At 49.3% G+C, this 125,934-nt stretch overlaps 2 protein-coding genes across 6 annotated transcripts; one reads left to right on the plus strand and one right to left on the minus strand.

Annotated features, from left to right (window-relative positions):
* Positions 1 to 1,489: 1,489 nt before the first annotated feature.
* On the minus strand, positions 1,490 to 54,148 carry COTL1 (coactosin like F-actin binding protein 1). Of its 2 annotated transcripts, XM_054452672.2 has the most exons (4): positions 53,853 to 54,148; positions 53,515 to 53,597; positions 26,409 to 26,566; positions 1,490 to 2,850 (listed from the first exon to the last, which is right to left on the minus strand). In XM_054452672.2, the coding sequence occupies exons 1-4, from the start codon at positions 53,927 to 53,929 to the stop codon at positions 2,740 to 2,742; spliced, it is 429 nt and encodes a 142-aa protein (XP_054308647.1). In that variant the 5' UTR covers positions 53,930 to 54,148; the 3' UTR covers positions 1,490 to 2,739. The 2 variants fall into 2 exon arrangements, with proteins under 2 accessions (XP_054308647.1, XP_063510223.1); XM_063654153.1 differs by lacking the exon at positions 1,490 to 2,850 and having other exon boundaries at positions 25,266 to 26,566; positions 53,853 to 54,129.
* Positions 54,149 to 84,222: 30,074 nt separating this feature from the next.
* Positions 84,223 to 103,543, plus strand: KLHL36 (kelch like family member 36). Of its 4 annotated transcripts, none has more exons than XM_054452675.2 (5): positions 84,223 to 84,400; positions 86,815 to 86,893; positions 92,793 to 93,866; positions 95,726 to 95,883; positions 97,535 to 103,543. In XM_054452675.2, the coding sequence occupies exons 2-5, from the start codon at positions 86,831 to 86,833 to the stop codon at positions 98,088 to 98,090; spliced, it is 1,851 nt and encodes a 616-aa protein (XP_054308650.1). In that variant the 5' UTR covers positions 84,223 to 84,400; positions 86,815 to 86,830; the 3' UTR covers positions 98,091 to 103,543. The 4 variants fall into 4 exon arrangements, with proteins under 4 accessions (XP_054308650.1, XP_054308652.1, XP_054308651.1 ...); XM_054452677.2 differs by lacking the exon at positions 84,223 to 84,400 and adding an exon at positions 84,650 to 85,080; XM_054452676.2 differs by lacking the exon at positions 84,223 to 84,400 and adding an exon at positions 84,655 to 84,830.
* The last annotated feature ends 22,391 nt before the right edge of the window (positions 103,544 to 125,934 follow it).

The raw sequence follows: 125,934 nt of genomic DNA on the forward strand, positions 1-125,934 counted from the left end.
GGCCTAGGGGCAGATTTGAGAGCTGCTCATTCTTTCTAGTCTGCTTTGGGGCAGGGAGTGGGGTGGGCAGTGAGCCTGGAGGAGGGCTTGGCCGACCAGGAGATTCCAGGAGAGGATGGAAGACTTGCGGGACGGAGTGCATGAGTGACATGAAGTCATGCACCTACTGAGCCCATGTTCTGAATGGAGCTAAAACCCGTGCACTGGGAACGGACCTAGTTTAGCTTCCTCAGCTCTAGGTATAGGAAAAGACGGAAGCCCACAGAGCTAACAAGACCAGTGGCAGGCGCGAGATAAGAACACTGCGCCCTGACAGGCACCCTTTGCCTGCACAATCCTCGCTGCTCCTTAAGCCTTTCTGCACATAGGCAATGTTGTCTATTTTGCAGATGAGGAAGCCGAGGCTGAGAGGTTAACTAAATTGCCTAAAGCCACACAGCTGTGAACAGATGAGCAGAAATTAGAACCCAGACGTGGCTGGGGCGGGCTGGGGCTGGGGGGTGGTGGTGACCTATGGCCCCCTGCCACCCTGCGCAGCATGATCAGGGCCTTGCCCATACCTTGTAGGCTTCCTTCCTGCCCTGATTTCGGCTTCTGCCCTCTCTCCACACCCTCCCTGCCTCACACTCAGCTCCTCCAAGCCCCGCTGTCTGTGTCTGAAACTCCTCTGCCCTGATTCTGGGCTCCCATAGGGTCTGGTGTGCTGGAAGTCCAGTTTCTCAGCTGTAGGATAACCTCGGAAAGGATGTCACGGCCAACGAGGAAGATGCTTTCTCTTGGCTTTTCCTAAAAAGGCAGACGGGAGTTCTGGCCACTCAAAAAGAATCACTACCTGTGGTCCCATTGCTATCCCAAATGTGTGGCCTCCCCCTCCCGGCTCCCCTCACAAGCCACAGCACCAGGGACTTCGAGAGATCTCAGTTCAAATCCCAGCTTTGGCCGGGTGTGGTGGCTCACGCCTGTAATCCCAACACTTTGGGAGGCCAAGACGGGCAGATCACCTGAGGTCAGGAGTTTGAGACCAGCCTGGCCAACATGGCGAAACTCCATCTCTACTAAAAATACAATAATTAGCCAGGCATGGTGATGGGTACCTGTAATCCCAGCTACTATGGAGGCTGAAGCAGGAGAATCTCTTGAACCTGGGAGACGGAGGTTGCAGTGAGCTGAGATCTCCCCACTGCACTCCAGCCCGGGCCACAGAGTGAGACTCTGTCACCAAAAAAAAAAAAAAAAAAATCCCAGCTCTGCCACTTTCTATCTGGGTGACCTCGGGTGAATGAGTCCCTCTGAGCCTCAGTTTTCAGGAAATGGGGACAAAAGCAGCACCTGTTTCTTATGGTTGCTAAGAATTAAATAAGCTATTGAACGTGAATGTGCCCGGCCCCAGCAGCTCCGCAAACACCTATTAAATCTGAAGGTGATGATGACTGCCTTTGTTTTTACAGCAACAAAAAGAACTTTGTAGGACAAATCAGAAACCAAACTGTTTTCTGAAAAACAAAAAAAAACATTTATTTCTGTAAACTGTCTGAGTGCAGAGATGTTCTTTACAATCCCAATACAGTACAGATTTCTTCCCCAAAACGAAATGAGCAAGGAAAAAAAGAAAAAGAGCTATATCAAATGTGCTCATGAAGAACCAAGCCAATCTCACCTTTCTTTAAAAACAAAACAAAACGATCCTTTTGAATGTGTGGTGCAGGCGTAGGATTGAAGCCGCAGGCTTTTCGGGTGCTGTGAGCCCAGGGCTTTGCTCAGCTCACAGCTAGCGCGGCGGGCGGAGCAACCCTTCGGCCCGAGCCATCCTCGTAGCTTGCACAGAAGCTTCCTGAACCTAAGGGATCCGTTCCCAGCTCTCCTTACATTCCCAGTCCCCACCCTGGGCCTCTCTCCCTAACGATCTCGTCGCTTTGGGAGCCCCTGAAGTGAACCCTAAAATACTCCCTCTGTCAACTCTGGGCTCAGACCTTTGCCCTTCTCTGTGTCACAAGGAAATTTCGGTCAAGAGGGCGGGAACAGGTGGTTTCAGACCGTGCAGCAAAGCCACTGCCAGGCAAGTTTTAAGGCAAATTTTATCTCTTCTTATTCAGTCTGAGCCAGACCTAACCTTCTCACCACCGAGCAATCCTGCCTCTGCTGGACATGCATCTTAGGCAACTCTGGATGGAGGTGGGATGAGGGAGCCCGGGGCAGATACCAGGAGGTCTGGGCCTGAGCAGGGAATGGACGTGTGTGCTTATGAAGGCTGCAGGCACCGGGCGCAGCTCTTGGCCCAGCTGCCCCTCAGTGGTACACAGGAAGCAGGGCCCAAGAAAACTGAGATGGCAAAACAGGCCCAGGCTCTGGAAAGCAACGTGAGGTCATGCAGATCTCACTAGGCAGACCTCGTCGCGTGGAAGAGAAATGCCAGGAAAAGGGGTCACTGCAGGAGGCACCTCGGATCTGATGGCAGGCAGGACCTTGCATCAAAATGGTTTTTCTTTAGAACAAAAAAGACGGGGAGAAAAGAAAAAGAAGATCAAAGAAAGAGGTTCCATGAGCGTCATGAGATAGGACACAGCAGGGTTCTAAGGGAAGCAGGAAGGCGGGGGCTGCGGACACAGGGTGGCGGGCGCTGCCTCTCATGGCTTCTTTTCTCCCTGGTGGGCTGGTGGGCTAGTAGCTGAGGCCGGCGGTCCTCTCCCCCGGGGAGCAGGCAGATGACTTTGGCAAGGGGCGGTGTGGGGGGGGCTGGGGTTACTCCGTCTGGGCGTCGTAATTGGCTCCCCCCGCCTTCTTCAGCTCGCTCTTGATGAAATCTTCCTCCAGCTCCTTCCGATCACTGATCACAAACTCCTTAGCGAAATTCTGCAAGAACAAAGGAAAACACAGCGTTCCTATTAAGAAGGAAGGCACAGGACGTGAGGGTGGCTCAGGCAACACACTGGGAAGCAAAGCACTGAAAACCCTGACGAGGGATGGAAATGGAAATTCAGCAGCAGAGTCAATGGAAATTCAGCAGCAGAGTCATCTGGCAGAAAAAACCTGACTGGGGAGGAGGGAGTGGGGCAGATCTGATGCTGCGTCTTCCCATGTCCGTGGGGATGGCCCGAGGAAGCTGGGGCTTGAATTTTGGCCGTGTTACCTTGGCCAAATCCCTTCAATTCTCTGTGCTTCAACTTCCTCATGTGTAAAAAACTATCTTGTCAGGAGAATAATAGGTTACGAGGTTGGAAAGGCACACGGGTGTGCTGGTAAATGTTTAACACCAGGCACTCCAAAAAAAGAAAAGGACAAAAGCTCAGATTGGTGTCTTTTGCTCATTTCCATGATGTAAATAGTCCCACAGTGGCTGATGTCAAGCTATCAAAGTGATGTCACCATATGTGGAGGTGGAAGGAGACAGGCGTAACTGACTCTCGCCAGCTGGGACAAGCAAGCTTCAGCCATCAATGTTCCTAATGATGCAGGAGCCTCCAGTCCTGGGTCTGCCATGGGCTCTCCACCCGCACTGAGTTACACGAGGGTAGAGGCTCTGCCTTCATTCAACAAATACCATGCCAGGCTGTGGGGCTACAGGGCTCAGCAAAATGGATGCAGTCACTCTTTCCTCTTGGAGTACACAGGTTTCACCCATAGAACCCGCAGGCACCCATGGTGCACTCAGTAAACGCCTGTGGCATGAATGAGGGAACCAGGTGACCTGGCTTATCAGACAGCCCTAAGCCATGATGATACATAGTTACTGCCATATGTGGATCATAAGACTTTAACAAACAAAATTTCAGGATGATGATGGACAACTTGACAAAAAAAAGCTATCAAAACCACAAATAACAAGCCTAAAGGTAAGAAAATCATCCACATTAAAAAAAAAAGCCCATAAGGAAATAACATAAACAATGACCACCATTTTTTTTTCTTCTTGAGAGAAAAGCCTGTTGCCCAGGCTGGAGTGCAGTGGCGCAATCTCGGCTCACTGCAACGTCTGCCCCTAGGGTTCAAGCCATTCTCATGTCTCAGCCTCCCAAGTAGCGGGAACTACAGGCGCCCACCACCACACCCGGCTAATTTTTGTATTTTTAGTAGAAGCAGGGTTTCGCCATGTTGGCCAGGCTGGTCTCAAACTCCTGGCCTTAAGTGATCCGCTGCCCAGCTTGGCCTCCCAAGGTGTTGGCATTACAGGCGTGAGCCACCACGCCCGGCCAACCACAATTATTAAGCACTTATGTGTATCGGCACAGTGCCGCGGTACTAAGAATGACACACAGTAGTAAATATGAATCATGGAAGGTGGAAGCAACCCCTATGTCCATCAACAGGGGAGTGGATTATCAAAACACGGTCCGTCCACACAATGGAATATTCCTCAGCCACAGAGAGGAATGAAGCGCTGCTACACGCAACTATGTGGATGAACCTGGAAAACAGGATGCTAAGTGAAAGAAGCCAGGCATGAAGACCATGTATTGTCAGCTGCCATTGGTATAAATGTCTAAAAAAGGCAAAGCCATACAGACAGAAAGCAGACTCGTGGTTACACAGAGCTGGAGATGGGAACAGGAAATGATAGAGACGTTCTAAAATTGGGATTATGGTGATGGGTGCACAATTCCGCAAATTCACGAAAAAGTACTGAAAAAGTACACTTAGGATGACTCGATTTTGTAGTATATACATTATACCTCAATCAAGTTCTTTTTAAAAAGGCCCGTAAGGTGATCAACATTATTTCCATTTTAAAGGTGAGAAAACAAAGGCTGGAGATTACAATGCTTGTCCGAAGTCAGACAACCAGAAGGTCCAGTTGACGCCAAAGCTGGCATCTTGAAAGAGCCACCATCTCCTTTTGGGGTGATGAAAAAATTTTGGAAACAGACAGAGGTAGGGCTGTATGTATGGAAACATACAACACTGTGAATGTTCTGCAAGTCACTGAACTGTACACTTTAAAATGGTTCGGGCCGGGTGCGGTGGCTCACGCCTGGCATCCCAGCACTTTGGAGGCCGAGGCAGGCAGATCACCTGAGGTCAGGAGTTCGAGACCAGCCTGGCCAACATGGCGAAACCCCATCTCTACTAAAAATACAAAAATTAGCTGGGCGCAATGGCAGGCACCTGTAATCCCAGCTACTCAGGAGGCTGAGGCAGAAGAATCACTTGAGCCCAGGAGGCAGAGCTTGCAGTGAGCCAAGATCACACCACTGCACTCCAGCCTGGGTGACAGGGTGAGATCCACCTCAAAATAAATACATAAACATAAAAATAAAAAGGTTCATTTTGTGTTAAATGAATTCCACCACAATTAAAAAATAAAAAACAAAAAAGTCACCATATCGCCAAGAATGATGAGCCCAGGGGCATCCTCAAGGTCAAGCTTTACAATAAAAAGACAATGCATTTGGCATGCAAAGCCACTGAGAACACTAACAAAGTGGAGAACGGGAGGTTAATTTTTATCAAGCAGCTGATGTGTGCCAGGAACAGCCTCACTCATGTTCTCGTTCAGCCCTCAGTATATTAGCTTTATTTTATTTTACTTTTTGAAGATAAGGCTCATGGGCTGGGCTTGGAGAGATTTGCCCAGAATGACAAAACACCCTTTAGATCCTTTCTGTTCCCACGCCACTATAGTGTGTTACTAAGTGTATGTGATCAGTGCAATGAAAGAACACAAGTTGGATGTAAGAGCCAGAAAGGAGAATTGAGAATTAATGTATTTCTCAACCCTGAGCCCCACGGCATGAGGGAGGGGTAGAGAGCTTTCAGAAGGAGGAAGCCAAGAGCTTAAGATGCTTATAGAAGAAAGTCCAAAGTTCCTCTGCTTTGTGATAGCTATATATGGCAACCTACAGAAATAAGAACACTTGAAGTTCGAGTCGGTTAGCTATTAGAAGATTTAGATTAAGAAAAATAAGTTTGAGAGCCATGGATGGTGGCTCACGCCTGTAATCCCAGCACTTTGGGAGGCTGAGGTGAGCAGATCATGAGGTCAGGAGATCGAGACCAGCCTGGCCAACATGGTGAAACCCCGTCTCTACTAAAAATACAAAAATTAGCTGGGTGTAGTGGCACGCACCTGTAATCCCAGCTACTCAGGAGGCTGAGGCAGGAGAACGGCTTGAACCTGGGAGGCAGAGATGGCAGTGAGCCAAGATGGCGCCACTGCACTCCAGCCTGGAAACAGAGCGAGACTCCGTCTCAAAAAAAGAAAAAGAAGTTTGATAAGGTCTAAGAAATCTCAAATGAAAGATACATGGAGCTAGGCACAGGCCAACCTAAAACCACAAGTACTTAGGAAATCAAATTATAATGAAACAAAAAGAAGCAAAACAGACAGCAGATCTAGTAAAACATAACAATAAATGTAAATGAACAAAATTACCTTTAAAAATGCTATGTTTCAAACTATAAAAAAAAAATCCCTCAAGCTTTGTACTACATACCAGAGACATATTTAAAATCAAAAGATTAGCAGAAAAATGATTCCAAGTTATACAAACAAAAGTATATACAAAAGCAACCATATGATCTCTGAAAACGTTTAAAGCAAACTGAATCTCACAAGATAAACAGGGTCATCCTGCAACTTGATAACCCTCCTGGCTCAGCTGATGTTCTTTCCTCTCTGCTCAGTAGAAAATAGAATGGAAGGTTATTTTCCCTGTTGAAGGGCTGTTTTTATTATAAGTACTTAGAGAGGTCTTAAAAGACAAGTCGTCCAGCAATCCGATTACTGCCAAAAAGCAAAGGGTTAGAAAGCAAGCGTCTTAACACATTGAACTGGCTCACACCTAAAAGTCCTGTATTCATATTTCATTTCCAATTTATCCTCAGGGGAACACAGAGAGAATGTGCAAAATTGAGTCTTCCCTCATTCCTTACTGCTTTTTTTTTTTTTTCCTTTTTTGCCTCTTCCAATGACCAAGAAAGACAAAACTTTAAACATTTCTGAAGCTACAGTGACCGTGGCCATGCTCTAGGCCCCTTTAGAACAGACCCCAGATTCTCTGTTTGGAAGAATCCTGACATACTGCCTCCAGGGGTGGGCTGAAGACCTTGTATTCAGACATGAGCCTGTTGGCTCCCTTCGCCTTCAGTCTGGCTGACAGCTGGTGCATTTGGCTCTGCTCCCCTCCTCACACAAGAGTTCCTGCCACGTGACTGCCAAGGTGTACAGCCTGGGACTCGATGCAGCCCACACTGGTGCAAAGCCGAGCAGAAAGAAGGGATGGACGGAGGACACTGGAGGTCCGGGCTCCCTCTGGGCCTTAGTATCACCATGGACTCATAGACAGCAGGGCTGGTGGTCCTTAGAGGTCATCTTTTGCCCCTCAATTCAGAAGGGGAAACTGAGACTCGGCGAGTGACACCATGAGGCTGGTTAAGCGGCAGTCATCTCCCAGCCCACTGCTCTCCACCCTTGCACCTGGGTCCACTCATCTCTCCCCCATGCCCATCAGCTTCCCTCTCCTCTTTGTGTCTCCTCCTCGTGCTGCTCCTGTGTCTTGTCCACCCCTTCCCTGTTCTTTGAGCCTGGCAGTGACTCCTAGCACCTTCCAAATAAAGTGTCTGCATTTCAATCCAATCATCCCCCTGGGACCGGCTCCCCACTGTCACCTCACTGGCAGACTGGTCATGCACGGGCCCATTGCCTGGACGTCACGTGGACACATGGGTGAGACGGGCCTGTGACCAACAGTGGTCAGTTACCTTGGAGCAAGAGCTGCACCCCAGCCTGCTCCTGAGTGGACACCAAGCTGCTCCCACCTTCTATAGGGCCAGCAGCAACTCTGCAGGGGCCCAGGTGGTCAGGCCGCATGGAGGGGGTACTGCAGGCCTCCATCCTACACGGGGTGCTCTCAAGCCCCCAGAGGCTTACAAAGGTGAGCCAGCACCTTCCATTCAGGGCGTGGACTCCACAGAATGTCCCCAAAATGTCTGACCTGAGCCTCAGCCTAAAAACCAACTGAAAACAACCTCCACACCTCTCCACCTCCATGCCTTCCAGCGGCTCCCGTGAGATAAGGGAGTTGCAAGCACCACTGGGGAGTGGGCTTCATTGCATGTCTTCAAAATGAGGCAGAAGCCGGGCAAAAACGGCTCTGGGCAGACGGACTCTGACTTGGGAGCAATGCCTGAGACTGGAGGGAGCCTGCGTGGAGCAGCTGAAGTCTGCCTTGCACCTGAGGCTGGAAACCACAGGGAACATATGTATGCAAAGCGTGGCCACCCCTACACCACACATACCTCTTCAAAACACAGCACTTGCCAGCACCCACATGCCACCAACACCCACGGGGGCAGGGGCAGGTGGCAAGACTCAGGAGGCAAGTCCTTCATCAGAAGGAGACTTCCAGGGCCTAGAGCAATGCGGACATATACAGACTTTTAAATTTTCTTTTTTTGAAACACAGTCTCACTCAGTCACCCAAGCTGGTGTGCAGTGGTGCAATCTCGGCTCACTGCTGGCTCAACCTCCTAGGTTCAAGCGATCCTCCCGCCTCTGCCTTCCTAGTAGCTAGAACTACAGGCACAAGCCACCACATCCAGCTGATTTTTGTATTTTTCTGTAGAGACGTGGTTTCGTCATGTTGCCCAGGCTGGTCTCCAACTCCTGGGCTCAAGCGATCCACCCGTCTTGGCCTCCCAAAGGCCAGAATTTTGAACTTTCTTTCTTTCTTTCTTTTTTTTTTTTTTTTTAGACAGGTCTCACTCTGTCACCCATGCTGCCAGGCTGGAGTGCATTGGTGCAATCTCAGCTCACTGCAACCTCCACTTCCGGTGCTGAAGCAGTCCTACCACCTCAGCCCCCGAAGTAACTGGGACTACAGGTACACACCACCATGCCCGACTAATTTTTCTTTTTTTTTGGTAGATAATGGGGTTTTACCATGTTGCCCAGGCTGGTCTCAAACTCCTGAGCTGAAGTGATCCACTGACCTCGGCCTCTCAAAGTGCTAGAATTACAGGCGTGAGCCACTGTGCCTGGCCAGGAATTTTCAATTTGCTACTAGCCACATTGAAAAATGTAAAAAAGAAACCAGTGCCATTAATTTTAATAGTATTTTAACTAATCCAATATATGCAAAATATTGTCAGTTCCACAATATAATCAATGCTAAAAGTTACTGACGAGGTCCTTTACAATCATTTCTTTTGAACCCAGCCTTAGAAACGCTGTGTGCCCTCCAGGTATACGGCACACAGTGATATGGCTGGGTGCGCTTTCAGGTGCTCAGTGGCCACATGTGGCCGGCAACAGCACAGGTCTAGACAGAACATGAAAGAGTCTGAAAGAATAATGTGATCAGGCAAAGAGAATCATGAATTGCAGAGCATTAGAGCCCATCTGAGGGGGGTGGACATCTGCGCCACATCCAGATCTGGGTGGTGGCTTCAAAGGTATGCAACATGAACATTCAAAATACACAAAACTTGGGCCAGATGCAGTGGCTCGTGCCCAGCACTTTGGGAGGCCGAGGTGAGTGGATCACCTGAGGTCAGCAGTTCAAGACCGGCCTGGCCAACATGGTGAAACCCCATCTCTACTAAAAATACAAAGAATTAGCTGGGTGTGAGAGGTGGCAGAATCGCTTGAACCGGGGAGGCGGAAGTTGCAGTGAGCTGAGATCGCACCATTGCACTCCAGCCTGTGCGACAAGAGCGAAACTCTGTCTCAAAAAATATATATATATATACGTATATACACACGCACGCACACACACACACACACACACACACAAACTCATCGAGTAGTATTCCTAAGATCTGTGCGTTTTACTTTATGTAAACTGTGTTTCAGTTAAAATAGTGAAGGGAGGTGGGGTGCGGTGGCTCATGCCGGTAATCCCAAGCACTTTGGGAAGGCGAGGAGGGAGGATCGCTTGAGCCCCGGAGTTCAAGACCAGCCTGGGGAACATAGTGGGATCCTGTCTCTACAAATAATAATAATAATAATAATAGTAATAAATAGCCAACAGTGGTGGTGTGCGCCTATTCTCCCAGCTACTTGGGAGGCTGAGGCAGGAAGATCACTTGAGCCTGGGAGGTCGAGGCTGCTGTGAGCCATGATCGCACCACTGCACTCCACCCTTGAGACCTGCCATTCACCTCTTCATTACATAGAGGACCAGCAGCAACTCAGAGAGGGGACACAATTCATCCCAGGGGACACAGCAACTTCCCGGCAGGGCCCTGGGGATGCGTTCCTGGTGCCAGCCCCACTTTCTCCCCACATCCCACCTCCAGGGGCTGCTCTAGACTGCCAAGCCCTCAAGGAAGCTGCCAACCTGCCAGAGACTGCACAGCAACATGTGTCAGTCTGGGGGCACTGTCACCTGTGGCTGAAGAAAGCTCTTTGTTTTGTCTAGGAACTCGGTGTCGCTCTCTCATAGCTGCCAGACGGGGGACTTCTCTTTTCTTGCCAAAGCAGGATTTTTTTCCAAGGGCCTCATCCAACTAAGTCTCACTCCAAGCGGCTGGAGCTGCTTGAATGGTTTGGAATTATGCAACCAGCAAGTGGAAGACAAGTTTTTTTGTTTTTGTTTTTTTTGAGACGGACTCTCACTCTGTTGCCCAGGCTGGAGTGCAATGGTGCGATCGGCTCACTGCAACCTCTGCCTCCCGGGCTCAAGTGATTCTCCTGCCTCTACCTCCTGAGTAGCTGGGATTACAGGCAACCACCACCACGCCTGGCTAATTTTTGTATTTTTAGTAGAGATGGGGTTTCACCATGTTGGCCAGGCTGGTCATAAATGAAGACAAGTTTTGTCCCTGTGACCTTTCTCAAGTGCTTACGGATTCATGCCTCAAAGATGCAAAATAAACATCCAACAAAACTTGTCTCCACCTTTCTGAGGAGGGTAACATAGCAGAGGGTACGGGTTAGGTACAGGGACTCTGTAAGAGTCTAGCCGTCTATTTGCAAGGCTGGATTTTAAAGTGCATGTTCTCCTATCTTGGTTTTAAATCATCCTTTTCTCATTTATTTATTTATTTATCTTTTGAGATGAAGTTTTTGTTCTTGTCACCTAGGCTAGAGTGCAGTGGCGCAATCTCAGCTCACTGCAACCTCCACCTCCCAGATTCAAGCGATTCTCCTGCCTCAGCCTCTCGAGTAGCTGGAATCACAGGTGCCCACCATCACACCTGGCTAATTTTTGTATTTTTAGTAGAGATGGGGTTTCACTATGTTGGCCAGGCTGGTCTTGAACTCCTGACCTCAGGTGATCCACTCACCTCAGCCTCCCAAATTGCTGGGATTACAGGCATGAGCCACCATGCCCAGCCCACCCTTATTTTTTTTTAATTTATTTTCATTTTTTGAGATGGAGTCTCGCTCTGTCGCCCAGACTGGAGTGCAGTGGGGCGATCTCGGCTCACCACAACCTCCACTTCCAGGTTCAAGCAATTCTCCTGCCTCAGCTTCTGAAGTAGCTGGGATTACAGGCACGTACCACCACAGCTGGCTCATTTTTATATTTTTATTAGAGACAGGGTTTCATCATGTTGGCCAGACTGGTCTCGAACTCCTGGCCTCAAGTGATCTCCCCACCTCGGCCTCCCAAAGTGCTGGGATCACAGGCATGAGCCACCACACCTGACCCCTTTTCATTTTTTAATGGCTCCCAACTGCCCGGGTTTAAACCCCAGCATGCTGGGAGTAGGTCCGGGCCAAATACAAACAGGCACCATTGTCCACAGGCATCTCCAGTGGCCTGAGCCTCCCTGGGGACTCAACCTCCCTGAGCCTGAGTCTCCTCATCTGCAAATGGGGACAACAGCAGCTGCACATCCTAGGGCTGTTGTGAGGGTTGTATGAGCATAAAAGGGGCTTGCACACTTGATGAGAATGCCTGGTACAAAGCGGAGTGCTCAACAGTCAGAGAGAATGTTCTACAGGACTGTGGGTTCACCTTCATTCTCAGGATCATTAGGGGAATTTGAGATTTAATGAAGTTCCCTCAGCCACTCAGAGTGAAGACACAGGCAGTAGCTAGTTCCTCTTCTCATTCCTAACGTTTATTTTTTAACAAAGGGAAGTCCCAGGAATTCCTTGGAATAACCAAGTCAGTGAAACTGGCAGAGAGAAGATGACAAATCCGGCTGCAAACCCCAAAGCCAGGCCCAGGGTTAGCTTCAGGGAACAAGGAGGCCTGTTGGGGTACAAGTGTAGGGTCTGCTACTCAGGAGTGTTTGGCCTATGAGGATATTCCTAACCAATGCAGAGAATGTGGGTGCAGGGGAAGCTCCGGGGAGAAAACATGAGTGGGGATTCTTGGGCAGTTCCATTTGTGAAGTCAGGAATGCATATTTCTATGAAGTGGGGCCCAGGAGAGGAACTGATCTTCATTGTATTGAAAGACAATGAAAGCGACACAATTTGTTCTTCCCACGAACACACGTTAGTAAACACCTGTCATATGCCATATACTCTCCTAGGCTCTGGGAAGTCAAAATTCTGGTACTTACTGGTCTCTCTGACAGACTGAGAATAGAAAAATAGAAGCAGCAGGCTCTGAAATGCCAGGAAGGCAGTATTTAATGGCTCTGGGCCCTGGTTTCCACCTCTGTGAAAGAGGAAGGCTGGACAACAGGGTTCCCCAGCCTTTCCCCACCAGTCATCCAGGGATCCTACACCAAAGCCTCCACAGCGCATAGACACGGAACGAAGTTCCACCAGGGACACCAGATCCTAGGGCAATGGGGAAACCTGGCACGGAAAAGTCAGCTTTGGGATCAGAGCATGGCTCTCCCAATGAAGGCTGCATGCTGGCTTCAGGTCCGTCCCAAACCCTCGCAACGAGGTGTGGGGACTAGAATCTCCCCTCCCACAGGCATAAGATGGGGCCGGGGATAGACAAGACATGTGCTGGACACATGAATGTGTCTTTTCCACAAGTGGGTGACGATGACTAATAAACCAAAGACCGTGAACTGCTGAAGAAACACAGCCACAGTCCCCAGCACCCTGCATCTTGCTAGGAGACAAGGCACTCTCCAAGGAACAGGAGCCAAATGAAAACGCACAGCTATGAAACCCACTGGGCACCCGCTGCCAACCCCACCGAGGCCCCTACACCTCCCTCCCACAACTATTCAAAGTGCTTGAAAGACCGAGGTTTTAAAAATTCTACCAGCAAGGTATAATTTACTCAAAAGGAATGGGTTCTTTTTTGTTTGTATGTTTTGTTTTGGTTTTGGTTTTTTGAGACAGAGTCTTGCTCCGTTGCCCAGTCTGGAGTACAGTGGTACCATCTTGGCTCACTGCAACCTCTGCCTCCTAGGTTCAAGCAATTGTCCTGCCACAGTCTCCCAAGTAGCTGGGACTACAGACATGCGCCACCACACCCAGCTAATTTTTGTATTTTTAGCAGAGACAGGGTTTCACCATGTTGGCCAGGCTGGTCTTGAACTCCTGACCTCAGGTGATCCGCCTGCCTCAGTCTCCCAAAGTGCTGGGATTACAAGCATCAGCCACCATGCCTGGCTGGAACAGGTTCTTATAATAGGCATGAGTCATTATAGATAAAGGGAAAAACTAACAGATCAAAATGGCACGGGCTAGGGTTTGACAGATTCAGGAACAAAGACACCCGTGTCAAACCCTCGTAGCTCAGGAGTGACGCAACCCTGCTGTAGTTGGGGAACAAAAGCCAAGACAGAGGCACACGGCTGTATTTCCGGTGGACACAGGGTAACCATCTAATGAAGATGGAAGGCATGGCGTCCTAGAAGCACACTGTGACGTCCTAGAAGCACGCTGTGAGTGTTCTGGCCAAAACCAAATAAGGGTGGCTGTTCCTATGCCTGGATCTGTGACCCCAACAGGGCCCCCGACCTCTTCAGCATTTGGGCAACTGCCTGGAGTCTAAAGCTCGGCTTTCCTGACCACAGAGATTTACAGAAGCCCCAAACGCACCTTGCCTAATTTCTAACTACGGCTTCATCTAGACCAGGCATGGAAAGCATGTGGGAAACACACTCTCCTCTCTCCAGTGTCCACAGCAGACATCACAAATTAATCATGGCACTTTCCCCACCGAGTCCAGGCTTAACCTCAGAATCCCCCTTAACCCGGAGCTCCAAATAGCCCAGGCTTATTGATCAGTTGACAAGCTACAGATTAAATCCAGGTTCAGATCTTCAACTTCTGCCCCATCAAAACTGTGCCCAGCATTTCTTGTTCCTCAGCCACATCCATGTTTGGGGATTTTTCCCAAAGAAATAACAGAATTTTTTAAAAATAACAACATACATACTCAAAGATGTTCATTGCCAGTAAATACCAGGCTGTTTCCATTTTTTAGCAAAAGTTGGATAAATAAGTAAATACTATCTACGTAACACTTCATATACGCCAGGCACTTATTATACATGGTATCTTATTGAATTTTCACAATTCCACAAGTGAGATATTATCATACACATTTTTCAGATGAGAAAATTGAGGACAAGGGAAGTGAAGTAGCCAGCAGATCACAGGATTCACTCCACGCCAGGGAACCCACCAGGTGGAGGAACAGACACACACAGGCATGCACGCACACAAACAGATATGCACACACCAACACACACACACGCAAGCATACACACACACAGAGGCATGCACCTACACAAGTGCACACACACACAGGCATGCACCCACACAAGTGCACACACACACAGGCATGCACCTACACAAGTGCACACACACACAGGAATGTACCCACACAGGTGCACACACACACAGGCATGCACACACCCTCTCACACACATACATGCACATGCACATACAGGCATGCGCAGACATACACACACAGACACACAGGGATGTGTCCACACAAACATATACACACACAGGTGCATAGAAACACAGGTATGCACACACACATGCACATGCAGGCATGCATACACAGACACATGCATGCATACACACAGACACATGCATGCATACACACAGACACATGCATGCACACACAGGTGCACACACACAGACACATGCATGCACGCACAGGTGCACACGCACAGACACATGCATGCACGCACAGGTGCACACGCACAGACACATGCATGCCCGCACAGGTGCACACGCACAGACACATGCATGCCCGCACAGGTGCACACGCACAGACACATGCATGCCCGCACAGGTGCACACGCACAGACACATGCATGCACGCACAGGTGCACATGCACAGATACATGCATGCACGCACAGGTGCACACAGACACATGCATGCACGCACAGGTGCACATGCACAGATACATGCATGCACGCACAGGTGCACACAGACACATGCATGCATACACAGGTGCACACAGGTATGCACACACATGCACATCCAAGCATGCATACATACATATACACATGCATCCACACACATCCACACTCATACACAGGAGTGCACACACATACACACATATACACACAGGCACACACACATCCACTCCCACACACAGGCATGCACACACACCACCATACAGAGGTGTGCACACACACAAAATGGGTATCAGAGACTTACATATGTTGTACTACATCCACTTACAAAATAATATTTGGCCATTACAATAATAAAAACAGGCTGGGCACAGTGGATCATGCCTGTAATCCCAGCACTTTGGGAGGCCCAGGCAGGTGGATCACCCAAGGTCAGGAATTCGCGACCAGTCTAGCCAACATGGCATCTCTATTAAAAATACCAAATTAGCTGGATGTGTTGCCATACACCTGTAGTCCCAGCTACTTGAGAGGCTGAGGCAGGAGAATCACTTGAACCAGGAGGCAGAGGTAGCCATGAGCCGAGATCGTGCCACTGCACTCCAGCCTGGGTGACAAGAACAAAATGCCATCTCAAAAAAAAATTATAAAAACAAAAATCACTTATGAAATGTCAAGAGAAAGGACACAGGCTGTATCTCTGCTCTGCTAAAGGCTGTGGCAAGGGCTCCACGGGAAGGGGCAGACCCCTCTGTGTGAGGTGGGGGGTAGTGGCTGATCACTTAGCTCCTGCATTTTGTCAGAACCCTTTCGGCAAACCACAGCGACTTAGAATAAAACCACCACGGGGCAAAGACTAAGCGTGTGTGCTTGTTTCATAAGGGAATCTCACGAGGCAAGATGTCTGGGAACAAAGAATAACAAGAGGTGGACAAAAGCGTGCAGGGGTCCAGGGAAGGGTAAGAGAAGATGGGGAGGAAAGACACTCGTACACGGGGTAAGATTTAGAGTGCGGTGAGCCTTCGGCCTTTCTTGAAGGCTGGGAAACATGCACTTCACACACAAAGAGCTCTCCAGATTCATTTCTTCAGGTTAAGACCTGTACACGTTCGAATGCTGCATCCTCATGGCACAGCGACTGTATACCGTGCTAGTGACTGTGTCGGGAATCACTACACCAGAGCATCCGGAGACCAGCAGGTGCCTGGGGCAGGTATCAGGCTAGGGCAGGCTGGCAAAGGGCTGGCACTGGTCTGGAGTTTGGTGGAGGGCAGCCAGGTCACAGCCCACTGGGCAGAATTCTTTGCTTATTAAGGTGGCTTCATTTACATGCCAGGCCAAACCTAGGGTGCAGGGATCTCCTTCTTTCTCCTAGGAGACTGTTTTTTCCTCTAAGACTTTTTTTTTTGAGACAAAGTCTTGCTCTGTCGCCCACGCTGGAGTGCCACTGCATCCTCACAGTGGTGTGATCATAGCTCACTGCCTCCTTGACCTCCTGGGCTCAGCCTCCCGAGTAGCTTGGACTATAGGTACATACCAACACGCTCGGCTAATTTTTTAATATTTTTTTGAAGAGGCAGGGTCTCACTATATTGCCCAGGCTGGTGTGGAACTCCTGGGCTCAAGCAATCCTCCCACTTCAGCTCCCCTAAGGGCTTTTAACCTCTTTAGGAAAAGATCCACAAAGCAGACACATCGCTCTTGAGTTTCAGATCTTCCCAGGGCTCCTCACTGCCCTCCCATTATAAAAGCCCTACATTTAAAGTGGCCTCCAGTCCCCCATCATCTGGCTTCCGCCTGAACACTCATCTTGGCTCAAGAACTAGTCCTCTTTAAGCCTCAGTTTCCTTATCTGTATATTGGGGTCAGTATAGCCCCTGGCTCATGGATGAGTAAGCCTGGCCCTCCGTATACGATACCTGATCCCACCATTCACAGGCTGCATGGGAGCTTTTCATTTTTCAATTGTGCAATTTGTGTTTTAAAAATATATGACATGAGGCTGGGCGCAGTGGCTCACGCCTGTAATGCCAGCACTTTGGGAGGCTGAGGCGGGCAGATCACCTGAGGTCAGTTTGAGACCAGACTGGCCAACATGGTGAAACCCCATCTCTACTAAAAATACAAAAATTAGGCTGGGCGTGGTGGCAGGCACCTGTGGTCCCAGCTACTTGAGAGGCTGAGGCAGGAGAATTGCTTGAACCCAGGAGGCGGAGGCTGCAGTGAGCCAAGATGTCGCCACTGCACTCCAGCCTCGCAACAGAGTGAGATTCCATCTAAAAACAAACAAACAAACAAATAAATATATATATGTATGTATGTATGTATGTATGTATGACATGAGCAACAAGAAGTGCCCCCGGCCTGAGCCCAGGCCCAGGTGAAATGCATCAAGCCAAAAAGGCCCTTCTGGTTATGCAAATACAGTCCTTCCATGAACCACTGGCTTAAGGAAGCGTAAACACTCCACATAGAAATAAACAGCTGAAACCCTTTGAAGGCAGCGAACAGTCTATGGATGGTCCACAGAGTGCTAAGTGGTAACTCATTCTTTGCAAGGGGAAGCAGCAGCCTTGTAAATCTCATCCCATGGAGGGTTGTAGCTTCTCCCGGCTGCCCCAGTCAGCTCTCACTCCTGCTTTCTCTAATTTTTTGTTGTCGATGGTGAGATGGAGTATCACTCTGTCGCCCAGGCTGCAGTGCAGGTGGCACAATCTTGGCTCACTCCAACCTCTTCCTCCTGGGTTCAAGCGATTCTCCTGCCTCAGCCTCCTGAGTAGCTGGGATTACAGGTGTGTGCCACTATGCCCAGCCTAATTTTTGTATTTTTAGTAGAGATGAGGTTTCCCCTTGTTGGCCTGGCTGGTCTCGAACTCCTGACCTCAGGCGATCTACCCGCCTTGGCCTCCCAAAGGGCTGGGATTACAGGCATGAGCCACCGCACTCAGCCTCCTGCTTTCTATTGAAACAGAAGCAGAGATTTGGAAATTTCAACCTAGCCCCAAGTCCCCTGAGTGTAATTAGCTTCCACAATTTAATTTAATGCAGAGAACAGTTACTGAGCATTTATAAGCTTCTGTCCTGGTAATACACAAAGAGCCTACATGAGCAGATTCATTTCTTCTTTTTTTTTTTTTTTTTTTTTTTTTTTGAGACGGAGTCTTGCTCTGTTGCCCAGGCTGGAGTACAATGGTGCAATCTTGGCTCACTGCAACCTCTACCTCCTGGGTTCAAGGGATTCTCGTGCCTCAGCCTCCCAAGTAGCTGGTAGCTGGGATTACAGGCACATGCCACCATATCCAGCTAATTTTTGTATTTTTAGTAGAGACGGGGTTTTACTATGTTAGCCAGGTTGGTCGCGAACTCCTGACCTCAAGTGATCCACCCACCTCAGCCTCCCAAAGTACTGGGATTACAGGCATGAGCCACTGCGCCCAGCCCATTTCTTAATTTTTAAAAATTATTTTAAAATAGAGATGCAGTCTCACTATGTTGCCCAGGCTGGTTTCAAGCTCCTGAGCTCAAGCAATCCACCTGCTCCAGCCTCAAAAAGTACTAGGATTACAGGCATGAGCCACGGTGCCTGGCCTCATTTCTTCATTTCTTAGCCCTTGTTATGTACTAGCACACGGTAATCTTCCAGCACTAGGAGTACGATCACAAAGCAGCCATGGCTTCTGCCTTTTAGGAGATTATGTCCTTGTTAGTTACTTAATTATAATTCCTTAATTATAATGCTATCTAGACCATAGTAGATACAGATACAGGCACAATTAATTCTGATTGAGGCTGGTAGGAGAATGGGGTAAGAAATCAGGGTTTTGAAGGATGAATAGTTCACCAGGCATCAAAATGGAGAAGCCCTTTTCACACCCACTGCTTTTCTTTAATCATTCCAACCACTCTGTGAAATTTTACATTCTCTTTTTCCTAAGCGAAAACACAGAAATTCTAGTGATAAATACCTGCCCAAAGTCCTACACCTGTGAGCTGATGGAACCAGAATATCAACTTGAGTCTCACTCCCCTACATGCCATAACTTTCTCCATTTCACACAGCAGCATTTTTTTAAAGTAAGCACAGAGCAACAAAGTTCACGTTCCAGTTTAAAGTTTCCACCATCAAGGAAGATTGAGAATCAGGAAATTTAAAAACTAATTTCATGTGCAACACGAGTCTACAAAAGGAGTGTCCAGCCCTGCTTGCGGCCTTCGAACCTCTTCCCTGGTGCCAGAAGGCTTGGGAAATGTGCGGTGTGGTGAAGTGGCCGTGTCGGGGCTCTGAGCCCACAGCCTGGATTCCAGGCATAGTTTTGCCATGTCCAAGCACCCGGACCTTGAGCAAGATACTCAGCTTCCTCGGATCCCAAGCTCCTCATCTATAAAACATGGCAAGTGGCAGACCTGGCCTCGTGAAGGACAAATGATTTAATATACGGAAAGTCCTTCAGAGAGCGTCAGACACATAGTAGGGCCACAATAAAACTATTGTTATTCATATTATTGCCACATTGGTAACCAAGAGAGGCCCTCAGAGGGGAGGGGTGGGTAAATCTGGTCCCAGAAATTAAGCCGATCCTGCCCCTGGGGTTTATTTTTATTTATTTATTTACTTATTTTTGAGACAGGGTTTTCCTCTGTCACCCAGGCTGGAATGCAATGACACCAGCACAGCTCACTGCAGCCTCCAACTCCTGGGCTCAAGCGATCCTCCCACCTCAGACTCCTGAGTAGCTGGGACTACAGGCATGGGACACCATGCCTCAGCTAATTTTTTTTTGTTTTTAGTAGAGACGAGGTCCCACTATGTTGACCAGGCTGGTCTCCAACTCCTGGGCTCAAGCAATCCTCCTGCCTTGGTCTCCCAAAGTGTTGGGATTATAGCCACTAAGCCTGGTTACTCCCAGGGCTCAGAAGCCATCAGAATAGACTCCAGTTGGCTAGTTCACACCATCCCTGGCACGTCCATCCTTCCCACCTCCACTTCTCCTTGGAGGCAGCAACCTCTGTTGTCCTCTGTTCCTGAAAGCTGAGCTGCACGCCCTCTGGATTCCTGGCTCCGTGAAAGTTCATATTACATTAAAGAATAAATAAAAGGATCAAGTGAATGAACCCATCCTGCAAGACAAGCATGATGCAGCATTGACCAAGCATGGCTCTAAATCAAGAGAGCCTGGCCCTGGCACATCGCAGGTCACTACCAGTGGTCACTGCATTGTCCCCACAATCCTGCAGAGACACGAGAACAATAGGACCGAGGTTCTGTCCTGGGCACCAGCCGGGTACTTCTGTGTGGCAGACAACAGCTGTGGCCAGCCAGCCGTGTGTGCTGTGCGTTCAGCGCATTCCCCGGACTCTCAATCGCCCCACCCGGCTAGCCTGGCAGCCCCTGCTGCCCCGTGGCCTTGCTGGCATTTGTCTTGTTTTGTCTTGTTTTCCCCCAGCCACAGACGCCTCTCAGTTTCTCAGGCTCTGAATACAGACTAAAGAGGATCAGAGTCGAACTTCACTCTTAATTCTTCCAGGCTCTAGCCCCAGCTCTGTCACTCGTTAACTGTGAGTTTAGGGCAGGTCCTAGCACTGCTGTGGGCCTCAGTTTCCCCATATGCTGATGCACCTGTGTGCCGGCCACAGGTGAAGTATGAACTTTTTGAGGTCAGCGCTGGCAAGTGTGGGTGAGGCCAAACCGTTCCTGTACGGCTGATGGCTGGCAATATCGGTGAACAACAAGATTCATGCCCTGTGTCCTGGAGCTCAGCATCTGTATCTAGCATCTCCTAAGGAAATAATCTACAGTGTAGAAACATTTCTTGCCTGAACTGTGCATCACAGGGTTGTCTAAACGGAAAACTGGAAATAACAGCTACTACTTCCGGGTCCCAGAAATTAAGACATTGTTCTAAGCACTTTCCCTGTATTTGCTCATTTAATCCCCACCACAATCCTACATGGCAGGCACTATATTACCCTTATTTTATACATCAGGTGACTGAGCCCAGAGAGGGTAAGCCATGTGTCCAAGGCCACACAGTGAGTGATGGAGCTGAAATTTGAACCCACGTCGTGTGGCTCCAAAGTCCACTGTACTACACCATCCCCCTTGGCAAAGTAAAAGAAGGTTCATTTAAAGGTAAAATGCCTTCATAAACCAATTACTCCATTAAAACAAAAGAAAAATTTCCAGAATACGCCAAAATAGAATATGACACAGCAAGTCAACTCATCCAATTCTTCATTTTACAAATGAGGACACTGAGGCCCAGGGAGGGAGAGACTTGCCCACGGTCAGGCAGGTGGTTAGTGACATACAGATCCCTCCACTAAATTAGCTGGGTGTGGTGACACACACCTGTAATCCTCAGCTTCTGGAGAGGCTGAAGCACCAGAATTGCTTAAGCATGGGAGGCAGAGGCTGCAGTGAGCTGAGATTGTGCCACTGTACTCCAGACTGGGTGACAGAGTGAGATTGTCTCAAAAAAAAAAAAAACATCGCCCCCCTGGATTCAAGTTCCTCCACGTCAATGACCGTGCAATTAATTTACACCCTCCACGTTTCACACAAAGCACAAGAACACATGTGCATTACTTTATTACAATCAAAGTCAAGGGTTTATTAATAGAGTAATCTTAAACTAAAAGCCAATCTACTTCTTCTTCACATGGAAATGATGGCAAAAAGGCAGCCAGGGAAGTGACCTGGTCCCCAAGACATGGCACCCAGAATGGGCCCATCTGGAAGGTCCCTTAGAGAAAATCTGCTCTGAATCCCCGTGAAGCAGAGGGGAAGCTGATAGGCATGCCAGTCTCTGCATGGTTTTAGCGGCTATGGAAAGATAGCATTATACCAGCAGAATGGACCCTTTGTAACCTAAATGGCTATATTTGCAACTGCAGCATAAATGTAAGGTCTCGTAGCAGCTTCAGATAATTAACATTTTTAAGTGGAGAGGTGGAAAATGCAAATGATAATGGTCAAAATATGAGCCTACATCTGTAGTTCAGGACAGTATTCCAGCTCCCCCACTGCAGTGCACATCTGCGCTTCTTCATTCACCAGCATCCCTTTCTTTAACAACTGGGATCACGCTGGAGCTGCCAATCATGAAACCTCGCCTCCCTGCCCAACGGGGTGTGCATGTGACCCAAGCTGGGCCAATCACGGTCCTCTTAAGAGATTGACGGACACTGAGGAAAGAGGCCTCTCTTCTGCGATCCTGACCCAGAGGGACCACCATAGCATGGACCGTTTCTTTGGCTGTGCGGAGGCTGCCTGCTGCCAACCCCAGAGAAAAACAGAACTGAGAGATGAGATGAAAATACTGCGTGAGCCCTCGATCTAGCCACACCTAAAGCCGAAACCCCTGTACTTCCCACTACCAAGAGCCAAGCAATTCCTCTATGTGCTTCAACTTCCTTGAGCTTGCAAACATATGAATTATCACCACGACTCCCACCTAAAGGTTCCCAGCAGGGAATTAATTTCCTCCAATCCCCCTCAATCACCGGCGCACCTACCCAAACTGAAAAGAGTTCTAGAGAGGAAAGAAACTCTGCAGACTGCCTTAGTGGGTATGAGGCTTCCTTTGGGGGTGATGAGAAAGTTCTGGAACTAGACTGCGGTGACGGCTACACAACATTGTTACTCTGTTTAATGTAGCTGAACTGTACTTTCAAATGGCTACAATGGTAAACTTTATATTATTGTATTTTACAATTTTGTATTATTTATTTATTTAATTTATTTTAGACAGAGTCTTGCTGCGATCTCGGCTCAATCTCCTGACGTGATCTCCTGGGTTCAAGCAATTCTCCTGCCTCAGCCTCCCGAGTAGCTGGGACTACAGGCCACGCGCCACCACGCCTGGCTACTTTTTTGGTATTTTTAGTAGAGATGGGGTTTCATCGTGTTGGCATGTTGGCCAGGCTGGTCTCGAACTCCTGACCTCAGGTGATCCGGCTGCCTTGGTCTCCCAAGGTGCTGGGATTACAGGCATGAGCCACCACACCTGGCCTGTATTTTACCACAAAAGGGAATCGCAAGATCTGCAATGTGGTGCCCCGTGTACACATCCTGGCGAGCGCCCCCTCCCTCTGCTCCCTTTCCTCCCGGCGACGTCCAGGAGTGGGCCAAGCACGGCGGACGGAATTCAGCAGGAGACCTTTGGCCACAGAACAGGACTTCTTTTTCATTTTCCATCCTGCTGCCACTCGGAAGACCCCTGGAAGCTGGTTAACCATTAAAACCCAACTGGCCTGGAGAAAAATAGCCTGTAGGGTTGAATAAGTGGTTTTCCAAAACAAGGCCCTGTCTCCCGGGCCAGACAGGGTGCAGACAGCAGTGTCAACTAGGAACGCTGACTACATGTGAAACAAATGGCCTTTGTCAGCATTTCCTCGGTCCCAGGCACAGTGCTAGCACTGCTCAAAGCCAATCTGACGCCCATACCTTTTAAAAATGATTATCTCGCCTCTTAACTCCGGAACCCCACCTCTCGAGATTGTTTTCTAAAGAATAACTCAACAGAAGAGAGAAAGGAGCTGCATGTATTAAAATGTTGGTTGGAACATTCTTTATAAAAATAAAAATTGGAAGCAACTTAAGAGGCCAAGAACAGGGGAACATTTAGTACATGACAGTACACTTGTGAACCAGAACACTCTGCTACCAGAAAACCATGAATTACAAAGGTGGTGCAGCCGTATCACTTATGAAATTACATTAACCTTAAAAAAAGCAGCTGCAGATGAGAGTGTGACCTATAGGCTGGGACCACAGCAAAGCCGAAAGGCAGGAGGCGAGCCTGTCCAGAGAGTGGCCAGGAGGGACGTCCGAAAGCGGGAACTGACAGGGGGACCACAGGACTCTACTATGTCCTACCATTATTTTTTATTTTTATTTATTTATTTTTTGGAGACTCGCTCTGTCCCCCAGGCTGGAGTGCAGTGGCTAGATCTCGGCTCACTGCAACTTCCGCCTCCTGGTTTCAAGAGTTTCTCCTGCCTCATCCTCCTGAGTAGGTGGGATTACAGGTGCCCACCGCCACACCCGGCTAATTTCTATATTTTTAGTACAGACAGAGTTTTGCCATGTTGGCCAGCTGGTCTCAAACTCCTGACCTTACGTGATCCGCCTGCCTTGGCCTCCCAAAGTGCTGGGATTACAGGCATGAGCTATGACACCTGGCCATATTGTTATTTTTTAAATAAAATTTTATTTTGGGCTGGGCGTGGTGGCCTCTAATCCAAGCACTTTCGGAGGCCGAGGTGTAGGAACACTTGAGCCCAGGAGTTTGAGGCTAGCCCGGGCAATATAGTGAGACCCTGTCTCTCTTAAAAATAAAAATAATAATAATAATAATAATTTATTTTAGAAGAGCTTTGGAGTTACAGAAAAGTTGCAAGAGGTAGTACCGAGTTTCCATATTACCTTCCTCTTAACACACACACATACATATTTCACCACTGTTAACATGTTATATTACTGTGGTACATTTGTCACAATGAAAAAGTCAACACTGGTACATTACAATTAATTAAACTCCCGGCTTTATTTATATTTCAACAGCTTTTCTGTTCTAAGGTCCAATTCAACATAGTACATTGCAGATAGCCTATTTTTTTGTTTGTTTTTCTTTCTGCAACAGGGTCTCACTCAGTCTCACTACACTCACTCAGGCTGAGTGCAGTGGCGAGATCTTGGCTCCCCGCAGCCCCGACCTCCTGGGCTCAAGTGATCCTCCCACCTCAGCCTCCCACATAGCTGGGACTACCGGTATGCACCACCACACGTGGCTAATTTTTTATTCTTTTGTAGAGATGGAGTATTATGAATACTATGTTGCCCAGGCTGGTCTTGAACTCTTGGACGCAAGCAATCCTCCCACCTTAGCCTCCCAAAGTGCTGAGATGATAGGTGTGAGTCACTGTGCCCAGGCTGTTTTTGTTTTTGACAATTCGGTGATTTTTGGTATATTCACAGATATGTGCAACCACCATGATAGTCAATTTTAGAGCATTTTCATCACCTCAAAAAGAAACCCTGTGTCTTTAGCTATCACCCACTTCCATCATTAGACTATTATTTTTATTTGTATTTATTTATTTTGAGACAGGATCTCGCTCTGTTGCCCAGGCTACAGTGCAGTGGTACGATCGTAGCTCACTGCAGCCTTGACCTCCTGGGTTCCAGCGAACCTCCCACCTCAGCCTCCCAAGTAGCTGGGACTATAGCCATGTGCTACCATGCCTGGCTCATTTTATTTTGTTACGTTTTGTAGAGATGGGGTCTCACTATATTGCCCAGGTTGGTCTCAGACTCCTTAGCCAAGCAATCCTCCCACCTCAGCCTTCCAAAGTGCTGTGATTTACAGGCGTGAGCCACCGCACCCAGCCGAGTCTATTGTTTTTAAACGTTTGTTTTATCATGGACCAATTACACTGCTTTGAATCTTTAAAACAATGTGCATGGTGGAGGACGGGCAGTGGTACCACCCCCGCCCTCTGTGACAGACAAGCTGCTGAAGGGACGTGTAACACACTATTTCTGGTCACCTGAACAACAGTTTAAAGGTGCGGTAAGAGGGAGAGATTCCCTACTTCATGGGTTGTGAGAAATCCTTTTGCAAAATGGAGATCCCTTTAGTAGGGAAAGACCTCTCTCCCTCATCTACCCTACCCCAGGATTACCTTTTTGGAGTTCAGATTTTCTTTTCTCAACATGATCCTGTTACTTGTACCCCAAGTGAACAACCTTGGAAGTTTCTGACATTGAAAATGTCCATTTTCTTTAATGGCCAGAATGGAAAAGACTTAAAGTAGGCACTGTTCAGAGAGGGCACAAATGAATTCTCCCATGGGATCCGTGCGACCACCGCTGACAGTCAGTCAGGACACCACTGGGTAGTGGCTGCTATTCTGGTCCCCCCACCAGTCCCCGTCTCTAGAAGCAAGCAACTTGCCCCACCCACGGAGGCAGGCGCCCAGCTGCCATGCTTCTGTTATGGGATAGGTGGGATCACAAACACAGTTACCTCCTCCTAGCCAGCATCCTGAAACAATTCTGTTGACATTTCACCAATGGCTTTACTGGTGCAGAGACACAGCATGGCTTGTCCCAAGTCACAGCTAAGCTACAGACCCAGGAGTCCAACCCAGCCCTCTCCCTCCTTGCAGGATGGTGACCCTTGGTGAGCTGTGACCTCCAGACTCTGGAGGAACTCAGTACCTGTACGACCTCCTTCACCAGGGTCTTGTCCGTCCCAGTTTTGGCACGCTGCAGCCCGCTGACGTTCTCACCGATCCACGTGATGAGGGCAAACTTGGACCTCTTGCTCATGGCATCCCCGGTGGTGAAGCGCACGAAGGCAAACAACCGGACGTCATCTGTGGCCAAGAGCGAAAAGAGAACATGGTGCTCTGTTAAAACACCCCAACATCATGTCCCTGAGGAGAGGCTGTGAGCCTGGAGCAGCACGGCAGGAGCCCGGTGCAGTTCCCTGGGGGCGCCATGTGCAGAGGGCAGGAGGGAAGCACTCATCCGCTGCCCTTGTCACTGTCTCTTGAATCCTGGCAACAATGCTGCAGGCTTCATGCCCATTTCACAGATGGGAAATGGAGGTTCAGAGAAGTCACATGGCACTTTCGAGGTTGTGAGGGAATTCAAGGTCATGCTGGGATTTAAACCCAGGCCTTTCTGGCTGCAACGCCTACAGCCTTCCTACAATCAAGGCTCAAATTCTGGGTGGGCCCATTGCACAGATGTGGGCGCCACCAACAGTGCCAGGGCCCAGCCAAAAAAATTTAAAAATAAAAATTTAAAAAGGCTCAAATTATGGATCTTATTTAGGGACCAGAAATTCATCCTCTTTGTAGACCAGAAATTCATCAACTCTTTTTGCCTCAATCTTTGCGGTCCTACTTGGAATAAGACTCTACACTGTAGAGAGACAGGAAACACCCTGGGGCAAGAGGGGGTGGCGGTGGGTATGAAGAGGAAACAAAGAAAGTGGCTCTTAATTTGGCCTGGGATATGGCTCCGAGGATATTTCACTTATGACTAGGCAATTAGGTCAACAATGAATTCTGAACACGTTTCCATTGGCTGTGTTATGCTTGTTCTATCTTATACAGTCATTTTTATTAAAATGGCTTTGAGGGCTATTTTGTTCCATTGATCCACATTAAGTTTTATTTCAATGCCACACTGTTTTTATTATCATGACTTTAAAATCTGTTTCACAATCCACTATGCTAAGTTCCCCCATCCTCCACTGCTCTGTATTATCAAAATATCATTTGATATTCTTGAATTTTTTTTTTTTTTTTTTTGAGACAGAGTCTCGCTCTGTCGCCCAGGCTGGAGTGCAGTGGCGCGATCTCGGCTCACTGCAAGCTCCACCTCTGGGGTTCACACCATTCTCCTGCCTCAGCCTCCCGAGTAGCTGGGACTGCAGGCGCCCACCACCACGCCCGGCTAATTTTTTGTATTTTTAGTAGAGACGGGGTTTCACCGTGTTAGCCAGGATGATCTCAATCTCCTGACCTCGTGATCCGCCCACCTCAGCCTCCCAAAGTGCTGGGATTACAGGCGTAAGCCACCGTGCCCAGCCTGATATTTTTGAATTTTTAAAGTGATGTGTGTATTGGCCGGGTATGGTAGCTCACCCCGGTAACCCCAGCACTTTGGGAGGCAAAGGTGGGAGGATTACTTCAGCCCAAGAGCTTGAGACCAACCTGGGCAACATGGAGAAACCACCTCTCTAACAACAACAACAAAAAATTAGCTGGGCACGGTGGCGGGCACCTGTAGTCCCAGCTACCACGGAGGGTAAGGTGGGAGGATCACTTGAGCCCAGGAGGTTGAGACTGCAGTTGAGTAGAGATCACGCCACTGTACTCCAGCCTGGGTGGCCAACGGAGACCCTGTCTCAAATAAAATAAAATAAAATAAAATAATATGTGCGTGCATGTGTGTGTGTGCATTGCATGTGTGTGCGTGTGCATGCGGGTGCGTGTGTACCCCACTAGGATAAACCAAAATTATTCAACATCAGCTCAACTGGCATCTGGGGCCAGATCATTCTCTCTGGTAGGAACCGTCCTGTAAATTGCAGGGTGCTGAGCAGCACCCCTCACCTGGCCCCACCAGTTATGACAAACAAAAATGCCTCCATACATTGCAGATGTCCCCCAAAGGGGGCAGAACACCCCCAGTTGAGAACCTCTGCTGTAAACTGTTGGTGTCCCCATTTAATTGGGACCCCTTTTGTGTTTTCCAACAAAGTTCTGTGCCTCTTGAGGGGATCACATATCCTTATTCAGCTTACTTCACAAATAGTTCATATTTTAATTGCCATTATCACCAAGATCTCATTACAATTCCTAACTGGTGGTTGCTGGCACATAGGGATGCCACTGGTTTGGAGTCATTCACCTTGTATTAGCCACTTGCATAAACTGATGCTCTCTCAGGGCGTTTAGTTGCTGGTGTGAGGGTTTCTCAGGCACTCAATGATATCGTAGAGCGATATGTTTGCTTCTCAAACATTGCGTGGATTTGAATCACTGGGGAAATCTTCCTAAATGCAGCTTCTGATTAAACAGGTCTGGGGTCTACGCTTCTAAGAAGCTCCCCAGTGATGCTGATGCTACTGGTCAAAGGATCACACTTTGAGTTTAAAAAAAAAAAATCAATCTGCATTTCTTCATAGAATCTAAGTACGTCCCTGCAGAGTCCCACACAAAGCATGTAAGTTAGCACCAAGACCCAAGGACACAAACCACCTGTCTAAAGGAGACACAGGCCTGGAGCTGACAAGTTCACTTCCTGGTGATTATCCCAAAACCGGAGGGGTAACCAGCAAGTTCGCCTTCAACAAGAAGCCAGGTGGTCTAATGGGTCATCCATTTGTCCCCGGGAGCTAAGGAACACGCAGCTCTCAGCAGACCATGAATGCGAGATCCTAACTGCCGTCCAGGGTCAGCGACTCCACAACACTTACTTCTTAAAGGAAACCGATCATCATCACCACTCACATTGGCACAGCACTTTTCAGTTTACAAAACATGCTTCTATTTCATCTCATTTGGTCTTTGTAACAATGCTGGGAGGCAGATGACGTAGAAACGTCATGGCCACTTTCATCATCAACATCCAAATCACCTTCATTGATAAGGGCTGGAGGCTCAGAGGCCACGTGATGTGGCCAGAGTCACAACACAGTGAGGCCAGAGCCAAGGGCCTGGACACCTTGGGTGTGTGTGCTCAGCCCCCTTTCTCCAGGGAACTGCCCCATCAGGCCATGGCCATCTAGGGGTCAGTAGGTAACAAGGCAGCAGGGATAGAAGGAAGGATGGTCTCAGGGACACTGCGCAGGTGAATCCACAGGGCCTGGTGACCAACTGGATGTGAGAAGTGAGGACAGAGGAGTCGAGAGCACAGGAGACCACGAGGGGTGAGAGCCCCACCTCCCATGCCCTGGGGACTGTGCCTGAATTCCCAAACATCAGCCCGGGCTGCTTCACCTGTAAAACACATTGTTTTCTTTATTGAGATAAAAGTCACGTAACATAAAATTCACTATTTTAACCACTTTAAAGCATACAATTCAGTGGCTTTAAGGACCCTCACAATGTTGTGCCATCATCGCTACTATCTAATTTCATCACTCCAACGAGAACTCCTGTCCTCAAGAACAGTCACTCCCCATTCTCCACCCCACTCCCCCAGGCCCTGGCAACCACTCTTCCACTTTCTGTCTGTATGGATTGGCCTGTGCTGGACATTTCATTGAAATGGACTCATACGCTATGTGGCCTCTGGGGTCTGGCTTCTTTCACTCAGTGTCACATCTCCAAGGTTCATCCCTGCTGCCGCGTGTGCGGGTCACCACTTCATTCCTCCTATGGCTGAACAGCACTCCATTGCGTGGAGAGAGCACATTTTGCTTATCAGTGCATCAGTTGATAGACATTTGGGATCCTTCCAAAATGGGGTGATTTCACGCCTCCCTTATCAGCTGACCATGATGATTGAAAGTGAAAGCTACAAAACCCACCTAGCCCGTCAGGGTGGAACCTTCAACCTAAAGCTCCTGACACAGGGCGGGGCTGCCAGGTGGCCACCGCGCACAGGAAACGAGACTGGTGCAAGAGACGGCAGTTCCTCACTTGTAAGGTGCAAAGTGCACAGCCACAGGCGGCTGGTGCAGACTTCGAGTGTGGGGGAGCAGCCTTTAGCTCAAGAGCATTTCTCAGCAGTCCCCGCGGTATCTGGGAAGCCAGGGCTCTGTTGTGAGGAGTGTTGTCGGAGCATCAACACCAAAGTGCTTAATTAAATGGCAGCCTTGACCTGAGGGGGAGGAGGGGCTGAACATCCGCCTCCAACTGCATTTCACAAGCAAAAGAACACAGTGAGTCTGTTTCCATGGTAACCGCTCTTGGGTTCCCATTTCCACATTGGTCAGCCCGGACTTGGATCCAAACTGCCCATCCCTGGCCCAAGCCTCCATGGAGGAAAGTTACCAGCCCTGCTTTGGGCCAACGCAGTTTTTGGGGACCCCGACCATGTGTTCAGCCCAGTGCCGAGCCTTCGGGCTGAGCCAGCTCTCCCAGCCTCTCTCTTCTCAGTGTCGCCCCCTCCCACGGCTCTCGCCGGCTCCTCTGCGGAGCTCCATGGCTTTTCCAGTGTCTGCCCTCTCTGCTGGCTGCCAAGTGCCTCCACACGCCGGCCATGCTCTGCGCACCTCCAACCCTCCACATCCACCCTCCCCTCTTTCAGACCTCCCCAGGTCTACCTTGGGCAACACCCTTTGCCCCTGGAGGGTCACAGGTTCTTGTTGAAGAACCACAAGCATTGTCCCTGTGCCCCAAGTACCAGCCCAGGGCCTGGCACAAGATAGATGTACAATAAGTAAGTCACACCCCCAACCCCAAGGACACTGGGAACCTTCCAGAACCACAGCCTGATGTCATTTAAATGATTGTGGGGGAGTGGGGTAAAGAGTGACATGGTTTGCTAGGTGACTGCTGGGTGCTTATCTGACAATGGTTTGGTCAACAAGATTGCTGACAGGCCTGTTTTTGAAAATCCAAGTCACGTTATGCTTACAAATGTTTGCTGCTAGAGATCTGGCACGACAGTGATGGGTCAGCTGAGTTGGAGACGGAAAACCTGTTGGTCTGCGCACCGTTTTTGCAGCTGCCCAGCAGACTGGAGGCCTCTCCCCAACCCCGCTCACCCTGAAGGAGGTTCTCAGCCCCTTTTGACCTCACACTGGGCAGTGGAAGGGGAAGCTCTAGTTCTTCATCCCTGGTTCAGCTACTTTCCCTCTTCTGAACAAATCGGGCCCACAAACCCCAGTGGCAGTCACAGCCCCACATCAGCAGTGGGGAGCCCTAGGCTCCCTCGTCTACCTTGGGCTATTGTCACTCCTGTACACAGGAACACTGGCATATCTACTAAAGGGCACAGAGAAACGCCATCATGTATATATTAGCGTGATGAGTGTGTGTATATTTGTGTATGTGTATATATACATATATTTATGTGTATAATATGTGTATATATGTGTATAGGTGTGTTTGTATATGTGTGTATATATATATATTTGTGAGTACAGGTGTATATATATGTGTGTATATATATTCATGTGTTTGTGTATGTGTATGTGTGTTTTATCTGTGTGTGTGTGTGTGTGTGTGTATGTGTGTATGTGTATGCACTAAGATGGCAAAACAGCCCAGAAGGAGGTTGGTACCTGGGCTTTCCATCACCCTCACTGTGCCACTTGGTCCCTAACAGGGCCAATGGTCCATCTTTTCAGACTGAGGTTGAGAGTCCAGGTCTAGGCAGAGGAGACAGGGAGACTGGGCAACCCCAGTGGGGGATGGGGGACCCAGGACTTCACCCAAACACAGGCACCAGAGACAGATGCCATGAGCTCCTTCTGCTGGAGCCCTCAGCACAGTGGAGCGGTCTATACCCTTAACCTTCTCTGCAACGTCCAGGGTGCAAATTCAAATTCCAGAATCCTTTAGAAACTTACCCCCACATGTACTAGCCTTGTGACCCAGACCAGAGTCCTGAATGTCTCTAAGCCTCAGTTTCGTCATCCACAAAATGGGTCAAATACTTACCGCATAAAGTGGTTGGGAGGATTACATGAAAAAGAAATGAGATCTGAAGGGCTTGGCTGATGGGAATCATTGCTGTTTTTTGACCCCCAACACCTCTACAGTGAAACTGCCCTCAGGGGTCCACAGGGGCCTCCTAATTGCCAAAGCCAACAGCACCTTCTCCATGCCCACTGGTGGCGTTTCACACCATCGTCAGTTCTGCTCTCCTTGAACCTCTCCCTTCCCATGGCACCCAGGGCACGGTGCCATCTTGGTTCTCAGAGCGCTGATCCCGACCTCTGCTTTCTCCCTGGCTCTTCCACCCGCTCTGTCTCCACACACCCTCCCCAGCGTTCCACCTCGTCCTCTCCTTTCCCCTGACACTCGCTCCCTGGGAGATCCCAGCTACCAGCACAGAACACTGGCGCACCAGCCCCTGCACTCACAACTCTCCACTGCTCTGTCCTTAACAAGGTGGGCAGAGTCTGCCCTCCGTTTCTCACCATCTCCTGGCACCTCGCACCCCTTACACACAACTGTTTGCTAAGGCAACCTGGCGCACTGAGAAGAGCACAAACTCCAGAGGTCAGCCAGCCAGGGCTGCACCCCAGCCGGGGCCACATCCCAGCCAGGGCCGCATCCCAGGCGGGGCCGCATCCCAGGCGGGGCCGCATCCCAGCCGGGGCCGCATCCCAGCCGGGGCCACATCATCCGAGCAGGGGCCGCATCCCAGCAGCAGCGGCATCCCAGCTGGCTTCCTTCTAGCTATGGAACATCAGATGAGGGTGCTTCATGCTCTGAGCCTCAGCTGTTCCAGCTGTAGAATGGGGACAACTTTCTGCATCCAGCTCTGGCTTTCAGAGTGAGGCACTCTGAGGCACACAGTCACGGAGTCACTCCTTCTGTGAGTCTTTCTTGAGGAGAAATGGAAGATAGTGAAGGTCTGGGAGGTAACTGAGCCCCAAGTCTACTAAGCACTTATGAGGGACCGGGCCCCACTCTAAGAATCTGCACACTGCAGATTCTTCTCCTTTGTGAGGGCAGCACAGATCGCAGTTCCATTTCACAGGTGAAGAAACCGAGGCTTGGAGAGGTGAAGTGAGAATGAGCCACACAACCCTCCCTGCCCGCTGCAGAGCTGCTGAAGTCTAGAGCAGCAGTTCTCAAAGCGTGGTCTTTGGACAAGCAGCACCACAGCACCCAGGAACTTATTAGAAATGTGGGTACTCAGGCTCCACTCAGCCCTACTGATCCAGACACTGGGAGTGGAGCTCTGAAACTGTGCTCGAATGAGCCCCAGGGTGATTCTGAGGCTGCCAGACCTTGAGACCCACTGACTTAGAGGAAGACGTGGAGAAGAAGAAATGGTGAGAACTCACTGTTGGGACAGGGGACGAGACAAAGGTCTCAAGGGCAGAAAAGCTGAAGTGCTCAGAGTTCAGTCCCCACGCCCTCCTTGCTGCCTGTCTGCCTTTTATTTTAAGCAAGTGACTGCATGAAGCTGCTTCCTGCAGAGTCCGTGGTTCCTGAACACGCCCATCAAAGACCACCAGGACAGTCCCTCCAGTGCTCCCTCCCCAAAATCCCACACCCCAAGAGAGAGAACAGCCATCATTAGCAAGAGAGCTACTGAGCATCAGCCCTGGGTACCAGGAGGCCTTTCTGCCTGTGCTGCCTCTAGCTCCTCTGCTTGCCCATAAGCCACGAGGATTCAGATGCGCATCATAGCATCACACTGAGCCCCATCTCAGGGCCGCCGTCACTGAGGACACAGCAAGGTCAGGAGCCCCATCCTGAAGACCGTGGTTTCCTTCTGGTCGGTGTCATGCATTCAGAGCCCAGGCCAATTGTATGCTGGATGTTCCCGATTTGGAGACGATGGATGCCCTCCCCTTCCCACCCAGAGAGAGCCTTGACACAGCTGTCATGTTCAACGTTAACAAAACTCCACTCTCAAAAGAGCCTGACCCTTCCTTCCGCTGGTCTACGAAGCCTCATCAGAGGCCAACGATGGAGCTTTGGCTCCTGGAAAGGACCCCTGGGGACCCAGAAGCCCCAGGTAGGGCCCTGCAGGTAGGTAAAGGGAGCCTCAGTCCAATGCCCAGGTCATCTCTTCAAGGTTCTCTGCCTTCATTTACTAAGTAAGTTCATCTGTGTCAACAAATCAGCATCCTAACGTTCTCAGGACACCGCCTGGCGCAGAGCTGTGAGCTCAGCAGCTGGCCCTGGTGGCCGTTACATGCTCTTCTCTCCAGCCTTTCCCTCTCCTGGCTCTCCTCTGACCTTTCCCCTGGGCCCTGGAGGTGCCTTTACGCCTCTCCCACCTCCTCCCCATCTGTGCCTCCTCCCCTTCTCCTCCCCGCTCCCGCCCCCCACCGCCCCCCCCCCCCCCCCCCCCCGCCAACCCCGACCTCTCTGGAAGAGACAGGGATGGGGCAGGGAAAGGCCCAGAGGGGGTAAAGGAGAGACAGTGGGGGGTGGGAGGGACCACACAGGAAGACCAAGCAGGGGACCAAGCGGGAGAACCAAGTGGGGGCGGCGGGGACCAAGTTGCGGGGGGTGGGGGGGAGCAAGCAGGAGGGGTCCAAGAGGGGTTGGGTCAGGGGGACGACCAAGCTGGAGCTGCTGAGCAGTCAAAGGGATGGGGATGTGGGAAAAAACCCAGTGACAACAGAAACAGAGGATGACCACAAAGGGGCTAGGAAGGGGGGTAAAGGCAAGAATTCTCTATAATCACCAAAGCCACCAGGATGAGCCGCTCTAATAATTCCCCAAAAGTTACAAACGGCATATGGTCCCCACTAAGCTCTGAAGGCCTGTCCCTCCCCCCCCTTCCTTCTCCCCCCTTCCCCCTCCCACCCAAACTTGAAATCTCAGGCTCAGGTCAGCACTGAGGAAGAGATTTTGACCAGGCCCACCCAGTGTTCTCACCAGGGCGGCCCCGACACAGGATCCACATTGACTGGGGGCTCTGCCTTCTCCCCAAAGAGATTCTAGTCTCCTCTGCGTATCGCCAAAGCCAGTCGTGGCTGGAGGACCAAACCCCCGAGGAAGGAGGATCTGCTATGGGCCGAGCACTGCGTAACTTTCTTAATACTTTTGCAAATGTTTTGAACAACCTTCTTTCGTTACAAAAACACATACTAGGTGTAGAATAATGAGAAACACAAAAAAGCAAAATGAAGAAATTAAGGATCCCCCACCACCCCAGAAACCTTTTAGCGTTAAGTCCTTCTGATCTTTTCAGCTACTTTCACATCTGTCTGGGTCTTGTTATGGCCCCAGCACTGATCACCATGCCAGGCATGTCATAGGCACCTTACACGTTATCTGTGGGCCAATGGAAAGAAACAAGAGAGAATCATTTCAGAATTTCCACCCAACACTGAACTTTAGAGCAAGGCCAAAGAAAGGGGGAAGGGGAGGACAGGAGGAAGTTGCCCCAGAGAGCAGCAAGATTGCAGCTCACTCTAAAGCTGCCCTAACTTTACAGAGACTCCGGAGAGGTTATGCAAACACGGCTCAGGAAGGGAAAAAACAACCCACACACCAAAAAGCTGAGCTGTCAGCTTCCACCGAGGGAGCTCCCTGGAGCGAGGATGAAAGGAAATGGGAAAGAATTCTTACATCCTGCTGCCCAGAGCAAGGGGACAGCTGGGCAGTCGCCATGGCAGCGGCTGGCTTCTAGCAGGCTGCTAAGGGGAGAGAGGGTAAGGCTGCGGAAGGAGAAATGTCTTCTCGCCACCAAAGAGGAAGGAGGGCTCAGCGGGCGCCCGCGTCTGTAAGAGGGAGGGGGCCTGAGGCTGGGGCTGGAAGGGGCCAGGTTCATTGCTGAAGCTGAAGGGAGAGCTCTCCTTACTAAGAGGCCTCATTTCACTGTATCACTTGCTGTCTTTTTTCAGAGTGACTTTCATAACTCCCCCCAGTTGACAGAAACCAAACCAAACCAAAAACACCCTCCTGTCCTGCTCAAAAAACTTTGCAAAAATATTAAAAAGTGTAAAAACTGAAACCCATTACTCTAGAAATAAACTCCTTTTGGTTTATTCCTTAAACGGCATGAATAAAGGCTCTTTTTTTTTTTTTTTTTTTTTTTTGAGACGAAATCTCGCTCTGTTGTCCAGCCTGCAGTGCCGTGGCACAATCTCAGCCTACTGCAACCTCCGCCTCCTGGGTTCAAGCGATTCTCCTGCCTCAGCCTCCCAAGTAGCAGGGACTACAGGCGCCTGCCACCATGCTCGGCTAAGTTTTGTAGTTTTTGTGAATTTTGTAGTACAGACGGGCTTTCACCATGTTGGCCAGGCTGATCTCGAACCCCTGACCTCAGGTGAACTGCCCGCCTCAGCCTCCCAAAGGGCTGGGATTACAGGCGTGAGCCACTGCGCTCGGCCAAGGCTCTGTTTCTTTATGTGATCCGCATTGTGTGGGTATCTGCATGTAGGCACATCGTTTCTGCACTGGAGCTCACACTGTAAATGCGGTTTGATATCCAACACAGGAGACTCCTCAAATGATCCCCGATTCATTGCATTTTCACTAGGTGTGAATGACCCAGCTTTCCTAGCTTGACAGAGAACATAAGAAAATGAAGTACAGGATGGCCAGAGGAAAAGAAAGATGATTACTTCAGCAGAACCTCCAGGGTATAAGCTGATCTGGATACCCAAATTAAACCAAGAGCTAAAGGTTTTCCCCCTATGACAAAGCACTAGCACTTTCTTTCATGATAATTCTCTACTTCCTTAAATGGGAGTTAGTGTGTTAGACCTGACTCCACCCTCTGACTTAGAGAAGAGTGGCTGTAAGCAGTCCCTGGAGGCTCTGAGGACCTTATTACAGTATCTACAGCAACTACAAGGAGACGCTGGGCCACTGAGGGGTTCAGTGTCTGGCTCCCAATCACTGAACAGCCCTGGCACACACTGCTTTATACTCTTGTGTCTGCTTTTCACTGTTGTGCTGCCTCTTCCATCGCTGTGGGTTGGTTATTTGACAAACACTTACTGACAATCTGTGATATAGGGATTTTGCTGAAAAACATGGAATCCCTACCCTCAAAAAATATACAGTCTACCATGGCAAACAAAAATGTAGTGTGTGAATACCATGACATTACTGCTATGGCAAAGAGCTGTGACTGGCAGTTACAGGAGCATCAAGGAAAGAAGGAAATCCACTCTGCCTGGGCAGCTGTGACCAGGACAGGCTTTGCAGAGGAGGTGATGTTTGATTAGGGTCTTTTTCTTTTTTCCCCCTGAGACAGAGTCTTGCTCTGTCGCCCAGGCTGGAGTGCAGGGGCACAATCTCGGCTCACTGCAACCTCCGCCTCCCGGGTTCAAGCAGTTCTCCTGCCTCAGCTTCCCGGGTAGCTGGGATTACTGGCATGCTCCAGCACACCCAGCTAATTTTTATATTTTTAGTATAGACGGGGTTTCACCATGTTGGCCAGGCTGGTCTCGAACTCTTGACCTCGTGATCCCCCCATCCTGGCCTCCCAGAGTGCTGGGACTACAGGCATGAGCCACCGCACCCATCCTGATCAGGGTCTTGAAGGATGACTCAGAGTTCCTCCAGAGAACAGGGTAAGGACAAAGAGGGTTCCTGTTAACAATTTGAGAGAGAGATTGTGACAGAACTCCAGACAAAGCAACAGCCTCTGCTGGCAAGTTCAAAACCCCTTCCTCCACCAGCCCTTCTGTTTCTGACTCACCACAAGCCAGAAGGGCATATGATGCAGTTGATTATAACTGTGTGCAAAATAAGAGCTTAAAGGCTCAGAATGAGCTACAGGCCTCCTTCAGTTTGCTCAGCCCTACTCCAAGAGGGAAGGAATCTCGTTCCCTAGCACATCCAAAGCACCCAGACGATGCCCCACAGGTACTCAATAGATACTTCCTGAATAAATGAAGGGCATCTGCATGGCATCTTTGACTTCTCAGAGGCTTTCAGTTCCAAATTTGCAGCTGCGCTTCAGTTCAACGGGGGGGGGGGGGGGGGGGTGCCATTTTATAAGAGTAAAACCAAGCAGATGGGCACAGTGGCTCACACCTGTAATCCCAACACTTTGGGAGGCCGAGGCAGGAGGATCGCTTGAGCCCAGGAGGTTGAGGCTGCAGTGAGCTATGATCGCACCACTGCACTCCAGCCTGGGCCACAGTGAGACTCTGTCTCAAAAAACTTTTTTTCTTTTAATTAAAAAAAAAAAAGAATAAAACCAATTCCTTCTCAGGATTTTTAAAGTGTGACTTCCACCCCCAGAGAGCAGGAATGAATAGACAGGCAGGAATTAATGGATATGGACAGACATAACAAGTGATTTGTTTTGACAAATTTGTGGTTTAATAAAAGTGCATGTGGGCAGATGCGGTGGCTCACACCTGGAATCCCAGCACTTTGGGAGGCCAAGGAGAGCAGATCACTTGAGCTCAGGAGTTCGAGACCAGCCTGGCCAACCCGGCAAAACCCTGTCTCTACTAAAAATACAAAAATTAGCCACCCATGGTGGTGCACACCTAATCCCAGCTACTCGGGAGGCTAACGTAGGAGAATTGCTTGAGTCCAGGAGGCAGCGGTTGCAGTAAGCTGAGATCATGCCACTGCACTCCAGCCTGGGTGACAGGCTCCATCTCAAAAAAAAAAAGTGCATGGAAAGGGAAGGCCAAAAAGGCAGCATTGCTGGAGTCAGCGATGCCAGAGTCAGCGATGCCTGCGTAACGAGGAAGCTGCTTCTCCACTTTTCAAATGCACCAAGAACGGTAGCCCAGAGGGATGCAGCTGGCTTGAAACCTCAGCGGCACGAGAGCCTGGAGACCAGGATTCAGGTCCTGGCTCTGCCCCTTTCCTCCCATGTGACAATGGTCCAGCGACTTCCCCTCTCTGCCCCCCCGTTCCCCGGAGGCCTCTCCATCTCTGCCTGGGAGCCCCTGCTTGGCGGGGGCAGACTTGCAGCCGGTTTTCCTTCCCTGTGGGCTTTAACAACACTCCAGCCCGCAAGCCTGAGCACACCAGCCCCCACGGGGATGGCTGACTCACTTTACTCTTCTACAGATTCACTTATTCGTTACCCCATGCAACATCCGAGGCAGAACCTCCCCTCTTCCCAAAGGACTGAGGCAACAAAGAGTGACTCAGCCAGGGCTCTGCGCCAGGCTCTGAGTGAACACACTGGAAACCCAGCCGTGGGTACAACACAGCATCACAGCTCTGCCCTAAACACAGGGGGACCCACTGAGAGCCCAGGGGACCAGCAAGCCTCCCCCTGGAGGTCTCCTCATCGGTGACACAGCACGTTGATCCTCATCAGAGCCAGCTGAGGGGGTGATGCCCTGGGAATTGGGCCTGGCACACAGAAAGTGTTGAGAAGCGCTAAGTGAGGATGATAAGGACAAGGCGGCCTTGGGACAAACGGTGACAATGGCAACAGACTATAAGAGGCAAATGGAGGCAATGGGGGAGCCGGGAGTTCAGAGGGGAGAGGCAGGGCTGCGCTCAGGGAAAGGGGCCCCTCAGGGCCTGTGGGGTTGGCGCATCACGCCTGGGGACGCAGAATAAGTGGCAGAATAAGACTCTGCCCAGCTGGGAATGACTCACAGAAAGGGCCAAGGCAAAGTTCTAGGAGAACATGACACAAAAGTGATCAGAATAAAATGCGCGCTGCTCCAGGAAAATCCGGAGGCCTCACATGGTTCCCGGGGCCACTGCGCCCTGGGCCCTGCCAGCTACCCACCTCCCCCCGCTTTCTACCCCCCACTCCCCACCCACCTTCCTCCCCGATGGCCCCCACCCCATGCTCCCCGCTCCCTACTGCCCCTGCAACTCCCCTCTCCCTCCCGCTGCCCCACCATGGCCCGACCGCATGCTCCCCAACCGCCTTCCCACCCATGCTCCCCCCCTACTCCCCAACCCCTGCGCTCCCCATCCACACTCACTGGCCATAGCCCTCATCCCACGGCCCCCACCCCCTGCTCCCCACCCCACACTCACCCTCCACAGCCCTCACCCCCTGCTCTCCACCCTCACTCCCCAACCACGCTCCCCCCCCATGGCCCCCACACCATGGCCCCACTAGGTTCCTGCCGTCCTGCCCACCCAGGAGCCTCATCCTCCTTTTTTCTTTACGCTTTTTAAACCTAAGATATTATTTACGCAGCATGAACTGCACCCTGTTAAAGTGTACATTTCAGTGGTTTTCGGTCCATTCACAAGGTTGTGCCTGGTGATGCACCCCACTGAGCTCTCCCAGCACGAGTGCCCAGCAGACCGTGAGTGCTCAGTTTATATTTGTTGGGGGGATGAGTGATCAAAGTCATCCAGGAAGACAGTGTGGTGTTCCCAAGAATGGGCCACACAGCAGCCAGGTTTGGCCAAATCCAGAGAGCTTCAGGATGGACACAGCCCTCTCTCTGTCCCTCTGTTAGGCAGGGGCCCAGAGGGGGCTGTGGCTGCAGGGGTCACACAGGGGCCGCCAGGAGCCCGGCTCTTTGCATCTGAAGCCAGGTTCTTTTCACCCCTCCCCCAGCTCCAGCTGACCCCTGGCCCGCCTGAGGCGACAGCAGCTTTTATTTGCAAGCCATGAACAATACACTTCATTTTATAAGTAGGGTAGAATTCCAGCCAGAAACGGGGAGAAAAGTGCTTCCGGGTCAGATCAGACCTCCAAAGGCGAGCCCTTCCGGCAAAGTAGTAGGGAAATCGGGATTTCCTGGGAAAGTCTCTCCAGGGCAGGAGGGAACACTTGGGTTCAGGAATTAAGGAGCATTGCTCCCCAGACACACGCACAGGTTTTCCGTGTCAACAACAATGGCAGAAACGGCCTCTAAACAACAGTGGCCTCTAAACAGTCCCACAGCTCCCCCACGGCCTGGGCCTGGGCCTGGGCCTTAGATCTGCCCCTCGGTGTTCCACAAAAGAGCCTCCGGTGGTCTTCCCTTATTGTTTCACAAAGATTTTACATTGCAAGCTGGGGTGCAGAGGGTGTCAGGAGTGGGGGTGAGAAGCACACGCGCCAGGTAAGAATTGCAGCCCGGCCTGCGTACTGCCTCGGCTGTGAAATGGGATAACAACAGGGCCCGCGATGCTGGGTCACTGCGCGTATTAAATGAAATCACAAGTGACTGTGGCAGGCAGAACAACGGCCCCTAAGACATCTATGTCCTAAACCCCAAAACTGTGAATATGTCCCTCACATGGCAAAAGGGCTTTGAGGGTGTGATTAAGGTAAGGATCCTGAGATGGGAGATTCTCCTGGGTTATCTGGGTGAGACCCATGTGATCACTGCAGTACTTAAATGGGGAAGGGTGGGGAGGAGGGCCAGAACCAGAGAGATGGCATCATGAGGACTCGACCTGCCACTACTGGCTTTGAAGACAGAGGAAGCGGCCACAAGACAAAGAATGCAGGCAGTCTCTGGAATCACAAGAAGGCAAGAAAATGGATTCTCCCCTGGAGCCTCCAGGAGAAAGCACCCCTGTCCACACCTGGATTTTAGTCCTGTGAGGCTCATGTCAGACTTCTGACTTCCAGAACTATAAGATGATGCATTTATGTTGTTTTACTTCACCAAGTTTGTGGTCATTTGTTACAGCGGCCATAGGAAATTAACACAAGGACCTTGGCTAATGCCTGGCCTAATAAAGGTCCACTGTTAACCATTGCTGTTATCAACTTATTTATTTATTACTGACAAGGAAGCTTACCTAAGTACATAGAAGACAAAGTAAGAATAAGTGCATGAAGAAAAGCGTGATGACCATAAACTAAGTACAGAACTAAAAACAAGATCTATGGCAGGTTAATTTCAAAATGCACTCATGAAATAAAATATTAAATGCTGAGGTGCCATGCCTGCCTTCAAAAACCAGCCTCTGGGGACCTGCCACTGCTGAGGCCACTGAGCTGAATCAGAAAAGTCACAGGCACTTGTTTAAGTGGGAGAGGAAGGTGGCAATGCCTGGGCTCTGGAGTAAGAGGCCTGGGGCCAGAGCAGTCACATAGCCAGTGGTAGCAGCCGGGAGCCTTGTGGGCCACTGGGCTGTTACTTTGGAGGAGGGGACAGCGGGCCCTCCTGTGTGAGCTTAGCTCTCAGACATCTACATGGACTGTCACTCATCTGCCTACTCAACGACATCTGTGCAGGCTGCCAGGTACTGTTCCCAGCACTGCCAATACTGCAGAGAACAAAGCTGACCTGGTTGCCCCATGGGGCATGGATGCTCCCAGGAAAGTCACACGATAAACATGCTCCCAGGAAAGTCACATGATAGCACATATGGCTATGATCTTAGGCACTGCTAAATGCTGCAAGGAGATGCTTTTTGACTCCTTGTCACCTTCTCGAAGGCCGTGTCTGGTTTCAGTGGTTGTGAGCGTAGCCACTTGGGTACACCATGACATCCTGCCATGTCTAGCTGCTCAGCCTCACAGAGGCACAGCCTGGAGTGCAGAAACCCTAAAGCCCCTAAAGGACCCCTCAACCAATGGGGGATAAGAGTCGGTGGCTATGTGCCCCTGCCTCCCAGGGCTGCACCCTCCATGTTCCTCTAAGGGTCTCTGCGGGATTCTGTCCCAGGTGCCCACAGCAGTAACTGTAGGATTCTGTCCCAGGCGCCTACAGCTCATAAGAAATAGAGCTGAAATTTGAACCCAGGCGTTATGGGTTCTCTTCTATAAGCAAGAGACAAAGGGGTGGACAGCCAGCACTTGCTGGGATAAGCCTATGACCCAGGATTCAGCCCATGACTTGGGCCTACTCAAGGGAGCAACACACCCATGGGGGGAAGAGATTTGCAGCCAGCTAACCATGAAGGATGGGGATTCCCCACCAAGGATACCGCCACCAAAGGGACAAAGTCCCTCTCTCCAGGAGGACTTCACCAAGGAGTTGAAGAAACAGACATGCAAACGACCACCACACGGGACACCAGCACCACGAAGACAAGGAGGGCATCTGAGCAGAGGGAACATTCACACCGGGCCTTGATGGGTGTGTAGGAGTCCTCCAGGAAGGCGAAACAGATGAAGACAGTGCAGGCAGAGGGAAGAGAGTCCACAGGCCTAGGGAAGCAGGAAGGCAGGGCAGCGCGGCACAGGGGGAAGAGCTGGGAGCCTCGGACACAGATCTGGATTCAAAGTGCAGTTCTTCCCAACTGCAGCATCTCCAGCAAGCGACTCTGGATCTCCAAGGAAAATGTCAGGTTCCTCCTCAGTGAAGTGGGGATAATTTCTACTTGTGGGTGTCACTCTGCTCATTACTCCCTCAGAGAGAAGATAAATTAGATAAACTAACACACGCAAAGCCCCTACGTAGGGCCTGGGACTTGGGCATCCCTGAGGTCAGCATCGTGTGTGTTGGGGACACACACTGGAGGGGTTGGCTGGCCAGCACCTGTCATAAAGGGCACCCCATGTCATGTCTGAGCATTTGGACCTTATGGGGAAAAGGTGTTGGGAGTGGGAGACGGGGGAGCAACCTGAGCTGAAGGTTAGAAAGCCACCCCTGGCCTGGACTACAAGCTCACTGGGGTCAGGGAAAGGACTCAACTCAGTACTTGGCAAAGGGCTTGGCATATAGTAGATGCTCAAGAAATGTCCTGGAGAAGACAAGGTCATGATCAAGGGTGGAGCCCTAAGAAACGCCTAGACTTATCGGGCAGGAAGCAGAAGCAGCAGCAGAAGGAAGTGAGAATGACAGGAGAGAGACATAAAAGGAGAACTAGGCAAGTCTAGCCATGCAGAAGCAGAAGCACAAGCGAGGGGGACTATCTTTTCAGGAGGTGCTGGCCACTGGCAAATGCTGGAGGGAGGTAAAGTGGATCAGAGACAAAGAAATGACCACTAAATCTGGCAACTGGAATACTACCAAAGACCTAGACATAGAGCTCCATGCTCTCGGTGTGGGTGGGCACCAGAATGAAATGGGGTAAAGAAAGGATGGGAAACAGGGAGGTATTTATAACACCTATCAAACCTGTAAGCGATGCTTTCAAAAAGTTTGCATTAATTTCTGAATATTTTCAAGGGGCAAAAACCCAATTCAACTAGTGTTTAGGGAATGCTTTTTTTGAACTTGAGACACTGTACTTACCAGGAAGATACACATCTATCATCCTTCATCATTTTCTGTTTGTGGTGACACGGCCACAAACAGAAAAGAAAGCACAAACATCACCATGCAGTAGACTGAAAGAGCTACCACAAAGCCCACACCCCTGTGGATACACAAAAAAGCTACGCAGCGTGGCTCAGGGCCTCCCAGCAACAGATATGTGGGCAAAGAAGGCAATGGGAGACTGGATAGTGCAGGAAATTACAAAGGTAATGTTTTAGCAGCCCTTCAGGGTACCACTTAAAAACAAAAACCCAGCCAGGCGGGGTGGATCACGCCTGTAATTCCAACACTTTGAGAGGCCAAGGCAAGTGGATCGCTTGAGCCCAGGAGTTCGAGACCAGCCTGGACAACATAGTGAAACCCTATCTTTACAAAAGATACAAAAATGAGCCAGGCGTGGTAGCAGGCGCCTGTAGTCCCTGCTATTGGAGACGTTGAGGTAGGAGAATAGCCTGAGCTGGGAGGCGGAGGCTGCAGTGAGCCAAGATCTTGCCACTGCACTCCAGCCTGGGTGACAGGGCATGACCTTGTCTCAAAAATTAAATTAAAAACCCAACATTGTTTCTGGAGCAAAGTAGGAACTCAATAAAATGTCTGTCGCATGCAAAACGGACAGGCTGTTCAGCACTTTATAACTGCCCAAAGCCCTGTCAGAGATTTGGAGCTTCTTTCTGATGTCACATTCCCTTAGACCTTAGGAAAGAAAGCAATTTCTCTCCTTCCCTTCTCGCCCAAATTTCTGAAACCCGTGTGTGTATGTGCAGCTAGGGAAAAATATTCAGGTGCAAAACAGCACGATAAATAGACTGCCAACTCTCTGCGAGTTGTATTGCCATATATGCAGGGGTCACAGACAGCAAGTGAATTTGACTCCTTAGCATTCCAGCTCCCTTCTTTTGGTAACTATACTCCAGTTTTCCGTAGGAACCACCTCTCTGCCACTCTCAGTCTCTGTCATCCAGATAGGGCTGATCCCACCTCTGAGAGGCATCCCCCAGGCCTGCACTAAGGCCAGTCAGTCTTCCTGGAGGCATAGCAGGCCAGAAAACGGGGCTGTGAGACAGGAGAGTGCAGAGGCAAGGAAGGCCTCCTTCAATCCTTTCTTCAACATCTATGCCAAGTGGTTAGTCGGACTCTCCTGACATACCTCCTATGATGGGGGCCTCACTTTCTCCTCTGGTAGCCCTTTCTACCTTAAGGGCCTCTTCCTCTCCAGGTCAACCCAAAATCTATCTGATATGGTTTGGCTCTGGGTCCCCACCCAAATCTCACCTTGAACTGTAATAAGTGTCAAGGGCAGGACGGGGTGGAGATAATTGACTCGGGGGGGCAGTTTCCCCCATACTGTTCTGGTGATAGTGAGTTCTCACAGAACTGATGGTTTTATAAGGGGCTTCTCCCTTCACTTGGATCTCAGTCTGTCTCCTGCTACCATGTAAAGAAGGATGTGTTTGCTTCCCCTTTAGCCCTGATTGTAAGTTTCCTGAAGCCTCCCCAGCCATGCAAAACTGTGAGTCAATTAAACCTCTTTTCTTTATAAATTACCCAGTCACGGGTATTTCTTCATAGCAGCGTGAGAACAGACTAACACACTATCCCTGAATTCCTACTGCCTGGTCCCATTTACCACATAGGGTTGGTGTGGGGGTAGGAACACAAGAAGTCCACACTTTCCACATGACAGCCCCTCAAACATCTGAAGACAACACTCGTGTCTCCCAAGGATCTCTCCTCTTGATCTCACAAGGTTAAATATGCCCAATTTCCTCAGTCAGTTCTCACATGAGAGGCTTTAAATTCCTTGTCCAGCCTGGATTCTCCTCTCCTCTGAGACTGTGTCCAGCTGCCTAACCTGGAGACTATGGCCAGGACTCTTTTAGATGGAAACTAAATCCAGAACCCACTCACACTGGCCTAAGAAAAAATATTACTTGGCTCATGAAAGTGAACTGTCTAAAGAGAAAGCTTCAGGCATGGCTGGATCCCAGAGTTTTAAGGCACGTCACCTGTCTCCATCCCCACCACCAGGCTCTGTTCCTGAGTTCTCAGACAGGTACTCTCTATAAATGGTAGACACGCCCTGTGAGCTCCAAGCCCTCATTATTCTTATTTGTTTTAATCCCAGAGAAAGATAAAAAGACTCTTTACCAACAAATCTGTCCAAAGTCTCAGGGATGAATCTGATTGGCTAGATTTGAGTCACAAGGGCCCTTGAACCAATCAGTTAGCAGAAGAGTGGCTTGCTCTGATTGGACAGGTCTGGGTTATATGCACTCTCAGAGGAACTACATTGGCTGACCAGGATTATTATGAAATGGAAGGGAGAGGTTCCCCCAAAGGAGGGAATGCTGGACAGAAAAAAAAACATCAATCCCTACTTCTCTTTCTGTTACATTTTGGGTTAAACACTACTGGCTGACCAGAGCCTCATGGGAATATCAGCTCCACCCAGACCATCATCCAACAAATGTCACAGGGCACCTGCCTCCAACCAAGCTGATGCTGCCCTTCATGAAGAAACTTTTTCTGGTAACCACCCCACATCTCAAATTTATTTCAACCTATCCATTGATATGTAACATCTTCCGAAGGTGCTACTTTAACAATAACCACATTTATTAAGCATTTACTCTGTGTCAGGCAGTACTCTACAAGCTGTATATGGAACATGCCAGTTTATCCTTACAGCAACCTACATGCAATCATTATCCCCATCTTTACAGACGAGGAAACAGAGACTCTGGGAGATCTGCCCAAGGTCACACAGCACAGCAAGGCTGTTCAAAGCAAGACACCCCAGCCTCACCACTGATGTTCTTAACCAATCAGCTCTAAAATCTGCACCAACAGAAAACTGGACTCATTCCCAGATGCCTGGATTCCTTCTAAAATAAAACTGCTTGCAACACATAATTTGAGGTCCATGGATAGAGGATTGGTTTAACAATGTTACATTTGTATGAGAGAAACTACATGGTCATTTTTAAACTGGTATTGCAGAAGAAGAGGGGAAGACAGGGAGGAAACTTCGGAATTACAGTTGTTGGGGGAGGTGGCTCTAAAATATCTATGATCCCCTTTTGTAGTAGAATTACATACAGAAAAATATTTCAAGAATATAGATAAAAATGAGACCAGTGGTCTGTCCTGGGAGATGACAATGAAATGTCAGCTCCACGAGGACAGGGGCCTTTTCTGCTTCTATATTTATCCTCAGTGCCTACAATCCTGCCCCACAGAGTAGCAGTCCCATATGTTGAATGAATTAAATGAATAAACAGGAGAATGAAGGAATAAACGAATGAAGGAACAAGTTTCTGAGTGTTTGCAAAACTATATCTGAACTATATCTACTTGGTATTGTCTTCTTTTGGTTTAGTCTTGGTTTATGAGTATGCTACAAAGAATATATATTATTTGAATGGTGCAGAAACAAAATGTGATTTCACAGACAGCCCCAGCCACTGCCTTGCCACACATACATGAGCTGTAAGCCCTTTCTGCTGTGGTCAGGTGGATCATACGACCGGTGTGGTAAATGGCCCCTTTCCCTCCACCTCTGCCAGCTGAGCCCTGATTGCTCCAGGCTCCCCGTGGCTCTGTCAGGTGAACCTGTGACCCTCCAGCCCAGCTCAGCACCCATTTCCTTCCCATCATCTCTCCCCCTTCCATCTTCTTGGTGCTCTTGAACACTACTTCCACATCACTTAAATTCCACAAACAAAAATGGCAATCACAGTAATTGATATTTATAGAGCGCTCACTATGTCCCAAGCAGCATAAGGACTTGCTTCCTTAATCCTCCTAATGACCACCCTGTAGCAGGTTACCAGATGGGTAACTCACCTGCTCCAGAGCACATGAATGGCAGGTATTTGAACCCAGGCAATTGGACAAAACCCAAACCTTGAACCACTGAGCTAAGCACCTCTCACAATGCTCCTTCACGCGGACCCAGGCCAAGGGTCTGATGCGTGTCCACATGGGGCCAAATGCCTATTGCATACCAGCCTGGGCCAGGTGCCTACTTTGTGCTGAGCAGGGACGTGTACTGAAAGCTTCCGAATGGAAAGCATAATGCCTCCACGAGTGCTATCAGAGTAAAAATAATTATTTGAGGCCGGGCGCGGTGGCTCATGCCTGTAATCCCAGCATTTTGGGAGGCCGAGGCGGGTGGATCACTTGAGGTCAGGAGTTCGAGACCAGCCTGGCCAACATGGTGAAACCCCGTCTCTACTAAAAATACAAAAATTTGCCGGGTGTGGTGGCACATGCCTGTAGTCCCAGCTACTTGGGAGGCTGAGGCAGGAGAATCACTTGACCCCAGGAGGCAGAGGCTGCACTCCAGCCTGGGCGACAGAGAAAAACTTTGTCTCAAAAAAAAGAAAAGCAGTGGTAGGGATAGCCAACACACACCATGGCCTGTGCTCTCATTTTAGGTGCATTACTTCAGTGAACCCTCCCAGCCACCCTCAGAGGTAGGAATGTCAGGATCCCCATTTTACAGACCTAAAAACTGAAGCACAGAGGGAGGGATGCGGTTGCCCAAGGCCACACACACAGTGAGTGAGAAGCAGAGCTGAGATGTCAATCTAGAATGTTTCTTTTTTTTGTTTGTTTTTTGAGCTAGAGTCTCACTCTGTTGCCCAGGCTAGAGTGCAACAGTGCAATCTTGGCTCATTGCAACCTCTGCCTCCTGGGTTCAAGTGATTCTCCCGCCTCAGTCTCTGAGTAGCTGGGATTATAGGCGCCGGCCACTATGCCTGGCTAATTTTTGTATTTTTAGTAGAGACAGGGTTTCACTATGTTGGCCAGGCTGGTCTTGAACTCCTGACCTCAAGTGATCCATCTGCCTTGGCCTCCTAAAGTGCTAGGATTACAGGCATGAGCCATGGCACCCGGACTAGAGTGTTTCTGATTCCAAAGTGTACTCAGAGTTGAAATAAAGAAGGAATCACACTAAGCTAGGTGGGCGGCTGAGTCCTAAATGAGTTGAGATGGGGAAGAGGAATTCCTCATGGTAGAAACCTCCAAAATCAAAAGCACCAAGATGGGAAATGTTACGATGTTGGGCCATGGGTGTGTGAGGGAGGCTGTGTGGAGCTACTAGAGAGGAGATATGGGTGGGGACAAACCGACTAGAAAGCCAAGCAGACAGCCTGAGTGTAATCCAATGGGCAGAAGGCAGCCATAGAAGGTTAATGAGCAGAGGAGTGACTTGATTAGAAATGTACTGTAGAAAGAATTACCCCAGCAAGGGAGGACAGAGTGGATACCAGACAAGGAAGATTGAGGGCAAATAGACTGTTACTATAAAGAAGAAGGCAGAGATGTTAAGGGGCAAATGGACACTTTTGTGAAAGTGGCATGCCATTCTTCCCTAGGAAGCCACCTCCCCAAGTTAGTCTCCTGGTTTGGGTGGGGCTGCCCCACCCCCCACCCACTCCAGAGGTGGGCATGTGATCCGCACCTGGCCACCCAGAGTCTCCGTGATTGGTCTAGGAATGGGCACATGACCTCAGGGCCAAAGACAATCCAGGGACCCCCAAAATCACTGGCAAAGAGGCTTGCTCCATCTCTCCACCAAGATGGCTCTGCCCCGGGGCTAAACCTCCCCCCTCCCCGCAAGAATGGAGGTGAAGGATGAAGACAGAGCTAGGAGAAGGAGGAGAGGCTGTTTGGAGTTCGGGCAGCCTTTGCTGCTGCTAGAACTTCCCCTGGAGTTTCCAACCTAGAGGCCACAGTGGATTTTCTGCTTACATTAATCTGCACTGGGCATCTCTCACCGCCCTTGCAAGGTCTCTGACCATCCCAGGCGAACTGAGCTATGGAGCAAGAAGCAAGAGCAGAGGTAGTGGTGGGGCAGGCAGGCAGCGAGGAAGGCCGGGAGCCAGGCAAGCTCAGGAAGAAGCAGCGCAGACCCAGAGCAGGCAGAAAGATGGGGAGGATGAGTGCGGGGGTGGGAGGGAACTGGCCTGGCAGCACAGACATCCCGTGGCTCTCTGGAAAACAGCTCCGAGGGAGGAAAGGCCAGGCCAGGAGGCTGGGGAGAGATGAGGAGGGGAGGCTGGGTGGAGAGATCCCATTCTGGAAAGCCCTGGGGGAGGAAGGGGAGAAGGGACAGTAGCCTGAGGTGGGAGGGCCAGGGAAGGGGGTGTTTCAGAAAGAATGCCTGAGTGCCAGAGCAGGGAGAGTTGGGAGAAGAGCAGGACCCCAGGAAGGCCCACACCCTGAGTTTATAAGGAAGAAACTGGGTGCTGTTTCTGGCCTTCCAAGTCTGTTGGCCACCTTGTGAGATGTTTGGAAGCAGGAAGCCCGAACCAGAGTGGAACCTTTCTTCTCAGGCCTGTCAGGATACCTGGCAGGGAATTGGGGCCACAAAAGGGCCCTTTCTGCGTCACAAGCGGGCAAACATGTCATTTGCAACCTGCAAGCAATCCCACGAGAGGTGAGAATCTAAATGACCTCCTCAGAAGCCAAGAGCACATACCCCCAGCCAGCCTGCCTGGGTTCAAGTACCGACTCTGCCACTTTCTAGCTGGGTGAACGGAGGAAGCCTATTAACCTCTCTGGGCCTCAGTTTCCTCATCTGTAGAATGGGAACAACCTTAGTACCTGCCACACCGGGCTGTTCTGAGGCATGACCAAGATAAGGCACATGGAGTGTGGTGACTACTATCCAGCCAGTGCCAGTGTTGAGTCTATTGTCCCTGGGTTATGAGGACACGACGGCAGGAAGGAACAAGCTTTTCCGAGAGGAACAAGAGCAGACACGGCAACCATAATTCTATGCATTTGTCCAACAGATGGCTGGGGAAAGAAAGCACTGCAGCTGAAGCTCTCATGGCCCATTCATGAGGATCCACACACAGCAGGGGAGCATTTTTAGCTTCCTCGCCAGACACGCGCCACTCCCCACTCCCGTCCCTGGGGGGCAGGGGGTGGGTCTGAGCAGAAAACCACAAGCCTGTGGGAGGAGGGAAGTGTTCTCCCACTACACCAGAGTGGGCCGAGGCCTGGGAGCATCTGCCAGGAGTCTCCTGATGGGATGGATGCTCTTTTCCTCATCCCCTTCTACTTGCTGGAGAGAACAGTAGCTTCAGAGGCAGAACATGGTTTGATGGGGGAAGGGAGCGATGGGTGACCAGCGAGAGGAAAGAAGCCGAATTTAGGGAGGGAAGCTGGTCTGTAAAGCATAGCCTCAGAGCCGGCAAAGCAGAAATACTGCTGAATCTCCTGGCTGTTCACTAACCGGAGGGGAGAAAGTTAAGAGTTTGCACTTATTCCCTTGCAAAAGCATTCAACCACAGAGGCGGAGGGACGGAGGCCTGGGTTCAAATCCTGCCCTGCAAACTCTCCACATCGTTGCAGTGCTTTATGCTGCGATTTTAGGCCAACTGTTTACAAAAGCAATGAATGAATGTCTACAGGCAGCGTTCAAGGAGTAATTTTAGTTGTGTGTGTGTGTGTGTGTGTGTGTGTGTGTGTGTGTGTGTGCGCGCGCGCGCACACGCGGGTTCTTAGTATCACCCATCCTCTAGTAGTCACTCCACAAATATCCTTTGAATTGAACTAAATGCAAAATATAATTTGATTATGGAAGCAGTTAAGGAAAGAAACACCCACATGATCCCTGGCACAATTTTGTACTTTTTATTTATTTCACAAACAATCATGTAGCTTGTACAGGCACTGTTCTGAGCATTTTATACATACTCACCCACTTATCCTCACAACAGCACTGTGAGAGTGCAGGTGAGGAAGCCAAGACCCCCAGAGATTAAGGAACTGGTTCCAAACCACACAACCAGGAAGCAGCCGTTCAGGCATTCAAACCCACACCGTCGGCCGGGCGTGGTGGCTCACGCCTGTTATCCCAGCATTTTGAGAGGCCAAGGTGGGCAGATCACCTAAGGTCAGAAGTTAGAGACCAGCCTGGCCAAAATGGTGAAACCCCCGTCTCTACTAAAATTACAAAAAATTAGCCAGGCGTGGTGATGGGCGCCTGTAATCCCAGCTACTCAGGAGGCTGAGGCAGGAGAATCGCTTGAACCCGGGAGACGGAGATTGCAGTTAGCTGAGATTGTGCCACTGCACTCCAGCCTGGGCAACAGAGCAAGACTCTGTCTCAAAAATAAATAAATAAATAAATAACCCACACCGTCTGGCTCAGGGTCCACACCCTAACCTCCGGGCTGTGCTGCCTTTGTCCGAAAGTTTGCTTCCAACTAAAGACCAGAGATGGGAGGGAGTCGCATTCTCCAATCTCTTTAAAAGGTCCCATTACCAACATCACAGAGCCTCTGCCACCACTGAGGGGTTTATGGCGATGCCGGCCACGTGGTCTTTCTTTTCATGGTTCACATACCACAGGGAAGTGCCTAAGGCACACAAATCTTAAGTATACAGTCTGATGATTTTTCACGTGGGTACACACCTGCATAACCCCCTCCCAGATCAACAAATGTCTACAGAGACATTTTCAGCTCCCAGCAGTCCGGGTGGTGTGCCTCTCCCAATCAGTGGCTATCTACCCCCAAAAGCTAATCTCGATTCTGACATTCACACCATAGATTAGTTTCGACTTGTCTAGGATTTATAAATGGAATCATATGGTGTGTACTCTTTTGCATCTGATTCTACTCGTCAAAAATCACATAAAATCAGCACACGGGCAGACAATGATAGCGGGAGAAAGCAGGGCGCGGCTGAGTTTCTTTCCCTTCCTAGCAGCCCCCTAGCCTGTTCGCATTTGGGCTCAGTGACTGATCAAAGGGGACAGTGGGAAGAGCTGGACACTGGAATTTGGAAACACAGGAGTTGACCTTGGAAAAACCAGTGAACCGCAGGGGGCAAAAGAACTGCACCGCCTGGAGAAGGCATTGTGGGATGACGGAGGCAGGTGGGTCACTTCTGTTGCTTCGGATGTCCAGAGGGGAGAAGGTTTTATGAGGCCTTAAAACGCTCATATCGGGTTCCTCCCACGCCATGCGCCAGGGGCACCCCATGTGGCCACCGGTTCCTCCCGGGTTCGCTCTGGCCAGGGCTCCCCGGGTGCAGACAACCTCCCAGCGACCGCGCATCCGCCCGGCAGGCGCGCCTCCCTACCTGTGCACTGCTGGATGAAGTGCTGGTACTCCGCTCCCTGCTCGCCGGGGACGATGGTGGAGCCGTCATATTTAAAAGTCACCCTTTGGGTTGGGAGAAGAAAAAAACACACACACACATCAGCGCTGGTGGCCGCGAGACGCGGCGCTTGCAGAGGACAATCTAACAGACGCGCTGGCCACGGAGAAGCCCGCGGGGGCCTGGCCCGCCGTCCCGGAATAAGGCAAGGAAGACAGCGCGGGAGGCCCAGAATCCGTCCCGCCTGGAGGCCGGCTCGGTGCACGAGGCCCCGCGCGAGCCCGGGGAGCGGGGCGTGGAGAGGAATGAAAAGTTCCTACCAGATGACGGCCGAGCCGTCGTCGCGCACCAGGTTGTACGCCGCCCGGCAAGCCTCTTTGTCGATCTTGGTGGCCATCGCCGCGGGGCCGCAGCGGGACACTGTCCGGGGCGGCCGAGCGCGCCCCTGGCCGGCGGCGGGGATGGGAGCGCGGCGGGTACGCGCCGAGGGCGCACGGGCTGGCGGCGGTGGCGACGGCGACGCGGCTCCTGGGAGCTCCGAGCGCGGCGGCGACTTCCACTGCGCACCGAGAGCGCGCGGGGACCCCAGGCCGTGGCCCGCCCCGCCCCCCCGCGCCCATTGGCCTCCCAGGCCGCAGCCCGCCTCTTCATTGGCCGTCGGGCTGCGGGGGCGGAGCGTCTTGATTCTCTGGCGGCCAATCCCAGACCGGAAGGCTTGCGCAACATCGCGGTGGAGGCTGGAGTAGGGGCTTTGCCTCCTCCCTCTTACTCTCCCTCCTCCCTCCCGCTCTCTTCTCCCCCAGCATCCCTCTTCTCTCTCCTCCCCTCCCGACCCCTCCCTGGAAACTCCCACCACCCCAACCCCCTTTCCCACCCCGCCTTCCTCCTTTCCCTCCTCCTTCCTCTTCTTCCCCCCACTCCTTGCTTCCCCCAGTTCCCTGACCTCTTCCCCCTTCCTTCCCTCCCCCTCTTTCTCCCTTCCCCCTGTATTCTTCTTCCTCTCTCCTCCTCCCTCTTCTTGCCTATCCCAGCCCAAAACTTCTCCATCCTCCCTATTTCCTTCTACCCAAGCTCTCTTCTTTCCTCCTCCTTCATCCCCTCCCCTGCTTCCCCCTGGCTTCCCCTCCCTCTTCTCCACTTACCCTCCTGGCATCTCCTCCCTCCCTGTCCCCTACTCCCTCCTCCTATTCCCCCTCTCCCCCTTCCTCATTCTCCCCACCCCCCTGCCCCTGAGGCTACAGGGCTGCGGAGCTCCACAGGGGACCTCCACGTGGATGATGTAATGCATCGAACCCAAGGAGACAGGCTGGCCACTGTCCCTACCCCAGCGTTTGGTTCCATGGATTCTAGGTGGGGAGGAATTGGAAAGAATGAAGGATTTTAAATAGGAGGGGGTAGAAAGTGGACTGCTTCCAAAACGCTGGTGGGCTCTCGTTTACTCTGGATTCTGGTCATTTGCATTCCTATCTTAACCTCTCCCTTTGGTCTCCTCTGAAAGAAAGAGCTGACTGATTCTGTCTTCCTCATTCCTTCACTGACTCATTCATTCATTCCCTCATCCAGCCATTCCACAGAGACCAGTCACAGCGCCCAGGTAGGTAAAAAGGCAGGATCCTGAAGACTGGGCTCTTGAATTGCATCCAGTACTGCCACTTTCCAACTGGGGGCCATTGGAAAGCCTCAAAACCTCTTTTAAATGACTCCTCAAATGGGAAAAATAGTATAACTGACATCATTGCTTTGTTTTAAGTTTAATTGAAATGATACGTGGAACAAATATACTAGACATTCGATAAAATGTCATCATTGTTGGTTATTAAGTGATAAAAACAAATCCTAAATAGAAACCCAAAAAGTCAGGGACAATGTCCAATTAATATTAGAATTCTCAACAAGCAAAGAAACAAAAACAAGAAATTGAATGAATCAATCAGTCAATCAATGGGTAGTTGAATGGGTGGGTGGACAGGAACACAGTTTCAGAACAGTAGAGGCAGATGCTGTTATAAATAAGACAAAAAGAAATTCTCATTTCATGCCCCACAAAGCGGTTCCTACCTAACTCCTTGATAAGGGTAATGGGACAATTGGCCATTAGAAAGAAGAACAAAGATGGATCCTTTGATCAGGGAAAATTCCAAAAGGATCAAAAATTTAAACACAAATAAAGGAAATCAGACCAGTCGCAGTGGATCACGCCTGTAATCCCAGCACTTTAGGAGGCTGAAGTGGGAGGATCTCATAAGCTCAGGAGTTCGAGACCAGCCTGGATAACATGGCGAAAGCCCATCTCTACTAAAAATACAAAAATTAGCCAGGCGTGGTGGTGGCGGACGACTGTAATCCCAGCTACTTGGGAGGCTGAGGCAGGAGAATCACTTGAACCCGGGGCGGGGGGCGGAGGTTGCAGTGAGCTGAGATCGCGCCATTGCACTCGAGCCTGAGCGATAAAGCGAGACTCTGTCTCAAAAAAAGGAAATCACAAAAGTGCCAGAAGAAAATATGGGGAGCTTCCTTCTAACTGTAAACCATGTTACCCAAATCCAAATCCAAAAGCCATTGAAAAGATGAATACATTCAAACATATAAAAAGTGATCCACGAAAAAGAAAACAAAACCAAAACCATACCATACCACCTCTTGCAAAGTGTAAAAATAAAAAGACAAAGCAGTAAAAAGTGTTTGCAACTCAAGTAAAGAATTAGTCTTGCTAAAATATAGATAAGTCAACCTTAAAAAAAAGAAAATGAAAAGAACAATGGGCACAGAATATGACCAGACAGATTAAATGATCTTAAACATGCGAAAAGATGCTCAACCTCAACTCCTAGTAAGAGAAATGCAAATTAAAGCAAAATTGAGATACCTTTAAAAAATAAATAAATAAACTAGCAGGTTGGCAAAAATAAAAAACTTTGACAAGTCCACTTTGCTGGGGAGGCTGTGAAGATCCAGGCCCTCTTGTACATTGCTGGTGGGAGTGTGAATTGACACAACCCCCATGGAGCAGCTGTGGAGGCCAGTTGGCAATGTCTAGCAAATTTACAAGTCTGTGTGCCCTTGATCAATCCATTTACCCTATAGGGTCAGTGGTGCCCAGCCCTGGCTGGACATGGGAATCACCAGGGTCTCCTGATCCCACACCCAGACATTCTGATATAATTGGTCTGAGATATGCCCTGGGTATGGAGGTTTTTTTTGCTTTTTTTTTTGTTTTTGAGACGGAATCTTACTCTATTGCCCAGGCTGGAGTGCAATGTCGTGATCTCGGCTCATTGCAACCTCTGCCTCCTGAGTAGCTGGGGTTACAAGTGCATACCACCATGCCTGGCTAATGTTTGTATTTTTAGTAGAGACGGGGTTTCACCATGTTGGCAGGCTGGTCTTGAACTCCTGACCTCGTGATCGGCCCGCCTCGGCCTCCCAAAGTGCTGGGATTACAGGCGTGAGACACCGCACTCGGCCTTTATTTATTTATTTATTTATTTATTTTTAAGGCAGGGTCTTGCCTGCCTCAAAAAACTCTGTCACCCAGGCTGGAGTACAGTGGTGCAATCTCAGCACACTGCAGCCTTGACCTCCCAAGGCTCAAGCGATCCTCCCACCTCAGCCACTCAAGTAGCTGAGACTACAGGCACGTGCCACCACACCTGGCTAATTTTTGTATTTTTTTTGTAGAGACAGGTTTTCACTATGTTGCCCAGGCTGGTCTGGAACTCCCGAGCTCAAGTGATCCACCCGCCTCGGCCTTCCAAAGTGCTGGGATTAGAAGTGTGCACCACCTGTATGGGGATTTTTGTAAAGCCCCCTGGGTGATGCTTATGTTCAGCTGGGGCTGAAAGTCACTGCTATAGATAATAGATACACTTGTATGTGTGCAAAATATATCCAGGGTTATTCATTGAGCTTTATTTTTAAGGCAGAAGGTGAGGGCTAACCTGAGTCCCCATCAATGAGGGGCTAGACGAATAGATAATAACGCTGGTGAACCATGCAGGACTATGAAGCTCTAAAAGAAAGAAAGGATGAGGACCCTCTCTAGATGCTGATATGGAACATTCTACAAGATAGATCATGAATAAGCAAAGCTAGCTACTGAATAGTGTGTTCAGAACAATACTACCTTTTGGGTAAAATGGGGTGGGGTGTTAATATTGTATTTGTTTTGTTTTGTTTTTTTCAGACGGAGTCTCGCTCTGTCACTCAGGCTGGAGTGCAGTGGTGCGATCTCGGCTCACTGCAATCTCTGCCTCCCGGGTTCAAGTGATTCTCCTGCTTCAGCCTCCTGAGTAACTGGGACTACAGTGCACGTCACCACGCCCGGCTAATTTTTGTATTTTTAGTAGGGACAGGGTTTCACCATGTTGGTCAGGCTGGTCTCGAACTCCTCACCTCAAGTGATCCACCCGCCTCGGCCTCTCAAAGTGCTGGGATTACAGGCGTGAGCCACTGTGCCCGGCTTGCAGTTGTTTATATTGGCATTAAAACTTCTGGTAAAGAACACAAGAGAAAACTAACAGTACCTGTGGAGGAGGTGAAGCAGAAAGTCAGGCAAAAAGGGTTAGTTAGGGATTGGGGTGGGGGGGTGGTGGGTGTTACCATATACCTTCCTGTTTTAGTTTAGTTCTCAACCACGTGAATGTATTATCTGTTCAGAATGCTAAACTACCACCCAAAAACGTGGCTGCCATACTGAATTCGATCCTCAGTCTCCATGGTTTCAGCGTTCCTGGAGGAATCCCATGAATGTGCTAGGAACTGGGAAGCCCCACTTCAGTCCTCCTTTCATTGCTGTTCTCTTTCTAGTCATTGTTGCGATCGCCCTCTACCGGACCGAAAGTATAAGGGATTGGTTTGAAAGAGAACCCTGATTTTGAGCACCTTGCTGTCCATTTGCCCGGCTAAAGGAGAAAAATAAACCTCATATCAGAAATAAATATTCTGTGTAAATATTTGTTTAAATTGCAATCCATGTGATGTAAAACAATCTAATTCAATTCATGTTTCTTTAAGAGAAATCAAAGTATTTGACAGTGCTATGCACTGGGTTAAGAACTGGGGAAGTAGGCCAGGCGCAGTAATCCCAACAATTGGGGAGGCCGAAGCAGGAGGGTTGCTTCAGCCCAAAAGTTGGAGACCAGGCTGGTCAACATGGCAAAACCCTGTCTCTAAATAAAAATAAAAATAAAAGCTAGTCAGGTATGGTGGCAGGTGCCCGTAATCCCAACTCGTGAGAGGCTGAGGTGGGAAAATTGCTTGAACCAAAAAAGATCAAGGCTTCAGTGAGCTATGATCAGGCCACTGCACTCCAGCCTGGGCGACAGAGCAAGACCCTGTTTCAAAAAAAAAAAAAGGAATTGGGAAGTGCTGTAAATTCATCCATCCATTTATTCATTCTTTCCTGGCACTGAGCCTATTTCGTGTCCAAGTGGGGGGGGTCACAAACTTACTTGCCTGTAGGGGGCAGGCATGGAATGTAAATGAACCAAGCACAGACCATGTAAGAAAATTTGTTCTGGAAAAGGTGGTCCTCTCTGTTCTGTCTTCCTCCAGGTGAAAGTTTCATGTTCAGAGCAGCTTCCTCATCCAAAGAGGGTCACTGGTTCTCAGCTCTGCCATAGTTGCTATGCACAATGCCAAGCTTCTGGTTGTTTCAGCAAAGCAAAAATTCTGGATGTCTCTGTGAAATCTCTTATTCCTACATTTTGGTGATAAAAATGTGACATACAAGAGCTATTTGTGTATGTCTAATTTGTGTATGTATTGCTAATGTGAACTAGACTAATATCTCCCAGTCCTCTCAGGGCTTAAAGTCTGTTATGGGTGACAGGCATTTACTTCAGTGTGGACACTGTTGGTTGTCAGCAACAGAAAACTCAATTCAAATGGGCTTGAACAATGGGAAAAAAAAAAAAAGTAAAGACCCACTGACAAGAGTTCAGATGAAGGTGGAATTCAGGCATGGTTTAATCCTGGCTCTGTAGCTCTGCATGTCTCTACTTTGCCCTCCTTTGTGTATCAGTTTCATCTTCAAGCAAATTCTACTCCTCTGCCTGGCACACCCCATCCCGAAATCTGAATGGCTGACTTCTCATTCTGACCTCAAATGTTACCCCCTCCCTCAGAGGGGCTTTCCCCAGCATCCCAAAGTTGAAAAGTCCCCCTCTGTAACCCTCCTCTAGCCACTATCACATAACCATTTTTTATTTTCCATAGTAATCACTAATCACTATCTGAAACTACCTTTTTCATTTATCCCTTTACTCGAATACTGTCTATCCACTCCTAGAACCTCAGATCTATGAGGGCAGGAATAATGTTCATCTTGCTCACCATTGTATGCCAGCTCCCGGAACAGCACCAGTCCCAGACAGACACACAACTTGTTGTTGAATGGAAGGATGCAGAGCAACAGGGAGTGGAGAGTCAAGGAAGGTGGTATGGACAAAAGCACAGGCATAGAAATCAATGGAATAGAAATGAAAGTCCAGAAATACACTGTTACATTTATGGCCAATTTTTTTTTTTTTTTTTTTTTTTTTTTTTTTTGAGAAAGAGTCTCGCTCTTTCTCCCAGGCTGGAGTGAAGCAGTGCAATCTCAGCTCACTCTCAGCTCACTGCAGCCTCCTCCCCTTGGGTTCAAGCCATTCTTGTCCCTCAGCCTCCTGAGTAGCCGCCACTATGCCTGGCTAATTTTTGTATTTTTAGTAGAGATGGGGTTTCGCCAAGTTGGCCAGGCTGGTCTCAAACTCCTGATCTCAAGTGATCCACCCATCTCGGCCTGCCAAAGTGCTGGGATTATAAGCATGAGCCACCGTGCCCGGCCTGGTCAATTGATTTTTGACAAGGGTACCAAGACAGTTCAATGGAAAAAGAACAGTCTTTCAACAAACAGTGATGAGACAACTTGATAGCACATGCAAAAGAATGGAGTTGGACCCTTACCTCACACCATATACAAAAATTAACTCAAAGCAGATCACAGACGTAAACATAAGAGTTATTCTTAGATGAAAAGTTAGGCATAAATCTTTGTCATATTAGATTAAGCAAAGATTTCTTAGTTGTGGCACAAAAAGCAGGAGTGATAAAAATATTGGTTAAATTGGACTTCATCAAAACTAAATTTTTTTTCTTTTTTCTTTTCTTTTTTGTTTTTTTTGAGATGGAGTTTTTTGCTCTTGTCACCCAGGCTAGAGTGCAATGGCTTGCTCTCGGCTCACTGCAACTTCTGCCTCCCAGGATCAAGAGATTCTCCCACCTCAGCCTCCCAAGTAGCTGGGATTACAGGTGCCCACCACCATGCCAAGTTAAGTTTTTGTATTTTTAGTAGAGACGGGGTTTCACCATGTTGGTTAGGCTGGTTTTGAACTCTTGACCTCAGGTGATCCACCCACCTCAGCCTCCCAAAGTCCTGGGATTACAGACATGAGCCACTGCGCCCAGCCAAAACTAAAACTTTTTGTGATTCAAAGGGCACCATTAAGAAAGTGAAAAGACAATACACAGAAAAGAAGAAAGTATGGGCAAAATCATATCTGATAAGGGTCTAGTATCCAGAATATTAAAAACAAAAACCTTTTACGACTCAACAATAAAAAGGCAAGTAGCCCAGTTTAAAAATAGACTAAGAATTTGAAGAGAGATTTATCCAAAGAAGTTTTACAAATGGCCACTAAGCACATGGAAAGATGTTCAGTGTCATTGGTCATTAGGGAAATGCAAATCAAAAGCCCAAGGAGGCCGAGAGCGGTAGCTCACGCCTCTAATCCCAGCACTTTGGGAGGCCGAGGTGGGTGGATCACTTGAGGTCAGGAGTTCTAGACCAGCATGACCAACATAGAGAAACATTGTCTCTACTAAAATAAAAAAAATTAGCCAGGTGTGGTCATGGGTGCCTGCAATCCCAGCTACTTGGGAGGCTGAGCCAGAAGAATCACTGGAACCCACAAGGCGGATGTTGCAGTGAGCCACTGCATTCCAGCCTGGGCAGCAGAGCAAGACTCCATCTTGAAAAAAAAGCACAAGAGACACCACTTCACACCAGAAGACAGACAGACAATAACAAGTATTGGTGAGGATATGAAGACACTGGAACTCTCACACAGTGCTTTTGGAAATGGAAATTGGTGCAACTGCTTTGGAAAACAATTTTCCAGTTTCTCAAAATGTGAAACATAGTTATTATGTGGCCCAAGAATTCCACTCCCAGGAATATACCCAAGAGAAAGGAAAACATATGTCCACATGAAAACTTGTATGTGCGTGTTCATAGCAGCATTATTCATAATGGCCAGAAAGTGGAAACCTAAATATCTGTCAGCTGATGAATGGATAGACAAAAGTGGTTTATCTGTATAATAGGATATTATTCAGCCATACAAAGGAGTTAAGTATTGATTCGTTCTGCAACATGTACGAACCTCAAAAACATTATGCTAAGTCAAAGAAGCCAGTCACAAAAGACCACACATTGTATGATTCCACTTATATGAAAAGTCTAGAATAAGCAAATCTATAGAGACAATGCCAATTGGTGGCTGCAGGGGCAGGGGGAGGAAGAAGGGGGAGTGGCTGCTAGTGAGTGTGGGGTTTCCTTCAGGGGTTGATGAAAATGTTTTCAAATTCAATGGTGATGATAGCTGCACAACTTTGTGAATTTGGTTGCACTAAAAGTCACTGAATTGTACACTTAAAAGTCATATATATATGTCTATATATATGCATATATATGACATTATATATGTCTAATATATGCATATATATATGACATATATATATGTCTAATATATGCATATATATATGTCTATATATATGCATATATATATGACATATATATATGTCATATATATATGCATATATATATGACATATATATATATATATTTGAGACAGAGTGCATTCCTGGGCTCAAGCGATTCTCCTGCCTCAGCCTTCCAAGTAGCTGGGATTACAGGTGTGCATCACCACACCCAGTTAATTTTTGTATTTTTATTATTTATGTTTTCTTATTTATTTATTTATTGAGACAGAGTCTCACTCTGTCGCCCAGACTGGAGTACAGTGGTGCCATCTTGGCTCACTGAAACCTCCACCTCCCTGGTTCAAGCGATTCTCCCGCCTCACCTTCCCTAGTAGCTGGGATTACAGGCGCGCATCACCACGCCCGGCTAATTTTTGTATTTTTAGTAGAGATGGGGTTTCACCATCTTGGCCAGGCTGGTCACGAACTCCCGACCTCTGGTGATCCACCTGCCTTGGCCTCCCAAGGTCCTGGGATTACAGGTGTAAGCCACCACGCCCAGCCAATTTTTGTGATTTTAGTAGAAACTGGGTTTCGCCATGTTGGCCAGGCTAGTCTCAAACTCCTGACCTCAAGTGATCCACCCGCCTCAGCCTCCCAAAATGTTGGGATTACAGGGGTGAGCCACCACGCCTGGCCAAAGTCTTACATATTTTTTAAGCTCAGCAAAATACTAACCCCAAAATTATATTTTTGAACTAAAAAAAAGAGAATCACAGAAAGCTCCTAGGTTTTGAGCTGAGCATCCAGGTGGGAGGTTGATGGGGTGGCGGTGCTGCATCATGCTTGGGGTCGCTGCATTTGAGCTGCTGGTAGGACATGGCAGTGGAGACGTCCAGCAGCCAGACAGGTCTGAGACTCAGGACAGAGCCTGGCTTGGAGATACGGATCTGGGAGCCACAGGGCTCCGGGTGGTGATTAGACCACGAGTGTGTTTGAGTTGGCCCGTGGAGGATGCTTAGGTGGAAGAAGAAGGTCTGGGGCAGAGCTTCAGGGAACACCAGCATTTATGGGGAAAGGAGCCTGCAAAGAAGACAGGATTGTCCAGAGGTGGGGGAAGACTTTTTTCCTTTTTTTTTTTGAAACAGATTCTTACTCTGTTATCCAGGTGCAGTGGCTCACACCTGTAATCCCAGTACTTTGGGAGGCTGTGGCGGGTGGATCACTTGAAGTCAGGAGTTCGAGACCAGCCTGACCAACATGGTGAAACCCTGTCTCTACTAAAAATACAAACATTAGCCAGGTGTGGTGGCACACATCTGTAATCTCAGCTACTTGGGAGGCTGAGGCGGGAGAATCGCTTGAACCTGGGAGGCAGAGGTTGCAGTGAGCCGAGATCGCACCATTGCACTCCAGCCTGGGCAACAAAAGCAAACCTCCATCTAAAAAAAAAATTATATAATTATAACATATATTAGTAATAGTAATCATATTCTATATCATATATGTTATATAGTAATCACATTATGTAAAACTAATCATAGAAATGTCTTTGTGGCCAGGCACAGCAGCTCACGCCTGTCATCCCAGCACTTTGGGAGGCCGAGGCATGCAGATTATGAGGTCAGGAGTTCGAGACCAGTCTGGCCAACATAGTGAAACCCCATCTCTACTAAAAACAAAAACAATTAGCCAGATGCAGTGGTGTGCGCCTGTAATCCCAGCTACTCAGGAGGCTGAGGCAGGAGAATCTCGTGAACCCGGGAGGTGGAGGTTGTAGTGAGCTGAGATCGCACCATTGCACTCCAGCCCAGGCAACAGTGCGAGACTCTGTCTAAAAAAAAAAAAAAAAAAAAAAAAAATCTTCCTGTATATTGTGTGCTGTGTGCCAGGCTGCATGCTAAGTGCTTGATGGCTATTTTCCCAGTGAATTCTCACATCAACCCGAGGAGATGCTTCAATTGTTCCCCCAACACAGATGAAGGAACCCAGGCCTCAAGACGGGAAGGTACCTCCTCATGTCTGAACATTTTTGAATCCAGGGTCTTGGCCTCTACACCAAGAAGTAGCGTTTGGGGACCTTGACATTGAACCAGGGTAGCTCACTACATGCGCCCTGAAGCAACTGAAAAATCTGTGCCGGCTTTTTAAGAACCTGGTTTTTTCATGGTCTTTATTTCTTTCATTGCAAAAACCTCACAGACTCTTTAAGGTCAGCGTCCTGGTTTCCACATTTTCTCTGGGGCTACAAATTAAAAAAAAAAAAAAAAATACCACCTGAGCTGTAATTGGAGACTGGGAATAAAACATAACCCTGAAACTTGCTTTTCTTAGCAAGGTAGTTGTCATTCTGAAGCAGGTGCCTTACACGAAATGGCTATTTATAGAAAATGATATTTATGGAAACTGTGCTGATCTCACTGATTGTCAAATCTCTGAAAAGGGGCTCACAGGAACATTGGAAGATGCAGACGTGGAGCCCCTGACTGAGGAAGTGTCAAACGGCACTCTTGAGTGGTCCTCCCCAGGCACCGCGACCTGGGGCTTCAGCCTCCAGTGAGGAAGGGCAGAGGGGACACAGGGAGCCCAGGTCCCTTAGCCAGGAAGTGTGCTCCAATGGTTAGGGGCTAGGGCAGCTGCTCACCCAAACCCTGGCTCTGCCATGCCCCTGAGCTCCAGTTTTCTCTTCTGTGAATGGAGCATCTCTCATGGAGGGTTTTTTGTAAACGTATGTAATGATAGCAGGTATTTTAAGTGCTAGCTTCCCAAACCTGTATATCTGTATGCAACTTTCAACTACATTACAAAAAGTAGCACGCAGTGCTAGACTTCACCTTGGAAAACAGAAACTATCAAGTATATAAAAGTAGGAGGCCGGGCGCGGTGGCTCACGCCTGTAATCCCAACACTGTGGGAGGCCGAGGCAGGCGGATCACTTGAGGTCAGCAGTTTGAGACCAGCCTGGTCAAAATGGTGAAACCCCCATCTCTACTAAAAATACAAAAATTAGCCAGACATGATGGCAGGCACCTGTATTCCAGCTACTCGGGAGGCTGATGCAGGAGAATCATTTGAACCTGGGAGGCGGGGGTTGCAGTGAGCCAAGACTGCACCACTGCACTCCAGCCTGGGCGATAGAGCAAGAGTCTGTCTCAACAAACAAACAAACAAACAAAACTAGGAAAAAATGAATGTAAGGTATTGGCATTGGCTACATCAGGGACGGGCAAGCTGAGAAGCTGAGCAGGCTGGTGAAGCCCCCCAAGACTGGCCACAGCACAGAGATTAGCAAATGACCCTGAGTCAGAAGGACAGCGGAAGGAGGGGGGACCCTGGAGACCAGGACCTAGCATCACCCAGGGATTGCTGGAGTGCAGAGCTGTGGCTGCTGGAGATTTGCTCCAGAGAGAGGTTAAAATACCCCTGCCTTTGCTTCCCTCCTGCCCTCCAGCCGGGAGCCACCGACCAGGTACTTAGAAACACAGCCTGAAAGGGTGACGCCTCCCCACCCCTCCACCTCCCCACCGCAGACCCCAGCATCCCGCAATCCCCAGCAGAGCAGGCTGGGCAAGGGGGAGAAGCTGGTCTAACAAGTCCTAGAGCGGGACTCACACCCCAAACAAGGGTGCTCTACCGCAAGCTGCTGGACCACACTTTGCGGCAAGAGAGAGCTCCTCAGGAACAGGAGACAGTTCTCAGGTCTCAGGGCCTCAGGAAGCCTCTCCTCTGCACGATAAACCCACACACATAGCTCTCCTCCCCTCCTAAGCCCGCTCTGTGTCAGCTAAGTCCCCGCTTAAGCACATCAGAACACAATTCCCAAAGTGTGGTCCATGAGACCTGAGAACAGTCTCCCCGTTCCTGAGGGGCTCTCTCTTGCCACAGATGGTCATCGTCCTGCATGAACCTCTGGAGAGCAGAACAAAACCAGTTACAGAGAGACAGTGTTGGGGGTCAACATAAAGAAGGTCTTTCCAATTGAGACCAAATACGCTCCTCTGTGAGGTAGTGAGTTCCCCATGACAGTAAAAGGCTCTGAGAATTTTATTTATTTATTTATTTTTACTTCTAATAGTACTTTTTTTTCTTTCCTTTTTTTTTTTTTGAGACTGAGTCTCACTCTGTCACCCAGGCTGGAGTGCAATGATGCAATCTGGGCTCACTGCAACCTCCACCTCCCGGGTTCAAGGGATTCTCCTACCTCAGTCTCCCAAGTAGCTGGGACTACAGGCGTGTGCCACCACGCCCGGCTAATTTTTGTATTTTTAGTAGAGACAGGGTTTCACCATGTTAGCCAGACTGGTCTGAAACTCCTTACCTCAAGTGATCTGCCCACCTTGGCCTCCTAAACTGCTGGGATTACAGGCATGAGCCACTGTGCTCAGCCTCTAATAGTACTTTGGAGAGAATTTTTTTTTTTACAACAGGGTCTCACTCTGTTGCCCAGGCTGGAGTGCAGTGGCGTCCTGATGGTTCACGGCAGCCTCGAACTCCCGGGCTCAGGTGATCCTCCCACCTCAGCCTTCCAAGTAGCTGGGACAACTACAGGCGTACACCACCACACCGAGCTAATTGTTTGTATTCTTTGTACAGATGAGGTTTCACCATGTTGCCCAGGCTGGTCTCGAACTCCCAGGCTCAAGCAGTCCACCCACCTTGGCCTCCCGGAATGCTGGGATTACAGGTGTGAGCCACGGCACCCAGCCAGGAGTCAATTCTTGACCTACTGACTGTGGTCATTCTGAACTGGTTTCTCCTTCTGCTGGATCAAAGAAGTTATGGTGACACAGAGGATCTTGTATCATTCGTTGAGTTTTTACACTTGCTTTGTAAAAGCTATCTGTTCTATTTCCCACTACCAGGCTATAAGTTTCCCGCAGACAGACTTGTTTATCTGTGTGACTTTAGGCAAAAAAAAAAAAAAAAAAAGAAAGAGAGAAAGAAAATCTGAGGTTTTGGTTTTACCAAAACCACACAAATGTACCACAGAAGTCCTTTGAACGGTAATTTTTCCTAGAACAATAAAAATATAATTTTAGGTTCATACATGTTTTTTTCTGAAACACTTATTACATGCTGGAAAGGAGAAAGTACTACACTGGGGAGGCCCGCAGAGAGGAAGAAATTAATGTGAACAATATGCAAATAAAAGGCCACAATTATCTGCAGCATTTGCTAAAGTGAGCATGCCTTTGGCTCTAAAGTAAGCCTGCCCTTGACTTTAAGCCTGTAACAGCGGCGTGCAGTAGGTAAAGAAATATTGTTTAAGTTAATTAACACAGAATACCCCATTTAATTCAGTAAATATAATAAATTAATGATCTTTAGTTCCATATTTGGGCATATAATAGGTAGAGAAAATAGCAGAGAAAAGAGAGAAGGAAATTGAAAGAATAGGAGCAAAGACAAGACAGACCTTCAGAAAGATGTGGGGCCAGGCACAGTGGCTCACACCTGTAATCCCAGCCCTATGGGAGGCCAAGAAAGGCAGACTGCTTGAACTCAGGAGCTCGAGACCATCCTGGTCAACATGGTGAGATCCCATCTCCACAAAAAATACAAAAATTAGCCAGGTGTGGTGGTGTCCACCTGTAGTCCCAGTTACTTAGGGGTCTGAGGTGGGAGGATCGCTTGAACCCCAGAGGTGGAGGTTGCAGTGAGCTGAGATTGCACCACTGCACTCCAGTCTGGGTGACAAAGTGAGACCCTGTCTCAAAACAAAACAAAACAAAACAGAAAGATGTGGAAGCCTTCTTGTCCTGTGAAATCAGGACTTTGGTCAGTCAGCTAATTGTGAATCTAAGAAGTCAGTTAACTCAGGGGGTCACCTTAAATTCATTTATATCGTATATCTTTTACTTGCCCTAATATTTATTAGGGTCCTTTCTTTGAGAGTGTGTCCTTTCTTTGAGAGTGGCCTGGCTGAAATAGGCGTTGTGTCTCTCTTCTCCCATAGACCACATCCATAACCCTTCTGCTACAATTTCCCACTTCCTATTCTTTACACAAAGACACTTTCAAAATCATATACGTGCAGAATCATTCCAGGGTTCACAATTCCCTCCACTCAGCCTTCCCCAGTTTCTGCAATTAATTCAGTATCAGTTGTCTTAGTTACATCTTCAAGTCTTCCAAAGTTTCATCTGAGTTTTATAGCGATTATATTCCTTCTGTTTATCCTCATGTTCCCACAACTTGAGTCACATTTAATTAAATCAATTAATGACCATAATCAACACAACTACCATGAACAGTTTTGGGAGCAAACGCAGCTAGTTCTAGATAAGCACAGAGCCCGGCTGGTAAGGGAAGATGCTCAGGAGGGGGCTTCAGCACACTGTGTGCAGCTGCTGGCATGTTTCACGGGAGAAATGGGACAAGTCTGTTAATCTAGTGAGTCGATTCAGCAGAAGTTGGTTAAGACAGCATATTAAGGAAAGGCTTAATAATTAAAATTTGATCAGACATTAGAAGTTAGAGGTGTCTTTCATGCATTGGCTAATTTCCTTCAATCATCCATTCATTCTTTTTGTTTGTTTTTGTTTTTGAGACACAGTCTCATTGTCACCCAGGCTAGAGTGCAGTGGTGCAATCACAGCTCACAGCAGCCTCGACCTCCCAGGCTCAAGTGATCCTCCCACCTCAGCCTCCTAAGTCTCTAAGACAACAGGTACATGCCACCATGCCCAGCTAATTTTTGTTTTTTTGTAGAGACAAGATCACCCTGTATTGCCTAGGCTGGTCTCGAATTCCTGGGCTCAAGTGATCCTCCTACCTCAGCCTCCCGAAGTGCTGAGATTACAGGCCTGCACCACCGCACCTGGCCCATCTATTCCTTTTTTTCATTCAACAAATATCCCCTTGGGGACCTCACAACACTAGACGCAGTGCTTGCTGCAGGCTGATTGGCAGGGTCAGTATTGCTGTGCCTGTTTTATTGGTGGTGAGACTAAGACTCGGCCATTTGTTCGTTGTCTCACACACGGTAAGTAAAAGTAGGCTGGGTGCAGTGGCTCATGCCTGTAATCCCAGCACTTTGGGAGGCTGAGGCGGGTGGATCACCTGAGGTCAGGAGTTCAAGACCAGCCCGGCCAACATGCTGAAACCCGGTCTATACTAAAAATACAAAAATTAGCCAGGCATGATGGTGCATGCCAGTGATCCCAGCTACTTGGGAGACTGAACCAGGAGAATCACTTGAACCCGGGAGGTGGAGGTTGCAGTGAGCTGAGATTGTGCCATTCCACTCCAACCTGGGCGGCAGAGCAAGACTCCATCTCAAAAAAAAAAAAAAAAAAAGAAAGAAAAATAGTAAGTAAAAGTGCCAGCCCCCAAAGCCAGAACTCCTGATTGTAGATCCTGATACGCTCTCTATGAAATGCTGTGGGTTCAGATTGACCTTCCCTTTAGAACAGAAGTTCAGGCTTTCCAAGTTGACACCGAGAAAACAGGCCATCCTGGGAGCCATTCCGGAGAATGACAGATAAATGGATTGAAAGTCAAAGTGTCCAGTGTAGAGAGTCAGGATGCTGAAACCAAGCAGAAGGCATATCGGGTGGAATTCTGAAGGGATTGTAAACAAGGGACTGTTTAGAGAACTGGGTTAGAGGAGCCAACAAGAGCAATTGAGACACCCAGGGGAGCAAGAATGGGCGCTGTTCCCACGCCAGGCAGGAGAGATCAGGAGGAAAGCCTGTGCCCGGAGCCTGGGGAGCCGGAGTCGCAGGGGAGGGATTGTCTGGACCAAAGTCGAGTTCCTCAGAGCCTGCCTCTCCACTCGGCCTTGACCTTGGACCCATCCAGTCTTTGGTCTGCTGAGTCCCGTTTTAGTAAAGAATCCTGCTAAGTCAGTTCAGGGACGATGCCCCCACCCTTATCTGATCACATCCCCCATCCTCCCCATCCTTGCTATTTAAGTTCTTGGTCTGTCTGTAGCAAGAATCCTGTGAAGTCGGTTTAGCAGGACTCCCCCTGCCCCAATGTCTTCCCTTAGTGACTTCTCATCCACTGACCCCTCACTCTGCTCACCAGCTACCAATCTCCGCTGTCTTTGCTACATTTGTAGTTGAGCTCAGTCTCTGTCCCCCATTGCAATAGTTTTGAATAAAGCGTCAGAATAATTTCTCTGTGACAAGATCGCCCAGCAGAAGCAGTGGACACGGAAGGATGTGGCCACAGGCTGACCTCAGCCCGAAGCAGGGAGTGTACTGGGGAGAAATGCCCCAACCTCTCTCCTCCCAGCCTCCAGTCTCCTTCCGGTGCCTCCCAGTGGCTGAACCCAACCAGAAGTCACAGGGGGAGCAGCCCAGGTGATGCCATCCTTCAAGGTCAGACCAGGTCAGAGAAAGTGGAAAATGGGGAGTGAACAGGGAATAACTAGCCCTCACCGCTTGCCAAAGAGTGGTGTAAGCTGCTTAGTTAATAGAGCCAGGTTTCTTTCTTTTTTTTTTTTCCAGGTTGGAGTGCAGTGGCGCGGTCTCGGCTCACTGCAGCCTCCACCTCCTGGGTTTAAGCAATTCTCCTGTCTCAGCCTCCTGAGTAGCTGGGATTACAGGCACCCGCCACCATGCCTGACTAATTTTTTGTATTTTTAGTAGAGACAGAGTTTCACCATTTTGGCCAGGCTGGTCTCAAACTCCTGACAGGTGATCTGCCTGTCTCAGCCTCCCAGAATGCTAGGATTACAGGCGTGAGCCACCGTGCCCAGCCTCTTTTTTTTTTTTTTTTTTTTTTTTTTTTTTTTTCTTAAAATGTGAGGAATTCTCTGAGACTGACCCAAGAGACATGGCAGGGGCAGGAGGAGGACATGCCAGCCAGGGCAGTACCACTATTGGTGCCAGTCCTCTCAGCCGGTCAGCGGCAGTGGGAAGGGTCAGGGAACTAATTTACAAAACTAGGAATGTTCTTAATGGTGACACCTAGACCAGAAAAGGGATTGAAGGTCAAGAAGGCACACGAGGGGATGGCAGAGATGACCCTACAGTTCCCAACCTGATTCAAGGCAATGACCCTACAGTTCCCAACCTGATTCAAGGCAGTCCCAGTAAGCATGGGACTGTGATCATCAATCTGTTAGATGAGACACAGTGTCCTGGCGAAACGCACATCCTTCGCATCTTCCTCCTGTCGCCGCACAGCTAGCTGCTCTGCACAGGCCTCGATACTTTGTGCAAGAGCAAAATGGCAGGGACCACCATCCAGGACCACCTAACTCTTGTTTTCTGCCCCAGGACTTCCCAGACCCCATGGCGTGCAACTGTGAAGAGCTCTCTAGGGACTTATACATGCACAACCAGAGGATGACAGGGCTGGGCCCTCAACCAATGGGAGTGTGAAAGCCGTTAATCAAATGTGTCCCCCTTTCTTTGGGAGGCCAAGGCGGGTGGATCACTTGAGGTCAGCAGTTCTAGACCAGCCTAGCCAACATGGTGAAATCTTGTCTCTACTAAAAATACAAAAATTAGCCAGGCATGGTGGCGGGTGCCTGTAGTCCCAGTTACTTGGGAGGCTGAGGCTGGAGAATCGCTCGAACCTGGGAGGCAGAGGTTGCAGTGAGCAGAGATCGTGCCACTGCACTCCAGCCTGGGTGACAGAGTGAGACTGCGTCTCAAAAACAAAACAAAACAAACGAACAAAAAACACGAATGTGTCCCCCTTTCCTCTCCTGGTTGGACAACTCTGAGATGCATTTCACTGCCCAGGAGCTCCCACAGGATTGACCACTCGGTCACCCGAACACTGGATGGCGTGACAGTGCATCCCAGACTGGCTTCCCCAGTACCCTGTTCCACATCCCCATCCCGCATTCCAAGTTACATGTGTTATGTAACTTGGAAAAGAAAAATACGAAGCATGCCAGTTTCCTTCCGGGAATCAACAGCATGGGAATGGCCTGGCCTGGCCTCAAGTACACAGATCCATAACCCAGGGCTCTCAGTGGACAAATATGTCTAATCCCTGAAATACTGCCACTTCTGAGTTTGGGGGATTAAAATATCATTAGATCCTCCATTTGTCAGGACGCACTTGTCACAATTGAGAGAAACAGAAGCTACGTCAGCTTAAGCCAACAGTTTTGGAGAGCAGGGGGAAGATGGGGGATTTACTGGCACATGTAAACACCCCATAGAAAGGAGAGGTACAGAAAGACCTGGGGACTTGAGCAACATCATCTTCACCCTCTCTCTCCCTCTGTCTTGCTCATCTCTCAGTCCTGTTTCTCTGTGTTGGTCACATTTTTCTTTTTTTTTTGAAACCAAGTCTCATTCTGTTGCCCAGGCTGGAGTGCAGTGGCACAATCTTGGCTCACTGTAATCCCCGCCTCCCAGGTTCAAGCGATTCTCCTGCCTCAGCCTCCAGTGTAGGTGGGATTACAGGCATGCACCACCATGCCCGGCTAATTCTTGTATTTTTAGTATAGATGGGATTTCACCATGTTGGCCAGGCTGGTCTTGAACTCCTGACCTCAGGTGATCCACCTGCCTCAGCCTCCCAAAGTCCTGGAATTACAGGCATGAGCCACTGTGCCCAGCCTCACATTCACTTTTTTTTTTTTTTTTTGAGACGGAGTCTTGTTCTGTCGCCCAGGCTGGAGTGCAGCAGCGTGATCTCGGCTTACTGCCAGCTCCACCTCCCGGGTTCACACCATTCTCCTGCCTCAGCCTCCCGAGTAGCTGGGACTACAGGCGCTGGCAACCACGCCTGGCTAATTTTTCTTGTATTTTTAGTAGAGACGGTGCTAGCCAGGATGGTCCCCATCTCCTGACCTCGTAATCTGCCCGCCTCGGCCTCCCAAAGTGCTGGGATTACAGGCGTGAGCCACCGCGCCCGGCCACATTCACTTCTACTACAGATGAGCTATAGTTCTCTTCCATGCAGAGAACTTTGAGCTTACCTCACTCCCAGTGAGTGACACATGGAAAGAAGAGGTCTGTCTCCCAGCAACTATACAAAAAATCCTAGGGAAGGATTCTGATTGGCCCTGCTGGGGCAACATGTCCATTCCTTGGGCCAATCACTATAGCCAAGGAATAGGCGCCTATGATTGGCTGGACCTGGCCATGTGCCCATGGGGGTGTGTTATGAGGGGGGTTCTCAGATGGACAGCTTCAACAGAGATTAGCAGCTGCAACAGAAACTTATGGAAAGGCATTGAGGAGAAAGAGCTCCCTAAAGGGAGGTGCAGCTGTTGATCCATATCCCTTAGGCTTTAATCTTTGGCTGCCAGTATCTGCGACTCTGGGCCTGAGGGCTTTTCCCCAAATTCACGGAAGATGGCTCTCCCAGTTACCCAGCAGGCTGGAAGTGGGGGCTAATTAATACCTGTGAGCAGCTGTCAGCCAACACTGCCAGGATGGATGTGTGAGTACCCCGATCCCTGGGTGGGATGGCTCTTCTCTGTGGTATGAGGCCCCTGTTACCCTCAGCAGTGACAGGCTTTATAATGCCTTTAGGATCCCTTCCCTCCCCTGTCTCACTGCCTCTCCCAATCAGTGCTTCTGGCACTTTCCAAATTAACTACTCAAACTTGAGGCCCAACTTCAGGGGCGGCTTTAGGGGGAGCCTAGACTAAGGAAAACTGGATTGGTGGGAACAGGGGTTACTGCTCTGCAGGAAGGAGGACAGAACCAGTCACTGTCAGCCCCAGTCCTGCCTACTCATTCACTCACTCATTTGTGGCATTCTAAGTCAGCTTTCTTTTCCTTTCCTTTTCTTTTCCTCTCTTCTCTTTTCTTTTCCTTTTCTTTTCCCCTCCTCTCTTCTCCCCTCCTCTCCTCTTTTCTTTTTTTCTGAGACAGATTCTCACTTTGTGGCCCAAGCTATACTGCAGTGACACAATCCCTGCTCACTGCAGCCTTGACCTCAAGTGATCCTCCCACCTCAGCCTCCTGAGTAGCTGGGACTGCAGGCACACGCCACCTCGCCTGGCTACTTTTTTTATTTTTTGTAGAGGTGGGGTTCTACCATGTTGGCCAGGCTGGTCTCCAACTCCTAGGCCAAAGCGATCCACCTGCCAGGGCTTCCCAAAGCGCTGGGCTTGCAGGCGTGGGCCACTGTGTCCAGCCAGGCCAGGTTTCTAAGAAGCGGGACCTGAGATATGGATTCTTACGCAGTGGTTTGTTGAGGAGGGGCTCTCAGGAGACACCTATAGGGAGAAGAGGGAAATAGGGCATGACAGGGCAGGGAGAAAGCCTGGCACAGACGCGTCTCTGCAGGAGCCTGGCCTCAGCCTGATCCCCAGGGAGCTCTGGAGCGTGGCTAGGGCCACACACTTGACCTGTCTACCTTGAGGCAAGGGAGCCAGACCTTTGTACCCTGCTGATGGCCAGTCACGGCTGCACGCTGCCCTCAGCAACCAGGGAGCGAGGCTGGAAGCTTTCAGGCACTTTCAGTATTCTCCTACCCAAGGGGCTGAAAGTCCTAGCAGGCAGGAGATGGGTGCAGGGGCCCAGAACTAGGGATGTGGGTGAGGCCTGGACAGCATCCCATGCTTGTGGATTGCAAGTGACAAGAAAAAGGAGCCTCTCAGCTGCTGAGTTTTTGAAGCAGACAACAAATGTATATTGAATGTGACAAAGAGTTCGAATATGTGAGTTCCATTTTTACAAAGTTTACAGTCTACTTGTGGAGTTTAAAATACAGATACTGGCTGGTTGTAGTGGCTCATATCTGTAATCCCAGCACTTTGGGAGGCTGAGGCAGGAGGATCACTTTAGCCCAGGAGTTTGAGACCAACCTGGGCAACATGGCGAGACCTCTTCTCTGCAAGAAATTAAAAAATTAGGGGAGGTTGGGAGGAGGGAGAGAGCAGAAAAGATAACTATTGGGTACTGGGCTTAATACCTGGGTGATGAAATATGTATAACAAACCCCTGTGACATGTGTTTGCCTGTGTAACAAACCTTCACATGTACCCTCAAACCTAAAAAACACAATTTAAAAAATAAAATTAAAATTAAAATTAAAAATTAGCCAGGTGTGGTGGTGTGCACCTGTAATCCCAGCTACTCGGGAGGCTGAGGTGGGAGGATTGCTTGAGCCAGGGAGGTCGAGACTGTAGTGAGCTGTGATCATACCATTGCACTCCAGCCTGGGGGACAGAGTGCAACTCTGCCTCAAAAAAAATAAAAATAAAAATAAAAATTGATATGGTTTGGCTGTGTCCCCACCCAAATCCCATCTTGAATCATAGCTCGCATAATTCTCACATGTTGTGGGAGGGACCTGGTGGGAGAAAATTGAATCATGGGGGTGGTTTCCCCCGTACTGTTCTCATGGTAGTGAATAAATCTCACAAGATCTGATGGTTCTTATAAAGGGAAGCCCCTTTCGCTTGACTCTCATTCTCTCTTTACCTGCCACCATGTAAGATGTGCCTTTCCTCCCCTTGCCTTGCACTGTGATCGTGAGGCCTCCCCAGCCACAGGGAAGTGTGAACCTATTAAACCTCATTTTCTTTATTAATTACCCAATCTCAGGTATGTCTTTATCAGCAACATGAAAACAGACTAATACAAAAATACAGTAAAATATAGCTACTTTAATCACCCCATCCAGACACCCAACTCAGTGCTGAGTGGTTTCTGCTTTCATGGAATCCAAGGTCTGCTGCTTCCACCGCATTTCCCACCATTCCCTAAAAGCATATCGTGGTCCAGCCAGTCTGGGCTCTTCATGGGCTCAGAATGTTGCTTCATTCTTCCAGGCCTTTGCACATGCTCTTCCCTTCACCTGGATCCCTTCTCTCCCTCATCTGCAGGGTGATCCCCCACTTACACTTTCAAATACCATTCAAACGTCTCTCCTCAATATTTATACATCACGAGCAAATTCACCTTATCCCAGGGATTCCAGGAAAGTGTATGGTTTCTTTTTAAAGTTAGTAGAATTTACCATCCCCAGAGCAAAACAGAAAAGTCTCCAGGAGGCAGAGATGTGTGTGTGACTGACAGTGGCAGCAAGCCCGTATCAGTCACTTGTTTATGGCACCTCAGTCACCGTGCTGAGATCTGTCTATGTCATAACTTGCTAAATCCTCCCTGCAACCCTTGAGGTAGGCTCTATTGTAACCCTTACCTCACAGAGGAGGAAAGGGAGGCACAGAGAGGCTTTGTAACTTGCCCAAGGTCACACAGCTGGCAAGCGGCAGAAGCAAGGGTCGATCTCAGACCATCTTTACACCAGCATGCTGTACTGAACAAATGACTGAATGAATGCAACCAGCAACACCAAAATGATGCAAGATCTAGAGAGAAGAGAGCCCTACTGAGCCAGTTCCTGCAGCATGACAGAAGGTCCTGGATGGCCAGTTAAAGGGTCTGGCTGCAGATGGCAGAGATGGCAGTCGAGGATGGGCACCTGCTGTGTGAAGCAGACTCCCAGGGCTCTGCAGTCCTCCTTCCCTTGGGTTCCCATGGCCAAGGGCCAGCCTCTGCCCTCCCGTATCTCACGATACTGCAATTGCATGTTCATGCGCCTGCCTCTCCCACTTCAGACGCAGGGCCAGGGTTCCACTCAGCCCTTTCAGCCAGGGCTGTTTGCCTCACCTAGAAACAACCCATTTTTCTTTCTTTCTTTCTTTTGAGATGGAGTTTCGCTCTTGTCACCCAGGCTGGAGTGCAATGGCGCCATCTCGGCTCACTGTAACCGCCGCCTCCCAGGCTCAAGCGATTCTCCTGCCTCAGCCTCCCAAGTAGTTGGGATTATAGGCACCCACCACCATGCCCAGCTAATTTTTGTATTTTTAATAGAGATGGAGTTTCACCGTGTTGGCCAGGCTGGTCTCGAACTCCTGACCTCAGGCGATCTGCCTGCCGCGGCCTCCCAAAGTGTGGGATTACAGGTGTGAGACACCACGCTAGGCCCCATTTTTCTTTTGCGCAGGCTGGAGTGCAGTGGCACGATCTCAGCTCACTGCAGCCTCCGCCTCCCTAGTAGCTGGGATTATAGGCATGCGCCACCATGCCCAGCTAATTTTATTTTATTTATTTTTTTTTGTATTTTTAGTAGAGACAGGGTTTCACCATGTTGGTCAGGCTGGTCTCGAACTCCTGGCCTTGTGATCTGCCCACCTCGGCCTCCCAAAGTGTTGGGATTACAGGCATGAGCCACCGTGCCTGGCCCCCATTTTTCTTAAATAAAGGAGAGAACAGGATTCCAGACTTTAGGAGCCCTGGTGAGAACACAGCCAGATCCACTCCAGAGGCAGCCGAGCAAGAAGCCACTTCCTGTCACCAGGTCAGTGTCAGAGCAGCTGCTCAGCTGACGAGGAACTGACCGTGCACTTGCTATTTCCCTAAGGAGAGGTAGGCCTGGCCTGGACTTCCAGCTTGAACTCTGCAGACAGGACCTAAGGGGTCCCAGCCTTCAGAGTTGTGTGGGACAGGCAGCTTGTCAGGGAAGGTGATGCAGGAGGTGATGTTGAAGAGGGTGACTGTGAGTTCTGAGAGGATGTGTCTGTTAGTGCTGCTTGCTGCTCTGCTCCTAGAATCCCATGGGGACCTCTGAGCCCGGGGGCTGCTGTGATCAACTAACAATGGCTTCCATGGGCATGGGATGGAGAGTGAAGGCATGCATGTTAACTGTCCCCCACCCTGAGTGGCAGACCCGTGGGAGAAGGAAGCTGGGAAAATTACTAGCAATCAGCAGCTTATTAAGCACTTAGAATGTGCCAGGCACCATGTTAAATGCTTTTCCTGCTCTATCTCATTTAATCCTTAAACTAACCCTAGGAGAGAAATGCTATTATTATTCCTCCTTTAGATGGTCAGCACCATGAGGGCCATAATTTTTTAATCTGCATTGATTAATGCTGTGTTGTCAGCACCTAAAAATAGTACCCAGCACGCGGCAGACACTCAATAAGTATTTGCTGGCAAATAGATTAACTCTCATTTTGCAGATGAGGAAACTGAGGCCCAGAGTGGTAAGGAACTTACTATCTCAGGGAAAAACAGAAAAGTCTCCAGGACACAGAGATGTGTGTGTGACTGACAGTGGCAGCAAGTAACCAGAATGAATCTGCAAGCAGCTGTGTGTGTGCCCTTCCTGCGGCAACAATGCTGGGAGGGCTTTGATCCCAGTTGCTTTGTTTTATATATGAGAGATTTGACGGGTCCAAAGGAAAAGAGGCTCACACAGGGTTACCTGCTGAGCCTGGGGTCCAGCCAGGTTTGCAACCTTGAAATCCTAAGTCCCTGAGCCACTTCTTTTCCACAGTTGTCAGAGAGACACGCAATCAGGTCCAGCGTGCCTTGGAGGAACAGGCTGTGGGCAATGCCAGCCTGGCTGGGGACCTCAATGGCCATTCTGTTTGAGAGTAACTCTGACCCAACAGACCCCATGACAAGAGTCAGCTCAGGCAAAACTGTGATGCACAGGGAGCCTCCTACCTGTTTCCCTCCCTCCTTCTCCATCGCTCTGTCTGGGGGGCTGGTGTCTTCCTTTCATTCCAATCAAACATGATGTCTAAAAAGTGTCTGAACCTGATGAACGCTATGGTATAAATGACTACAAAAAGGCATTCATTTCTGAATGATTTCTATTTTAACAGGAATCAAAGGCTCAAGACAAAGAACACCTCTCTAAATGGCAGACAAAGTGTCCATTTCCAAATGATTTCTGTTTTAACAGGAATCAAAGGCTCGAGAGAAAGAACACCTCTCTAAATAGCAGAGTGTCTACCACCATCAGCAAAAGCTACAATGTACAGGGCTTTACGTACCAGGCACCGTTCAAAGTAGTCAGCCTGTATTCATTCATGTAATTCTCACGACAGCTCCATCAGAGAGGAATAAGCGCTTCATTTAGAGATGGAGAAACTGAGGCACAACAGAGCTAAGTTGCTGGCCCAGTTCACACAGCTGGGGAGTAGCCAGGTCAGGACTCCAATCCAGGCAGAGCAGAGAGAAAAATACTGGGAGGAGGAAGTGGGATGTTACAGCTGAGGAGAGGTCTTTTTTCCTTAATCTGATGTTAGGGACCACCCAAGCACTGGGGCCAGACACCCACCGTGGTTCTGCGCATTTGCTGGTTTGGTGATCTGAGGACATCTGTTGCTTCTTGTCCTCTGGTCTAACAGTTACAAGCGTACAGGAGCATGTGAGCCAAGCATCCCGCGTGCGGACGTGATCTGGCTTGGCCTGCAGGCCTGCTCTTTCATGCCAGGCTGCAATTTTTTGAGATTACTCAACCTTCGGAAGGGAAGCTGGGCCAAGGACAGACCTTTGGTAAGAAGCACGGGGTGTTTAGAGAATCAGCCCTCCTCCTCCTCCTCCCAGCCTCCTCCCCCAGGAGACTCGGACGTGGAAACACCCAGCAGGGAAAATTGCTGCAGCAGCAGGTAGCAGTTATTACGGGATCTGGACCGCCCCTTCCAGGCCCAGCTGTTCTCTGGGAAAGCCTGGCAGCAGCTCTCACACCCTCTTCCAAATGGTCTTCAGAGGGAGACAGAGATGCTCCTCGCCCCACCTGTTGTTAGTAACCACTGCAACCTCCTGTGTCCCAGGCATGGTCAGCTTGCAGCCCTGGGGGCGGCTTCTGGTGGGCTGGTGAACTGGTTAACTGGGCACTGGCATAGACAGCCTGGGTTTCTCATCCTGGTTCACGTGCTTACCAGCTGTGTGATATCGGGTGAGTCATCTAATCATTCAGAACCTCAGTTTCTTCATCTGTAAAGTGGGGAGAACAATAGCATTGACCATAGGTTACTGTGAGGATTAGACAGGGGAGGGAGCAGAGCAGTTAGCACAGGGCCTGTGCATGAATTATGATCAAACTAAGCCTAACTTGCCCAGGCCCCGCCCCATGTTTTTGCTATTCTGGGCTTCCAGATGGTGTGCCTCTTTCACTGGGTACTCTTCTGTGACATTTGTTTCCGGACAAAGGTATTGAGGATGAAGATAACCTAAGCCGGGAGTGGTCGTCTTTGTTAACAGTGGCAATTGTTCCACCCAGGAAAGAAAGAAAGAAAGAGAGAAAGAGAAAGAGAGAGAGAGAGAGAGAGGGAGGGAGGAAGGAGAAAGGAAGAAAAAAGGAAAGAAAGGCACCATGTTGGGAAGAGAGTCTGCAGAAGAAAGGAACAAGCTTTTCTCCTGCTTTTGGAACAAGAGGTGGCCCACATTTTCATTCTGCACTGGGCCATGCAAAACATACAGCTGGCTGGCTCCATCCGATGGTGCCTGAATCTCAGAAGTGACAGTGTTGAGCCGCTGTTGGGGGCACCAATTAGGGCAGGCTTCCAGGGGAGAGGCATGGTTTAGGGTCTTACAAATATGCAGTCCTTCGGAGCCAGCAATTCCCCTTCACTGTCAGAGATGTGCGCATGGATGTGTGTGCAAGGATGTTCACCATGGCATGATTCATAATAGAGACGCCAGCTGGATGCCCAACAATGGGGGGAGGTCAAGGGCACAATCCATACTGAAGGATCAGGCACAGCCATTAAACATCATATCATAGACAAGGACTTACTGACATGTGAAAAACTCACGATATTTGCAAAACGGGGAAAAAGTCAGCTCCCAAGGAGTGTGCACTATAGGATCTCATTTGCATAGATGTGCCGGGAATATTCGCAGGAGAAAAATATTGAGCTGGTTTATCCTTAAATGCCAATAGCTGTTCTCCTCAGATGGGTGATGTTTTCCTCTTCTGGGCCTGTTTTCCAACTCTCTGCACTGAGCACACATAAGTGTCATCAGTGCACTGAGGTACTGTGGGGCAGTGGCCAAGGCTAGGGCTGCAGACACTGGAGGCAGACTCCCTGGGTTCAAAGCCCAGCTCTGCTCCTTACAAGTTCTGGGACCCTGAGCAAGGGATTTAACTTCTCCAGGACTCAGCTTCCCCAGCTGCAAAGAGGGAAAATAATGATATCTTCCTCAAAGGATCAAGTTATTAACTCACCACGATAGGGTCATTGCTGATTTACTTGTTTGGCTCTCTTCCTAAAACCCCTGAAAAGTTTCTTCTTTATATCCCTGGCACCTACCACAGTGCCAGGCACACAGCAGGTGTTCCTGAAAAGTCTGCTGAATGAACGAAGGAGGGAGTGCATGAATTCATGTAAGGACGGAGATCCACATCCCAGGGTATAGAGATAGTATCAAATGAGTTAATACATGCAGAGGGCTTAGAGCACTGTCTAGTGCTTAGAAAACTGGAATTATCATTATGGCAAAGAAGTTATGTTAAGAGGAAAATGTTGAGAGAACAATATGAACCAATTTTTTGAATGATGTAGAAATGAGTGTTTGTTTTATTTTGTTTTGTTTTTGAGACAAGGTCTTGCTCTGTCACCCAGGCTGGAGTACAGTGGCACAACCACAGCTCACTGCAGCCTTGACCTCGTGGGCTCGAGCAATCCTCCCACCTTAGCCTCCCAAGTAGCTGGGACTACAGATGCATGCAGCCATGACTGGCTAATTTTTAAGTTTTTTTTGTACAGACGAGAGTCTTGCTATGTTGCCCAGGATGGTCTCAAACTCCTGAGCTCAAGTGATCCTTCTTCCTCCCAAAGTGCTGGAATTACCGGCATGAGCCACTACACATGGCTGTTTGGTTTCTTGTTTTGAACTTTTCTGTATTGAGAGTAGTTGAGTACAGCATACATTACTTTCATAATTTGGGAGGACACAAAACGTTACTGAAAGAAAAAGAGTGAGAGAGTGGTTCACAAACTGCTGCTGGGGAACGCAGGGTGAAGGCAAGTTAGCCGAGTCCACACCCTTTTCATGTCAAGGTCATGTGTGGATGAGCTTGTCTTAGGCCCTTACTCCGGCCCCCATACACCAGGTTGCACGTTCTCATTCATAATGAACACAACACCCGGAAGGCCGATGTCGATGCTGAGTTACAGGCTCTTAAAATATCTACAGCGAAATCTCTTGTTAAGTAGATAGATAGATAACATAGATACCCATATATAGAGGTGCATGTATCTGTTTATCTATATGAGAGTTATAGGCTCTTAAAATATCTACAGCTAAATCTCTTGTTAGACAGATAAAGAGATATGATAGATACCCATATACGGAGGGGCATATATCTATTTATCTACCTATATCTATCTATCACGAGTATCTTTAACTCTAGCTGTAAAAAAGAATATGTCCAACTCTTGGTGCTCCATGTATCGCCCTAACACAGGACTCACCACGATAGGACCATTGCTAATTGACTTCTTTCCCTGTCTTCCTAAAAGCCCTGAAAGTTTCTTCTTTGTATCCCTGGCATCTACCACAGTGCCGGCCACACAGCAGGTGTTCCTGAAAAGTCTGTTGGATGAATGAGAGGTAGTGCATGAATTCATGTCCGAACAGAGATCCACATGTCAGGGTACAGAGATAGAACAACAGGAGGATTAGCTTTGTCTAGGGTGGGGACAGGTCCAGGAAGGGTCAAAGATGGGCAAGTAAGGCTTGGAAGGGTGAATGTGTACAGTCCCCAAAGAAAAGGGGAGAGAGAGAGAGAGATGGGGGACAGCAATCCAGTCAGTGAGAACATCATTTAAAGATCCTTGGTTCACACCTGTAATCCCAGCACTTTGGGAGCCTGAGGCAGGCAGATCACCTGAGGTCAGGAGTTTGAGACCATCCTAGCCAACATGATGAACCCCATCTCTACTAAAAATACAAAAATTAGCCAGGCGTGGTGGCGGGCGCCTGTAATCCCAGCTACTCCGGAGGCTGAGGCAGGAGAGTCGCTTGAACCCAGGAGGTGAAGATTGCAGTGAGCTGAGATTGAGCCATTGCACTCCAGCCTCGGTGACAGAAAGACTCTGTCTCAAAAAATGTATAAATAAAATAAATAAATAAATAAAAAATAAAGATCCTGTAAGTGGGCTGGGTGTGCTGGCTCACACACGTCATCCCAGCACTTTGGGAGACCGAGGCACGAGGATCGCTTGAACCCAGGGGTTCAAGACCAGCTTGGACAACAAACTGAAACCCTGTCTCTATGAAAATCAAAGAAAAAAAAAATAGCCAGGTGTGGCAGCCAGCACCTGTGGTCCCAGCTGTATGAGAGACTGAGGCAGAAGGATCACTTGAGCCTGGGAGGTGGAGGCTGTAGTGAGCACTACACAAAAGAAATCGCTGATCCTTCAGCAGCCATTTCCCACTCCAGCAACTCCCCGCCCCTGGCAACCACTCATCTACTTTCTGTCTCTTTGGACTGGCTTGTTCCAGACATTTCACATACACGGAATCATGCAATGTGTGGTCTTTTGTGTCTGGCTTCTTTCACTAAGTATTACATCTCCAAGGTTCATCCCGCTGTAGCATGAGCGAAGTGTGACAATTGATAGATCGATCGATGAAGGTTACATTCATTCATTCCATATATATTTACTGAGCACCTACTGTGTGCCAGTCTTGGGGGCCCAGTCAGGAATAGAACTAACAGTAAACCCTGCCCTGGAGGGTTTCTGGTAGGGAGGAGAGACAATAAACCGAATAAACCCGTACATTATTTGGAATATTAGACGCTGATAAGAGCTCAAGTGAAGCGTGCGGTTGGAAGTTGGGTGGAGAGAGAGGGGATGTGACTTTAAGCAGAGTGGTCAGCAAAGGCCTCGCCGCAGGGTGGCCGCAGGGACGCTCCCGCTCAGCCCGGAAGGAGGCGAGAGGCGCGGTGCCCGTCCCGGCGACTCTGGGCCAGCAAAGACGTCCCAGCGCACGCGTCGGTGCCTCGAGGCCCGGGACCCTGCGTGTCTGGTCCCCGCCGTGGCCCTGCGTCCGTGACGGTGGGTGGGTGGCACCAGGGAGCATTTCGCGCGGCGGGGCTGGGGCCTGCCTTTGAAGGGACGGAGTCGGGCGTCGTGGTGGGGTGGACACCGGGGATCCCCGGGGCGCGGACGAGGGGGGCGTCCACCCCTCGAGCTCACCCCACGGCCCCCCGCGTCCCGCCCCCGGCCGCAGGCCCCGCCCCGCGCCGCCCGGCCCCGCCTCCCCGCGGCCGCCGCCATTGGCCGCGCGCGCCGCCTCCGCCCTCGGCCTCGCACTTCCTGGCGGAGCCATGGCTGCGCAGCGGGCTGGCCGGGGGTCTCCCGAACCCGGGCACCGCCGCCCCGACCGCCCGGCCCCGCCGCCGGGGCTGTCCCCGCCGCGTCCGTAGCGCGTCCTGCCAGGTGGGCTTCCGCGCGCGCCCACCCTCCAGCTCGGGACCGCCGGGAAGCCGCGCCCGGCCGGGGCGGGGGGCTGGCGGAGATCGGGAGGGTCCCCGGCCCCCGCGAGTCGCGACTCCCCTGCGCTCCTTGGTACCGGGGCGGGCGGGTGGGCGAGTGGGGGCGCTGCGTCCCGGGGAAGAGGCCGGGGGAGGGGCCGCCGCCCCCGCAGGTGACACAGGTGCGGCCTGTGCGGACCGGCCCGCGCGTGGCAGGTGAGTGGCCCCCGCCCCGGGCCGTCCCGACTCCGCCTCCTCGCCGCCGGCTGGAGCCTGCTGGGCGGCCGTTGCGCTGAGTTCCGCCTGGGCTGCGGGGTCCGAGCGAACGACAGCGGCGTCCCCGGAGACCCCGCCGGCGAGCCGGTGTCAGCAGCGTCGCTTTCTCCAACGCTGAGGTCGGGAGGGAGCTTGGGGAGGAGGCTCTCTGGGAAACCCCCGGCCGGACGGGGCCTGCGATCCCATGTTTACTGGAAGACCTTTTCCAGTGACTTGGGATTGTCACTGTGTTTGGGGGTGGCCTTGACCCTCTACCTGCTTCCAAAAAGCGTCGGAGTCCGCTGACGTCCAACACGGGTGGAAATCAGACCCCACCCCCACGCACTTGCAGGAGACAGCAGGGAGCCTCTGGCCCCGGGAACTCTCTAGGTATCTTGGCCTAGAAAATAAAGCGTTGAGCGTTAGAGGGCCTGGCTGAGCCCGGGCAGGCTGCCTGGGGCGGTGGAGAGAGAGGGCACCTGCTGCTTGCTGCTCTGTGACCTTGGGCAACCCCCCCCCCAACCCGGGGCACCCGAGCGCCAATTCTCAATGTGGGAACGACGGTGGCACCTGTTTCAGAGCGTGAAGGTTGATTGAAGTCGGGTCCGCGGTGGGCACTGCACGAACGCTGGGTTTCTTCTCTTCCCTCTCTGGGTTCTCCAGCATCCTAGGGGCAGTCAGGAGGGCCGGGGGTGGGAGCAGCTTGTCATTATCACAAAGTTTCTAGTTTGTCGAGAGGAATCTAGTTGCCCCTTCTCTCCCTAGGGGAGTTGCTCGGGTCCGCGGTGGGCACTGCACGAACGCTGGGTTTCTTCTCTTCCCTCTCTGGGCTCTCCAGCATCCTAGGGGCAGTCAGGAGGGCCGGGGGTGGGAACAGCTTGTCATTATCACAAAGTTTCTAGTTTGTCGAGAGGAATCTAGTTGCCCCTTCTCTCCCTAGGGGAGTTGCACGGGACGGATTGTGCCCGAATTCATTCCTTCCATGGGAACACTGGAGTGCCCTCCCTGTGTCCCCAATTATCTAAGAACAGTGCTGACTTCTTGTCACATTGTTCTTTATTAGTGAAGACTATTTGTTCGATAGGTAACAAACTCTTCTCATGAACTCAAATAGCAGGGGAAAAAAAAATCCTCTTTAAAACCTTCGTCTCAGTATGTGACTTGTGCTAATATTAGTCGGCAAAGTCCCTTCTCTGTGTTCCCTTCCATCTTTGAAGCACCTGCCCGTTCCCCGCCTCTCCTGCCCCCACACACACCAAAGCCTACCTCTGTCTGCAGTGATCCCCCACCCACGAGCCAGGCAGTGTAGCCTAAGAGTTAAGAGCGTGCACACTTCCCTGAGCTGGAATCCCAATTCTGCCAGTTCCCAGCTGTGTGACACCGGGCAGCTTATTTCACCTCACTGCTCTCAGCATCCTCCAGTCACAGTGCTGGCCTCATGGGGTTGCAATGGGGACTAAGTGAGTGAAGATACAGAGAAGCACTTGGGGACAGTGTGTGTCTAGAATGTACTGTGTACCTGGTAGTCATCACTGTACCACATCCTCATCTGCATCATGATATTTTTAAAGTGTGATACTCTTGAACCCGGGCCTCACTCAGCAGCGTGTCATGGTGATGGATCCAGGTTTTGAAGCTGGACAGACCCAGTCGTGATTCTTGGCCATTTACTAGCTTTGTGACCATGAGATCAGTATCCTCATCTGTGAAATGAGATAAGCAATATCAGCCTGGCCAAGTATAATCTTTGTGGGGGTTAAATGAGATGGCACATGTAAGTCCCTTAGCTTGGTTTGAGGGCTGTAGTCTGGGCTCTGAAATGATAACTTATCATTATAACCTTGATGTAGCCAAAAGGTAATTATTTGTAGGAAGTGAACTAAATGACATGATATCAGATTTTAGATGATAAAGGAATGCGAGTTAAATGTTCTGTCCAATTCTAACAACCCAATGATTTCTCAACTCAGTGTAAAAGAGTTCTTTGTAGTGCACGGTCCTCCCTCCCTCCTTCCTCTGTGTGACTGTTTTCACTGTCATCCTTGGTATCTGCTAGCAGGGCCTGAAATTAGTGAATGACCTAGAGTTATGACTGCATGCTCAGAAATCCTGTTCTTCTCCTAGGGCTGAAATCTCTTTAATGATGGAGGGAAGCAGGCAGACACGAGTGTCTCGGCCATACAAGATCAGCGAATCATCAAAGGTCTGTGAATGTTCACTCACCACCTATGCAAATTGCCTAAGAAGTGTGATCCTTTTTCTGATTCACTCATTTCTAATCACAGACTGATTTTTTTGTCATTGGTGTTGTCAGTCTCCTTAATGACAAGTAAAGGTGGAAACGGGCAAGGAGCAGAAATTGTCATAAAATCAGAGAGTGGCAAGTTAGAGGGATGTTAGAGACACTATGGCCAGACGTCTTTGTTTTTCCATATGATATTCCAGAGCTTTCTTTTTGTGACAACTTGACTCATTCGTTAATCCAAGGAGGTGGATGGGACAGCAAGAAAACTGGGATTCCCATGTCTGCTTGGGGGTCAAAAACTCCAAGGACAGATCCATTGAGAACTCAGCCTTCTACCTTAAGGTGAGGGCAACACACCGTGTCCCCGGACTCCAAGGGCCTGGAGTCCTCTTCTCTGGTCATGATTCCCTGGGACCCAAGAGCAAGTGAGGGTAAGTTCCCCAGAGCCAGGCTACTGGGAGTTCTAATTAGAAATATGTAGCCTATTCCTACCTGCCACATTAAAATCCAAGAGCCAGACCCGGTTGCTATACTTGCCACAAACTCCTGTCCCCACAGCTGCTATTGGTAAAGAGTGAGGGAGCCATTGGTATGAGGTTCCTGGTAACCTATCTGCTCATTATAAATATTCGTAATGCCCTCTGTTCTTTAGAGGTATCCCTTTTGGAGATTAAATCTTATGGTTGCCTCAGATCATGGATTCTCAATGAGTATGATATTGCCCTGAAGTGGGAGAAAATTGGTTCTTGGGAGGGTATAAGGAATTTTACTCCTTTTATGCATAAGACACAATTATACATACAGTACATGAGCAGACATACAGTGCATTTGTGATGTTAAAATTTTGCTGGGAAGGCTATTAGGGAAAAAAATCTTAAAAGCCTTCTTAGGGGGCAATAATGAAAAAAGATACAGAAACACTTCTTTAGATGAAGGGAGCTGGGAGCAGCCTATAGAGTTGAGAAAAAGGGGAAAAAGAGATTCTACAGATTCTAAAAGAAAAACTGGCTGTCATTTTCAAGAGAGGTTGGCTCTCCTGAGATATGACCTCCTGTTCTCGTGTGAGTTCGCCAAGAAGGTTCCTGCCAAGCCCAGCTTTATCGAATGTGAAAACCCAGAGAGGTCTCGCCACTCGCTCACAAGGGCTTTGTTTTGGAGCTTGGCTTGGGAGACACTGCTGCTTTCTAAGTTTGACAGCACTGGAAGTTTTGTCCCTTAATGCCAGGACCCTGAGTTTGTTTCTCTCTGAACTGAATCTCTTAGGACTAGGGTTCTGTATCACTGGATGATGTTTCTAACTTTTTTTTTTTTTTTTTGAGACAGGGTCTTGCTCTGTCACTTAGGTTGGAGTACAGTGGTGTGATCATAGCTCACTGCAGCCTCTACCTCCTGGGCTCAAGTGAGCCTCCCACCTCAGCCTCCTGAGGAGCTGGGACTACAGGTGCGTGCCACCACGCCCAGCTAGTTTTTGTATTTTTAGTAGAGACAGGGTTTCATCATGTTGGCCAGAATGGTCTTGATCTCTTGACCTCGTGACCCGCCTGCCTTGGCCTCCCAAAGTGCTGGGATTACAGGTGTGAGCCACCATGACTGGCCTGTTTCTAACTTTTTATTTTTAAAAAGTGTACCTATAAATTTCTAGACGTTAAACACACCTATGTTACCAGCACCCAGATGGGCAAAAAACAGAATACTACGAAACCCTCCCAGTTGTTACACTCAAGATAGTCGCTGTCCCAACCCCACTGCTGTGGTTTGATCTGCTTTTGAACTTTATCTAAATGGGATCTGAGATCGGGTTCTCTTGTGTGTGGTTTCTTTTGTGCAACATTGTGCCTCTGAGCCTCACCCATGTTGCTGCATGTAGTTTGTAGTGGTAGGTTGTGCATTCTCAGCATGTTGGCGTCTTCCCACCGTGTGGTCACAGTGTCTGTTCACGTGTCTGCGCTAAGATGTGTTGCTCAGCCAGGCACAGTGCCTCATGCCTGTAATCCCAGCACCCTGAGAGGCCGAGGTGGGACGATCTCATAAGCTCAGGAGTTTGAGACCGGCTTGGACAACATGGCTAAACCTCATCTCTACAAAAGATACAAAAATTAGCCGGGCCTGGTGGCATACACCTGTAGTCCCAGCTCCTCAGGAGGCTGAGGTGGGAGGCTCACTTGAGCCCAGGAGGTAGAGGTTGCAGTGAGCTATGATCGCACTGCTGTACTCCAGCCTAAGTGACAGAGCAAGACCCTGTATCAAAAAAAAAAAAAAGTGTTGTTCCATGTTGATGCTAAATTCTTTTTCCACATCTAATACCCCGTACCTGCTGCCTCCTCCCAGGTGTAAACCCCTGAGCACCTGAGTTTCTCCCTCTGCTTGGCCTTGCATCTGATTAAGGCAATAAAATAGGAAATAGAGAAGTGAACAGGACTCATATCATCAGAGAATGCTGTGGATTGGAGCTTCTAAGTTACCTGAAATGCAGAAACTCTGTTACCAATGTCCCTTTATAATTGGGAAATCGGCCAGGCGCAGTGGCTCACGCCTGGAATCCTAGAACTTTGGGAGGCTGAGGTGGATGGATCACTTGAGGTCAGGAGTTCGAGGCCAACATGGTGAAACCCCATCTCTACTTATATATATATATATATAATGTGCCGGGAGCGGTGACACCTGAGCTCAGGAGTTTAAGACCAGCCTGGCCCAAATGGCAAAACCCTGTCTCTACTAAAAATACAAAATTATCCGGGCATGGTGGTACATGCCGGTGGTCCCAGCTACTCAGGAGGCTGAGCAGGAGAATCACCTGAACCTGGGAGGCAGAGGTTGCAGTGAGCCGAGATCGAGCCACTGCACTCCAGCCTGAGCAACAGAGGGAGGATCTGTATCAAAAAAAAAAAAAGGGAACTCGTGTGCCTGTGTTTTTGGAAAGTTGTCATCTATGCAGCTGTGCTAAAACACCAGAAGCAGATTGCAGCTGATTGTACCCGGGTAGGGCATCACTCCAGCCCACTTAGAACAGAAACCCAGTTTTGGAAACAACACTGCTCTTGCCCCCTGCCCCAGCTCGCTGGAGCTGGTGTCTCCCCTCACAGGCAGCCATTCACTGGGGCCTTCCCCAGTCCCGCCCCCTGGGCTCTTTCCCTTTTGACACTGCAGTCTGGGGTTGTGTGTATCTCCATGTAAGCATGGTAGGGCCAGCACCCTCACCAGCGTGCAGACAGCCAGGGGCCCCGGGTGGCAGATAGCCACCTCATGCCCTCATGTGCGTCTCTCAGGCCGCTAAGCCTGTAAATATGACTTGATCACCTGCCACTGTAGTACTTTTTAATTTCCTTCCTTCAGCTCGCACCCAAGAGGGGCCTCCGGTCAGTGTCTGTAGAAGCACTGACCATTCCTGCGTAATTAGAAGCTGAGGCCTAGCACGGTGGCTTATACCTATAATCCCAGCACATTAGGAGGCTGAGGCAGGAGGATTGTTTGAACTCAGGAGCTCAGGACCAGCCTGAGCAATGTAGTGAGACCCCATTTCTACAAAAAATAAAAGTAAAAAATAGCTGGATATGGTGGCACACACCTGTAGTCCCAGCTGCCAAGGAGGCTGAAGCGGAGGGATTGCTTGAGACTAGTTTTGTTTTGTTTTGTTTTGTTTTTGAGATGGCGTTTTGTTCGTGTTGCCCAGCCTGGAGTGCAATGGCTCACTGCAACCTCCGCCTCTAGAGTTCAAGTGATTCTCCTGCCTCAGCCTCCTGAGTAGCTGGGATGACAGGCGCCCGCCACCACACCCAGCTAATTTTGTATTTTTAGTAGAGACGGGGTTGCATCATGTTGGTCAGGCTGGTCTTGAACTCCTGACCTCAGGTGACCTGCCCGCCTTGGCCTCCCAAAGTACTGGGATTCCAGGCGTGAGCCATCGCGCCCGGCTGAGCCTAGGCGTTTCAGGCTGCAGTGATCTCTGATCTACTGTTGCATGCCAGCCTAGGAAACAGAGCAAGACCCTGTTTCTAAAAATGAGAAAAAATTTAAAAGCCCAGTGTAGGCCAGGCTGGCTCTCTCTGTGAGTAACCAGGATAAATAGAGATCTCCACGCGTGTGACCTGTGAACCGAAAAGCCAGCCTGGAATGGAAGAGCGGGAGAGCCTGCCCTCTGAACTCAGAAAGAAATGCCAGGTCGGATCTGTTTGGCATCCTCCACAGGCTGTGAGAATGTGGCCTGCTCCTGTAACATGGACAGAGAAGTTGCTGTCGGAATTGACTGGACAGGGAAATAAAGTGTCTCAATGACAAATGCATGCACGGCAACAAAAAGAAGATTCAAAAGGGAAGAAAAAAATAAAACCTACTGCTGTAGGACACATGTTAAGAAGTAACTTTTAAGAATTCAGAGCCTGGGCAGCTCAGGGAGACCCTGTCCCTCCAAATTATAAAAATCAGACAGGCCTGGTAGTGTGTGCCTGTAGTCCCAGCTACTCAGGAGGCTGAGGTGGAAGAATTGCTTGAGCCCAGGAGGTCAAGGGCAACATAGTGAGACGTCGTCTCTACAAAAAATTTTTAAAATTAGTCAGGCATGGTGGCACACACCCGTAGTCCCAGCTACTCAGGAGGCTAAGGTGGGAGAATCACTTGAGCCCAGGAAGTCAAGGGTACAGTGAGCCGAGATTGTGCCACTGCACTCCAGCCTGGGCAACAGAGTGAGACCCTGTCTCAAAAAAAAAAAAAAAAAAAAAAAAGTTGAACCACATAGCTGCTAATACCTAACAGCCCTCGGTCAGTTTTCCTCCTCCTCCGACCACATTTCCCTCTTCAGGCTGAGTGCCCAGCCAGTTCTTTACCTCAGTCGCCCTGGAATAGACCAGCTATCTATGTGATAGTTTTCAGTTACCTGTTTCTCCCTATGTTGAATTCATTCATTTATTTATTTAGAGACAGGGTTTCTTTTTGTCGTCCAGGCTGGAGTGCAATGGCACAATCATGGCTCACTGCAGCCTCAAGCTCCTGGGCTTCAGCGATCCTCCTGCCTCAGCCTCCTGAATAGCTGGGACTACAGGCGAATGCCAGCACGCCCAGCTAATTTTTAAACATTTTGTTAAGACAGGAATCTCGCTATGTTGCCCAGGTTGGTCTTGAACTTCCTGGCCTCAAGCGATTCTCCTATCTCAGTCTCACAAAGCATTGAGACCACAGGCATGAGCCACCATGCCTGGCTTGAATTGTTGTCTTGTTTGGTTTTGGGTTTTTTTGGTTTGTTTTTTGTTTTTTCTTGTTGTTTTTGTTTGTTTGTTTTTTGTTTTTCGAGACAGACTTCTTGCTCTGTCTCCCAGGCTGGAGTGTAGTGGTGTGATCTTGGCTCACTGCAACCTCCATCTCCTGGGTTCAAGCAGTTCTCCTGCCTCAGCCTCCTGAGTAGCTAGGATTACAGGCACATGCTACCATGCCTGGCTAAGTTTTGTATTTTTAGTAGGGACAGGGTTTCACCATGTTGGCCAGGCTGCTCTCAAACTCCAGTAGCCGGGCTGTCGTCCCAGCTACTCAGGAGGCTGAGGCAGGAGAATCACTTGAACCCGGGAGGCAGAGGTTGCAGTGAGCTGAGGTTGTGCCACTGCACTCCAGCCTGGGCAACAGAGCAAGGCTCTGTGTCAAAAAAAAAAAAAAAAGAAAGAAAGAAAGAAAGAAATTATATTAATAAGAGAAGGAAGCAAAAAAACACATGATACACATGGATACTCAGAAACACCTGTACTTCCTGCAGTGCCCTCTGATGCAGCATTTTATTTCTTGTTTTCTTCAATTTCATTTTGTTGAAAATGCTGGTCAGGACCCACTGGGTTGGACCAGGCTGTGCCGTTTCTGATGTGTCTTCTCTGTCCAGGTATACCGCTGGGCCGACCACTCAAGCACGGTGCTGCAGCGGCTGAACGAGCAGCGTCTCCGCGGCCTCTTCTGCGACGTCGTCCTGGTGGCCGATGAGCAGCGTGTGCCAGCCCACCGCAACCTGCTGGCCGTGTGCAGCGACTACTTCAACTCCATGTTCACCATCGGCATGCGGGAAGCTTTCCAGAAGGAGGTGGAGCTGATCGGCGCCTCCTACATCGGGCTCAAGGCCGTGGTGGACTTCCTGTACGGCGGGGAGCTGGTGCTGGATGGCGGCAACATTGACTATGTCCTGGAGACGGCTCACCTGCTGCAGATCTGGACGGTGGTAGACTTCTGCTGTGAGTACCTGGAGCAGGAGGTGAGCGAGGACAACTACCTGTACCTGCAGGAGCTGGCCTCCATCTACAGCCTCAAGCGCCTTGATGCCTTCATCGATGGCTTCATCCTGAACCACTTCGGCACGCTGTCCTTTACGCCCGACTTCCTACAGAACGTCTCCATGCAGAAGCTGTGTGTCTACCTGAGCAGCAGCGAGGTGCAGCGGGAGTGTGAGCACGACCTCCTGCAGGCTGCCCTGCAGTGGCTGACGCAGCAGCCCGAGCGCGAGGCCCACGCCCGCCAGGTGCTGGAGAACATCCACTTCCCGCTCATCCCCAAGAACGACCTGCTGCACCGCGTCAAGCCGGCCGTGTGCTCGCTGCTGCCCAAGGAGGCCAACTGCGAGGGCTTCATCGAGGAGGCCGTGCGCTACCACAACAACCTGGCGGCCCAGCCCGTCATGCAGACCAAGCGCACGGCGCTGCGCACCAACCAGGAGCGCCTGCTGTTTGTGGGCGGCGAGGTCTCCGAGCGGTGTCTGGAGCTCAGTGACGACACCTGCTACCTGGACGCCAAGAGCGAGCAGTGGGTCAAAGAGACGCCGCTGCCCGCCCGGCGGAGCCACCACTGTGTCGCGGTGCTGGGGGGCTTCATCTTCATCGCCGGTGGCAGCTTCTCACGGGACAACGGAGGGGATGCAGCCTCCAATCTTCTTTATAGGTATGACCCCCGCTGTAAACAGTGGATCAAGGTGAGATTCAAGCCAGATTATTTCTTTTCTCTTGAGGACTCTCTCGGTTTCCTTAACCTAGCCTTGACTTTCCTTACCTCTCTGGGGTCTTGACGACTATCCTGCTTCTGAACGAGGTGTGACAATAAAGTGACAAGCAGCATACCCCGGGCCTACGCCCTGGACAGGGAGAGGGAGAGCCGACCCACCCCTTCGAGGGGTCCGTCATCGTTCAGAGCAGCGCTGCCTGGCGGGGCTTTCTGTGCAGATGGAAGGGTCTGTCTGTACTTCCCAATACGGTAGCCACAGCCACATGTGGTGACTGAGCACTTGAAATGTGGCCAGTGCGACTGAAGAAGTCAATTTTCACTTTTATTTCACTTTAACCGATTGATGTGGAAGTGTATGTGGCCACACGGGGCGTGGCTACCCTATTGGACAGTAGCATGGATCTAGATGTTTGATCCGTGGTTCAATGTCCCCAGGTCCTGGAGTCTCTGTGGGGCTCCTCTGGAAGCATTTTGGGAGATAGTCTAAGGAGGCCACTAGTGCTCATACCTGGCCCCTTGGGCATGTATTGTGGCCTGATTCTGGGAAGAGCGTGGGCCTTGATGTCAGACCTGAGGTCTCATCCCAGCCTGGCTAAGTCATAGCTAGGAAATTTCAGATTCTTGTCCTCTCCACATTTCGGATTCCCCTTCTGGGAATACATGAGGGACAGGGAGTGCAGTAGCTCATGTTGATTGGCAAGCCCCTGGCATAGGAAAGGTGTCTCCTTTCTGCTGGGAGCGCTCTCCAGCCACTCGCTCCCCGGGACAGTCCGTCTCAGCCTTTATACTCACACCTCAGCGTCGCGCCCAACTCAGTGCTGTTCTCAGCTCAAAACTCAGTCAGAATGGACTCCAGCTGACCTTTTGATTTTACTCTCAGAAATCTGAGACCGCCCTCCAAGGTCAAAGTCTTACCACTGGAAAGGGTCCCTGGCTTTGGAGTCTCCTCCCTGAAGCCTGGTAGCAGTGGCAGCCTGAACCTCGCCTCCTGCAGGAACTTGCTCTTGCTCCCTGTGTGTTTGGCTTGGATTCCTTTAAAAAAAAGAAAAAAAAAAAAAAGTTGGCTCTTCTACTTTTTTTTTTTTTTTTTTGGAGACAGAGTTGTTCTGTCACCCAAGCTGGAGTGCAGTGGCACGATCTCGGCTAATTGCAACCTCCGCCTCCCAGGTTCAAACAATTCTGTGCCTTAACCTACCGAGTAGCTGGAATTACAGGCATCCGCCACCACGCCCAGCTAATTTTTGTATTTTTAGTAGAGACGGGGTTTCACCATGTTGGCCAGGCTGGTCTTGAACTCCGTGACTTCAGGTAATCTACCCACCTTGGCCTCCCAAAGTGCCAGGATTACAGGTGTGAGCCACCGCGCCTGGCCTCTTCTGTTTAATTTCCTGTCGAATGCTACGTCCTGCTCTGTTAACACGGAGTGGCAGAGCAGCACTAACTTTACAAATCTGATGCGGGGAGAGGAAAGATGAATTTTTATTTCATAAAGCCACTAGATCAGTGACTCTGACCCCTGTGACCCACAGAGTTCCCATGCAAGCAGCTGACCACATGACCAGACAAGTTCGGGGGTTCAGAGCATCTCCATCCCCCTTTTGGGGACTCAGAGCGTCTCCATCCCACTTTTGGGGATTCAGAGCATCTTGGTGAAACCTCAGGGGCTCAGAGCTCCCGCCTGAAGAAGCCCTCTTTATTCAGGTGCAGTTCCCTTTCCCAAACGTTCTCCGGGGCTGTGCGTTCCGCAGACACATTTGGGAAACGCAGTGCCAGATGTTGATGCTGTCCCGGGTTCGGGGAAGGGAAAGTACAGGTATCTCACCTCCACAGGTGGCCTCCATGAACCAGCGCCGTGTGGATTTCTACCTTGCCTCCATCGAAGACATGCTGGTGGCCGTTGGTGGCCGGAATGAGAACGGAGCGCTCTCTTCGGTAGAGACGTACAGTCCCAAGACTGACTCCTGGTCCTATGTGGCCGGCTTGCCAAGGTGATCTGGGGCTTGGTGGAAGGTTCTCCAAATGGGATGTTTTTAAGGGACGTAGTTCAGTCCACGTGCCTCACTTTCTGGACATGTTGACCTCCAATTCCAGGAATGAAATCTCTCTGCCTTGTTAGGAAGAGCGGGTACACCATGAGGGGCGGAGGGCGTGATGGTGCACAGTCCAGGCTCCGGTTTCAGACTTAGGGCAAGGGTCAGCTCTGCCGCCACGACGGACATCCCTCCATGGCTGAGTCTGTGCAGTTGCTGAGTTTCAGAGGGTGAGGGCCTGACCTGAGGATCTCCCTGAGCCTGGGCAGGAGGAGTTCAAAGAGATGGGGGTATCTGTGCTAGATCTAAGCCTCAAGCATGGGTCTTCACCCCGCTCGACCTTTAGTTCCTCATCTGTAGAGGGAGATGATAATCATACCCACCCCACAGCACTGTTGTACAGAGCAGATGTGGTGCTGCTTGTGAAACCTGCGTCCACATGCAGGGAGTGCCCCAGGGTGGCCGCCTCACCCTCCTCAGTCTCCCCTGCGTTCCGATGTGCATGTATCGAGCATTTATTATCTCCATGGGATTAGCAGAAGGTGCACACCATTTTCCCACCAGTTCCCTGTTGCCGCACCCAGCAGTGCACTTTCTGAACCAGTCTCTGCTGTGGAATACATCCTAAGAGTTAGAAGTGTGTGGGGTAAGCGCTCGTGTTTTTGTTTTTCTGAGACGGAGTCTCTGTCGCCCAGGCCAGAGTGCAGTGGCGCGATCTCGGCTCACTGCAACCTCCGCCTCCTGAGCTCAAGCAGTTCTGCTGCCTCAGCCTCCTGAGTAGCTGGGACTGCAGGCGCCTGCCACCATGCCCAGCTAATTTTTGTATTTTTCGTAGAGACAGGATTTCACCATGTTAGCCAGGCTGGTCTTGAACTCCTGGCCTCAAGAGATCCGCCCACCTCAGCCTCACAAAGTGCTGGGATTACAGGCATGAGCCACCGCACCTGGCCATATTGATCCTTTCTTATTCACTAAAGGCCCTGGTTTACATCAGGGTTCCCACTTCCTGGCACAGTTCTTTGGGTTTTGAGGAACACAAAGCAACATGAATCCACCATTACAGCATCACGCGAATCATTTCACTGCCCTAAACCCCCCTGTGCGCACCCTGTCCATCCCTCCCTCCCCTCTCCCCACAGCCCCTGGCAGCCACTGGTTTTGCTGTCTGTGGTTTTGGGCGAAACTTTTCCCGAGTGCCAGCACAGTGAGAATTGGACCGTATGTCGTATTTCCTCTTTGATGTGTGATTCATCGGGTGCGTGTGTGCCTGCTAGCTCATTGTTCTAGTCGTTTCCAGCCATTGTGAAAAGGGTGATGGTCCTGTGATTATTCCCATTTCCCAGATGGGGCAAGGGAGACTCAGAGAGAGTGGAGCTGGGTTCTGGCCCAGGCGGCCTAACTGCAAAGCTGTCCACTTCCCCGCCCTGCCCTGCCCCGCCATTTCTTTGCTAATGACGGCTACTGTCTATAGAGTGTTCGTGGGGTGCCCACTCCCTATATTCTTAAATCCTCATGGCCCCCTAAGATGGCAGGCCGTTCCCCGGCTTGGGGAGGGTAAGCCTGGCACAGCCCTGAGCTCTCCCTCTGTCTCTGCCCGTCGACCCTGCAGGTTCACGTATGGCCACGCGGGCACCATCTACAAAGACTTCGTGTACATCTCGGGGGGCCACGACTACCAAATCGGCCCCTACCGCAAGAACCTGCTATGCTACGACCACCGGACAGACGTGTGGGAGGAGCGGCGGCCCATGACTACGGCGCGCGGCTGGCACAGCATGTGCAGCCTGGGTGACAGCATCTACTCCATCGGGGGCAGCGATGACAACATCGAGTCCATGGAGCGCTTCGACGTGCTGGGCGTGGAGGCCTACAGCCCGCAGTGCAACCAGTGGACCCGCGTGGCGCCGCTGCTGCACGCCAACAGCGAGTCGGGTGTGGCAGTGTGGGAGGGCCGCATCTACATCCTGGGCGGCTACAGCTGGGAGAACACTGCCTTCTCCAAGACCGTGCAGGTGTACGACCGCGAGGCCGACAAGTGGAGCAGGGGTGTCGACCTGCCCAAGGCCATCGCTGGCGGGTCCGCTTGTGTCTGCGCCCTGGAGCCGCGGCCAGAGGACAAGAAGAAGAAAGGCAAAGGCAAGAGGCACCAGGACCGGGGCCAGTGACCCCAGCTGCACCTCCTGGGACCATCCTCACCGTCACCTTCCAGGGCTCTGTAGACCAGCAGCAACTTCTTAGTATTCTGGAAACATTATGTACAACTTAGCAGCTTTTTTTACTTTTATGATTCTTGGTATTTCTATGATATCACAGTAACCAATTAAATACTATCTGTAACTTTACATATCTTGCTTGAATAACTAACCCTGGGCCCAGGCAGTGAGCAATCCCTTGTATCTTTGCAGGTCTTTGCCCCGTGTTACGATTCCTCATGGGTCCTTGCTAACCGTCCCCCTGAGAGTAGCTGGCACGTGGGTTACACAGAAATTTCTGTAGTGAAGCTTGGGGCCTCAAAGGGGTCTCTTAGGTCACCTAGTCCAAGCCTCCCCAAACCTGGCTGAACTTTTCAGAATACAGATTCCTGAGCCCCGCTCAGAATTATGGAATCCAAAATCACCAGGAACGGGGAGGAGGTGGTGCCCAGAAACTGCATTTTAACTGGTTCTCGGAATTCTGGGTATTAGCCACATCTGGGAATCACTGGCAAGGTCCAGTGTGTTTGTTTTGTAAATGAGTGCACAGAGACCACCCATGAGGGTGAGTGAGTGAGTGACCGGGGCCACGCAGCTCGCTGGACTGTCAGGTGAGACGTGGTGACTTCCCGCTGGGGAGCTGTTCTCCATATCAGGTGAACGCTGTCTCTGAATAATTCCATCTTTCCTCATTGGAAACCTTCTTGAATTCTAAAACGTTACAGGTAACCAAAAACGAAAAAACGTGTGAAGCTCTTTATAAATTTTTTTTGTAATTTGTGCATTTTTTTCCTCTTTTTTTTTTCTGAACCCACTGTCTTTTATATTACTGATGTACTGAGCTCCCAAATCTGTTTATTTCTCAGGAAAGAAAAAGTGAGCGCTATGGAATTTGCCATCGTTCTCTATGACTCTATCTTGAGGCGCTGTTGAAAGTTCCTGCGCAGAGGAGCACATGTGGATCCCTGAGAAGGCAGTGGAGGGCTCCCTAACTCCCACGCCAGGTCCTGCCCCAGTTTTCTGCTTCTAAGTAGTTTCGTGCTGCTGGGCAAATTCTCGAACAAGTCCATGTGTTCCCTCATCCACCCCCTTAGCCACAGGATTACACGGGATACCCTCCAGGCTCCTCCCGGGTGATAGGGCCATTCAGCCTCTGAGCTGTTCATACCCGCATGGCATCCCCTTCAGGATGTGGAGGTGGCCTGCACTGACTCCTGCAAACAGTTCCTAGAGCAGGTATCAGGGTTGCTTGCCCTTTAAGAGGGCTCTTAGCTGCCCGAGTGGATGAGAAACGTGCAGAACTATGGGAGGATAGGAGTGTGATGGGTTTTAAGCATGAGCCAAGGAAGACATGAATGAGCTGTACCTCACCCAATATCTGATGGCAGAGATCAGTAACCTTCAAGATGTGCTTCATCTTAAATCCTAGTCTAACACCAGTCTTCCTGTAGACAGTTCCGAGAGCAGGTCTCAATGTCGCTTGCCCTTTAAGAGGGCTCTCAGCTGCTCGAGTGGTTGAGGATCAATGTGTTAAGATTGATATTAGACTAGGAAAAAAATCTTTGTTAACTTTTATTTCCATTTCTTCTACTTCTTTGCTGCCTCTCCTTTCCCTTCCCTTCAGGGTTTACTGTGGTTCTCACTGATCTGTTTATGTAGCCATCCAGAAGAGATGAGAGCATTTTGGGGACTGAAAGCTTCAATAGCCAACTTACTGCCCTCCGTGGTTAGTGAGGAGGGCAGTCTGCATATTCAGCTGGGTAGTTATTTGCATGTGAAGTCCCTGGAGGCTTACAAACTGTTGAGAGGTTCTGCAAGACACACAAACAAACAGACCAAAAGGCTGGCAACTCTTCTTGGAGCTCTGCAGCATTCCAGTGTATGAAAGGTTCTGAGAAGTCTCAACCCAGAATTTCCAAACTTCTTTGAGCCTAAAACTCGTTTGTCTCATACCTAGTCCCAGACCCCCATAAAACATGTTTTGCAGAACTTCTGCCAACTTTGGGATAGCTTACCCCCTTCCTATTCGGGAAAGGTTTTATTGCTTGTAGACCCCTCAGAAGGCAGGGTATGGTGTACATGGGCTGTTCTCCCCATCTCAGCCTGGGTCATGAACAAACGGGCAGTTGTTTGGCCTGAATCTCGGGGCAAGTTGGGGAGAGCACATAGAAAGACTCTGTGAGTGATTTGGGGAGTGGGATGTCTTTGACCTTGGAGAGAGGAGAGTCATTGGTTTTTTGCCTAAGCCAGCTCTTTTATGTTTTGCTTCTGGGACTTGTCCCTGGAAATGTGTGAGCTTCTGGCCTCTATTCTGATTTTCTTGTGCCTCATGAGTTACATACGACGTCCTGCACCTAATATTTTGTGATGTCTCTCCTGATACTATTAAGGTGGTTTGTAATTTACATGGCTTAAAATCTAATATTACTAAGGTTGGGAGCTCTCCTTTAAAGGAAGGATAAACAAGTTTCACCTTGTGAGCCAACTTCTAATATTTGATGGTGGCTACATTGTGACAAGAAAGGTTTTTGAACTTGTTGGGGTCAGTGGATGGGCACAAGGGCACCCAGTGGTGGTACCCGGGCCAGGTTTTTGTTACTTGTCTTTTTAAGTTGAAAATTCACCCTACTGTGCAGTCTAACTGAAAATGGAAGAGACCATGCCTGGGCAACATGGCAAAACCCCATCTCTACAAAAAAATTACAAAAGATTAGCCAGGGATGGTGGGGCATGCGGTAGTCCCAGCTACTTGGGAGGCTGAGGTGGGAGAATCACCTGAGCCTGGGAGGTTGAGGCTGCAGTGAGCTATGATCACACCACTGCACTCTAACCTGGGTGACAGAGTGAGACCCTGTCTCAAAAGAATAAAATGTTTTTTAACTCAGATGGGCAGAGTTTGGACTGTACCTATGCAGTGGCCATTTGGACTGCACAGCACGATAGTGGGGTTTTAAACTAGAATGATGAAGGCACAGGTGCTTGCAGGCTGCCATTTTGAGATGGCAACAGCCACATGTGTCATCATGTTAAACTATCAGTGTTTCAAGCTGTTCTGCTTGAATTTTGAAGACACCTGGATCTTTTTTTTTTTTTAATATTTCAAAATAAGCATGGCAGGCTTCTATTGAGGTTTGGGCTTTTCTCATTTCTAAAGAATTAGAGTTGTAACTTCGTATTAGTTGTAAGTTTGGGGTTTGGTCCTCACCCAAGTTGGAAAGCTGTTTGCTTAAGACATAAATGTATTATAATAATAGAAGGGAGGGAGTAGAAAGCTGATGAACCCTTGTTACTTATAGCAAACTTCCTGCTGTTTAAAATGCACAGAGATTATTTTATCAACTGTGCTTAGCACGCAATTGGTATTTTTATTGTTCTGCCATTTTATTGAGGCTATCAAATGGGACTTCAGACCTGGCTCTGAGCAGGACCACATGTGTGTATTTATATTGAGTGCCCTCACTCATGATAAGGTGACTTCATGGAGACCCAGAAACTAACCCTAAGGGGTGTTCAACTTTGAAGTGGCATCCAAATGCTGAGGGGAAGTGGTGTCCGTCCTCTGAGGTCTAGGGTCCTACTTTGTGAGCTCAGGTGTGTTCACCTGTGGTTCAGTGTACCTCAGCCCCTAAGCCAAGTGATCGTTCAGTGACTTGCAGCAATGTGGGAAGTGAGGGGACCCCTGCCACACCCTCCACCACCCCCTGTAGAGTCACTGACCTTCATCCTTCACCCTGGTCCTCCATGGTGCAGCAGCATCTCATGGGCCTTGTGGCTCTCAGAGCTCGTGGTTGGAACCCCGTCCACTGGTCCCAAACCTGGAGGGGCAGCTGCAGATGAGGTTTAGACCTCCTGGTGTCTCCGTGGATTCTGAGTGCCCGGGAGGGGAGGGGAGGGGGTGGCATCCTGGCCTCCAGGATAAATGCCTGGAGTATAGGGCAGTGCCACGGGCACTTGGAGACCCTGTCCTGCACATCTGCCAAGCCTGGCAGTTTTTAGAGTTTTTTGAAATGTTTTGATACTTTTTGATACAATTTGCTAATAACTGTTTTGTAGAATGCCTGCCGGGGTTTTCCACCTCATCCCTTTCCTCCGGCCCCTTGATTTGTGCTGGACAACAAATGGCAGCACCAGGACCTCGCCTCGTGTGGCTTTGTCTTGGATCTTGCCCTTCTCCATCGCTGATGCGATACAGCTCTAGAATTTCGTGAAGTTGCATGCAAAGTTGCGTGCAGCCCGTGGGTATGACTGTCTCAGGCCCCCAGCTGATTTTCCAAGAGGAAACCTTAACCCCCTCGAGAGGGTCTGTGTTTCTTCTAGAGCTCCTACCTCAGTGGTGTGCACAGAGTTGGAGAGACACCTGAGGGCTGGTCCACGTCTCACCTTTGCCATACGGGTCATTTCTTGATCAAATATGTGACTGGGGTCCTGGTTTACTCCCGTCCACCCTTTCTTTTAAAGTATTCTTAACATGAAATCCACAAAAGCGGAAACAATGAACCATTCTTGCACTTTACAGAATCGTTGTCCTTAGCTTTAGAGGTTGTTAATTTCTTGTTTTTAACATGAACAGAATGTGTGGTTCTGAAGGTGTGTGGGGATCTGAAGAAATTGTCCTTTGGGGCCGGGCGTGGTGGCTCACGCCTGTACTCCCGGCACTTTGGGAGGCCAAGGGGGATGGATCACTTGAGGTCAAGAGTTTAAGACCACCCTGACCAACATGGTGAAACCCCGTCTCTACTAAAATACAAAAATTAGGCAGTCGTGGTCACCTGTAATCTCAGCTCTTCGGGAGGCTGAGGCAGGAGAATTGCTTGAACCCAGGAGGCAGAGGTTGCAGTGAGCTGAGATTGCGCCACTGCACTGCAGCCTGGGTGACAGAGTAACACTCTGTCTCTAAAAAAAAAAAAGAAAAATAAGAAAAATAAAGAAATTGTCCTTTGGTTGCCTTAGTTACCAGAGTTGAATGAATGTACACGTTTCGGTAGTGGGGGGTGCAGAGTGGGTAACCCCTTCCTTGTCTGTTTCCTTTGAGAAAGGACACTCCACCTTTTCAAAGTTACTTAAAGCCATCTTTACAGATTGCTTGTAATGTAAGGAAAGAGTCCTGTCCTTTGGATTGATTGAGGTTAAATCATCAACCACTAGGCTCCTTTCAAAATCAGCGAGATATTTGATGATTAAGTGATTCATTGGGTATGTTCTGGCTACTGATGTTACTGAAATCTGCAATCGTGTATGTTTTTTAATTTGTTGCTTTTGTATTTGTAATTTTATGACATTTCGAAGTTTCTGTGTCTTAACTCTTTTTAATTAATTTTCTGCACGTTGTTTTTTTCTCTTTGTTTTTAATTCCATACAGAGTATTCAATTCTTGAAACACATTAAAATAATTTGCTTGCTAGGGTATGGTTTATTTTATAATTACATTCCTAGTCTTGTGTGGTTATTGTAATGATGTCTGGTCCTAATTTCTCTGCCCGTATGAAAAAGAACCCCTTGCATGTTGATCCTAAATATAATTTGGAAATTAACCAGACTTCCTTTTAGTGTTGTGGGGAGGCTGGGACATTTCAATTCTGCTTTCATTGTGTTTCTAATTACTGTATTTTGCCAGGAATTTCATTCAGATCCTTCATTGCAGGGCTAAGTCCCCGTGACCTGAAATGAAACTATTTGCTTAAATGTGTGTCAATTGGGGTAATTTGATTAGAAAAGAAACACAGAAACCAAGGGAAACAGCTTATGACAAACAGTGTGCTATCTTTATCAGAAAACATACCATCACAATACTCTAAGAACCAGCTCTGTTTTCCTTCGGGCGCTCCCCTGCCTTGCTGGGGTTTTGCAAGGCCACCAGCAGACAAGCCCAGGCACGGTTGTGCACCCTTTCCTTGTCCCTTCGGCAGGTCAGCATCGGGAGGGTGGGGGAGGGGTGCCCGCGCAGCCATCACACCTGATAAGTTGGTTAGAATTTGCCTCTGAGTCAGTTAGCCCCAAACGGGACCCACTGCCTGGTGTCGACTTCCTCACCCAGGTTCTTTCGCATCCGCTTCAGAAGCATCTCAGGTTAGGTTGATAGTCTCCCGATTTTCCAGGTGAAGAATCCAAAGCTCAGGTTAATTACCTTACCCCAACTGAATTGTCTTCCCCGCCCAGCCAGTCAGTCGCTGCCTTGGTTTGGGTTCTTTTCAACGCAGAACCTTAGACAAGGACTTGGACGCAGGTAGGGCGGAGAGTGGTCCCCGGGAAGCCAGAATGCCGCGAGGAAGGAGAGAAGGCCCACGAGCAGGTGCTTTATTGCCGAGTAACCCCAAGCCACGGCTTCCAACAATATCATGGCGGACGACTCTGCAGGGTGACTGGGCTGGGCTCAGAGGCTGTCCCTTGAGGCTCCTGCATGGTCACATGGTCATGGACAGATAGTGGCTCTTGAAGGCATGAGTGAGAACACACAGCTCCTCCAGCATCTCCCTCTCCCTTTCTTCTCTCTCCCTCTCTCCTTGCCTTCTCATGTCCCCTTCTCTTACCCACCCCCCAATCTCTTTGTTCACTTTGGTCTTGCTCTCTCTGGTCTCTTCACACGGCCTCACCTAGATTTCTTACATGGCAGCAAAAGGCTCCCAGAGCAAACGTCCCAGGTGTAATGAGCAGAGGCCACGTGGCTTCTGCCAGAACCTCCTGGGAAGTCAGGGACTCAGTTTGCTGCATTTCACCCCTTGAGGCCATCAGAAAACTCCCCCAGGTTCAGGTTGCTGGCCCTGCGAGAGGTGTCAGCCATGTCCCCTCCCTGACCCTGGAACCCTATCTGCAAACCACGGGAGGAGCTGGGTGCAATGGCTCACACCTGTAATTCCAGCACTTTTGGAGACCTAGGCAGGAGGATTGCTTGGGCCCAGGAGTTTGAGACCAGCCTGGGCAACATCTACAAAAAAAAAAAAAATTTTTTTTTTTTTTTTTTTTGAGACGGAGTCTTGCTCTGTCACCCAGGCTGGAATACAGTGGCAGGATCTCGGCTCACTACAACCTCCACCTCCTGGGTTCAAGCAATTCTCCTGTCTCAGCCTCCCGAGTAGCTGAGATTACAGGCATGTGCTACCACACCCAGCTAATTTTTGTATTTTTTTAGTAGAGATGGGTTTTCGCCATGTTGGCCAGGCTGGTCTTGAACTCCTGACCTCAGGTGATCTGCTCATCTCGGCTCCCAAATTGTTGGGATTACAGGCGTGAGCCACCATGCCTGGCTTTTTTTTTTTTTTTTTTTTTTAAACAGGGTCTTGCTCTGTTGCCCAGGCTGGAATGCAGTGGCGTGATCTTGGCTCACTGCAGCCTCCTAGGTTCAAGTGATTCTCCTGCCTCAGCCTCCCGAATGAGTGGGATTACAGGCATGTGCCACCATGCCCAGCTAATTTTTTTTTTTTTTTTTTTAATACAGATGGGGTTTCACCATGTTGGCCAGGCTGGTCTCAAACTCCTGACCTCAGGTCATCTGCCCACCTCAGCCTCCCAAAGTGCTGGGATTGCAGGTGTGAGCCACCATGCCCAGCCAAAATTTTAAAAAAAAAATTATTCAAGCATAGTAGCTCACACCTGTAATCCCAACACTTTGGGAAGCCAAGGCAGGAAGATCACTTGAAGCCAGGATTTCAAGACCAGCTTGGGTAACACAGTGAGAACTGATTTCCACAAAAAAAAATTAAAAATCAGCCAGGCATGGTGGTGCATGGTTGTAGTCCTAGCTGCTTGGGAGGCTGAGGCAGGATTGCTTGAGCCTGTGAGGTTCAGGCTGCAGTGAGCTATGATCACACCACTGTACTCCAGGCTGGGCTACAGAGCAAGATTCTGTTCTTTAAAAGAAAAAAAAAACCCTCAGTGGAAGGAAGGTATGTTTCTAAGGCCACTGCCTCAGACGGTGGGGGTTTGATGTTGCTGGGCCCCCATGCTATCGGTTGGAGAGCAGAGCATTTATGGGGCCTGCGCTGCTCAGTGAGGGCTGCTCCCAGAGGCCTTGGCGCACTTCAGCTCCTGGCTGCCGTGCACACACAGAGCCAACCAACAGCCAAGCAGGGCCCGAGTGGCCATGGGACGGAAGTGCAGTGTGTGATGGAGGGGACACCGTCAGCACATGGCCACGCTGAGCCTGCACTGGGTGCCCACTGCCGCTGTGGCTAGACTCAGCAGAGGGCCAAGGGCCTGCACTAGGACACCAGGGGTACCTGCTCAACAGGGGCAGATGTTAACTCAGGTCTGCCAGCTAAGACCACATTTTTTTTTTTTTTTTTTTTTGAGACAGAATCTCACTCTGTAGCACACGCTGGAGTGTAGTGGCACAATCTCAGCTCGTTGCAACCTCCGCCTCCTGGGTTCCAGCAATTCTCCTGCCTCAGCCTCCCGAGTAGCTGGGATTATAGGCGTGCACCACCACACCCAGCTAATTTTTGTATTTTTAGTAGAGACAGGGTTTCACCATATTGGCCAGGCTGGTCTTAAACTCCTGACCTCAAGTGATCCGCCTGCCTCGGCCTCCCAAAATGCTGGGATTACAGGCGTGAGCCACTGTGCCTGGCCATATTTTTTAACAACTCTAAAACAACCACCTTCGGAGTCTCTATATAGGGTTCAGAATTGTGTCCCCAAAGGCTCCACTACAATGCAAATGTGTGAGTGGAGAAGTTAACCAGGGAAGCCCTGGACTTTCACAAAACTGTCGGCAGAGATTTCTGTTACCTGACCCAAAGGGAACAGAGAGGCAGTGGATACCGGACAGGGCATCTTCGTGGGGTCAGGGGAGGGCAGAGGGAGGACCCGCACAGACCCCATCATTACTACCTGTTGGCTGAGGCCTGGGCCACTCTCTCAAGGACCTGCCCACAGCCTTAAATCAAGACCAATTAGAACTCACTTTCCCGCTGGAGCACGATGGTTCTGAATGAACTCTGCGTTCACTCCCATCTCACGTACTCATCAAGCCTCCACTCTGTGCCAGACAGGCACTGTACTAGATGCTGGGATTCGGTGGTGGACAAAGAAGCAGGCTGCCTGCCCCCAGGGGCAGAAACAAACCAATAAGATACATAGGTCGGGTGGGGATAAGTGATATGAATGTACTAAAACCCACTGTGTTGTATACTTTTTTTTTTTTGAGACAGAGTCTCCCTCTGTCACCCAGTCTGGGGTGCAGTGGCATGATCGCTGCTCACTGCAACCTCCACCTCTCAGGTTCAAGTGATTCTCATGCCTCAGCCTCCCGAGTAGCTGGGATTACAGGCACCGGATGCCACACCTGGCTAATTTTTGTATTTTTAGTAGAGACGGGGTTTCACCATGTTGGCCAGATGGTCTCGAACTCCTGACCTCAAGTGATCCACCCCCTTGGCCTCCCAAAATGCTGGACAGGCATGAGCCGCAGTGCCTGTCCTACATGGTATACTTTCAATGTATACAAGTCAGTGGATTTTAGTACATTAGTTTGTGAATCTCAAACTACAACTTTTTTTAAAAAGCTCTGCAGGGGAAGGATGTGCAGCAAGTTAGAGGAGCAAAGCGCTGAAAATGTGGTGAGAAATGGGAGCTGGTGCATCACAGAAGGCTGTGAGCTCGGGAAGGAGGTGATCTGATTCGTTTTCAAAGGACAGCTGCGGCAGCTGCTGGGTGTGTGTGTGTGTGTGTCCAAGTCTATGAATTTTAACAAATAACAAATTATTCACAAAAATCAAAGCCCATTAATGGATGCATGGATAAACACAATGTGGTCTGTCCTTGCAACGGACTATTATCCAGTCCGTAATACAGAATTAAATTCTGATCCACGCTACAACATGGATGAACCTTGGAAACGTGATGCTGAGTGAAAGAAGCCAGACACAAAAGGCCACATGCTGTATGATTCCGTTTCTGTGAAATGTCCAGAATTTGTCAGAATAGGGAAATTCACAGAGACAAAGTAGATTCGTGGATGCTTAGGGCTGGGGTGGGGACGAGGAAGGATGGGGAGCAACAGCTCAAGGCCACGGTATTTATCTTTGTGATGATGAAAATGTTCTAAAACTGGGTGATGGTCGCACGCATCTGTGACTGTACAAAAAATTGAATCGTACACTTTGAATGGGTGAAATGTATGGTATGTGAATGATATCTCAATAAAGTTGTTTAAAATATTAAAGCAATATTTCCCTGCATTCTCGGAGTTCTGTGTATTGGTCTCCTAGACAGCTACAGGTTGAGAGGCAGAATTCAACTTCCCTGCTTAGATTCTAAAACGGGTTAAAACGGTGAGACTAGAGGCAACATTCATCTCAGGTCTGCGTGAGAGCAGAGCTCAGGGCATGCTCCAGGGGGCGCGCTAGAGCAGCAGTCTTGAAAATGCGGTCCCTAGACCAGCAGCCGCCGTACCAGTGGGAACTTAGCAATGCAAACTGTCAGGTCCACCCCAGACCAGCTGAATCAGCCACTCCTGGGGTGGCGGCCTGGCAATGTGTGTGTTTGCAAGCCCTCCCAGTGATTTTTTTTTTTTTTTTTTTGAGACGTAGTCTTGCCCTGTTGCCCAGGCTGAAGTGCGGTGGCGTGATTTCTGCTCCCAGCAACCTCCACCTCCACCTCCCAGGTTCAAGCGATTCTCCTGCTTCAGCCTTCCAAGTAGCTGGGATTACAGGCGTGCGCCACCGCGCCCAGCCAATTTTTGTATTTTTAGTAGAGACGGGGCGAGGCAGGGGAGGGTTCACCAAGTTGGCCAGGCTCGTCTTGGACTCCTGACCTCAAGTGATCCACCCACCTTGGCCTCCCAAAATGCTGGGATTACAGGCGCAAGCCACCGTGCCTGGCCCTCTCCTGGTGATTCTGATGCCTACTCAAGTCGGAGAACCACTGTTCTCCAAAGGTATGTGTCTCCATTCTCCACCCACAGACCTTCCTAAGCTACGAGTCCCTGCCCATAGCCAACAGCTGTGCCTGGCTTGCTCCGGCCGAAACATGAACCATGGGTCAGCTTTCAGATTAAGCACAGCCTGGTCCAAATCTTCTGCCTTGGGAAGCTTGGGAAAGGCCTTGGAGTCAGCCTCTGCAGGGGCACGCACCTGTTGCCTCCCTGAGAAAGTCACCTCCTCTGTGCCCTTCCTGTTGATGGCAGCAGGAAGGCTGGGGCATGGCCCAACCCTTTAACTGGTCTCCAGCATCCGCTGGCTGTGTGCTCAAAGCATGCTCAGGGCCTCATGCTCTGTTCGGATGGGATCCTTTTACCAGGCATGCTGCAATAGTGTGATTCATCCCCCCAGGGGCCCCAGCCCCACTCTTGCAGGCATCGAAAGGTGCTAAAAATATGTAACTCCTAAATGCGGTTCTGTATTTCTGACTGTACCGGTGTTGTGGGCCTTTTTATGCTCCAAGCTGAAATTCAAGAGGCCTGGATTCCAATATAAGGCCCATGATTAATGGGCCTCCAGCAAGGCCTCACTCAGCATCTCCTGTATTTAGATGGGACCTAAATCACGTCTCTGTGATGTGGACCAAGCACAGGGCTGAGTCAAGGAGTGTGAGTTGTAGCCTTGGCTCTGTCACATGCACCTGGGCCAGGGCTTCATCTCGTTCAATTTCAGTTCCTCATACTATGGGATAAGATGGGTGGAGATTAGCGCTCCTCTGGGTGTGATCTGCACAGCCCTGGTCTGCCTAAAGGACCTGCCTAAGGTCCTTTAAGCAGCTGCCTAAAGGGGTTTGTGGTCAGGAAACATTTGGGGAGCTCTGGAGATACATTCTCCCTCTGGGAGACTCACATTAGAGAACACATTCATATTTCTTTTTTTTTCTTTTTTCTTTTTTTTGAGATGGAGTCCTGCTCCGTCACCCAGGTTAGAGTGCACTGCAACCTCCACCTCCTGGGTTCAAGTGATTCTCCTGCCTCAACCTCCCGAGTAGATGGGACTATAGGCGCCTGCCACCATGCCAGGCTAATTTTTGTATTTTTAGTAGAGATGAGATTTCACCATGTTGGCCAGGCTGGTCTCAAACTCCTGACCTCAAGTGATCGCCCTCCTCGGCCTCCCAAAGTGCTGGGATTACAGGTGTGAGCCATCGCGCCCGACCAACACGTTTGTATTTCACAGCCTCTAAATGTCCCATCAAAGACACCTATTTAACTTTTCTTAAACCAGGATTTCTCAAGCTTGTTTGGCCCTGGCTCCCTGCCCACTTCTTCCCCTGTTAATAAATACAGAGATTGTGTATCTGTATGCATAAAACTCTGGGAAATCAGCCAGGCAAGGTGGCTCATGCCTGTAATCCCAGCACTTTGGGAGGCCAAGGTGGGCAGATCACCTGAGGTCAGGAGTTTGAGAACAGCCTGGCCAACATGGCGAAACCCCGTATCTACTAAAAATACAAAAAAATTAGCCAGGCATGGTGGTGCGCACCTATAGTCCCAGCTACTCGGGAGGCTGGGGTGGGAGAATCACTTGAACCAGGAGGCAGAGGTTGTAGTGAGCCAAGATCACGCCACTGCACTCCAGCCTGGGCGATAGAGCAAGACTCTTGTCTCAAAAAAAAATACCTCTGGGAAAGCAGAAGCTAAAAGGTTTCTGTGTCCCGCCAACACTGACCATCAGAGATTCAGTGATTGTCCCGCCACTGAAAGATGCCATGAATGTATCAGAGGATGGCCAGCTGACCTTCCAGTGTCCATTCCCCCTGGAGGACAGTGGCATGATATGGTTGCTATGTTTCAAGGCCTGGCTTTTTTTTTCCTTTCTTTTGAGACAGTCTTGCTTTGCTGCCCAGGCTGGAGTCCAATGGCGCGATCTCGGCTCACTGCAACCTACGCCTCCTGGGTTCAAGTGATTATCCTGCCTTAGTCTCCCAAGTGGCTGGGATTCCAGGCATGTGCCACCACACTCAGCTAATTTTTGTATTTTTAGTAGAGACGGGGTTTCACCATGTTGGCCAGGCTGGTCTCGAACTTCTGACCTCAGGTGATCTGCCCACCTCAGCCTCCCAAAGTGCTGGGATTACAGGCATTAGCCACGACGCCCAGCCCAAGGCCTGGCTTTTGATTTTGCAGATCTAAAATCTTGATTTGGTTCATGCATCTGTGGTGGTTAAGTTTGCTTGTAACTTGGCTGGGCCATGGCACACAGCTGTGTGTTTGAACATTATTGTAGATGTTTCTGCGAAAGTGTTTCTGGATGCGATTAACATTTAAATTGATGGATTTTGAGATTGCCCTCCAGTATGTGGGTGGGCCTTTTCCAATCAGTTGTAGGCCGTAAGAGAATAAACTCTGAGCTTCCTGAGCAAGAGGGAGCAGCAGACAGCCTTCAGACATCAACTGCAACATCAGCTCTTCCCTGGGTCTCCAGCCTGCCAGCTGACTTAAGGTCAGCCTCTCTATCTCTCCCTCTCACTGTGTGTGCGTGTGTGTATGTGCGCATCTGGCCATGGTGGCCTGTTCCTACAGACCTAGTTACTCAGGAGGCTGAGGTGGAAGGATCCTTTGAGCCCAGGAGTTGAAGGCTATAGTGAGCTGTGATTGAGCCACTGCACTCTAGCTTGTACAGCAGAGCAAGGCTCCATCTCTCAACTATCTATCTATCTGTATATAAACACACACACAATTGATCCTTGAATAATATGGGTATGAACTGCGTGGTCCACTTTTACACGAATTTTGTTTTGTTTCTGTTGCCCCTGAGACAGCAAAACCAACCCCTCCTCTTCCTTCTTCTCCTCAGTCTATGCAACATGAAGGCAACCAAGATGAAGACCTTTGTGATGATCCATTTCTACTTAATGAATAATAAATATATTTTCTCTTTCTTTTTTTTAAGAGATAGAGTCAGGCTGGAGTGCCGTGGTGTAATCACAGCTCACTGTAGCTGCAAACTCCTAGGCTCAAGCGATCCTCCCACCTCAGCCTCCCAAGTAGCTGGGACTACAGGCACACACCATCACACCTGGCTAATTTTAAAACATTTTTGTAGAGATGGGGGTCTCACTATGTTGCCCAGACTGGTCTCAGACTCCTGGACTCAAGCGATCCTCCCAGCCTGGCCTTCCAAAGCGTTGGGATTACAGGCATGAGCCACCGTGCCTTATGATTTTCTTAATAATATTTCTTTTCTCTGGGTCACTTTATTGTAAGAATACAGTATATAATACATGTCACATACAAAACATGTGTTAATCGACTGTTTATGTTATTGGTAAGACTTCCGGTCAACAGTAGGGTATTAGTAGTTAAGTTTTGGGGGAGCCAAAAGTTATACTAAAATTTTTGACTGTGCAGGGGGTCAGGGCCCCAACCCCTGCATCGTTCAAGAGTTGTCCACGTGCACACGCATGCGCACACACACACACAAACACACGGGCATGCCCACACACACGCACACACACACATGCACACACGCGCGCGCACACACACACGTGCACTCACATTCTATTGGTCTGTTTCTCTGGAGAAATCTGACTAGTACAACTTCCACAGAACAGACTCAGGGAACACACAACAGGAACTGGACCAAACCCTAGAAGACAGCAGTGAGGGCAGCTCCTCCCAAGAGGCAGGGCTTCGCCTCACGCACCTGCTCACCCACTTTACATGGAGAGAGAAGTGAGTTGAGATTAGAACATACATATACATGTACATATACATATGTACATGCATATGCATACACACAAAAATACACACATATGCATATAATACACATACATGCACATATACATATGCATACATATATACATACACATGCACATATGCATATACATCCACATATATAAATCCATGCACACATACACATATCCATATCCATACACATCGCCATACACACACACGTATGCATGCACATATACATAAATCCGTGCACACATACACGTATGCATATAGATACACGTAAATATGTACATAGATCCATGGGCAGGGCCAATGGCTTTTCTGCTTGGTCAGAAACCTGGAAGGAAAACAGTGTCTAGGACAGGGAGGACTGGAGAAGAGACACGTGGATGGACTCATTCACATGGGCCCAGAGTGTGAAGATCTTTGAATCCGTGTTAATGTTCACTGGAGAGCATTCACCATGCAAGAAGCACTCAGCGACGAAGTAAGCAGAATGACTTTGCCCATAGATGTCAGCCAGCCTCTGGAATTACCACCCCACTGCTGGTACAGTGGGCACATGAACAGAATAGCCGAGGTGGCAGGGATAGGGGCTGTGCTCGGGCTCAGCAGCACACACACCACGGCTCACCTAACTGCTCCCACCCTCAACACAGAGCAATGCCGAGCTGCCCATATGGCACCATTCCTCGAGACCCACCTACCTCTCTGTGGCCAGTTGGTTCCACTGGGCCCCTTCTACCCTGTAAGGCTCAGCAGATCATGTTGCCCCGAACTGACACTGTTCCAGGTATAGGTTTGCCCTTGCCCACAGGGTCTCTGCAGAACCTCTAGCTGATGGCTTTCACAGCATTTAATTCACTGACATGGGATCCTGCATAACAACACCTTGGGCCAAGAGACCCACTTTACAGAAGAGAAGGTATGGCTGGGTGCTGGTGGCTCACACCTATAATCGTAGCACTTCGGGAGGCTGAGGCGGGAGGATCCCTTGAGCCCCGTCTGGGCTGAGTTCAAGACCAGCCTGGGCAACATGGTGAAACCCTGTCTATACAGAAAAAAAAAAAAAAAAAAAAAAAAAGCAGCAGCAGAAGAGGAGGAGGAGACAAGAAGGTGATCATATAACCTTGGGATTCCCAGGTCCCATCACCTCTACCACCTAGAAGCTGCCAGTGTGATAAGGTGATAGAAAGATCTTTTGAAAGCACAGTAAAGGTGGCAGCCTAGAGTCATTCCAGCTTGTACAACAGATCAAAGCCCCGTCTCTAAACTATCTATCTATATATAAACACACACACAACTGAACCTTAAACAGTGTGGGTGTGAACTGCGTGGTCTACTTTTACACGAATTTTCTTTTGTTTCTGACACTTTGAGGCACCACCTCCTGAAATGTAACATACCCCCTAAATCAACGACCAACGTAGCATGCGGTGTTCCTAAAATGGAGAACGCATTCGTCCAGGAACAAAGGGATGGCCGGAGGTACGGCCCTGCTAAGTGTGTTCTCGATGACCATCTCGGGGGTGTACCTCCCACTCCTGCCACCTTCACTCTGGAGGTCTAAAGATGCAGTTTCTCCGAAGAGTTCATGTTTCCACCAAGAGATGCAGAGAGGTCCCATTCAACTTGAAGCTCTGCTTCCTCCTGGTCACTTCTGGCTCCTCATGGAAGCAGTCTGCAGGCTAGGATGGAGCAGCAGGAGGCAGCAGGGCTGCTATTACACACAGAGGGGGTGGGGCTCTCTCAGACCTCCTCTGCTTAGCTTCCATAGAGATTGCAACAGCAGCAGCCACAGCCTGCAAAAGGCATGATGGCCAGGGGTTCAGACCCTCCAAGGATGAGAATCTGAGTCACCTCCCAGTTCCAGGTTACCCTGCTGGGACCAACAGAGGGCCTGGGTCAGGGTGAGGGGACCCTAGTAGAGGATGGAGAAGAATATCAGCTGCGGCCCCCAGACAGCTGGGTTGGTTCCATGAACTTTCTTTCCTCTAGTAAATTTCCCAGCCGAAATCCTGGAGGGACTGTGTATTTGTTTCCCGGGGCTGCCATAACAAAGCATGACAGACTGGGAGGCTTAAACAACAGAAACCTATTTTCTCACATTTCTGGAGCCTGGATGTGTGAGATCAAGGTCGGCGTGGTTGGTTTCGCTCCTTGGCTTGCAGATGGCCGTCTTCTCCCCGTGTCCTCACGTGGTCTTCCCTCTGTGTGTGTCTGTGTCCTAATCACCTCTTCTTGTAGGGACACCAGTTGTATTGGATTAGGGCTCATGTGACCTCATTCTCATTTAATCACCTCCTTAAAGACCCTATGTTCAAATGCAGGCACATTTCTGAGGTCTTGGGAGTTAGAACTTCATTTGAAATGTGCAGGGAACAAAAACAAAATTCAGCTCATAACAAGCTGTTTCCATGTAGGTTGAACTTAGTGCATTAAACAAGTGATCTGACAGTGCTAGGGGTGGACAGTACAGAAGCCAGGGGCATCGTCCCCGCCCCCACCCTTCAAGACTGCAGTGCATGGCCAGGCACGGTGGCTTATGCCTGTAATCCTGGCACTTTGGGAGGCTGAAGTGGGCAGATCATTTCAGGTCAGGAGTTCGAGACCAGCCTGGCCAACATGGTGAAACCTCATCTCTACTAAAAATACAAAAATTAGCCGGGCATGGCGGCTCATGCCTGTAGTCCGAGCAACTCGGGAGGCTGGGGCACAAGAATCGCTTGAATCCAGGAGGCAGAGGTTGCCGTGAACCGAGATTGCGCCACTGCACTCCAGCCTAGGCAACAGAGCGAGACTCTGGCTCCAGGAAAAAACAAAACACAAAAAACAAAAAGACTACAGTGCTCGTTCTCCCAGCTGCCGGGAACATTGCCCCTGACAGTTTGTGGCTGAGTCTGTCACTGGGCATTTCCCTTGGCCAAAGGAACTGCTTTACCCAGGGATGCCCTCCTCCCAGGGATAGCTCCCATGCCATGTCTGGCCAACACAGGAGTTCAGAGCCCAGCCTCCTTTCTCCAATGTGTGACACCTCTGAGGGCCATCCCAGGTTCAGGGCTGCCCACAAAACCTCAGTTCACCTTCTCCCTCTGCTCAATCCTGTTCCCTGCAGCCCTGGCAGGTGTTGATTCTTAGAGCACATTCCCCAACAAATTCCCTGCATGCCATCTCATCGTCTGTTTTTGGGAGATCCAATTGCTATGGTCTAAAAGTTTGTGTCCTCCCCCAATTTCCTAGGTTGAAATCCTAACCCCCAAGGTGATGGTGTAAAGAGGTGGAGCCTTTGCCAGGTGATTAGGGCATAAGACTGGAGCCCTCATCGTGGGATTGGTGCCCTTATAAGGAAGGCCTGAGGGCCGGGTGCAGTGGCTGAGGCCTGTAATCCCAGCACTTTGGGAGGCCGAGGTGGGAGGATGGCTTGAGCCCAGGAGTTTGAGACCAACTTGGGCAATATAGCGAGACCTCATTTCTAAAAAATATATACATATATATATTTTATGGTTGGGTGTGGCTGGGTGCGGTAGCTCACGCCTGTAATCCCAGCACTTTGAGAGGCCGAGGCAGGCAGATCACCTGAGGTCAGGAGTTCGAGACCAGCTTGGCCAACATGGTGAAACCTCATCTCTACTAAAAATACAAAAATTAGCCAGGTATGGTGGCAGGCACCTATAATCCCAGCTACTCAGGAGCCTGAGGCAAGAGGATCGCTTGGACCTGGGAGGCAGAGGTTGCAGTGAGCTGAGATTTAGCCACTGCACCCCAGCCTGGGCAACACAAGGGAAACTCTGACTCAAAAAAAAAAAAAAAAGAAAAAGAAATTAGTTGGGTGTGGTGGCACATGCCTGCAGTCCCAGTAGTCCCAGCTACTTGGGAGCCAGAGACTGGAGGATTGCTTGAGCCTGGGAGGCCAGGGCTGCAGTGAGCCGTGTGTGCGCCACTGCACTCCAGCCTGGGTAACAGAGCAAGACTTTCTCACTTTCTCTTTCTCTCTCTCTCTCTCTTTCTCTCTCTCTATATGCCTGAGAGAGACCCCTTTACCTCCCACCATGTGAGGACATAGAAAGAAGGAGCCATCTATGAACCAGAAAGCCCTCACCTGAATTTCCTGGAGCCTTGATGTTGGACTTCCAGCCTCCAGAGCTGTGAGTAATAAACTTCTGTTGTTTATAAGCTACTCAGCTTACGGTGTTTTGTTGCAGACACCAGTCTAGGGCAAATCCTTGTGCACTGAAGTCACTAGGGTCGGATTCTCAATATTGGCTGTGCACAAATGCCAGCACAGACGCATAAACCGAGGCTCATGTGCGGGGCTTTATCCCAACTTTAGCCATCACCAGATGGGGAAAGGAAAATCCCAGGCTGTTATTAGGGAAAGGCAAATAAATCCACAATAAGAGACCACGTCACAGGGACTAGGAGGGCTAGAACCAAAGATAGATAACAGCAAGTGTTGGTGAGGATGTGGAGAAATTGGAACCCGTCTCCTCTGTTCATCGGAATGTAATGGGAACAGTGGTGCGGCCACTGGGGGAGACAGTCTGGCAGCTCCTCAAAAAGGCCAACAATGCGTTACCCTACCACCCAGTTATTCCACTCCTTAGGGATATGCTCAAGGGAAATGAAAATGCACATCCACAAAAAAACTGTACACAAATGTTTATAACAGCATTAGTCATAATAGACAAAGGTGGGAAAAAACAAAATGTCCATCAGTTTGATGACTAGACAACAAAAATGTGGTCTCTCCACACAATAAAATATTATTGCATCATGAGAAGGAAGGAAGTTCTGATACAAGCTACAAACCAGGAACCTTGAAAGTATCATACCAAGCGAAAGAAGCCAGACACAAAAGAACACATATTGTGTGATTCCCGTTGTATGAAATGTCCAGAACAGGTAAATCCAGAGACAGAAAGTAGATTTGTGGCTGCTAGGGGCTGGGAGATGGAAGAATGGGGAGTGACTGTTAATGGGTGCAGAGTTTTATGGGGGGGATGATGAAAATGTTTTGGAATTAGATAGTACTGATGGTTGAACAACTCTGTGAATATACTAAAAGCTACTGAATATATACTCTAAAAGGCTGAGCATGCAGTCTTTGTGGTATGCGAATTATATGTCAATAAAATTGGAAGCTCAGAGAATGTGCAGGACATTGTTTTGCTGACAGAGCATCCTTTTCTCCGACATCTCGAGGCAGGATTCACACTTTTACTGGTGGAATTTCATTTACTCTGTGGACCCAAGCCCAGGCAATCAAAGCATTAAATCCTCCCAGCAGGAAGAATGGTCTAGACCTGGACATAACTCAGGTCAGTCCAAATGAGCCTTTGTTTTGGGTCATCTGTTTGCATAGTTGGTGAAAGAAATGCTGTTTCCGCTGGGGATGCCACGAAAAGGATGTTGTTAGACTGCTTCTAGCACTATCTAATCACCATGCGAGAAGAGCTGGCCTAAGAATGGAGCTAACCCAAAAGAAAGCAAGCATGTAAGAAGGAGAAAGTAACACGGAGTCCCATTGACATCATTTGAACCCTGGGTCCAGCCATGCCTGAAACCCTAGACTTTTAGGCCCAACAGATATAACATTTCTTTTTCCTTACACTAGAGATGCACTTCTGTCATTTGGAACCAAAAGTCCAATCTAGACTATTTCATTTAAATATTTTTGAAGCATATTGTCAGACTCCCAGAACAGTTAAACCAACTCATACTTCCACCAGAGCATGCATGACCCCACAGTTGAAGCAGACATTGAGTCCCGTAGCTCTATTATAGGTTCCAACCAGACTTCCACAAAGGGTCCTCCATCTCAGAATCCTCAATTTGTTTTGCTTTGTTTTGAGATAGGGTCACCTCTGTCACCCAGGCTGGAGTGCAGTGGCACGATCATAGCTCACTACAACCTCAAGCTCCTAGGCTCAAGTGATCCTCCTACCTCAGGCTCCTGAGTAGCTGAGCCCACAGGCATGAATTGCCACACCTGGCTATTTTTGTACTTTTTGTAGAAATGGAGTCTCACCATGTTGCCCATGGCTGGTCTCAATCCTCAATTTTAGAACGGGACGAGAGTGCAAGGAATCACGCGTATGATGGTTAATTTCGCTTGTCAACTTGACTGAATCAAGGTGCCGAAATGTCTGGACACAGCTTACTCTGGGTGTGTCTCCGAGGGCATTTCTGGACAAGAGGAACACCTGAGTCAGTGGACTCCGGAAAGCAGACTGTCCTCCTAATGTGGGTGGGCTTCATCCAATCAGTGGGAGGCCTAAATAGAACAAAAGGGAGAATTCTCTCTCCCCACCTGTCTTTGAGGTGGGACGTTGGTCTTCTCTTGCTCTTGGACAGTAACTTACATCATCGGCTCTCCTGGTCTTCCGGCCTTTAGATTGGAACAAGAACTACACCACCTGCTTTCCTGGCTCTCCAGCTTGCAGAGGGCAGATCCTGGAACTTCTCAGCCTCTGTAATCATGTGAGCCAATTCCTCATAGTCAATCTCTCTCTCTCTTTTTTTTTTTTTTCGAGACAGAGTCTCGCTCTGTTGCCCAGACTGGCGTACAGTGGTACCGTCACATCGGCTCACTACAGCCTCATCCTTGTGAGCTCAAGTGATCCTCCCACCTCAGCCTTCCGAGTAGCTGGGACTACAGGCATGCACCACCACACCTGGCTAATTTTTAAACATTTTTTTTTTGTAAAGGTGGAGGATTCACTATGTTGCCTAGGCTGGTCTCAAACTCCTGGGCTCGAGCAATCCTCCTTTCCTTGGTCTCCCAATGTGCTGGGATTATAGGCCTGAGCCCCCGCCTTTCTATACATTTATCTCCTAATGGTTCTGTTTCTCTGGAGAACCCTGACTAATATAATGTGATAACTTGAACACAGAGAAGACCTTGTGCATAAAGATGTTCATTAATATTCATAAGAGCAAACAATTTGAAATAATTTATATGCATGAAACTTGTACAGAACAGAATATGGTACAATTGCTTAAAATAATGTTTATGAGGGCTTTTTCATTTTAATCAAATGGAAAAATTATTGCACTTGTGCCACTGAAAGGCCAGAATACAAAAATCAGATATCCTAGAATAATAATAATAACACTTTCATTTCCTGAGCAGGAACTAAGTGCCAGACACTGCCTTGGGTATATTATGTGCATCATTGAACTAAATGACATTCTCACCATTACATTCAAAATATCAAGAAAAAAGATTTGGAACTTATATGTTATACCAAAAAGCCAACAGTGTTTGTCTTTTAAAATAAATCATTTTTTTTTCCCTTCTTTCCACACTGTTTTACCCTCTTTACCACACTGAGTGTGTATTGCTTCTATATTTGGACAGAATTAAAACAAACTGAATTTTTTAAAGTAAGATGGAGCCTCAGTCCCATGCCTCAACCCTTCCTCCAATTTGTACAAGATCATGGTACTCATGGTGGCGCCGATGACAGGTGGTAGGATGCCCCTCCCCTTCTCCCAGGAGGCTGTCATCCCTAGAATCTTCCCATGAAGTTAAATTTAAAATTATTGTATAACTAATGTATCAGTAGTGCTACCAGCAGCAACATGATCTTATATGCAAATCAGTTTTATTTAATCGTAGCACAAGCCCAGCATAGTAATTACCTATCAAGTGGTAATTACGCTTTTATTATTTTTTTAAACTTTCATTAAAAGAAAGCATTTTAAATTGGAAAGAAACAATCCATGTCACAAGCCAGTTAGTCAAAAAATGTTTGTCTGTTTGGAGGTCCCAGAATGAACATCGTAATATCTACCCCTTATTGAACACTTACCATGTAGCAGACATCTCCAAAAGCACTTCGCATTTGATATCTCAATATGTATTCCTCACCACCGTGAAAATTACTGATAAAGAAACAGAGACTCAGAGAAATTTCAATAGCTTATCAAGCTTAATAGAATTTAAGGCGGGGAGCATTTAACACAGAAGCCAGGGGAGGTCGGGAGCAGTGACTCATGCCTGCAATCACAGCACCTTCCGAGGCTGAGGCAGGAGGATCGCTTGAGCCCAGGAGTTCAACACCAGCCTGGGCAACATAATGACACCTCATCTCCAATAAATAAATAAATAAAAATAAATAAATAAATAAATAAATAAAATATTAGCTGGTTGTGGTGGCATATGCCTGTAGTCTCAGCTATGGGGAGGAGGCTGAGGTGGGAAGATTGCTCGAGCCCAGGAGGTCAAGGCTGCAATGATCTACGATCACACCACTGCACTCCAGCTGGGGGACAGATGAGACCCTGTCTCCAAATTATAGATAGATAGATAGATAGATAGATAGATAGATAGATAGATAGATAGAGTATCAATCTGACTTTGTGATGAAGTGATGCAATGTAGGATGTATAAAAGGGAAGAATGGTCTAATAGTCATCTGTGGGGTGCCTCAGAGGCTCTTTGACTTGCGTATTTAAAGTTCCTAAAGAAAGGCATGGGATCTCACCCACTGTGCTGCTTTGCCAGGAGGGGTGTGGACTTCACCTCCCTGCTATGCTTTCCACAAAGGCACACAGATGGAAACGAAGGAGAAGGGAAAGGCATGCCCGCGGTGCACACAGAAGAGCAGTCCTTCCCCTGGCTGGGGGTCATTTGCGTATCTCTCTGTCTCCTATCAGGCTGAGAGCAGTGAGAGATGAGGTTCTCCGTGGAGTTAGGCACTCCTCCTAGACTGCCCCTTTCTACCCAATCCAACAAATCAGAAATATACCATTGGGATAACATTTCCTGTCTCTCACCATTCACATCATTTGGCAGATTCCGTGACCTTAATATCTTTCCATGCCTTCTGCTGTTACTGATCTCCATTGCAGCATCCTGTTCTGGATGGCTTCATTGGGAAGTCTATGCATTTTCTCTAGCTTCAGGCATAGCTGTATCCAGGAGTTCACAAAGTATCTCCAGCCTGGATTCAGGGTTTCAGGTACAGGCTCTTAACTAGCTACAAACCTTCCCATCTTTTTGTGCTCCTCTAACCTCACCATCTTCCCACCCTTAGTTCCTACTGGTTTACATCCCAATGGATGTAAACAGAGAGGTCTTTCTAAAAAGAAAATCTCATCACCATTCCTGTGCCAAAGCCATCAGTGGAAAGACGACAGTTGAACTTCCTGCCTTGGCATGATCTGCCATCAGCCTAGCTCCTCAATCTCACTACTTTACATTTCCCCCATGTGCCATATAAAGAAAATTTGTACCAAACTTGGGATACTGAATGCCCTTTGGATGTCATACAAAATTATTGCATTGTCTTCAAGTCAGCCCAAAGGTCATCTGACTCTCAAAGGCAGAGCTTCTCAAACTTGAGAGCACATCAGGACCCCTGGAGGATGTGCTAAACCCGGAGTGCTGGCCTGCTCCTGGTGTATCCGATTCAGGGGGTCTGGAATCAGCCCCAGTTTTTACCTTTCTCATAGCTCTTGGGGGCTAATGCTGCCGGTCCAGGGACCACACTTTAAGAACCACAGCTCTGAGATCTTCTGGGGCAAGGGTTGGAAAGCTTCCTGAAAAGGTTCAGATGGTCAAGATTTTAGACTTTGTGGGCAAGACGGTTTCTGTTGCAGTGACTCAACTCTGCTATTGTAGTGAAAAAGCAGCTATGGGCAATATATAAACAGATGGGTATGCCTGTGTTCTAACCTTATTTATAATAACAGGTAGAGGGCCAGATTTGGCCCACAGGCCATAGTACTTTGCTGCTCTAGAGAAATGTAATTTTTTTTTTTTTTTTTGAGACAGAGTCTTGCTTTGTTGCCTAGTCTGGAGTGCAGTGGCGCGATCTCGGCTTACTGCAACCTCCGCCTCCTGGGTTCAAACGACTCTCCTGCCTCAGCCTCCCTAGTAGCTGAGATTACAGGGACCCACCATCACGCCCGGCTAATTTTTGTATTCTTAGTAGAGCTGGGGTTTCGCCATATTGGCCAGGCTGGTCTCGAACTCCTAACCTCAGGTGATCCGCCCAACTTGGCCTCCCAAAGTGCTGGGATTACAGGCATGAGGCATCATGCCCAGCCAAGAAATGTAATTTTTTAAACGTATTATTTACTACTAGGGCCTAGACTCTGCAAAGTTGGATGTTAGCTCATAGAATATTTTTTGTTCCATACAGATGGAAATTATTTCCATCTGAAAGAAAAGATAATTTCCAATGTTGTCATTTTATTGCCTTGTAGGGCGTTAACCTTCTTGTGTTATACTTTACAATTTTATTCCAGCATTCTTTCTTTCATTAACTGTACAGACCACCTCTGACTTACAACAGTTTGACTTAACAAATTTTTGAATTTACGATAGATTTATTGGGGCATTAAATTCATTTTTGACTTAAGATATTTTCAACTTACCATTGGCTTTTTGGAACATAACCCTATTGTAAGTCAAGGAGCATCTGTGTATACTTCAGTCTCTTGTATCTTCCTTTGGACCAGCTTGACTGCCCTGGTGGGGCTCTTATTAATGAGGTAAGTGAATCTCTGTCTTGTGTTCACTATATATTGGCATGATTTTTTTTTTTTTTTTGAGTGAGGGTCTCACTCTGTTGCCCAGGCTGGAGTGCGATGGTGTTATCATGGCTCATTGTAACCTCAACCTTCCAGGCTCAAGGGATCCTCCTACCTCAGCCGCCCCAGTAGCTAGGACCACAGGTGCATACCACCATACCCGGCTAACTTTTAAATTTTTTGTAGAGACAAGATTTTGCTATGTTGCTCAGGCTGGTCTCGAACTCCTGGGCTCAAGCAGTTCTCCTACCTTAGCTTCTCAAAATGCTGGGATTACAGGTGTGAGCCACAGTGACCTGGCTACAACCACCATTTATTATCTGTCACAATATTGTGGGTTGGCTAGGCTCAACTGGGCAGTTCTTTTCTCTGGAAACAGCTGGGGTTGCCATCATCTGGGGTCGTGACCAGGCTGAGCACCTTGGTTCTCCTCTACATGGCCTCTCCATGGCCTCTCCATGCAGCTGAGGGCTGGGTTCCATGAGGGAACATCCTGAGCACACAAGACAAAGGCCCAGCCCTGGAGTTGACACAGCATCACCTCCACTGCACGCTATTGGTCAAAGCAAGTCACAGGACTGGCTCAGCTTCTAGGAGACAGAAAATAGACTCCACCTCTCAATGCCAAGAGTGTCAGAGAACAGGCAGCCACTTCTAATCTCTCAGAGACAGATCAGGGCTGTTAAACTCAGGAAGAAATCTTCAAGGTGACCTTGAGTGGATTGGGATCATAATCCCAAAAGACACAATCCAGAATGCCATAATCCCAAATGTTGAAATCCCAGAAGATCAAAATCTTGAAAATATAATTCTGAAAAAAATAATAAAACATTAGGCCAGGCATGGTGGCTCCTGAATGTAATCCCAGCACTTTGGGAGGCCGAGGTTGGCAGATCACCTGAGGTCAGGAGTTCGAGACCAGCCTGACCAATATGATGACACCCCATCTCTACTAAAAATACGAAAAATTAGGCCGGGCATGGTGGCGGGTGCCCGTAATTTCAGCTACTAGGGAGGCTGAGGTGGGAGAATCACTTGAACCCGGGAGGCAGAGGTTGCAGTGTGGCGAGATTGCACCACTGCACTTCAGCCTGGGTGACAGAGAGAGACTGTCTAAAAAAAAAAAAAAATAGTAGGATATCACACTTAGTAGGATGTTGCTAGAATCCAGGAAAGATTCAAGGTGTCTCTCACTAGCTGGGTAATCTCTTCAATCTGGAAAACCTAGTTTGTCATGGGGTGGGAAAAGGGAATCTCTACTCAGGAGAAAACATAAAGATGGTTTTTGAGGGCATAAAGCCCATTCGCCTCCTTGTCCAGAGACTTTAGCTACCATTCAAATGTTCTTTGGGGCCTCAGCTCATGATTAATTCATCAAGTATTGGTTGAGCTCTCGTCACATGTCAGGGATCATGCCTTGTGTTGAGGCTTACAATGGAAAGCAAGAACTACAAGAGCAAGATCATGATCGTTAGAGCAGAACCAGGAAACCCTGTGGCTTTGACTCACCAGCATCCAATGGGACCAAAAAAAAAAAAGAAAAAAAAATAATCTCCTGTCCGATTTCATCAGCATTAAGTGGCCTCCTTTCTGAAGAGTGACAGCTGTTGGGAAACCCTTGCGGGGTAAGATGTAAAATGCTCACCATCCACCAAGTCATTGCTTATTTACTTATTTAATATAATAAAATCAGGGAAAGATCTGTTAAGAAGTAAACACTTCACGGCAGTGCTGTCAATGACGGTGAGATGCTGGAAACAAGCTACCTGTCTAACAGTACGTGCTGAGAGCAAGCGTGTATATATGTGCATTGACATGGTTTAGCTGTGTCCCCACCCAAATCTCACCTTGAACTGTAGCTCCCATAATCCACATGTGTCGTGGGAGGGATGCAGTGGGAGGTAATTGAATCATGGGGGTGGGTTTTTCCTGTGCTGTTCTCATCATAGTGAATAAGTTTCCTGAGATCTGATGGTTTTATAAGGGGCAGTTCCCCTGCACATGCTCTCTTGCCTGCCACCATGTAAGATGTGCCTTTGCTTCTCCTTCACCTTCCGCCATGCTTATGAGGCCTCCCCAGCCATATGGAACTGTGAGTCCATTAAACTTGTTTTTTTCTCTTCCTTCCTTCCATACTTCCTTCCTTTCTTTTTTTGAGACGGCATCTCACTCTGTTGCCAAGGCTGGAGTGCAGTGGCATGATCTTGGCTCACTGCAACCTCTGCCTCCTGGGTTCAAGCGATTCTCCTGCTTCAGTCTCCCGAGTAGCTGGGATTACAGGTGTGTGCCACCATGCCTGGCTAATTTTTGTGTTTTTAGTAGAGACAGAGTTTCACCATTTTGGCCAGGCTGGTTTCAAAAGCCTGACCTCAGGTGATCCACCCACCTCAGCCTCCCAAAGTGCTGGGATTAGAGGCGTGAGCCACCACACCCAGTCTAAACCTCTTTTTCTTAATAAAGTACCCAGTCTTAGGTATTTCTTCATAGCAGTGTGAAAATGGACTAAAACATGCATACAGAATCTGAATACGTCCACATTTATATACATACTGTGTACATTCTTAGTTGACTGGCGGAGATTCTAGTAACATCCTATCAAGTGCAATATCCTACTGTTTCGCCCTTATCCCTCCCAGGCTACTCTTCACACAGCAGCCAGAAAGATCCTGTTCAAACCTACAT

This window comes from Pongo pygmaeus, chromosome 18 (assembly GCF_028885625.2).
Source record: "Pongo pygmaeus isolate AG05252 chromosome 18, NHGRI_mPonPyg2-v2.0_pri, whole genome shotgun sequence".
Lineage (NCBI taxonomy): Eukaryota > Metazoa > Chordata > Mammalia > Primates > Hominidae > Pongo > Pongo pygmaeus.

Excerpts from the sequence above, each read along its gene's own strand:
- KLHL36 (XM_054452675.2), top strand. The coding sequence starts at position 86,831 with ATGATGGAGGGAAGCAGGCAGACACGAGTGTCTCGGCCATACAAGATC. Across the intron at positions 86,894-92,792 it reads AGATCAGCGAATCATCAAAG|GTATACCGCTGGGCCGACCA; the intron begins GTCTGTGAATGT and ends TTCTCTGTCCAG. Across the intron at positions 93,867-95,725 it reads GCTGTAAACAGTGGATCAAG|GTGGCCTCCATGAACCAGCG; the intron begins GTGAGATTCAAG and ends TCACCTCCACAG.
- COTL1 (XM_063654153.1), bottom strand. The coding sequence starts at position 53,929 with ATGGCCACCAAGATCGACAAAGAGGCTTGCCGGGCGGCGTACAACCTG. Across the intron at positions 53,598-53,852 it reads GACGGCTCGGCCGTCATCTG|GGTGACTTTTAAATATGACG; the intron begins GTAGGAACTTTT and ends CCCAACCCAAAG. Across the intron at positions 26,567-53,514 it reads CTTCATCCAGCAGTGCACAG|ATGACGTCCGGTTGTTTGCC; the intron begins GTAGGGAGGCGC and ends TCTTGGCCACAG.